This window comes from Crassostrea angulata, chromosome 2 (assembly GCF_025612915.1).
Source record: "Crassostrea angulata isolate pt1a10 chromosome 2, ASM2561291v2, whole genome shotgun sequence".
NCBI classification, from domain to species: domain Eukaryota; kingdom Metazoa; phylum Mollusca; class Bivalvia; order Ostreida; family Ostreidae; genus Magallana; species Magallana angulata.
Genome location: NC_069112.1, coordinates 34,929,434 through 35,073,612, shown reverse-complemented (window position 1 = coordinate 35,073,612; position 144,179 = coordinate 34,929,434). Strand labels below are relative to the sequence as shown.

Sequence of the window (144,179 nt, the reverse complement as noted above, 5' to 3'; positions counted from 1 at the left end):
TCATTATTCTCTATCAATAATTATTTCATAATGTGCAATTCCGCGAAAACCAATCAAAATTATGATTTAAAAGTGTGTCACTCAAGAATATTGAAAAAAAATGTTGCAGGTAACTGCAATTTATTTTTCTTTGATCTTTTTCTTAATGGTAACTGCAATTTATTTTTCTTTGATCTTTTTCTTAATGGTTTTCTATGGTGTTACAATTCCAAAACTTGCAACAAAAAACCTCTGTGAATTTTGAGGACAAGGGTTGTTTTTTATTAAAGATTTCGTAACGTCCCATTCCATGTAAATTAAAAATACCAAGATGATTTTTGTGAAATAACTTTCAGATCCATTCTGGGGAAAGAAATAAAAATTTCATCTAAAATCTAGTACATGTTCGTTGTGTGACCATGTTGGTCCCACCCTAGGGTCTAAACCCCTCCCTTACCCAAAGGTCACGAATTACACTTTTTGGTAGACGACTTCAAGGACATAATAACCCCCGTTTTATATTTTTTTTCACGTGGAACTATTAAATAACCGTACACCATTTATAATATTTAAAAAGTGGTATTCATTTGATTGAAGTATTCTTTGAATATATTAAAAAAACAGAGATGCTGATTCGATAAGTATTTTCGAAGCACGATTGTTTAATACATTATAAAATCATTGTGAGAGTTTTGCAAGAGTCTTCTACCGGTACCACCAATTTTCGAAGCAATTGTCATTTTACGTACGAAATTGGTAAAAGTCGGTTAAGATTTTGTTTTAAAACAAACCCAATTGAAAATGAGAAACGACTCGTTCAGAGTTAATTTTATATCAGTTTTTGCAAATAAATACATCGGCCTAGAACTATTGATTTCTCAAAAGGTAATATTTGTTTAAACCTGTCGTTCAAAGTATAGCAAGTCGAGGTCGTTATATTTCCTATTTTGGATGGAAAAGTAAGATTTACATGAAAAAGGTCTGGAATTTAGTGCAATGGAATATCAATGTAACCGGGCGGTATTTAGAATTTAAAAAAATTGCTGAAATATCTGTTAATCAAAAGGCAAATTATCCATGTATACATGTACGTTGAACATCATTATTAAGCTTCATAGAAGGTGTGAACTCAAATTCGTTGAAAAATGAGGAAAAGAAGGGGACAGAATGACTTACAAACCGCGATAAAACAGTAGTCCCTCGGTTCACCGTTAGATTAATTATTAAAGTAGTGCAAATCTTCCTGTTACATAGGACTGCTTAGAGTTGGTTTACTATGCGTCCAATTTTACAAAGTGCAAGTTGACGATATGACTTCTTTCTCCCCGATTTATAGGATGTCTATTCCCATCGTAATTCTATATATGCACCACAAATAAATTGTATTGCATATTATGTAAAAGTTAAACAAAGATTTCAGTATCTTTCGACTTTAATACATTTGGCATTATTTTATTTTGCATTGCGACGCATAACATGAAATGACACAAAATGCTAGAAATACATTTCATCGTTCTTGCATTTGCGATGATTAAAAGTGAATCTTTCAATTTTGATAATATGACTATTTTGGGGTCATAGTAAATATAAATTGACTGTGTTATACTTTAATTCCATGCGAAAATCCAGAACATATTGTCAGCGGGTGAGATGTGGTAGGGGGGTTGGTGGAAAATCTTTATTTTTGATTATCTTTTATTCCTATATGGATTCAGTAATTTAACTGTAAATAAAAGAAACCACAATGTCTGCGTCATCTGTTTCATATTTGGATATTTTACTGGAAATGGACAATGATGGTCACATATCAACAAAACTTTATGATAAACGTGATGACTTCAATTTTTCTTTAGTCAAATTTCCTTACTTATTTCGCAATATACCATCATCACCTGCATATGGTGTTTTGTCTCTCTGATAATTCGATACGCAATGGCATGCTCTTCGTATGAATAGTTCTAAGGCAAGGCAAGTTACTGGCAAACAAGTTGATAAAACAGAACTATCAACAGTCTCGCTTGAAGTCATATTTTCGTAAGTTAGTTCTATGATCGATACAACGACCATGTCAGCAAGTACAATCTTCCACTTGGTCACATTCTGACTGACGTTTATCATACTAATTTTTAGACCATAATCATTCACCTAATTGTTTACGAACTTTTCCGGGGTTTTTTTCCCGATAACGACAAAAAGTACAAGGCGGGTGACCGGTCAGCAAAAGATGCTCACTCTTCCTAGTCACCTGATCCTACCTCTATCTTGTAGAGGTCCGTGTTGCTCTGCTTTAAATTTATATTTCTTTTTTATGGGTTTTTGAGATGGTTGATGTATGTTATTGTCAATTTTCATCTCAAAAAGTGGCATATACTCCCCTTTTCCTGTTTGTATTTGTTTTTTCTTTTATATGCCGAGTAAGTGTAGGTAGAGAGAAAAACTTAATGGATTGCATTTGCATTGGTTAATAAAAAATAATCAATAGTAGCACAAAAAACCGTGAATTAAAATATTTGACGAACTTAATTAAGAATTGAAATATATTTTTTTCTACATTCATAATCCGCAATTGCGTTCGCTTGCTAATGAATCAGCAAACCGATAACAATGTATTGACAATATGTGCTTATAGTAGCAATATGGTCAATATATAGGTAAAAAGCATTCATTATTCGGTTTAGTGACAATACTTTTACTATATTCACCGTAAAATTCAATTGTTTCCATAGGACATTATTAATCGATTTTCATAATATCATGTATTTAAAAAGATTCAGGGAAAAAGATTTAGAATGTATTATTATCCGTGTTATTATATAATAAATCATTACTAATATTTATATTTTTGACTAGCTACATGTAGATTTTTGCTTGGAAACAGGCAGTTATTATTAAGACAGTAACCGTAATCTTTTCTTAATAGGATAAGAGCTTCGAACATTTTGTTTTTTGCAAGATAACGCATTACGGAGAAAAATACTGTATATTTGGTTATTTTCGCCCCGTGTTATTTTCGATCATCTACACTTACAAACAATTTTGTTTCTTCTCGAATTCGCCCAAACAAAGTTGTGTTAAAATTATTTTCGCCCTTCCTCACTTCCAAATAGTTTTGCCCCATCTTGAATTCGCCCAATCAAAGTTGTGTTAAAGAGAAATAATTTGAGACACTGGAATTCGCCACGACCTAAATTCGCCTCATGATAACAACGACGGCGAAAGAGGCAATAATAATAAAAAATGTGAATATATCCCTGTATGCAGTTATATCATAATAAATCCAGTAACAAAAAAATACTTCATCATGAAAATATATATTGTAAAATATTTAATTAAACAAATTTTTTTTCACATGAAATTAAACACATTGGAAACATTTGTGATTTGTTATATAATAAATTGTACTTTTAAAGTAAAAATGTGAGCGAGTCGAATCAGAACCCTTCCCCCCACATCGACAGGTATAACACAAAAGCCACATTTTATTGAATTTGTCATTATAGTTTTAGGCCCCCTTTTAATATAATAGCCAAATTGTTTTTTGTTTGTGGTCATGTATTGATAGGGACATAACCCCTTTTGTATGACGTATAATTGACACATTTCTGGAATCCAAACATTCTTAATAATAATGATGTATAACCAACTTATTGCTTTGAATTAGCTTATTATGCTATTGTGATATTAAGGACGAGACAGTTCACGACCAAAATTTTTAAGAAAAAAACCACAATTAAACTATTAAAACTCATCGTTCGCAAATAAAACTCGCTTGGAAATAACAAGGCCGATCATTCCATTGGCCATCGTAGAACATGTCGACACAGTCAATGGGCTTGCTTATAGCATCCTTATTGTCTGGGTTATTGAAGTCCCAATTTACATAGATAAAGGGTGTGTTCGATGTTTCCCAAGTAAAATTTCCCTCTGTCTCTCTATCGTTCCCGCCGGTCCAGGCTGTACAATCATATTTGTTTGTGCAATCTAAAAGTAATAACAAAGATTAAACTAGTAGAGAGAAAAATATAACAATATCAAATATAGACATTTCTTCTCATTTTATCAATCTTCAGTTAATGGTTGACGTAGTCCTCATTCCATGCCTTTCATATTCTTATCGCATGATTCAGGAAACAAATCATATGACTGAAGTTAAAAAGGAAAAAACTCCTGTTCACATTGTTTCCCAAATTTTTAAATCAGGTGTAGGTGGCCAAAAAAGGCATGTTGTAAATTTTATTTTTATTTTTTTGGTTTTTTTTTGTTTTTAAGGGAGAGGCTGCTCATGTTTATTATTTTTATTGTCACGATTAATATATTAATCTTATTTTGTTTTTGGTTTATTTTGTTGGATAGAAAGAAGAAAAATTCTGAATGTTTTCTATGGTAAAAAGGTTAACTAGACTTCTAATAAAATTATTTAAAAAAAACTCAAGTTGAACAAATTGATTTTAAATATTATTTGAAAATATTTTGTACATGTATTGAATAAAAATATGAGATTTATTTGTTTAAACTGACAGTCATGAAGCTACAGAACCGAAATATCCTTAGGTTTTAAAAGATAACTGCTCCAAACCATTTGTTACAATGTAGCATCTGAAGTTTTCAACTGCACTTAAAAACGACGACTGTAACAAATGGTTTTTTTCCTTCTGTAAACATGCACATATGCTAAGACGAAAAAAGGTTCCGCAAAGGGTGTGATACGGATCCGTACCAACCCTAGAGGGCTGATTGCCTGTATAAGCACCGGAGGCCGATACGATTTTTGTGATGCCATCTGTGTTACATATGCAAAAAACCTGTATTTATTACTATGTAATAAATTATTTTATTTCCCATCAAAATTTTATTCTTTGTTGCAAAGATAGATAGATAGATAGATAGATAGATAGATAGATAGATAGATAGATAGATAGATAGATAGATAGATATGCCCTTTCTGATATATTTCATTTTATCAAATCAAATTTACAACATGACTACTCATGTTGTATATTTGATTTGATAAAATGAAATATATCAGAAATGATAGATAGATAGATAGATAGATAGATAGATAGATAGATAGATAGATAGATAGATATCCAAACATACATATGTCCTTCGATACAGTTTGCTTAATCCAGTCATTCTCCTCTGCGTCGTGAATTTCAACAAGGTAGGCTCCGCACTTATGACATATTGCCTGAAAAAAATATTTTTTTGTTCTGTGAATGACCAATTTAATGAAAGTTATGAAATGTAAATCTTTTCCTACGTTAAGAATTTCTATATGTAAGGTTGCGCTGGATTAACACTCTATTTTTACGTAATCAATTCAATTGTTTGTAATAAAAAAAAATGTCGATCTGTTAGTCAGAAAAAGAATAATTGTGTACAGTACAAAATAAACAGTAATTCCAAATCTACAACGCGTGGTTTTTTTTTTTTTGTTTTTTTTTTTTACATAATACTGTCTTTTTTCGGGTAATTCTCTTACCGATTTTCATGATAATTTTTATTTCTATGTTTTCAGAATTGTTCTGAATATATATGTGTCCTACACTTTACTTTCAGTTTCATCGTCTCTATACGTTTATGACATACCATCGCCTCAGGTTGAGAAAGTTTAGTCAAATTCAACATGTAGTCATGTCCACCATATGTTATCCAACCTTCAACACATTCTGTTTAGAAAGAGATACAACATCATAATGCTAAGAATTCGAAAAGAAAAGTTTTTGCATCATTAAAATAAACTCGTTTGTTATTAAATTAGAATAATTACACATGGCCAATTACCCATCTAACTATCGATAAATAATGTCATATTTAACATTAATCAATAAAATTCTGCTACATATATATAAATAAAAGTTTAACAAGGCCGAGTACAGAACGAGTACGCACGCTTTCGCGCAGCGTTTCATTTGTATTGTGACGTCATCTTTTTGCTTGGTTGACGCCATGGCGTGATAGTTTCAACTGCAGATATTCAGCGAAAATTGTTGAAAATATCTCGTTTGATGCGTAAAAATAATGTTATATTGTGGAATAAACTTAAATGTCTCGAAGTACAAGGTATATTTGGGCTCGGGTCGAAAACGTGAAGAGGGTTCAGCAAGCCTAGCCCTCTGTCACGTTTTCTTAACCCGCCTAAATATAGCTTAATTCATACATTTCAAGACTGTAACCATGTATTTTATATTAATGACCCTTAAAATGTGATGTTATATATTTATTATTACTTAAATATGTCTGAATGTTTTAATAATACTATATAGATCACCTTTTTCGCCTTTGTCAGATAAAAAATAGCCATTATCTGACAAATCTGGGAAATTGGGCATACAAAAATCAACTTTGATAAGACCCCTGGAACAAACCAGGAGGTAAAATGTTTTTTTTATTTGACCATTTGATGCCCTTTAGCAATAACTTTAATATGTAGAACAGAAAAAGAAATCCCTAGGGCAGAAGTTTTGAAAAAATGTAAAAAATATGCAAAATTGATACATTTCAAGCAAAATCCCATAGGGTCCTATGTTAAAGATTTACAAACTTTGAAATGACCCCCTAAACAAACGGTGTGGTAAATGTCTTATTTTTTAATCTTAAAATGATAATTATATCGGTAGAAATTCATGTAAAAAGTTTCATTAAAAAATCTAGGGCAGAACAAATTAGACCCAGCCTCGTTAAGTGTATTAATTAAAAAAAAAGAAGACAGGGTATTAATCACAGCCACATGCTTTATATAGCAGTACATGTTATTTAGGACCAAATATGAGAGAGAGAGAGAGAGAGAGAGAGAGAGAGAGAGAGAGAGAGAGATTGTATGTTTTGACTGTTATCTTGTTGTCAGTGTTAAACCATTATAATAATGATAAATAAGAATAATAAACAAAACAGGTGTACAAATGAAATGGAATATGTTTTTATCTGTTATCAAGAACCCGAAGCTTTAAAAGAAACCAGCGCCTTTATGCTGCGTTTGATTATCTAAAAAAATTATATTTGGAATTTTCAAACCTTATGAATTTCTATTTTCATCCTTATTAAAATTAATATTTTTAATATATTATGAAGCGAATTGATATATATTGGATTATATATATATATATATATATATATATATATATATATATATATATATATATATATATATATATATATATATATATATATATATGTGTGTGTGTGTGTGTGTGTGTGTGTGTGTGTGTTAAAGTATTTGGCAGCAATAAAAGGGACATAAACCAAATTCAAATGACTAAAGACATAAGAAGCCCGCAATTTTATAGCTCAACATTTTGTAAATATTGCTTTGATGAAAGGAAGGAATTTTTTTTTTGTTATTTTAATACCTACGGTAAATGAATTGTTTCATATGTTGATTGTGAAATTTGTATGAAGGTCAGACTACTGCTAACTACTATTTAAAAAAAAAAACAAAACAAAACAAAACAAACAAACAAAACATGCACTGCCTTCAATGTAGAATTTAAGGCTCAGCGATTAATCAGACTATAACAAAAATATAATATCCCTTTGGTTCAGCATTTTTTTTACAATATTTTAAGAATGTTAACATGTTTATAATACCAATGTTTTTTTTTTTCTTTAAAGTATAGTTGTGGTCGTTTCAGTCATTTCCTGCATATCTTTTACAATTCAATGCTACTGAATGCGATTTTTATGATATGCATTGAGGTTTAAATGCAATGCTTTGAGATTTGTTCGACATGCAATAAAAATTGAAGTAAAGGGGTTAATGGTCAGCTATGAGATTTGAACAAAAGCGTCTCTGAATACCAAAAAAAAAATTACAAACATTCGAAGTAAAATGCATTTGAAGCGAATTAAAATCATTTGGTATGCTATGATATACTATATTATGATATGACGGGTAAAATTATATGCTATTGTATGAGATTCCAATGTTATTGTTTGAGATTACAATGCTGTGGTATTTATGGACTTGTTATGTGTACGACGTAACTAAGGCGTGACGTCAGATGGCGCGAAGTGTGCTTGGACTCTCTCTCGCGGGCTCCCTGATCGAGGACGGACGTGTCCCTGTGCATGGCGATGGCTATTGCGAACTAACGTGAATGAACCCATGTTTCATGTATATTTGTATGTTGTCTGCCTGGTAATAAATACTATAATGCTATGCTATGCGATATGAATGCTATGCTTTGGTGTATGTTGTAAAAGATATGTTTGAATTAACTGTTTACATTAAAACTGTGATAAATCTAGAACCATACAGGTCAAAACCGTGATCTAGTACAAAAGGTATGTCGTACATTCATTCAGTGCGTGTTTATCTCTCATTTAAAAATGTTTTCCTGACATGTGGTGATAACGAACAGCGATCAAAATTAGAAGTTAAAAGGAAGTGTACACGGGGGCAGAGCAAATACGGAACTCAAAAAATATAAGAGGAAAGATCATGTGCCTTGGAGGAGTGAGGATCCTCTGCTGACCGGTCACACCCGTCGTGTGCTCTTTGTCATAATCGAGAAGACGGGGAAAAAAATCAGTAGGTATTTTATTTATGTAATGGGATATGACTAATTACCTTAATTCTATGTGTCAGTTTTTAAAGATTGTGTACAGCATTCCATGAATGAAAACAAAAAAAACAAGGGGCAAAGGTCAGAGATATATCAAGGGGTAATTGAAACTGTTAACTAATAAAACGGGACCTTTGAAGTTAAATCTTTTATAAGACTCAGGTGACCAAGGGGATCATTTATATTCATAACGATAACTTACATGGCATTAGGAATGTAGTCAACAGGGTGCGACATTACCGATGGACCGATTGCCCGGGGCAGGTAAAATTTCACTTTGGGCAAGTGCTATAAACGTACATGTCCGATCGCACAAGTGAAAATTTAAATAGAAATATTTATTGAAAAATATTTTGTAAACGTAATTATAAATTTTTCTTATACAACTTTGCATTCGGTGACTTGGGAAGGCCTCAGTGGTCACTGAAGAGAAGTTGGGTTGTGTTAGCGTTTATATAAATATCATCAAACACAATTCTACCTTTGCTAGTTGAAATAAATTATGCCCTCATTTGTGATTTTATCAATTATTTTCATAAAACTGTAAATTAAGATGCAGTTTAGTCTGATTTACTTGTGCTAACAATTAATTAAATCAAACATATTTGGCGTACGACGTATCCTGATTATGAAACGTGTCGGTAGCAACAATCGTATTGAACGTTTGTGATTTAATACGGAAGAAGCATGCATTGAAAATTTACTATGATCTTTTCATAAAAGTTGATGAGGTTCGATTGAAAATCGGCAAAACGAGTTTACAGTATAATCGACACAAACACTGGCACTAACTGCAAAGGGATCTTTTTCACCGATGTTTCAACCAACAACTAAACTTAACAAATAGAACGTATTTACTCATTACATTTGTACATCTCATCATTTTAAAGTGACATAGAGGTCAAATGGGCTCGGTGTAATTTTATGATATGTAATATTGTAAAACATTTGACATACAAGTACACACACTTTTTCTTTCATCAAACGAAATTGTTCTTAATATTATCTTCAAAAGATTGAAATGATTATAGTTTGTGGTCATATAATATACTACCCCCCCCCCCCCCCCCCACACACACACACACACGGAATAGGAATTTCAAGATTTGAGAAAAAAAATTAGGCATGTAAGATTGGAGTTATATGTAAACACCCCCCCCCCCCCCACACACACACACACACACACGCACACACAGATTAGGATTTTCATGATTTGGGGAATTCTTGTAAAGATTTCTGATGATTACTCTAGCCCCCCTTTAAATTTGCTTCTGACGCCACTACTAAGCTAAATATTTATGTTAAGTTATTGTTTCTGGGTTTTTGTTATAAATAAAAAGATCATCGCATTTATTTTTAATTCAAAATAGATCACATTCATTTTATCCGATGCTTTGATTTATAAGAATTAAAGTTTAATACATCAAATAAAAAAATACATTTAAAACAGATCAAATTGAGCTCACCGCTTGGTGATGTATAATACACCCATCCATCCTCGATGAAAGACGCATTCCGATCAAGGCAAAAGTCAAAAACACGACATCTCTTTGTTAACCGTTGGTACCCAAAACATGTACAGAAAGGTCCGCAAAAAGCTAAGCAGGCCAAAACTGAATCTGCTTTGTATTCTTCTGCGTTAAAAGATGCGATAAATTTACCAGTATACCGCGGTTGTTGCGTATAGTGGTTTGCAATAACGTCTGATCTAATCACGACGATTAGCATCCACAAGCAAATAAACATTGAACTCATGGGTAATGAAATCATGTTTCAGGAACGTCTCCGCCGCAATATATGTATACTATAAAATTAGGTGTAGGCCTCCTGTTAGCTATTAACCGATGTGCGTGATTTCGCAATTCCAATACACATATATTCACTGCAAGTTAATTTAATATTCAAGCATATTAGAAATCAATAAACATTCTCTTAACCATTGCTGCTTATGTTTATAATTAGTTCACAAAGAATAAATCATAATGATGAATGAGTTTCTATTTGCTCAAAGATTTCTTAAGTGCTTAATATCATTTTTAGACTGTAAATTGCTCATTTATACTTCCTTCAAGTACCTGGATGGATAGATAGATAGATAGATAGATAGATAGATAGATAGATAGATAGATAGATAGATAGATAGATAGATAGATCACAAAATGAACCTTTCCATCCACTTCCACATGAATGCACTGAAAAATCACTAAAGGTTTTACACTCTTATTGAGATTTTCTTAATAATAAAAAGAATACAAAATGACTAAAATCCTTTCAATATGAAATGAAGTTAATGAATGACAATGACACTAAATAGATAAAAGGCATTAAGTTTTCATTGACAATTTTAATAAATATTCCAGTCTGAATTTCCTCTATCAGTTTTAAAATCCCTACCCATTTTTGATTTAATAATAAAAAAAAAGAACGAGGATAATACTAAAACATTTGTAGTACTAAAGTAATTATATTGACCTTATTCAGCTGGCATATAATCTATATGAGATTAATGATTTTGATATATGGTATCTTTTATCGTTTTAAGCATTTCTTAATATTTTTGTAGTATGTGCCATACGACTATTCAAATGAAAAAAGTTAGATAAAGCCAACAGAAAATATGCAAAATTGTAATATGTTTTACGGTGCTACCGTTCTCGCGAGCGCATCAAGAATTACACATACCTTGCATCATTGTCAACCTAGTGTTATTTAGGTAACACCGAACGTCAAAAACTTTTTGAGAGAGTATTGCTCTACAATAAGTATACCAAAGGTACTAATTTTAATGGTTATGATACACACAGCGCAACCCCCTACCCCAGAGAGAGAGAGAGAGAGAGAGAGAGAGAGAGAGAGAGAGAGAGAGAGAGACAGAGAGAGAGAGAGAGAGGTCCCTGTTTGTAGGTGTGTAATTTCCCATTTTTAAATTTAATGGTCTATCTATATGCAATATCTACATAAATTTGTTAGCTGTTTATTTTTTCATTTTATTCCTTTTTATTTAGTTCGAAATGTCCTATTGTTTATTTCCTCCCTACTCATATACCTACCTGCCTACTGTACATGCATGCACAATTAGCTTAAAAATGGATCGATATGACAGTAAAGTATGGCTCTTGTTAGTATATACATGTAATTATATAATCTCTATAAAAAAAAATTAAAAACATTTATGTCAATGAGGCAGGTATCGCAGTCTATACTGAAATAGCTAGTACTTACATTACAGATGTTTGATCCACCTCTAAATTTATCGCGGGAAATATAGCGCGAGAGTACAGCGACGTCATCCATGACTTTGTTAGTCTTTGTTTACGTATCTCGACTCAATACGAAGGTATGGAAGCTTGTAACAAATCTTTTTAGTCTCGCCAAAGCATATGCGGTACTCAAAACGTGTCTTCAAACTTTAAGACACCGTAAATTACTAGTTAAAACTCGGCCATTTTTGGCATAGCACCACGGGGGGTGAAACCATTAGAGAGCATTATGGGACGTAGACAAAAAATTTGTTTGATGAACTGTAGGTTTAGCTTGTTTTTTTTCTCGCGCACACTGGTTCTTAGAGCTGCGCTTACTATTAACTAACAAATCAAATCTTGAGTTTCAATATTTTAGTTATGCTAGAAATATTTCAGTGGAAAATAAAATTTAAAAATGTATTCTGAATTTCTTCTATTTTGTTAAAAGTCAAATTTCCTTTGTGCCTAATTTCATAATATAGTAAAAATACGGAATACTATGCCAATAATAATTGTTTAGAACAGGTTATATCCTTGACATGAATTCACCTTTGATACAATATGAGAACTCGAACCCTAAGTAACAACATCCTTAATTTTTTTAACCAAGCTCTCCTTCGTCGTTTTCACGATATGAAAGAAAAATAATTGCTTTAATATTAAACTAGAATTCCATGGTTTTTTTCCTTTAATGCTACATACCGTTCTCCGTGCAAACTGTATAAAAGAATTTTCGAGAACCGGACGTATAACTCTTTAATTGAGGAGAATAAAGAATTCTACCAGCAGTTCTGAGACGTTTTGCCTTAACTTGATATGTTATTTTCTTTTAGTGGAAACAGTAAAAAAGACACTTTTAGTACTTTTTAGAACCAGTAGTGTATGATGCAAATACAGGCCATTTTTACAATATCAAATTTGTATTAAGTAACACGATGACGGATATCGTTCTTCCTACAAACAAATTTGTTTTACATGAATGGTGCTCACCCTTTTCGCAATTTGTTCCATTGAATCCTGCAACACAACCACATCGGTAGTCGTTGATCAGGTCTGTACAGGTTCCGTTGTTTTGACAAGGTAATGGTGTGCAGTCATCGATATCTAAAATTTAAATACGAACAAAATGAAGTGAAACAAAGAGAATTTATATGCAATACCATAAAATCGGCACAGAACAGTCATTTATTTCATATGTAATAAACTCACTATCAAACTCACTTTAACAGATTGAGATTGTTATCTTGTTATTTGCATTCATTGGTTTTTCATTAGAACAATTTATCTTCAAGACGTGAGCTTCCACGTCACGTGATTGCAGCGAATTTACTTCTTACAGTTTAAAGGAAGCGTATAAGTTCCTGTAATGATCTCGATGTCCATCAACGAATTCTCGAAGAATAAAACGCAAAAAGTCTTGAACAGCTACGACAATGCACCAGGAATTACCTAAAACTCACGCTTAAGTGTTGAATTCGCAGGTAGGCGGGATGGGTTGAGTAAAAGTCTTGACATGAGCCTATTTTCATTTCATTATACACATATAGTAAACTAACCATTGAAAACATGATACTATCCCCTTTATACCAAGTTTATCCCCTCAAATACTATTTGCTTTGACGTAGTCCGTTTCGAACTGTGACAATAAGCAGTCGAATAAGGAGACAATCCAATATACGCTAAAACTACCTGTTTACATTTTAAGTAAACAATGTCTGGGAATTGGTCGGGATGTGAAGACAATTAAATCCATAGAAGCACACACTTTTCTATTGCCTTCGCCTACAGAATCTCTCGAAAAAAAACTTTTGGAGTAATTTGTAGAAAGTACATGGCTGTGGTCAATCTCTTACAATATTCTTCAAAAAACTTTGTATATCTGAGTCGATCACTCTGTGCGTGCAAATTTTAAATATAGTTTTAAGTATCAGAGACGAACATTCACACATCTACTTCAAGTCTTATACATAGAACGAAAATAGAATTGCCTGACGTATGACGTCAGGCATATCTAAGATTTGAAAGTTGCCTTCTCCGAAACAGTGCAGGGAACAGGGGCAAGCTATATCAAGACTTTTCATAAAAAAAGAGAAACCGATGCAGGTTTAAGGTGTCAATTTTTATATTCACAATTGGTGGAAATGTAATATGGGTTATCATGAGCAATAGTAAGCAGGCGTTTTCAGTAAAAGGCAGGCTCGTAATGCACGTGTGTAATCCTGATTTAAAAATGGATTTGCCATATTTGAACTGTGGTAAGAAAGCGGGAAGGGGGAGGGAGGGGGTGGGTTGGGCATCGCAACAAGTTGTTATATATTGTTTATAAAGGTACAATGTAAGTAATAATTAGTGTTTGATTATCATCATTAAAAAACCAAATCATCAGTTTGGATAAAAACAAATATAGATTTACACAGCTGGAATATCTACTGGAGGAACAAAATCGCCGAAGCGGGATGTGACCCGATTTTTTATCAATTTGGCGATTTCATTCATCTTGGAAAGGGTACATTTAACAATTATTAGTCCGGTGTGTATGTTAATTCTATTGATCTCTTCTGAAACATTCGAACCAAAGTAAAATATAGACATAGTTGTTACAAAACAAATGTCAAAAATTTCATTTGACCCCCTCTCAATGAATCTACGCCAATGGACGAGTTCATACAAACCATCGTGAATTTGAAGTTTGCTATTTATAGTAACATGGCGATTTGCCTGCCTACAGCCAGGACATTGCTTTCAGCAGAGCCCGGCTAAAATGTAAAATGTAAAAGTCAATACCAGGTACACGCATAATGTCCTTATATATTCTGCCCTGCTTTGCATCACACTGGTGGTTGGTATTGTGGCAGTTTGTCGGTGTCGGACTCACACGTTTGACAACTGTTGACATTCTCCAATACACGATGTCCAATCTTGTATGACAGGGCAGAACATCCAATCACTGCCAACACCCTCTTGGATTCTGTCATTCCTCGTTAAATTTCGTCAAATACCTAATTAAAGTAATTTTTAAATAGTTCTTCTCTCTCGCTCTCTCTCTCTCTCTCTCTCTCTCTCTCTCTCTCTCTCTCTCTCTCTGACCATTAAAATGAAGGGGTTGGGTTTGTGGGGTTCTCAAAAAGAAATATTTAAATATAAGTATTCTCACCTACTACTCTTTTCTCCTGCTTTCCAAATGCATGTACCTTTTAAACGGATTCGTAGGAGCAAATGTTCTCTATTATGGGCTCACCTATTACGCAATTTTGCTTCCTTGAATGTTTACTTTCGATGAAAGTGTATCAGGATACGTATGTCATGTTTTCATAATATGTATTGTATTACCGGTACATACCATTTTTTTTATGAAATGCATTTTGTTTCATGTTTCTACCTTTCAGTAGCTGTAGTTGGTTCAGAATCACCCCCAGCCATCATTTTTTTTTAAACATGGTATTGCCTAAATCAGGCACGTAGCATCAAAAAAGTTATTACAAATTTGCCAAGACTGATATAATAGAATAAATATAAAAGTTGAGATAACAAAAACAGTTAGTACTGGTGCATCGGTGACACAATTGCTCAAAGATTCTGGGGAAATGAGGGGAGAGGGATGAAGTGCATTGCATTCTTTTCTAAAATGTATTTAGGTCAAATTTCAATCACCTTCCAAAGTTAATTTTCCATATGTAAATTTTAGATAAAACATTGTTTTTAGTAGAGTTAATAACACAGTTTGCTTCATGTTTCACAAATTAAGACTATTAAAATGCATGTTATAATAAAATGTGAGGAGTTGCAAATTTATTTTTAATTATAAACCTAAGATGCCGATCCAAGGTATCTGCTCGATATATGATGAACTTGCCCTAAACTTTCCATCATAATTTGTCAAATTTAAACTTCTATGTATACTCTTACTAAAAAAATCCCCACGAAATATTTGTAAAAAATATTATACAATTTATATGCTGTTTTTATTTTGTTAACAAAAAGACATAGCTTATCTAAATTTACCAGCTAATTTTTGTTTGATAGTCTCTTGAACATGTATAACCCGTATTGTTTGACAAGTTTACATGTAGTTTTACAAGTTTTTTTGCAAACATTTGGAAAAAAATTGAAATGTACCAAACAGGCACGTAGCATCGTTTTTGAAAGGGGGGGGGGGGCAGACTCATCAAAAAAATCTTGACAAATCCTAATCCGTGGGGGGTGGGGGGGGGGGGCTGGCGTGGTATATAACAACGAAAAATTTGAAAACAGATTTAAATGCTCCAAAGGACAAGAAAAAAGCAAAGGCCTTACGGACTGTGCAACACCAAAACAATTCTGTTCCGTATTTTCCAAGATTTGAGGATTATCCAAGCTACCAAGTGACCAAGTGATCTTCAAACTAAAATCAACTTTCTACTCAACAAAACAGTGATTAGTGTTGATTGTACAGGGAATGTGTGCCAAGGAAGAACAGACAATCCAAATATTGACGATTCATCAGCAGAAAAATTGTCGGCAATACAATGTCTCAAAAGGAAAGGACAGATTCGTCGGTCAATCATGGAAACACATGCCTAGAGAGAAAAAGAAAACAGAAGAAACTCCCAATCAGCCAGCTATTACAGACCAACTTCCTTCAGCTCATGCAGCAGCAAACATTGATATATCAACAGAAAGAGCCACGCCAAAAGACAACTCTCCTGGAGCCACTTTGCAGTACACACAAATAATGACAACCAGACAGGAAAGAGCAACAGCACAAGCGACCACCTCATCTGAAAACTCAACTCAGACTCCCTTGTGTGAAATTTTAACTCAGACAGCAGTGGCACAGCACCACTAGAGATTCCCCCATCTGAAAACTCAAAACGCACAGCACCTAATGAAACTCCTTTATCTAAAAACTCAACTCAGACAGCACCATAGCAGACTACCTCATCTGAAACCTCAACTCAGACACATCACAAGAGACCCCCTTGTCTGAAATCTCAACACAGACAACACCACAAGCGACCCCCTTGTCCGAAATCTCAACGCAGACAACACCACAAGTGACTACCTTGTTGGAAATCTCAACTCAGACAGCATCATAAGCGACCCCCTTGTCCGAAATATCAACGCAGACAGCATCACAAGCGACCCCCTTGTCCGAAATCTTAACGCAGACAACACCAAAAGCGACTACCTTGTTCGAAGTCTCAACTCAGACAGCATCACAAGAGACCCCCTAGTCCGAAATCTGAACGCAGACAACACCACAAGCGACTACCTTGTTCGAAATCTCAACTCAGACAGCATCACAAGAGTCCACCTCGTCCGAAATCTCAACGCAGACAACACCACAAGCGACTTGCTTGTCCGAAATCACAACTCAGACAGCACCACAAGAGACTCCCTCATCTGAAAAACCAACACAGACGGCACCTCATGAGACTCCTTTCGTCTGAAATCTCAACTCAGACAGCACCACAAGAGACTCCCTCATCTGAAATTTCAACTCTGATGGCACAACAAGAGACTCCATTGTCTGACATCTCAACACAGACAGCACCACAACAGACAACCTCATCCGAAATCTTAAACTCAGACGGCACAACAAGATACTTCTTCATCGATAATCTCAACGCAGACAATACCACAAGCGCTTATCTTGTCCGAAATCTAGTCAGACTGCATCTATAGACACTTTCTTGTCTGAAATCTCAACACAAACAGCAATCCAAGAGACTTCCTTGTCTGAAAACTCAACACAGACAGCACCACAACCGACTACCTCATCCGAAATGTCCACTCATACAGCACACCAAGAGACTACTTTGTGTGAAATCTCAACTCAGACGGCACCACAAGAGACTCCCTCATCTGAAATTTCAACTCAAACAACATCACAAGAAACAGCTGACTCTGCAAAAAGGCTCCTGGTACCATCTCCTTTCTTTGAGATTGAATCTGGACATTAACGCCTAAAAAAATTCGATGACAACAGTAGAGACCCTGCCATGTTCAGTCACTGCCGGTGTGGACAAAAGTGACGACAGACCTACCCAGCCATCAGAATCAGCAGTTTTGCCTAAATCAATGTTGCCAGCATAGAGGCTTTTGCTTCTTCATCAAATGCTCCATCAACGCCAAACTCCACATCACAAGCCACTATTCAAGTTGCGATGTCCATCTTCATCTTTCTGCCAGTGCATGTCTAGCATCAACTGATCCAGTATCAATGGACAACTCATCAAGCTCTATGGAGAAAGGATTTACAGTCCACAAGCAGCGAACCAGTTACTATATAGATTCAATTGACTTTCTAGACATGAGGGGAAAGAAAAGTGCAGATAGAGCAAATCAAGACTATGAGCAAACTATGGAAGTGGAGGACACCCTGAATGAAAACTATGGCAGTGACAGTCAACAAAGAAATGACACCGATAGTGATGACAGAACAATGGATGTAAACAACAACCAGCAGGGAGGAGAAACGACCTCACCAGGTAAATCCAAGATGTCCTTTACCAACCCACTATTTTGGAAAATGGCAATAAAATCTGTAACAACATGTGGAGCAAAACACATTGAAGACCAAGGCCATGTTTTGCCAGATTACGAGAAGAACAATCCTATGTTCACAGAATTGGTGGAGAACATCAGGGGACAAAAGCATGAGCACCGTCAGAAATTTGCTACATCCCTATTTCGATCCATGTGCACCAGGCTTGGGGCGAATTACATTGTAAAGTAATGCATTGCATTACCATTACTTCATGAATTTGGGCATTAAATTACCATTACCATTACTTGATTTTCTTGAAGTAATGCATTACATTACCATTACATGAGTAAAGTAATGCATTACCATTACCATTACTTTTTTTTAAAGTAAAGCTAATAAAGAGTTTTTGCAAATGTTTCAAATATACAACACTCTTTAACATATCTACAGCTTCATGCTCAGTATCAGGTTCAAATTCAATGAATAAACAAGAGTCACTCTTTATTTGCTCAATATATAATCATATTGTGGCAATATGAACAACATATTACATAAGTAAAATGATATTTATAGACATTTGGCATGATACAATACCAGATATGAAATAGAGACACAGGATAACATGCGTAACAAAAAACAATTTATGAAATAATGTTGCGGTTTTTAAAAGCTAAATATAGATATATCCCCAGATTACACAAATCTTTATAATTATGGACACTTAATTTTATTAATTTATAAACAGATGATTTTTCCCAGTTATATTTCTTAATATATTTTAATTGTATTTTTTTACGGAGGACACTTTAAGACAAAAGATTGCTGTTGCACTTTATGATCAAAGTTTCAAAGGGTTCATCTTTTAAATGCATCGATCTTCCGGGCTATACTAAATAAATGTTTTGCAGAAGCAGTCAAAGCTTGGACTGGAAAATACTGTTTGACGATCTTTATCTTAGGATATATTAAGTGCAATAATAGATTAAATACATAAATCTTGTATTTTCTATTAGTCCAAACTAATGTACAGTGTAATTAATATACAAGAGAGAGAGAAAGAGAGAGAGACAGACAGACAGACAGACAGAAAGAGAGAGAAAATAAGTAAGATTATTTTCAACTAGGTTTATATAATATTGGAAGTGATATTGATTTTCATCATGGATGGACAGTGCATTCATTTTGCTTTTAAAGGTGCATGTCTGTCTCCTATTCTATTGTAAGGGGATTGGGGTGTTTAGCACTTCTTATAACAATAGATTGTGTTGATACTTAGATTATCCTGGGGGCATAGTGTGTTGTTGACACATTTCTTATTGAAGTGCAAACTAATTGGAGTAAATTGTTTAAATGATTAAAAACTCTTAATAATAACACTCTTAAAAATGTTTTGAAATTGTGCTGTTATCTTTAGTAATATAAACAATTCAAAAATGAATTTTTAAAAAACCTTTTTTAAAAAAACATGTACAATTAAAACATTTTTTTCTCAATTAGAATTATTTCTTTTTTCTTTAAAAATGAATTTAATCAAATTCAATTTCAACTATTCATTTATTCATCACATTTTTTTAAAGTGAACATGCATAAATAAGCATAATAATGCAAAGTAATGCCATGTAATGCCAGCATTACACTAGATTTTGGAAAGTAATGCATTACATTAGCATTACTTGTAATGCTAATTTTGAGGCATTACACATTACTAGCATTACTTTGAAAACATGTAATGCATTACAATGCATTACCATTACATTTAGCATTACCCCAAGCCTGATGTGCACTGTCGAAGATATATACCAGAAGAACATGAATGGACGGGTATTTCGTAGTCGTGGCCGTGAGGGAAAAGCTAAAGTAAATCCAGAGAAATTTAAAGACATTTAAAAAATCACCTTCAGATGTTTTTCATGCACACCAGCTAAAGAGGAAAAGGCTACCAAATTACTAGTGAGAACACTGGGAAAAGTGACATGGAAGTTGAACAAATACTTTGCTGACAATTTCAATTTGGAAGGAATCCTGCCATATATTAGTAGGAAATCAGGACTGTTCAATCACACCAATATGCAATGACTCTTTTTCTGTGTTTTTAGAGTAATTAACTCTGATCACAATGTATGTAATATCATTTGATATATCATATAGTTATTAGCAATACCAGACTTATATTGCATGTATTTATTTAAGACCAGTGAATTCAATTGGAATAAACATTTATTGCAAAGAAGTAAATTAAGAAATATTTTGGATGGAAGATTGTTTTAATATATCTTCATGTTTAGTTTATGTGTGTTAACTTTTTGATTCCTGTTGAAGTTTCTTTTTGTTATATGACATTTAAATTCATTTTATTTATTTATTTATTTATTAATGAGTACCTCATAAGACGTCTTCGTTGCTCCTAATAAAACAACGTGTACATGTAGATGCAAGACACTTTTTCCATGTAACAATGGATAAAAATTGGTGCATATGCGATTGGTACAGCAAGTTTTTTGTGTGCGTCTCGTTTTTTTCTTGTGCATCCTACTCAAAACCTCTTGGGTTTGTCTTGTATGTATTACCCAGGTGTCCATGACAGGCAAACCAAATCCATTGCACTGGACTTGGCATCCAAATTCATGATTTTGATGTTTTGAATCATATGATTTATGATTGTATCCAAAGCAATTATTCTGGGATATTTGTAGTGCATACATGTACAATGCACAATTCCCCATATAATGAAATGGCTGATACATGTTAAAGAAATGTACATATTTGTTCTTGTGAAAACCCATCTTTATAGCAAACTTTACTGTTTTTGTTGTTTGTTGTGTTTGAAACTGGAATTTCAATCCACAAGTTTATTAGTAATAATTCAAATCATACTGCAAATTCAAAAATAACATAAATAGTACTGTCAGTAATTCAAATAATATCAAACTAGAACCATTTTAACACGATCTTAGATTTTGAATAGTATTGTCAAATGGCAAGCTGTTACTGTACATGTAGGTAGCAACTGTGGAAAAGAAAGTATTTTTAAAATTATACTTTATTTTATTGTTTATTTTGATAGGAATTATGACACAATATGGAGGTGTTCCATATCACTCTAAACTGTCAACATATTTAAATCAATGTCAAAGAAATTAAATTATTTAAATGAATCTTAACAAAGAATATGATTATGAATGAACAGCAGTCACTATAGTGTAAACAAGAATGGTTACAAACATTGCATTTGTCCTAAAAGCATATCAAATATTTGAATAGAACTTTGTATAAGTTGACTGATTTCTCTCCATTTGTCAAATATACAATATACAGGTCATACCTGTTTACTGACACAAGTGAATAGTTCAATACTCGTATAAATAAAATGACTGACTTTGAAGAAAAGGCCAATCAATCTGAACATTAGGAAATTACATTTGAAACATAGGAATAAGTCACTCAGAGTAACACAAAGTTTAATATTCCAAACACAGAAGCTTTGTGTCAAGGTGGTCATAATAATTTAAAGCTCAGATGCATTGCCGTCGTTTTCAATCACTTTCGGCACAACTTTGTACAAATTATCGATGTATTTTTTGCACTGTTCCACTGTCAAACCATTCCAGAATTCCACTATCCCATTGATAAGTTCTTCTTGGTTTCGCGGTTTCACTCTGCGACGTATGTGGTGCTTCAGTGCTGCCCAGATATTTTCGATGGGGATCATGTCAGGTGACTCTGGTGGTAAACGTTACGCTTCTCCATCCACAGTCTTGTTGAACGACTGACATGTTTGGGATCATTGTCCTGCATTAACCTGAGTCCATTTGGGTAGTACTGTTGCATGAAAGGAAGAAGATTAGTTTCCAACATCTGCTGGTAATAAGCACTGTCCATTATCCCGGTAAAACTAGAAAACTCACCAGTCAGGAAGGGCCCCGCTATGACAATTAATATAGAGAAGTGAAAAAAAACTTTGAATTCCATCCTCTTTATATTAACAATGATGAAAACTAAATGCCCGGCATAAGATGTAAAGAACTGCAATATACATGTATATTAGGTTGTAAAAAAAAATATGAAAATTAAAAGTAACAACTGTATTTTTAAAATTTCAAGATAATTCTGAATGTCCAAAAACTCTAAATAGTAACCTTGTATCTGAATAAAACAGGGATAACCTCATGTCGTATAAAAAACTAAATTAAATGTGTATTTAAAAAAGATTTTAACAGGTGTTTTATAAAATGCTTCAGTGAAAGCAAATACATTGTATCACCCAGGGTTGACCTCATCTTCAAAACAAACATCAGTTGCAGACAAAGGTGTTCATTAATCTTCATATGACAGATAGAGATAAGCCTCTAAATTTTCTGCAGCAGGCAGGATGATTAATCCCAGGGGATTAATTGTTCTGCTCTCTCATCCTTTTCTTCTCAATTTACAATGAAATTCTTTTTTAGAAATGACAGAATGGGGTTATTATCTGATTACCTGTTAAGATTAACAGCATTAAGGCAGAAAAAAATAAAATAAATAATTAAAAATAAAATAGTGAAAAGGGATATCTTAATATATATCTTGATTTTAAAATTCAATAAAATTATCATTAATCATTGTGTACGGTATTTTAACCAAAATAAAGTATGAATATCATATTTTAAATCCATATCACAAAGAATGTACACAATACTACACATCATTCAAAACTGACCTAAACTTCAAAACAAAGTTCATTTGCAGACACAGGCAGTGCAGTAATTATTCTCAATGTGACAGATAAAGATAAAGCTTAGGATTTTCTTCCTGTGGAAGGTTAATTAATCCCAAAGGACAAATATTGCACAGCCTTCCAAGTATACAGGGATGGTAACATTCTCAGCAGTTATCTCTCTTTGCCCATTCATTCTTATGCATAGTTAAGGAATCTACCCACCACCCCAGCTCCAACCAGAAGACATAGAGAACCAAGCTTAGCATCAAAATATGTATTTCAGCCTACTGAACTACCATACTAAATTTGAACTTGATTGGGCAACCATAAAAAAAGTATTAGACAAAAACAGAAAACTTGTAGACGGAAGAGTGATTACTATAGGGCACCCGCAAATCCTTGCAGGGCCCAAAATATGGATCCCAGTGGGTCCTCGTCTGGATATACCTGCCCATACATGTACCTACAATGTTTAAAAAACATAAAATTAATATTCATTTGGTCAACATGAATATTAATTAAAGGGGCATGGCCTTGACAATATGTAAACAAAGGTGATTTTGAATGATAAAAATATTCCAAGTTTACAGAAACAGATGCTTAGAGCAGTTCATGTCTGTTTAAACCTCATGAACAGATAGGAAGATTAGCTTGAAAAAAGACCTTTACTGGTATACTGAATACTGAACCAATGTAAACAAACCCATGACAAGAGCCTTGTTTACATAATAAATAATTGTGATCTCTGTATTTTGCTTTAGAATCATTAATAGAAACATGTGCATTACTAAAGCTAAGGTTTTAAAGTTGCAATCTCCGAAACAGTGCAGATAATGGGACAAGCAATATTATGATATTTCACAAAAAAGATATACAGATGCACGTTTAAGATGTCAGCATTTACATTCAAAATTGATGAAAATGTTATATGGCATGTTATAACAACAGCGAACAAGAGTTTTCAAGTGAAAGGGACGTTCACCATGCAGTGCGCGTGTGAAATCCTTATTTAAAAATAGATTAGGTATTCCACCATATTTGAACTGTGAAAAATGGGGAGGTGGATATCGCAATTAGTTGTAACATATTGTCTATTGTGGTACAATGTAAGTAATAATTGGCGTTGGGATTATCATGATTGCAAGAGAGTCATCAGTTTGGATTAAAACAAATATATATATTTATACAGCTGGAATGTTTACTGAAGGAACTAAATCTCCAAAGCGGGGTGTGACCCGATTTTCGTTCAGTTGGGCGATTTCATTAATCTTGAAAAGTAGTCTTAACTCGCGTGTCTTACTAAATGTACATTACTACATTTAACAATTACTAATCAAGTGTGTTTTTTTTAATTCGATAGAATTCTTCCAAAACATCCGATCCAAAGTATAATATACATGTATGTAGCTGTTACAAAACAAATGTCAAAAAATTCATCTGACCCCTCCCCATGGATCTCTGCCCATAGATGAGTTCATTCCTTGCGTGAACGGTAATAGCAGGCTTTCGCGCAATAATGTTTTTGCGCGCCGAATAGTTGACGAGTCCGTTGGGATCATGCGAATACCCCAGAGCACACCATGTGTTTACATCACAGGCACGTAGCATCGGGGGTTAGGGTGAGGGAGGCTGCTTCCCCCTCCCCACTTTTTTAGCAGCAGGCACTTTTCTTAACTTTATGGGATGAATTGACAATCAGGGACCCCCCCCCCCACACACACTTTTGTAGGAGCATGCAATAAATGAAACTGCAAATAAGGAATTCTAATTGTATTGAAGTTACTGTTAGGGTTTTTTTCATGAATTTGAGAATTAAACCTTTTTTAATTGCTTGTCAAGATGATTTTGATGAAGCTGCCCACACACATTCAAAAACAATACGTGTTTGTATACCCTTTCATATTTCATATGGTTGGACATTTTTAAAAATGCTTTTCATTTGATTTTGCATTTTAATATAACAAATACAATTTAAAAAAAAAAGACTATTTACTCTCCAGCTTTCAAGCTTACATGCACTTACATGTGTTTGATATGTGTTCATTCCTAAAAAACAGAATTAATAGAGTAGTTTCAAGTTGTATTAATGCCCTATTGTGTTTATAACCTGTTGTTTAATTCGATTAAAATGTAAATATGCAAAGAGCGCAACTCAAGTTGCTCGCTAGATAGCGCCACCACATCACCGAGTTTTCGTAATGAAATCCGCAATGGGTTTAAGGGGAGCAAAGTGGACCGAAAACCCTTGGCTAGCGAAGATGGAGGACTTGGGTCGGGTCGGTCTATGGGAGTTTTGAGTTTCAATGGTATTAACATAGTTCATTTCATAATAAAAAAAATACTCTCTGAAGAACTAGAATGAAAAAAACTGCTGCGTCGAATGTCACGTACAACATTTTAAATTAAATGAGTCTCCTAGGATGAGTTTGGCGCCAATAATATAAAAAAAAATTGCATTTGTAACGGTAATACAATATTTTTCATTAAAAAAGTTACATAAATAAAAACAAAAGAATCCCCAAAGAAAACTAACGCAATTTAAAAAAATTATGCAATTCTTAGAATGTCACCAACATCAAACAATTTTGATCCTGACGTACAGCGAATCAATTCCACTGACGAGTTGTAACGGCCATTTAACCATTTAACGTGATAGATATCAAACTCCAATTGCACCCTTGTCATTATTTTCTGTATCGATATCAAAAATCAGTCTCTCTTCACTTTCATCCTGAATTGATCATTTAAAATATTTAGAGCAAATTCAAAAGCAGATCAATAAATCGAGAGAGATATTTATTTGTATGCTGAATTTGGAATACCTTTCTAGCTTTCATAAAACTACACACATATAAACAACACAATATATGTAGATATATTAACAAAGCAAAAAGTGATACCGGTATTTTTAAACAATCTAACTGTATATTAATCAATATTAAATTGTCATAATTACGCATGTCATAATCAAGGTAATTGTCAAAATCAGGAGAATGTCATGAGAAAAAACGACACGTTGATGATTTGGTTTGTTTGTGATGGTCAAAATACAAACCTTGAGCCAACACTGACCTCAATTACATTGGATGTCGAATCAGGTGCCTAGGAGGATTAGGCATCCTCAGCTGACCGGTCACATCATAGAAAATGTTAAATTCACTATGTACGGAAATTGGTGTTAATAAATATACAGTATGATTAAAAAAATTTAAAGATAAATTGTATTATTTCTAATGCTGAAAAGGTTTAAAAAAAAAAACAACAATGATATATGAAAAAAAAATTGATTACCAGTCGCATACTCATAGAGCAAGAGAAAGACTGTAAACATCGCTCTACTTAAGATAGGGTGCATTCAAATTTATGTCTTTAATTCTGCTAAGATTAATATTTTTGGCTTAAGTAGTAAGTTCCATTAAATAAATTGATTATTACAAGAAACTATATATGATTAGTCTACAGTATGTGTATTATAATATTCTTAATATTTAATTAAGCGAAATCGATTGGTTCGGTTTGCAGTGTAGTTTTCCTGTCTAGAGACCAGTATGATCAAATCAAAGTACATTGCGCTTAGATATTAAAATGACTCGGTGGTTTTTTAATTGCATCGTTGAACAAATTAAGATTTACGTCATGCAAAAATAGTTGGTGTTTTTGTGTCATGCTAACTATGTTGGTGTTTGGAGGTTAAGGATTAATTTACTTGTTTATGCTTCCTCTTAATGATTTTATTTACAATATATATAAAGAACTTGTTATCAAATCTGGTTTACACTTTGTAGGTGGGTAATTTATTAGGGTGTGATTTTAGGGTTTAACATGAAAAAAAAAACTGTAGATGACTTAAATGCACATAGGAGGACTTGATTATAATTTACAAAATTGAAATTCTACTTGGATGTATAGAATATCATTTTTCTTAAAACAAAACGTTTGAAAACAGGTAAGGATAAATTCGATGTTAACCAGTTAAGGTATTTGTTCTTGTTTTGTTTTTAAAAACGGAGACAATCGACATATGATACTTGTACTAAGGTGATTCTACTTTTTCTAGCACGATTTGTATATCAAATATTTATGTAGATGTTTTTACGATTTGTATTTCTTTATTTAAGCGAATATAGCATTACTGGTTTTCTAGGCCTGGTATCAAGACCATAAATAATAAAGAATTTTTCAAATGAGTAATAATGAATAATACATTAGCTTTGGTTCCATTGCATCTGTTAACAAAAGGAATACAACGAAAGTTATTCAATATCCGTTAATAATGAAAGAAAAAATGTTAAAAATATTTTATGTATCGATTTTTCTTCATTTTATTTCATGCACACTCTACCTATGAATATTTTCATTTCATCCCATCCTAGTATTGTTACACCTAAATAGTTTTCTCTATTGGTATAAATGTTTCCTGACAATGGATAGGATATGGAGTGTTCGGAGGTGGGGGCTTAGTTTAACATGTTAAAGAGGCAAAAACATTGACAATGAGTCCAAAGTCTGACGTTGGAAATGCAACCAAACAATTTGGCATCATAAATACAAAGATAGAGGTAGGATCTGGTGCCAAGGAGGAGTGAGTATCATCTGCTGATCGGTCACCCCGCCATGTGCTCTTGTCACAATTTGGCATGTCATAATTGAGGAAAATGTCAAAATCAGGAAAATGTCATAATAGGAAAAAACGACAAGTCGATGATTTGGTTTGTTTGTGATGGTCAAAATACAAACCTTGAGCCAACACTGACCTCCATTACATTGCAGGTACATGTAGGACCAGGTGCCTAGGAGGAGTGAGCATCCACTGCTGACCGGTCACATCCGCCGTGTGCTCTTTCTCGTAATCGGAAAAAAAAATGATCATTGATGATGGACTTTTAATTTCTTGAAAATGTTAAATTCACTATGTATTGAAATTGGTGTTAATAAATTTACAGTTTGAATAAGATTTTTTAAAGATAAATTGTATTATTTCTAATATTGAAAAGGTTTTTAAAAAAAACAAAAAAAAATGATGTATGAAAAAAATTGATTACCAGTCGCATACTCATAGAGCAAGAGAAAGACTGTAAACATCGCTCTACTTAAGATAGGGTGCATTCAAATTATTGTCTTTAATTCGGCTAAGATTAATATTTTTGGCTTAAGTTGTAAGTTCCGTTAAAATAAATTGATTATAACAAGAAACTATATATGATTAGTCTACAGTATGTGTATTACAATGTATAATATTCTTAATATTTAATGAAGCGAAATCGATTGGTTCGGTTTGCAGTGTAGTTTTCCTGTCTAGAGACCAGTATGATTAAATCAAAGTACATTGCGCTTAGATATTCAAATGACTAGGTGTTTTTTTTAATTGCATCGATGAACAAATTAAGTTTAACGTCATGCAAAAATAGTTGTTTTTATTGTGTCACTGCTAACTATGTTGGTATTTGGAGGTTTAAGGATTAATTTACTTGTTTATGCTTCGTCTTAATGATTTTATCTACAATATATATACAAAACTTGTTATCAAATCTGGTTTACACTTTGTATGTAATTTATTAGGGTGTGATTTTAAGGTTTAACATGAAGAAAAAAACTGTAGGTGAAATAAATGCACATAGGAGGACTTGATTATAATTTACAAAATTGAAATTCTACTTGGATTTATAGAAAAACATTATTCTTAAAACAAAACGTTTGAAAACATGTAAGAATAAATTCGATGTTAACCAGTTAAGGTATTTGTTCTTGTTTTGTTTTTAAAAACGGAGACAATCGACATATGATGCTTGTACTAAGGTGAATCTACTTTTTTTTTTAGCAGGATTTGTATATCAAATATTTATATAGATGTTTTTACGATTTGTATTTCTTTATTAAAGCGAATATAGCATTACTGGTTTTCTAGGCCTGGTATCAAGACCATAAATAATAAAGAATTTTTCAATGAGTAATAATGAATAATATATTAGCTTTGGTTCCATTGCATCTGTTAACAAAAGGAATACAACGAAGGTTATTTACTATCCGTTAATAATGAAAGAAAAAATGTTAAAAATATTTTATGTATCGATTTTTCTTCATTTTATTTCATACACATTCTACCTATGAATATTTTCATTACATCCCATCCTAGTATAGTTACACCTTAATAGCTTTCTCTATTGGTATAAATGTTTCCTAACGATGGACTTTTATTTTCTTGAAATTTAAAATTTACTATGTATGGAAATTGATGTTAATAGATATACAGAATGAATAAGGTTTTATAAAGATTAATTAAATTACTTCTAATACTGGAAAGGTTTTTTAATAAAATAATGTTATATGAGAAAATATCGATTACCAGTCGCATAATCATTAAGAGAGAAATTACACAACATCGCCCCACTTAAGAGAAGGTGCATTCAAATCATTGTCTTTATTTCTGTAAAGATTAATATTTTAGGCTTAAGAAGTATGTTTTGATAAAATAGATTGATTAATACAAGAAACTCTCTCTCTCTCTCTCTCTCTCTCTCTCTCTCTCTCTCTCTATATATATATATATAAGCAGTCTACATTATTTGTATTATGATATTTTTAATATTTAATTCAGCGAAATCGATTGGTCAGGTTTGCAGTGTAGATTTCCTGTCTAGAGACCAATCTGATCAAATCAAAGTAAATTGCGTGCGAGAATTACATGACAATTATTTTTTTTTTCAATTGCATCGATGCCCAAATTAAAATTTACGTCATGCCAAAAAGTTTGTGTTTTTGTGTCACTGCTAACCATTTTGATGTTTGGAGGTTAAGGATTAATTTTTTTGTTTCTGCTTCCTCTAAATAATTTTTCTACAACGTATGTACAAAACTTGTTATCTAATCTGGTGTACAGTTTGTTTGTTGTTTAATAGTGTATAAATGCAAAATTTAACATGAAGAAACATAAAAAGTCTTGTTCATATAGATATAGGATATCGTTATTTGTAACCTAAACCACGTGAGAATAGCTTTAATGTTAATTAAGGTATTTGCAATTTTTTTAAACAGATATTTATGTAGATGATTCTGCGTTCTATATTTCCTTTTTACATTGGTTATAACATTACCGTTTTCGAGGCCTTGTATCAAAGACATTTATATTGATGATTGATGAAATGAAAAATATATTCGCTTGGCTTTCATTGCATCTGTTAACAGAAAGATATTCAAGGAAATATATTTTATTTCCGTTAATTATGAAAAGTAAAAAAAAGAACATTTAATATATCTTAAGTATTGATTTTTTTTTTCATTTTATTTTATGTTCATCCTACCCTGATTCTTTCCTCAAATCAGTGTATACGTATACTAAAACAGCTTTCTTTACTGTTACAACCATTTTAACAAAAGCTTGAACTTTGGGTAGCTGAGTCAAACGGCAATGTGACGTATGCCTGTCTATTTCATTGTAGGCCTCTCAGGCATGGCTCTTTGAAATGAACACGATTTGTCTGGCTTTTGAGCAAAGACTTCGCAATTGGTGTATATTTCGCTTGAGAACAGCGTCATTTTAACTTGTTTTGACGCAAGAAATACATTGTTTCATCCTACTGAAAGTCCAAGGTCTTGTTAAAATGGTTCTAATAAATAAATATTTCCTGTCAATTGATAGGGTTTGAAATGGGAAGGAGGGGGGGGGGGGGGGGGGGCTAGTTCAACATGATAATTGTAAAGTCCAAAAACATGTCGATGAGTCTATACAGCAATAATAACGTTAAAAATACAATCACATACTTTTCCATCAGATGTCAAGAAATAGCTTAGAGTAAAAATGTAAAGCATACTTACAAAAGATCATCTGGTGTTTAAAGCATTTTTTTCAATTAACTATATACTGTGATATATTTTAAATACAGCAATAATGGAAGTTTTACCATGCTTTGTAGAAAATTTAAAAGGTATTTTTTCTCAAATGAATTGTTTTAGATGCTTTTCACAATTTTTACTCCCCTCTTTGACAATTGTGGCATTTATTTTTTCTTATTTATTATTAATAATGCTTCATAACAATAGCTTTGTTTGATAGGGCGTACCGGAGCTAAACTATTTGGTAAACACAATGAATTTCGATAAAAAAACACAACAATGAACAATTAATGAAATAAAAAGTTCATAAATCAATAAAATTTAAATGGTGATGTAATATTCGGAGAGTATATCAACGCATCACCTAGCACCTATGATACATTTGTCTATACAACGCTCACACATCGTGATGAAGTTACTTCTTCGATATTATATACTGCGATGTCTTTGGGTTCTTTTTCTTACCATTCACGCATGAAGGGCAGACCTAAGAAGAAGTTATTCACAACTACATTATGGACAGAAACTGGAAAGAAGGATGATTACGTCGATTGATAAATACAGTATTATGGATTGTGTAGAGGATTGTCTGAGAACAACACGATGTCGGTCCATTAACTACTACCAAGGAGCCCACTTTTGTCAGACCAACTTTGAGAACAGGACGACTGTACCTGAACTCTACATTGCGAAGCCTGGCTGGATATATACCGATATAGAAGACTGGGACAAGGTAATATATATGTTTACATCTATTGTATATTTCCCCTTATGTTTGCATAGGAAATCTGCGATGTTCAACTTTCTATGAATACACTTTGCTAATTTTTGCGCCATGAGCACAAATATTAACGTCTTCACGAGTTTTGAGTATTTTTGGTAAGATTAAATGAAACTTTCAATCTAACATAACCAATTTGATATGTACTTTTGATAAACTATCATTAATATATATCTACTCCTTGATAGAAACTATTTTCCCCCAGGATTTTTTTTGTCGTGGAAGCTAACTAAATAATGAGTTAATATGGCTGTTCCGTGTATGCTTCATATCTCTGACTAAGAGCGTAAAAATGGCCTTATAGCGGCGATACACTGTATTTCATACAAATAGACATCAGTATGAAAATATGAATAAAAACACTGAATGCTTATTTTTGGATGTCGTCGGTCCTGTGACTCACCAATCGGTGCAGACAAATTATCATGCCGCGCAACCACGTGTAAGTGACCGTTTATTTCTGATCGTATTTTTTTTTCTTTCGACCTGCCTTTTATATAGGCCCTTATTTCATCTGTGTGGCATTCAGTTTCGGCAACACGATCACACGTATAGAAAGTAACTTGACATTACATGTATTTGTACAACATGTCATATCAGTAGAACTTAGCAATAGTTACTTAGGCGCTCAGTCAAATTTCATTTTCCTAGGACATGTATAATTGTTCTCTTCTTCTCGGTTTCGCTTAAACGATGTGTTGGGTTTTTTTTTTGGCGATGTTTTTGAGCATGTAGGCTTTTCTATCTTTTTGGAGTTCCGAGTTGCTCTGTTTTGAAATTGTATTTCGTTTTATGACTTTTTGAGATGGTTGACGGTTTGTTATTGTCATTTTTTCATGTACATTGTTAGCACATTTCTAATTTTTTCTTCATCAATCCAGAAGATTGCAGGAGCCTGTTCGCGGTCAAGTTGTCGCATTAATGAAAAGTGCATTCCACAACCTTTTGACCAGTTTGCCTGCGTCATATCAGGTCTGGAGTATATTCGTATTACAGTTGTTTACCTCAAAATTAAAATTTATGTTTAGAGATAAAAAATAACTAACGATTTTGGTTTTAAAAAATGCATTTTGAATCAACTTTTTTATACATCATTTTAATAAAAAAAAAAACGTATGATAAAATAAATAAAAAGATAAAATGTAGAAAACACGAACATACGTTAAAGAGAACTGATTGTATCGTTATATTCGAATTTACAATTAACACAATTTTATGAATAAGTTTTCATGACATGACGTATAGACTTTCGACTGAAAATAAGTTTAAAACAATACGATTTTCTGAATTAAACCAAAATTACATTTTAATATAGATTGCGGTGTCCCTAAAGGTGAAGGATTTTCGATGGAGCATGTACGTGAATGGGACGCTATTGGAATATCAAGAGGAATTCATATCACCTGCGCAGATAAACATGATCAACTCGGCTCTGAGCGTTTCGTTTGCCGATCTAACGGAACGTGGAGGGCGGACTTGAGCTGTCCTGAAAAATATAATGGTAAGATATTTTTATGGTTACAGTTTCTGTGCATATACTATCAGCGTGAATGTTTAAAATTCTATAAATATAAATAAAATTTTGACTGCTTTAACCTGACTTCAGAACTAATACAAAAACAAATGCGACATACATGTACATCTATTAATAAAATATAACTTTGCAATAAATTGAAGAAAAAAAATGTTATCAAAAATTAAAATAATAGAAAATTCTTAAAGTATAATATAAGTATAATTATATGTCTACTAAAATTTTAATAGAGGGTAAAGTGGAATCTGATGAAGTGTTAAGAAATGATAGAAAACAACAACAATCCCTATCGCCTACTTTAGGGTGCACTCAAACGGAAAACCTTTCGTTGATCGCAAAGAGCGTCTAAAGTCTGTCCAAGGATATTTATGATATTTATTAAAAAATACACATACCTGTGAAAGAAGAAAGTTGAAAGGGATCATTTCCAAGATAATTCCATTGACACATTATCATCTTTCACGCGGAAAGTTCACAAGAACAAAAACAAATTCCTTACGAAGATTTATAATGGGGGATGTTTACATCGTCTCTCCATTCGGAATACATCGCGCAATTTTTCATCGTTATCATCCGGGCTTGTTGCAATACAAAATCCCCGTAGACATCACATTTTAGCATTGTTTTGACTGAGTAATCTTGGAAATTTTTCATACTTTTGAATGAACATCATTTGAACCCTGAACTATTTATAAATATCAAGCAATTAAGCAAAATCTGAATTCAGGATATCTTGATATATATACCGACTATAGATATAACTATTATTTCCCCCTGTTTATGCCCCCCCCCCCCCTTCGAAGAAGGGAGGGCATATTGCTTTGCTGCTGTCTGTCGGTAGGTCGGTCGGTCCACCAACAGTTTCCGTTCATTTTCTTCGCAGAGGATAAACATATTGAAATGAAATTTGGTATACAGGTTTATCATGATAATATCTAGGTCAAGTTCGATATTGGGTACGATCAAGCTATTTTCGACAGAGTTATGGTCCTTGGACATAGACAACTTCCAGTTATTTGCAGTTTCCGCTCATTTTCTTCACAGAGGATAAACTAATCAGAATAAAATTAGGTATACAGGTTTATCATTATAATATCTAGGTCAAGTTCGATATTGGGTACCATCGAGAACTATTCGACAGAGTTATGGCCCTTGGATGTGCAAAAATTCCAGTTATTTGCAGTTTCCGCTCATTTTCTTTGCAGAGGATGAACATATTGAATTGAAATTTGGTATACAGGGTTATCATGATAATATCTAGGTCAAGTTTGATATTAGGTACAATCGAAAAAAAATTGACAGAGTAATGGCTCTTGGACATAACATAGAAAAAATCCAGTTATTTGCAGTTTCCGCTCATTTACTATGCAGAGGGTGTACATATTGATATGAAATGTAGTATACATGTTTATCTAAATAATATCTAGGTCAAGTTTGATTTTGAGTATGATAGAGCAATTTGCGACAGAGTTATGGCCCTTGGACTTAAAAAATCCAGTTATTTGCAGTTTACGTTCATTTTTTTGTGTGGATGTTTCCAAGGGGCATAAGTGTTTCACACACATCTCTTGTTTGTCTATTGAATTCATTTATAGTGAAAATAGTTTCCCAAAATTGACTTCCGTTTGTCCGATTCCTGTCTTACGAGGAAAAGCTTGTCACTTCGAGATCTCAGAAACGGTAATGACTTAAACTTCCAAACTTTCCACATGATATACTTATAGATGTGTGTAAAGATCCATTTTGTTTTGTTCGTCAAACTTTCCTGTCGTCACCGGAAAAATTATTTTTTTACGCATTCAATTTATTTCACACAAAATTGAAAGGAAAAGTAAGGGAAAAAAACACTTACATTTGTCATCAATCTGATCTTAAATAAATGAAAAAAAATCTACTTCCGGTGAGTTATCTCAAATATCTCGGCTATTATTCTAATAGCGAGATTCCAGAAAGTGTGAGTGACCAAGGCAACTTACATAAATGATAGGCATTTGATAGAATACGTGTTTATTTTGTTTCATTTTGTCAACCGTCACTTCCGGTCCACACCAAAGGATTCAAACAAATCAATTTATTAATAAGTTTCAATGTTTTTCGTTGACAATTTTAAGTAGATTGATAGGCAATAATGTTCTGTTGTTTAGTTTTTAAGAAGTTCTAACTTTTACTTTCATTCAACACTTCCGTTTGTCCGTTTCCTGCCCGATACAAAAAACCTATACTCAGAGATCTCAAAAAGAGTGATGACTTAACGACCAAACTTTGTTGGGTGATAGATCTATGTATGTAGATGTGGTAACACTACTTTGTTGTGTTCGTCGTAACTTTCGATCGGCACTGGAAGTACGTCAAATTCTTTTTTACCTATTTTAGTTTTACATAGAACAATTTTTTAAGTATAAATGCTTATATATTTCAACTCACTGATGTTAAAGAAACAACACAATTCAACTTACATTGAGTTATCTAAACTATCTCAAGTAGGATGATAGACATTTGGTAGAAGATATGTGTAACGTGATTCATTTTGTCGGCCGTCATGTCTGGTCCACACCTGAAAGACACAAACAAATCACATTGTTTATAAATTTAACTGTTTTCCTTACACTGCTTTAGTAAGCTTGATTAACAGTCATGTACGTGAAGCAAATGTTTAAGATATATTAACTTTTACTTCCACTGAGCGATTCCGTTCGTATTTTTCCTGTCCAGAGACAAAAAAAACCTTGTTTCTGTAAGATCTTAAAAATGGTAAAGAATTCAACAACAAAATTTTTGGGATGGTTAATTTTTGCATATACTGTAGGTAACACTACACTGACCATTAACCCCTTTATTTCAATTCCCATAGCATAGCCAACAAATCTCATAACATTGCATTTAAACCTCATTGCATATCATTAAAATGGCATTCCATATCATTGAATTGTAAATGATATGCAGGAACTGACGGGAACAACCACAACTATACTTTAGAGAAAAAGAAAAAACTTCGGTAATATACATCATGTTAACATTCTTGAGATGTAATCAAAAATATGCTCAACCAAAGAGATATTATATTTTTGTTATAGTCTGATTATTTGCTGCACCACTTTAGATATAACATTGAAGGTGAAAGGCAGTGCATGTTATTTTTTAATTGGTAGTTAGCAGTAATTTGACCTTCATAATAATTTCACTATCAACATATGAAATAAAAGAATCAATTACCGTACAGATATTTTTAAAAACACTAAAATGAATTTCCTTCTTTTCATTAAAGCAATATTTACAAAATGTCAAGCTACAAAATTGCGGGCTTCTTTTGTCTTTAGTTATTTGAATTTGGTTCATGTTCGTTTTATTTCTGTCAAATATTACATATTTATTACATAATTTGATTTAAAGATACACCAGTTTGCTTTATAATATATTGAATACCGTCATTTTAATAAGGATGCTAATAGAAATTCATAATGCTTTTAAAATTCCAAATTTAATTTTATTTTAAATAATCGAACGCAGAATAAAGGCGCTGGTATCTTTTAAAACTTCAAGTTCTTGTTAAGAGATGAAAACACAGTTTAGATATTCCATTTCATTTGTTAACCTGTTTTGTTTATTATCTTCAGTTTAAAATGGTGTTGACCCGACTGGTATATATACACTGTGGTTAGCTGTGCGTTCCTTGAGCGCACCAACGGAGCTTTCGTGGCGCTGTTGGAAACCTTACGGTGCTGTCACGACGACCTCACTCCACTTCTACGGCGCGTTTATCAGAACGCAGAGCCACGGCGCGTACATTGCGCATGTTCAAAGTGCACGACGTCGCATGGCGTTCTAAAATATTCTTGGTGATCCCACCACGGCGAACGTCACGTTGTTACGGCGCTGTAGGATAATCTACTGCGTTTTACAATATTAAAGCTGCTTGGTCCGATTTTACATCAAATTTTATGCACGCTTTCAAACGATGGTTATGCTAAGTATATGTATAATAATAGACATTGCAGTAGTTTTCCCAGTCAAAAAAGCCAAATTTCAATTAAGAAAAATACGTACAAAATTTGCTAACAAAACAAACGACATAAAAGGGTACCGCGTTATTTCGCCTCATGTTAAAGTTCACCCCTAACGACGAGACGGGTATGGTATGGTTGTATTACGACTTTGACATCGCTTTAAATTAAGGTCGAAATGATCAGACTAATTACAAATAAACGTGTACGTTTTGTTCGCAAATATTTCTTAAGTTTGGTTTCTTTACAATTGATGCATAGCATGCGAGTTGAATAAACCCAATTATTCGGGGGACGAAACTAAACGGTTTCCTTTTTTAAACATTCCTGTGATGCATTTTGGTTTGTTTTTTCGTTTGCCCAAAAAGAAATTATTTTTATTTACTTTTAATATTTCTAACTTCGAAAGGAGACTGATTCTGCTGGTGTAAATAGGAGAAAGTCGCTAACTTTCTTAGATAAATGGTTTGTGAAAAAACATTTGATACTGTAATAACAAAAAAATCGGACCAAGCAGCTTTAAGGATGCAGCGGGATCCCCGTGAGGACGCAGCTCCGCTGTGACATGGGTTTTACAAATGCATATGATAAGCCAGTTAAAATATGTTATACATTGATGTCCATTATCAGAATATATATATAAAACATATTCGTTCTGGCATAGCCCAATATACCAGATAAGACACCGCACTTTAAAAAAATATTTATTTTTTTTATCAAAGTGGGTTGACTTGGTCCGAAAATTAACGCACTTTGAAAAAAGTTTCAGAATGCGTAATTTTTCAAAGTGCGTTGTAACAACGCATGAATCATTATGACTGTCATTATGACATGTCTTAAAAATACGTTAATTGCAAATAATAATTATCTGGATATTATTGTACTTAAACATTCGGTTAGAAATAAGTATGAATTAATGTATATAGGGTAAATTTCCCAATGTGTTATTTTTGCGTTTTTTTACTTGCAAACGGTTTCACCCCGTCTTGACTTCGCCCAGACAAAGACATAAAAAAGAAAGATAGTTTGAGACATAGGAATTTGCCAATTCTTTAATTTGCTTGCAGAGAATGAGGGTAAAATGGGCGAAAAATCTGTCCCTGAATACATTACATTATTGTTAAATCTGTACATTTGCAAATATGTTCCTTATAGCGAAAACGTTCAATTCTGTATGAACGTTTTCGTGACATTACAATGATCACCACACGCGCTTATCGCTTGACAGTTGCAATATTGTAAACGTAAAAACACCGTTATATTAATGATTCTGTGCGGTTTGCCATTCTCAAACGTAAATATAAGTAAATAACAGAAATGTTTAAAAGTTCACCGGGATATGAACTCGGTTGGTACGTGATCAAATCTTCTGATAAGCCCTTTGATTTTATCACGTGACCAACCAAGTTCGTATTCCGTTGAACTTTTTAAATTGTTGTTTATTTCTTAATCATGGCACATCTAAAATAAGTTATTAATTGCAAATAATAATTTTCTTGATACGTGTAATAATATGCTAATACATATGTGGATAATACAATTAAGGGCTGCAGGATCTATACTCATAAAAACTGGGCTGGAACAATCTAGATTACGGGGTTTATTTTATAAATAGCAAAACTGTCCCAACCAAGTTTATAATAGGATGGTAAAACAATTTGAGCATAAAGTTGAAAATGTTAATTTTGGTGCAATATAAAGATGAAATTTAAAGTTGTCGAATTCGTATTGCAATAATCTGGATACGACATTAAATTATAGAATGTGACGGACACTGGATGCAGTATAATGGACATTATTACATCCTCAACCAAACAAAGCTATCCCAACCTGATGCAATGGTATGTCATACATGTATTCAAACATAAAAAAACCCACCACGGAATATGTAAACTATCTTTTTTAAAAGTATATATATATATATATATATATATATATATATATATATATATATATATATATATATATATATATATATATATATATATATATAAATCGATGTCAAAACTTGTGGATTAGACATCTAAACAAATTGAGCACTCAGGAGTACATAACAGTACTCCAGTATTACTTTTTTTCATTTGTAGAGTGAGTGCAAAAAGTGTGACTCTTTCCTTGTTGAAATTGATGATGAAGACGAAAATAAATGGATCAAAGAGCACCTGTTACAGAATGTTTGTATGTATCATTTTGCACGTTTTCTCGTTATTAGAAAAAAATCCAATTGTATCTGTTAAAAAATAACCACATGGTTTTCTCTTTACACTACACATCTACTAACTAACACGCGAACTTAATATATATATATATATATATATATATATATATATATATATATATATATATATATATATATATATATATATATATATATATATATATCAACATTACTTTGTTGTAGACTGTACAAGTACAAACAAATACGACTGTACCACTTGGACTGGCGGAAATGACATCGACACAGAGGGACAGTTTGTATGGGGACACTCAAAAACACCCATTACGTATACAAATTGGGGACCCTTTAATCCGAATGATATATATTTTCCAAATACAAATCTTGATTGTGTGGATCTTTTTAATGACGGGCAGTGGAATGATCGGCCATGTCACTTTTTAGCAAATTTTATCTGTGAAAAATGATACCCCCCTCTTTCTGAATGAGTTTTTAATAATTTACTTAAAATTTTGATCATTTTTTTGTTGATGTTGATTAAGTACTATACAATAAAAACATAACTAAAAACATCGTTGATTGTTTTAGCGTTGTTTGTATTCAACTGTATATATAGGTATACAATATTCATTAGTTTACAGAATAAGTTCTGAGACTATGTGTATCGAAAATTAGTTTTCTAATATGACATGCACCTTAATACGATGTTGCAAAATACGCCAGTCTTAATGCATCGGTTTGTTGACCACAAATCATAAGAACTCATTTGAAGACGCTGACTTTTCACAGTATCTTGGTAAAAAAAAAGGGCAAAATAGTTTTCTTGTGTGGTATGTGTTTTATTTTGCGCGTTTAACTTCGTCATTTGTCATGAAATTACTGTAAATCTTTGATTAAAAATCAATATTGTGGCCGCTTGATAATATTGCTTTATTTTCTTCTATTTTAACACGTGGGCTTGTGAGTGTTTTGTACATTAGATTCCCATCTTTTAAAATTGCGTTAAGACATATTGCTAACTTGAATGAAAATCGTGTAATTTATTAACTTGTTTTAATTAGTGTGCGTTTTGTAGAATAGTTCACAGTATTTGCTTTGCATTTTGTACAATTTAACTAAAAAAATCTATTTTTAAGCATTAAGATTACATATGGAAAAAAAGATGAGTATCTACTCTATCCTACTAAATTCTTGCAAATCATTTCAAAAATAAATATGCAAAGTTCTAATTTTGTTGTTTTGTATTTATGTTTCGCTTTAAATGAGCTATTTAAATTGTGGGACCGTTATTAACACGCGTACAAGATGTACATTGACGTTTTTTCGTGATTTGCACACGCCATATTCCGGTAAAAACCGGTCAATTTTTTAACTTAGTTTAAACTTTCAAAATATGAAGTTTTTCTAGTGAAGTCATATGAAATGTCGTGCATTTTCATTAGCTTAAACGGTACCTTTCCTAATGAGAAAAATCAATACACCAAATAAAACATGAGGCCAGTAGGCCATAACGGTCACCTGTGAACCGGAGCCCATACACAAAATAGTCGAGGAGTCTTATTATTGCATTTAACTCAGTTTCATTCAAAGAAAAGAAAACCATCAATCTGTCATATTTATAATACACAGGAAAGGAGGCTTATTGCGTTAAGGGAGCTAGCATATGACCTTTCAGGATGTGATATTTGTGGCATTTTATTCTATCTTCCACATACCACTGGAATCCTGATTGTAGATTGGACTCCTTTTTTAAAGTCCAATGTCAAAACACATGTCAACACTTAGATATAATCTTAAGTTATTTCACGAACGATTATACATACGAGTTATTGTTATCTTTTGTGTTGGAGAATTTTGAACTTGCGAGTGGGAAAGTGAAAGATCCCTGTTTTCCTTTGCTTATAAGTGGGCGCAAGAAGGTATGTAAATATATATATGTGTAAACATGAAATATTGATATTTTTTAATTCAGTTACGTTAATATAATGTACGGTATTAGTGTATGCTTTGTTTCATTACAGTTTCACGTATTGAAGGAATGCGAGATCACAAGAACGTGCATATGTGTTGAACATTGTTAAAATGACTGTTTAGAAGTAATTATATTTTTTCGTAAAATAGATATAAACATATTCACCCCTGCGAATGTTATTGTCATTTAAATTTTAGACCACGTGGTTTTATTTGACCCTTTCAGTTTCGCAGTAAAAATCGTGCCTCGTGTTTATAGTCTATTTTAGAGAATCTAGGTACTTGTATTCAAATTTAAATTCTAGAGGTTTATTGATTTTAAACCTTATCTTTATTAATTGGTGAATAAAATGTGTTCTAGAAATAAATGTGACAATAAAAAAATAGCATTTTTTCTGCTGTTGCGACAATTATCATGCGGAGTAGAGATCCCCCCTAAGAATTAATTTTCGATCCTCGCCTGACCTAGTAATAACATCAATAGTGAAACAGACTGTATTATTTTATGCAGAAAGTTCATTGAAAATGGCACGATACACTAAGTTTTTATGCAAAACATTCAACCATTATTTCTTTAAAAACATGGTATTGCACACACCAAGCATCAAACATGACTATGATTTTATTAAGCATCCCAATGTTTATATTATCAACCACTCTACACGTGGTTGTACACGAACGATAACTCTGTTCTGAATATCATCGTTTAATTTTTTTTAAAAAATGCTAGATAGTGAAATAAGACATACATCTGAAAAGATGTTGATGTTTTAACATAAATCAAAGTAGAATATGATATGAAAATCAACCAGTACTTACGTATTTTGAGAATATTATCCGAACACTTATACTTCCGCTCGAAATTTCACAGGAACTGAACAAATCTCGGTGAAGTCTCGTGAACTTTCATTCGAGCACCTCTGGATTTATTATATAATTAGGAACGATAAAGGAAACATTCCGAACACATTCGCAGGGGTGATATTGGCGCATTCGTGTATCAAGGAGACATCGTTGATGTCTGACTTTAAGCGGGGACAAATTTTCAGTATACAGTAAAATGGTGTTTTATTTTCTGTATAATAATAAACTATTGAAACTATCTATTAATCAATTTTTGTTGCGTTTTGATCTAAAACAATCAAAGAAATAGTAAATGCAAACATCTGTCAGATTTACCTTCTTTAATGAACTGGGGTGGCAAAAGGGTGCCAGATTTAATCACGCAAAAGAGAACCGTTATCTGTCTCTGTCGTCGATTCCAGCAAGCGTACCTCACTTGTGCCCTTGGTCTCAATAATCCAGTCCCCAGGTACCAGTTTTTTGTCTTGCTCCACACAAATTAGATTTATACGAATAAAATGATTCCACAGTAACATACAAAGAAGTTCAGGTAGGCAAAATTGAGCAAACCCTCTGAATTTTGATAAAAGATACTGCCGTTGCTATAGACTTCTCAAATAGTAAGAATGTTGGTGTATGATTTTCAATGCTTCGTCAATGTTCATAGCGGCGATACCACTGTGTTGCAAAAAAAAGCATAGACAGCCATTAACCATGAAAAAAAGGTTAATTTGTACATCGGGTTACATAAGGAGATAGACAATTCACGTCCACAACTACATATCACCAAGGATCAACCCAAGATCAAAAGTCGTAAGAAAAGAATACAAATGCAATATTGTGGTATGTGTTAATGATCAAAATTAGGATGCAAAGACTGGTAGTGAATGTTTACTCGTGTAACTTTAAATGTTTATGAAAAGCAATGTATATGTTGAATTGATAAAATGCTACTTCAAGGGTGCTTATCTACGTCATCACCGGGATGACGTAAACATACACAGTCGGCCATTTTCTATCGGTTCGAATAAGAGGTAAGGTTGTTTTGTACCCAGAGACTAAATAGTTATTTAATACACCACTCCTACGGAATTACATTACACCCACTCTATTATGCTAAAACTGTATAACTTTCCAAACTGCAGTCATTTCTGAAAACACATCGCATTTATTCAAATGTATGCGGAGGTAACGTTAACGCACTTGCACTATCGTACATTCAATTCACACATTATATGCATGTTTTACAAATTATGAAACATATTTTTTAATAAAACTTATTATTAGCGGTCTTTAAGCCATAAATGAATTCATCTAGTCAATTTCAATCTATAATTTGATATTGTTGACATTATTTGATGCTATAACTAATATCTTGATAACGTTAACACATCCAGTTTTCTATGATAACGTTCACACTTTACTTATAATAACGTGTTTTCTTATTTTATCAATCTTATAATTATATACTTTTTATTTATAGGTGAAGATTGTTAAACGTAAAAGTCGATTGTGGCTAAATCACCCAAGATCAACGGCTGCAAAAATAAATTCTAAAAACAAACATATAGTAGAAAATATACCGGTATGTACTAGTGATTCGCCACACAAAAACAATACTCTAATTTTGCGACGAAAGATAAAAGGGACACCTTCTAAGTCACCTCCTTGTAAACTATTCAAGCAGCTTTCGACACCATCTTAATCTCCATTTATCAAAAGACTGAAGAAGAATACGATTTTTTATGTATCCCCCTCTGTATCAAAATGTCCGTCTGTTTCATTAAAAATAATCAAAAATGATTTTGATCAAGAATCTCCCGGGTCGTCTTAAAAAGTTTTGAAGAGTCAAAACAACCAAATAGAATGTGAAAGCATTGGAGTAAAATTCACAGGGCCTTCTAAGAGTAGGCGTGCTCTGCTTGAGCGGTTTGAAAACGATTCAAACATTTCTTTTTCAGACGAAACTGGTATAATTTGGTGATATCGAACTCTTAGGTTTTGAGGAAAAAGGATTGACTCTAGCAGCATGAAAAGAAAAATTTGCAAAAGAGGTAGATGGCGTTAAGATTTTGATGCGAAAAATCGAGCAAGTTGAAGCAAATAATTTGATTGAGGTAAGCTTTGACCTTAAATATGAAATTGTGAATATACTGAAAAACTCTTTAGTTGTCCTTGCTCTTTATGCCGAGGAAATTAGGAAAGTCAAAGAGAAAAAAGAATATGCCAGGCAAAAATTTATCTCGAGATCCGGACCAGACTGGCGTCATAGACAATATACATATGTGATAAGTGCCATAAGTGCATTTTTATATGACACGAACAACTTCTTGGAGTGCCATAAAGGGATTTTGGATGATATTTGCTGCATCGTAAGCTTTTTCAATGGATCTGAAATGAACAGAAGAGGATCAAGCGTAATACTGTCTAATCACCCAGCCTATCACGAACTGCACGAAGATGAAGAAACAAATGACCCTCGTCGGATAAAGCAACGGACTGAAAGATGGCTAGACTTAAGAAATCAAGCCCTTGTTACAGGAAGTACCCTTTATGCTGCAACTGGACTAGATGGTTTAAAAAAGCAAAAAGAATATTTTGACAAAGTCATATGCAAAGTTGAAGAAGAAAAATCAAAACAGGTGAAGAAAAACATGGAATATGGAACGAACAATGAAATAAATGATATTGCCAAATTGGTCACAAAGGTTTTGCCAGTTCTCTATCTATGTTTGGAGTACAGGGAAGAGGGATGTATACCATTATACCGAGAAGACAAGTTTACAATGATCGTTTCTCCAGATGGAAGTTTAGAAGGAAATTCTGATGTTGAGGGCAAAACCACAAAAATGGCAATTGAGTTGAAATGTCCTGTGTCAAATTTGCATTCTAGTGTGCCTGAAAGATATATTTTACAGTGTTTATCTGAATTGTATGCTTTCCAAGTTCATAAATTGCTTTACCTTTGTTGGAGACCAGATGTTTCTAGCGTTTTTGAACTCTCATTTAATCAGTCTCTGTTTCAAGACGCGTTGGAAGAATGTTTAAAAATAGTTGATGTACAAAAACCAAAAAAGACCGGTAAAAATTTCAAAATCAGTACAAGGACTAAAGAAAGGAGTACAGGAAGAATCCATACGTGCGTCGTTTATGGGTGAATTCCCTTCCGCTGTAAGATCTGATTCTTCTTCGTCGAGTTCCACTTTTGAGTTTACCAAAGTATATATTTTGAATGTGCTAGAAAAGATCATTTCTTTAATGAAATATGGGTATGGATTACAGCGCCAAAAAGCGTCAGAAGCTATGGTTTTCTTATGCTGTGATCTCCATAGAAATTGGAGTAAAGATCAAATGAGATGGGCACCTGTTGCATGGTTTCCAAAAGGTTATAGCCTTACAACAGAAGTATTCCGCAATATTGTAAAAAAGGTACACGATGAATGCCAAGCTTACGGTATTCATGTGCCATGTGAATCATTTGATGGACAGTGGCATAACATTAACAGTTCTTCAATTACAGAAAGATGTTTGGCATGACACGTAGAAGCTGCAAAAATCCCAGATTTTAAAAAGCTAGCAGACATCAATAGGAACTATTATCACAGCAAAGTTGACAATGTGATTTTTGTAACAAACGATGGTAAGCATCTTCCTGTTCTTCGTACCTCCACTTTTCAGAAAGTCAAAAGTAAGAAGTCAGAAGACAAGGTAGAGTGTGAGAAAAATGACAGCGTCATAGACAATGTCCCAGATGAAATACTAGAGAAAACATCTTCTGAAGAAATCGGTATTGCAGGGGTTAACACAGCTGTAATGAAGTTTTTAATGATAGATGAAGACTCAAAAGCTGAGATGCAGTCTTGCAATGCCTCGAAACACAAGTGGGTGGAAATATAAACAGACTTCTCTGAAGATTCGTCTCCAGATCCAAGCGTCGACAACGAAGATGAGATCATAGGCATTAGCGCTTTAGAAAGAATGAGTACTTTACAATCTGACGCGTTAAATGTTTCTGAAGAAATTACTAGAGATAAGCAAGACTCTGAAGAACCTACTAGAGATGAGCAAGAGAAAAATGAACTAGTCCTTTCTGATGAAGATTTACAGTCAATTCTACTACTATTGAAGACTGATTCTGCCGCAAATAAAAATTGCCAATGGGATTCTCGGAACACAAATTACATAAGAAGTGCAGTAAGTACGGCAGAACAGTTAGCCAAACTTCAAGATGTCGATCTGAAAGTAATGGTAAGATATTTAAGGACCAAGCAAATGACAGACATGAAGGTTTATTCCTCGAAATCCGATAAAGTTACGAAATTATGTAACCTATTGGGTCTGGAAAGTTCCGATAGAGATATAGTTTCCCATCGAAAAAGTCGGACACACAATCCTAAAACATTAAAGGAGCTCAGCAGTGATGTTCTTTCAAAAAAGATTTCAAAGGCCTGCCTAAACATTGTTTGGGCTGAGTACATTTGGCCGAGTAAGTTGAGCATTGGGAAAGATTCTTCACCGGTGCAAGATACTGTTAAAGTTGGTGACAGCGAGTACCCAGATTTTTGGTTTTATCATCCAGAATTCAGTGAACGACGAGGTCAGCTTGAGGTTAGATGCATCGATTCTTCTCATCTTCTGACAAGAAAACAAAAGAAGTGTTGCAAACGTGGCCTGGAAAACATCTCACAGAGACCGTGGGTTGATGGTGCCCACTCCCAAAAGACTTCACTCACCCCAATTATGGTAGAGGACCTAGTAGACCCTATGTCAGTTCCCATGGCAGTAACTCATCCAAAAGGATGTAGAGGAATGTATGAGAGAACTTGGTTACTATAAAAGTGCATCAATTTGCCACGATGTAAGAGAATGGTGGAGGTCAGAAGATGAACCTGGCATAGCGGCCTCTAACAGAATAAACATGCGAAAACATATTTGTTGCAGTACGTTGACTTTTCTCGCTTTCCTCCTCCGGCTTCTTGCGTTAACGGGTGGCCCATTCAGCTCTGGGAGGCTATAATATCAAGTATTGATGCCAAAGCAATGCTTTATTCACTTGCCATAAATAAAACATATAACGTTAGGGCGTTTAGCTCGATGATGGGGGAAACTTTTTCTGCAGAAGTGACAAATCTAGATAAATCAGGAAGTCATGGAACATTAACATGCAAGGAATTTGCCCATTACATGAGCGTATCAACGGAACAAATGAAAATACGTCTAGATGCAGAGAGGTTTGAACTAAGTTTACAATTGGCTGTCTAATATTGATGAATTTTGAAATAACACAATACTTCTGAAAAAAGAAAAATAAAGTGAAAACTAATTTATTTCATTTTAAAAACATTTCGTTTGAAGTTTGCCCTTTTGTTTTCATTTCTAGACCATTTACCTATCTAGTATTTAAATCGACGGTATACAATTTAGCCGAAGCGTCGGATTGGCTTCCAAAAGCAAAAAATACAGAAGCAGAGAACTCAGTTGCAAACTTTGCTCAAAATACTTCAATAAGTCAAATCACACCAAGGCAAGTATTTTTTTAAACACAAATTTCTGTGATTATAATGAAAGCATAATTTTGCATTGTTGTATTTTCAATTAGGGACCATTATTTTGATTCCAAAGAAAGGAGACGAGTGGTGGGGAAAAAATCGTGTTGGAACAGTTTCAACAAAGCGGAACGATACTGAAAAGGGAACTTTGGGGGTTAGATGGGAGAAAGCGAGGCCTAATCTGTTCAAAATGCTTCCAACAAAGAAAATGGGAATATCCGATGACGGAACAAACTCAAAAATGCAAAATTGAATGTTATGAACGAATTTAATACTGCTATTTTTTAGCAAATGCGAATGCATTGTACATTTCAAATAAACATGGTAACCATAATAAAAATAATAAAGAAATACAGTGTGGTATAAAACTATTGCGACAGTTTATCACAACACATGCAAAACCAAAACTTAACATATAATTTTTTATTAGCAAATTGTCAAAATATTTCGTTCCAACTAAATATATACCATTCTGAACATGGTTTTAACTTAATGACAAGCTCAGTATGCAAGTACGTACAATTATGACTGCACTTTTAAGTCTTATAAAATATTACACGTACAATTCAAACTGCATGAGGATGTACCAGTACTACTTCAAATGAAATCTAGATAAATGCCGTTTAACATATTCATTGCTATTAAACAGTTTTTGGCAAATTTTGCACCGGTAATTTTTAATATCATGCATTCTTTCCTTGTGATTATGAAATTTCTCGGCTGAACCAAACTCTTTGTTGCAAAATTCGCATGAATATTTTTCATTTTTGTGAATTTTCATATGTCTAGAGAGTCCACTTCTAAATCGGACTTGAAGCAAACTTTACATATGTTGGTTTTTGAAGTCAAGGTCGCATGGCATCCCTCATGATCGTCTTTGTCCTTTTTTGTTTCAAAGGTCTTCTTGCATATACTGCAAGTAAACTTGAGCCGATTTTCCTCTCTTCTCTTGTGACGTAAAAGTTCACAACTGGTTAAAAAAGAAGCGCCACATTCACATGAAAAAGTCTTTCGTGGACGTATTTGATTGGTTGATAAATGTCGTTCAAAATTGGCCCTACTAAAAAATACCTCTGGGCATTTTGGGCAGGTATAACGACCCTCTGATCGTGTCTCATTTCGTGCTGCCGTATTGAACTTTTCCTTTTAGCATTTCACCACAATATTTGCAAATACAGATATCCATTATCTACATAAAAAAAAATTAAAATGAGCTATATAAAATAGTTAATGACATATTAATGTGTCAACGTTACCCAAGAAAAAAATGAGGTGTAAACGTTACCGTGGTTGTCTTCAAGGTGGAGTGCACTTGAAATAGTACAATAAATATGATTTTCTAATTCTTGAACCACCAGTTTGAGTAATGTAAAGTGACAAAAATATTTTACAAGTGTGTATCTTGTGTAACTTGCATACAATGTGCGAATTGTATGTACGATAGTGCAAGTGCGTTAACGTTACCTCGGCATAAATTTGGATAAATGCGAGGTGTTTTCAGAAATGAAGTCCTGCAGTTTGGAAAGTTATACAGTTTTAGCATAATAGAGTGGGTCTAATGTAATTCCGTAAGAGTGGTGTATTTAATAAGTATTTAGTCTCTGGGTACAAAACAATCTTACCTCTAATTCGAACCGAGAGAAAATGGCCGACTGTGTATGTTTACGTCATCCCGGTGATGACGTAGATTAGCACCCTTGTACTTTGAGACCAGGACCCGAGGCCATAAGACTTAGCTACCTCAGATTTGAGACCCCAAAAAAATCTCAGATATTGATCTCAACCTAGTTTGTCTCACGAAAGGTGTGCCATAAAGGAAGTTTGAGCTCGCTTAAGAAATTCTAATTTGTGACAAAAAGTGAAATGAAAATTATCAAGTGAATTAAGGATAAATGGCAGTGCCATGCCGGTATTAAGCAACAACATAAATATATATGTATAAAAATTATGGGTATAATTTTTTTTAAAAATGTAACTTCCATTCAGTGTTTTTTTTTCTTAGTTCATATTTATATTGTTACGGCATTTTATGTTGACGTAATCAACGTAGGGTGCAAATGGTTGAACGAAAAATTGATTACCAAAATAGGAATAACAATGAATCAATTACAAAATGAGTTATATTTGGAGAGGTAGTATTATATGAAGAGGTTTCCACAAAAGAATAGAAGTCATCGATGAGAAGTTTAAAGAGGCGAATAGCAGCAAGACTGGGAAAAATCGCGTCGTCTAAAAATTACAGAAGTAGTGTATGCTTTAGTCTCTTTTTTTAAAGATGTTGAAAATAAAGTTTGATAAGACTATAAAGATTTCCGAATTTTTTTTTCTAAAATGCATATTTTATTAGGGCAACAACGATGCAACCGTGACAATTAAATGGTCGGCATTTCTTTGAATATGTCTTACAGTTAGGTAAACGGTAAAATGAAAAGCTATTTTCATAAAAAAAGCAACTCTTGTACATCGTTTTGTTTAAAAAATTGTGTAAAGTCGCTAATTTAAAATAGACCTGTGAAGTCTCTAGTTCGGTTGTAGCCCCACCCTACCCTGGGGATCATGATTTGAACAACTTTGAATCTACACTACCGGAGGATGCTTCCACACAAGTTTCAGCTATCCTGGCTTAATGGTACTTGAGAAGAAGATTTTTCACAACTTTGAATCCCCGTTGCCAAAAAATGATTTGTGCCAAGTTTGGTTGAATTTCGCCAAGTAGTTCTTGAGGAGATGTTGAAAATGTGAAAAGTTTACGGACAGACGTTATCAGAAAAGCTCACTTGATCAGGTGTGCTAAAAAGGACAGGAGTCTTGTTTAAATAACAAAGAGTTGTGAGCTCTGTATCTTGCTTAAAAACTCTCTCAATTTTGATTTGATCAAAAGAAATGCATACCCAAAGAAATTTAAATTTTAGAAAACCCCAGAAAAATAGAATTTGACTAAAATCGCGACCATGCCCCTTTAAGGGTGCTTGCATATGATCTTTCAGAAATTTGTGGCATTTCACTCCATCTTCTACATGGTTATTGTACATTGAAACTCATTTATCCATAATTGATTATGTTCGAAATAGACCATTACTGCATATAGCATTATTCCACGCATATTCATAAAATGATTAACCTCTATCTGCTCGAAATTGAACCACGTGAGCCCTTCATGTTTGTACAGTAAAACATCACATAACAAATAGATATATTGCACTCTGCCACTTTTGTGACTCTATTATTTAACCAAATTTGGTTTAAAATAATCAGAAAAATGCCAATAGATGATTATATCACAATAATTAATAAGTTCATAAAATTATGAATATTTGAATCTTTATGCCATAATATTTTACAACTTAAATCCATAACTCCCATTACTGATGTAATCAATGATGTGATTGATTAGATAATTAATGCAAAACATAATCCTTGTGGTCTGAAAGCGCCATGTACTTGATTAATTCTAATTAAATCAAGTTCAGACCCCAAGGAAAAATCATTTGTGCAAGATAATTTTGAACGTGCGAGTGCGAAAGTGAAAGATGCGTGTGTTTCACTGCTTATAAGTGGGCGCAAGATATATATGTGTAACGCATATAATAAGTTATGTGCTTTATTTACACTCTGTCCCGAGGTTTTGCTTTCACCACTCTTTGCTTGATATTTCAATAATCATAAATACCTTTGTCTGAAAAAATGGAAAAGATTAACATTGATAAGCTTGTAAATTGAAATTTCAATACTTAGAGTAGCATAATTATTGAAGTACTCGTTTATGTTTAGAATTACATACCTCTCCATGGTAAGACATCACCAGCACCTGTTGTGGGATCATTTGTACACAGTGCATGAGATTGACAGCTATACATGTGGCTGTGCTCTTGTTCATCCATATAGATATGACCTGGCTTCTTTTCATTTGTCTTCTGTTAGTCGAAAATTTGAATTCAGATAGAAAATTTTTAAAAATACTTTCATACACTAATATGAAAAATGTCAAGATTATCTGTTTTGAAACGCCCCCTCTACCGTTTCAGGTTTCAATACACATCCAAAAATAGAAAGTCTATAGGGATTTCATTGCATCAGCCATTAATAAGCCCGGATGATAACGCTGAAAAATTGCGCGAGGTATCCCGAGTACATCCGAATGGAGAAAAGATGTAACACTACTGGCTTTAAAAAGTACTGGAAGTGCCATTTTTTACTGATAATTTCTGATATTTACTGATATTGTACTGTTAGTGCTGAGAATTGCTGATATTAACTGATAATTTTACTGCTGTTACTGATAATTGCTGTTGGTTCTGATATTTACTGATAGTTACTGATGCTTTTGCTGTGAGCTCTGATAATTACTGATATTTACTGAGATTTACTGTTGGTACTGAGAATTGCTAATAATTACTGAGAATTACAGGCAGGGGATTTTTAAGAGTTTAATTTTAATTATCGAACATGCAAATTATATTTATTTAAAATTATCGGTAAACAAATACCGGGCATTTTTTAAAAAGAAATATGTAAGATCTAACTAAAGTTTTATCAACAGTAACTTCTTTTTTACAACCACAAAAATTAGATTTGATTATTCTTCTTATAATCTGCTTATTTATTTCAATGCATATTTTTTCTGTTTGTTCTTGTTCTAAGTTTAATTTAGCTGATTAACACAATTCAGCACATAAATAAATGAATGTAGAAATTGCAGAATTGCTATATATACCATCCCCGTGCGCCAATCCAATCAATACTACAGTGTTACATTGTATATATAGAACAATCCATAGTAAAAAAAAAAATTATAAAGATTTTATCCACTTTATGTAATTGATAAACATCTATTTAATGATTCTAAATTTTGAGCGATCAACTCTTTAATTGAACCGTGTTAAATATTTATAATTATAAACTTAAGATGTTTTTATCCCGGACATAATCACTAATTTTGTTTTCAAAATAAAATCAAACACTTTTGTTTCACATTGTATTTCCCGGCCATTTATATTTGTTTATTCTGAGGCTGCAAGACATATATACAGGTGGACAATTTTCACACCTTGCCGCCCCCTTGCCACGGTCACTCTGTCGTGTATATATTCTGAGCGCTGTCTGTTAGTTCTGAGGGTTTTCTTGATCCCAGACATACAAAAGAATCTTTTCAGCGACTGCCAGACTTATACACAAGGTGGTCAATTTTCACACCTTGCCGTGGTCACCCTGTCGTGTGTATAGTCTGAGTGCTTTCTGTTAGTTTTGAGGTTTTTCTTAATCCCAGACATACAAAATATTTTTTTCTGCTTGCTTTTAGGCGTGGAGATTAAATATCTAAGCGTTCATAGATTAAGGAAAATCAGTTTAATTGTGTGTCTTATTTTCAAAATTATATAGCCGCTGGTCATATAACCGCATACAAGTGCATGAATAAAGTATTAATGAGAGAGAGAGAGAGAGAGAAAGGTTTTCAATCAAATCGCTGTTGCAATCGGTGGATATGATACTGTATTGGGACATACAGTAATCATGCTTATGCCTTTCTGCATTGACGCCTCAAAATACGTTATAATAGATTATCTGTGTGAGAGAGAGAGAGAGAGAGAGAATTAAAGCATGATAAGCCGTAACACTTTTTCACTATATTAATATTAAGCTGGTGTTCTTTGTAGTCTTAGAAAAGTTTACACTCGAAATCTGTGTTTGAAATGGCGGTTGTCATGCTGAAATAGAACTTTATCGTGCTAATGCCGTTATGCCATTTTGACTCGGAAACTCAAATTTTAGGACTAGATAATATATGCGAGCAAGAGAGAGAGAAGAGAGAGAGAGAGAGCAGGGTGGGTAGATTTACAATAATAGAACTAGAACAAGAAAACATTACTTAGCCGTGCAACAGAAGATATATTACATATGTATTAAAAGAGAAAGAGTGAAAGGTCGGACGATAAAAATTATTCTTTGCCGATTGTTACCTATTTTGATTTCAGCAAATGGTAGGAGAGAGAGAGAGAGAAATTATTTATCCAACTGTTTTGAATCAATTGAATGCGGAACAAATAAGATGATGAATATGAAAATCATTCTAAAACGTTATTTATATTGTTGTCAATAAAAATAATACTTTTCTCTTTGAATAAATATTCTCAAGATCATGGATTCCTGTATACGGATATTACGTAAGTCATACACAAGGTGCCAGACTGACAATTTACAAGGTTGAATTGCGACATTCAAACCTCTTGATCTGCTGAAAGTATGTATACTATACACAGATACTGCCTCGCTAATCTTTCTGTGAAGTAAAACCTCAAAGACATTATAAAGTCCTGACCAGGTATCTCTCTATTTTGAAAATAAAAATAATCATGTTAAGAATTATGGGGTTTTTCATTGTTGAAAAAAAAATGTCCACCGCATTTAGAAATTAAAATTTTTGTGGAGTCTGCCTTAAGTTTAAGTACCAATTTTTGACCGGCTTTCTAATATTGTCTAAAATGTGATCTGTGAGTTTCCGAAGTTCAAAAGAAGCTAAATATCAAATAAATAAAACTTAGGAATATATAATTAAATAAATTGTGTCAAATCTGAAATATGTGTTATTTAATAATTAAAAGACAATGTTTTGGGCCTTAAAATATTCTCAGTAATTATTAGCAATTCTCAGTACCAACAGTAAATCTCAGTAAATATCAGTAATTATCAGAGCTCACAGCAAAAGCATCAGTAAATATCAGAACCAACAGCAATTATCAGTAACAGCAGTAAAATTATCAGTAAATATCAGCAATTCTCAGCACTAACAGTACAATATCAGTAAATATCAGAAATTATCAGTAAAAAATGGCACTTTCAGTACTTTTTAGAGCCAGTAGTGATAAACATTTCCCATTATAAATCTCCGTAAGAAATTTGTTTTCGTTTCTGTAAACTTTTTTGAGTGAAAAATGATAATTGTTCAATGAGGGTATCTTGGATATATTCCCTTTCATCGATTTCAACCGTATGTTTTTCACAGGAATGTGTATTTTTATTAAAAATCATCACAAAGTGATGGAAGCAATAACTTGGGACACGTGTCACGTAATGATGAAGGAATGCGAGGTGACGAGAACGTGAATGAGTGTTAGAGATTGTATAAATGACTGCGTTGTTTTAATTAACCCTCAAAGTATGAACTTTGCTCCTCTATTTCATAATATTGAATTATTCATCTGGAAGACATCCCTATTGAAACAAACTTTGAATACCCCAACAATCAGTACTAGTAGGTATAAAATATCAAAGAGCAATCACTCTATATTTTTTTTACCCATATTTGTTCCCAAAATAGAGTTTTCACAGGATGAACCTCTGCCATTCAGTCAACTGAATGAAAACTGAAAGGTCTGGAAAGGTGACTGAATGGCATAGCTATGCCATTCAGCCACATTTCAGTTACCTATCAGTTACCTTTCAGTTAACTGAATGGCAGAGATTCATCCTGTGTTTGGTTTTTTTTACTATCGGGTGGTCTCGGATTACGCCCTTGTACACTATGGTAATTCCGAAAATATTTCATTTTTCTTAAAATAGATATGTAACATTGTTGCGCATTTGTAAATCAAGAAATCTTTGATGTCTGACTTTTAGCGGGGAAACTTTTTCCTCGAAAATTTCGAAAGAATCGTAAAAATATAGATAACGAATTAACAGTAAAATGTTATGTTTTTTAATGTTTTAACAATTTTTTTTTTCTGTTGTTGTTGTAACAAGTTGTAAAAGACAAATCAATGTAATGCAACTTTTTAAGGTAAACTTTTAACAATGAAACAGTTGGTTGTAAATGTGCAGATGCTATTTAACGATCATGCAACTATGGAAAAATAGCCAACGAATGCTCTCCCCCATTTCTAGTTTGAAAAAAGTAATACACACATTTAACGAAGAGGTGTGTACTATTAGAGTTAAAGCATTGACCCCAGATTTCAGGATTCGTTATATATTGTTTAGGACCATGATCTAGATGAGCAAGGCAATTTTACAGAAAGAACTATAATGTATACCTACAAAAAAATAAAAGACAACAAACCGGAAGCAATTCCAAAAGTCGTCAGTGGCAAGCAGAATTCTGGGTTACCGGTCGATGAAACAAGGATCTCTTGTCCATTAGTACAGATAAGTACATTGTCCCTCAGTTGCTTTCAAATTGGTTTATAAGTTCTTTTTACCAAGTTATTTTTACTAAATTACTAACAATGACTCTACACGTAGTATTTGATCATTATAATTATGAGCCATATCAGATTAAGCAATATTATTATAAGATTAATATGCCTTGTCAGTTTACTATCAAACTTTATTATAGTATGTGAATTATAGATTTCACTCATTAACATTTACAGGGTTCATTTTAATAGCAAATTATGTTCTAATATACATGTACTAGATTTTTTTTAAATGTGTAAAGCTTGGGTAGTGAAGAAGAGGTGTAATCATTTCTCTATAATTCAGTTCTTTCACTTTTTTGCAGATTTCAGTGCTTTGTAAAAGTGGTTGGTGGGTCATTAAATTTTGTAAATGGTCTAAGTAGGACAACATTCATGTAAGTTAACATTTTGGAACTATAATTAATGTGTTTTTATTTTTTTTATACTCTGTCCCAAGACATCCTAAATTTACATTTTGCTTCATTGCTTGATATTTATAAATACCTCAGGGTTCAAACGATGTTCTTTCAAAAGTATGAAAAATTTCCCAGATTTCTCAGTCAAAACGTCTCTGTTATCTTATCAGGTTTCAATACAATGCGAAAAAATGGGATGTCTACGGGGATGTTGTATTGCAGTAAACCCGGAAGATAACGTTGTAAAATTGCGCGATATATTCCGAGTGTATTCCGAATGGAAAAAAAGATGAAAAACATTCCCCATTCTAAATCTCCGTAAGAAATCTTTTTTCGTTCTTGTGAATTTTTCCGAGTGAAATATGATAATGTGTCAATAAAAAATTCTTGGAAATTATCCCTTTACACTTTTTCAATTTTACTTCCTACCTAGGTATGTGTATATTTATCAAAAATAGTCCAAATGTGCTGCATAAATATCTTGGGAGAGACTATAAATGGAAAGTTTTCCAAAACAAACATGGAAAGGTTAAATTTTGATTTTTTGTATTTTTTTCTTATCTGTCAAGCAAACCTGAAAAATAAAACTGTTTTGTAAATGCCATAACTAGAACTTTATGATTTTCTAGAATTTGTGTGAAAAAATCGTCTTTTATACCTAGTACTAGGACAATGCAAAACAGACAAAATGAAACGGGGACAGTTATGGGAAAGTTGCTTATGTTCTCTTTCGCTTCGCTCAGCCGAACATAAATCATTTCTTATTCTATTAATAAATAAAACAAATATAATATAGTATAGACGTAGTTAGCCATTTATTAAGCCACAAGTTGTACATAAGTCCTTATGAGGACAGGTCATCTTCCAAAGTAACATCAAGTGGACTCTGTACATCAAAATCATTAACCACTGTAGAGGACTGAAATAAATTCCCAACGCTTGTTTATCTGAAAATAAAACTCAATTTTATGATTATAAAAAGAGTAATTTAGCAACTTGTCAGTCGTGTGTCTAACTAATGTCGAATGATTACTATGACCGATTCCTGGATTTAAATACCGTAGAACCTAAGTACCCATAAATCACTACGAAACACGATATAGTACTTTAAATATAACACACACGACTGAAACATTTAAATCCCCTGAAAATCACAGCGTGAGTGGCCAAATGGAACACACGACGGTCGAACAACCAAAACCTCGCAGGCTCGAACCCAGCAAACAACACTTATATTTTTACAATTAAACTAAAAGAAATTTATTGAAGATTCTACAAGAATCAGTCGTTCAATCAATGTTGTAGAAGTGTGGTGTTATTTTACATCCACGTAACTAACCCGTGAGTTAAATTCAAAGCTTTCTTTTGTCTCCAGTCCTGGGACAGTATTAAATGTTTACCTAGGATTGATAACATGGGTCATTATTTGCTAGAAATTGGTGTTAAAGACTTTATATCATCGTAAATTAGGACATTGGCGACAAGGAATAAAATATATAACGCTTTTGAATAAGTTGTGTTACAAATGAGATATTTATAATTGACTATTCACTGAAAACTTAATCACTCCGGCAACGGTTACATTGCCCTCCCTTAATTTTTTTTTTTCACGGGAAATAGTTATATTGCCCTCACGAAAATGTAATATCATCTTAGCGTACAATTAATCTGCAAGTAAATTACGTCGAGATCAAAATACAACCAGCCAGTTGCTAAGAAAATGTAAACAGTTCAGCAAATTTTAAACATGTCAGGTAAATTTATGCGGATTGTTCATCAAAATTCAGAGGAATTCGATAGTTAAATTGATGAAAAAGAAAATGGCAAATACGACAAAAGTGATAAACTCAATCGTATATTCGGCACGGATGCACAGTTTACTCTTGAATGGATGCTACTGAGTCCCCCCCCCCCCCCCCCCAAAAAAAAAAAAAAAAAAAAACACACTAAAAAGATAATCAAATTACAATTCAAAGCAAACACGCTCATCATTAATTACTCATACTTACTTCTTATTGCTCAAAAATAGATTTGTTCAACAAGAAGAGTAGCAATGGTCCAATATACAGCAGCGAGGTAACACACATATTCACTTTTTTATTTTCTACAGATTTTTCAAAATTTGGAAAAAAAGAAGTTGTATATCATATTTGCAAACTACTTTGAAATGCAAGAAATCTAACGAATAATATCAAATACACAATTATGTTACAAGTTTCACTGCTGTCTAGAAGTAAATAGCCAATTCTCGCAGATAAACATGCATATACATTTGTTTTATCTAACAAACAATTCAAATACACAACTGAGATACTAAACACTTACATATGTTACGGTAATAGTAATCAAGACTAATATGTAAATGTACTAATTTTAGGATGTTCACTGTCAATACTCGCAGATTAACATATGAAATTGTTTTCATATTTTTTCTTTACCTTTCTCTTTCTATAGATATATCATGTTTTATGGAAATTGTAAATTATTTGTACTAGACGACAACGCAGTAAATTGCCAAAACTTCAATTCAAAAACCCTGCATATTAAAAAAAAATTATAGCTTATTTATCATTATAGATTAATGTAATAATGACTATCACTATTAAGATAAATAATTTCAATAATGGATGAGGATGTACTTCATTAAGACCAATATTGAATGAAATAAATCATTTCAATAGTGGTTGGGTATACGCTTCATTATAACCTCTATTGAAATGAATTATTTCAATAGTGGTTAGGTTTGCATTTCATTACAACCACTATTGAAATAATTCATTTTAATTGTGGATAAGGATTCGGTTCATTACAACCATTATCGAAATAATATATTTCAATAGTGGTAGGAAGTTATTTTAAAGCCTATTATTCTGACTTTACATAACACTTTCGGTTCCAGATGACGGGTGGTATGGGAAACCTGACAATATAGAGGTAAATCAAAGAACATCATAATCAAAAAGGAATTCATCATCTCATAAGACATACTTCTTTTCTTAAGAAACTCCCCTAGCAAAAAGGAAAGTGTTTCAAACAGACAAAATAATAGACATAAAACTGAAATGCATCAGCAACCACTATTGAAATACTTTATTTCAATAGTGGTTGAAATGAAAGATATCCCCAGCCACTATTGAAATAAATTATTTCAATAGTGGTTGAAATGAATTGCATCCTTAACCACTATTGAAATAATATATTTCAATAGTGGTCGTAGTGAAGTACACCCCAACCACTATTGATATAATTTATATTAATAGTGATATTTATAATAATAATCATTAATAAATAATCATTCAATACACAGGGTTTGAATAGAAGTTCTGGCTATTTATAAGATGTTCTCCGTTGTGCAAAAAATAAACAATATCATTGGACATGATATGTTTGTAGAAAGAGAAATGTAAAGAAAAAAATATAAATTTTCAAAGTAATATTGATAAAGAAATTTATCCTAAGCTACAATTGAAAAAATAATTTTATTAGTAATTGTACATCAAAAGTGTCTGTAAATTAATTTTCAAAATGGAATACATCCCGGAACACTATTTAAGGTCTTCCGTTTCCAACGGAAGACCTTTTTATTATTGTGCGGGTTAAGATTATTCTTATTTTTCTTTTTTTTTTTCTTCCTAGACGCGAACTTTGAGGCTTCATATCTTGCTCATTTCTGAACGGATTTTGCTCAAATTTTCAGGGCTAATGGACTTTACAAAACACTATCTTCATCAATTCATAAAAGTTAGAATTCCCTTTCCGTTAACGAGTTATTCCCCTTTTAAAATTTTTTAGGGCCTTTGGTTTCCAGACAAAGGCTCCGAGACTATGATAGCAGGGAATGGGAATCCAACGAATTTGAATAACAAAGACATTGAAGTTGTATACATCGGTTTTTGTTTTTGGATTACGTTCCTTATTTAGGAAAAGGTAGGGGGTCAAAAAACAGGATTCCAAAAAGTGCAAAAATTTAGACATTTTCCTTTATATCTTTTTAACGAAAAATATTTTGTTAAGACATGTAGAATAAAAGTTGTGCAGAATATCAAGGGCTTTCATTTGACACCAATAAAAAAGGGCTGGCCCCTTACATTAAGGGCCAATAGCCCCTAAAAGTGTTTGCTTAATAACTCAAAAACGGTTTGGATTTTGATATGGATGTCGCTGGAAAAGTTGTTTGTTGGGATCTCATAAAGGTCGTAGCAATATTTTTTTGTAAGTGATTTGTGTAGTATGAGTGTAAAAAGCTTTACATGTTGACATGTACCTGTTTTCATTTGACAAGTTAACGAAAGTCTTCGTGCGTACAACTGGCATAAAGTTGCCGCAGAAAGTATGCTGGTTTATACAAACGGCATTAATTTATAAGAATTTTTTTTTTGTTGGAGTACATGCTTTTTTTTATGAGTTTAAGTCATTGTTGTTAAGTTCTTATAGTGCACAATCATTAAAAACGGCAATTGGAAAACAAAACATTCTTTTTCTTTTCTTTTTAACCACAAAATATGGAATTAAAAAACTCTATGCATTACATTTTATTTATTAACTCCATGCATTTAAAATCTACCTTGAATCAGAGCTGTGTGTGTGTGTGTACCATTACGTAAGCTCTCCCTCGCCCGCGGCCGAGAAAATCGGTCACCATGCTCGCGGCTGGACTACCTAGCGGTCAGCGGTTATCTAATACACGAGAGTTGCGTCTCTCATATTTGAGTTTATTTAGCCGCGAACTCAAGAATTGTTTTAGTTTTGATTACACAAAATCTTTTGTTGATTAAACGATTGGATGTCAAGTAAGAAATAGTTCATTTAATTAATAAAAGCAATGTCATTCTCTAAAGCAATAATAGACAAAGATCAATTGTGGGGTTTAAGGTTAAAATATATAACTTCTACTTGATAGAGTAAGGTCATTATATTGCGTTTCTGTGCGTTGTACCTTTACGAAATATATTCTTTGCCCACGGCCGAGGAGATCAGCGACGGCTGCATTACCTAGCGGTAAGCGGTTATTTAATACACAAGATTCGCACACCGCGACTTACACTTACATGCATATGAACGTGTTTGAGTTAATATAGCCGTATATACAAGAACTGTTTTAATTTAATGTTATAAAAGTTTGTCCTACTTGTATATATTTTTTTAATTAAATATTTGAGTGTAAATGAATATTAATGAACGATATTACTCCAAATCGGAAAAATCGTTAGACATAAACTAATGGTTGGTTTGTTTATGTAAACTACTTTAAAAACTGTACAATTAATGTTTTAAATCAACACCACCCCCCCCCCCCCCCTCAAATATTAAACATTTAAATGATGATAATCCCTCGCACATGGCTGAGGAGATCCGGCGCGAGTGGATAAGTGATCCGCGGTCGGTTCGTGTTCTTCTACATGTACATTATGACGCGTTTATGTTTCATATTTTGCACGGACACAACTATATTTTATTATGTTTTCAACTATTATATTGGTTTAAGATGAAAAAATAAATTTATTTTACTTGTACAGTTGATTAAGCATTGGTTAATACGATAGCGTATAAGGTAGTTTAAAAATCAAATCAAATTGTAATCAAAGTTCCATGTTACTTGTTTGCGGTAGGTGCTAGCACGATAAAGGAATGCCCCGAATTGAGGCATCCGATGATTATTTAAAAATATATTCACATGAGTTTAAACAACTTTAGATTAGATTCTATCGGTCACATATTAATCACTACTGTAGTTTCATTGTGGAAGCGAACTCATTGCTGCACCCCCCCCCCCCTCCTCCCGCCCCGCTGACTGGTGCTCGCGCTGGATTTTTTTTTTAATTGGAGAAAAGATAGCAAGATCTGTCGAAAATCATTTTTGGTGGTTTCTTATGTGTAACATTTTGTTTCACTTTCCCACCCCTTTGTTTATTCGGCCAATCTGTGTTAATTCAATTGCCGCATGCGACCGAGAATCTTGTGTCGCTTCAGCGCACACAGCTCAGAACATTTATAGCCCCAGGTCATCAATTGTTATGTAATTGAGTAACAGTTGGAAGGGTGATTTTACTACATAAAATAATAAAATCATAATATAATCTATTTGAATTGAGTACCATGCGTATAGATTCCCATAATAATTAATTTTTTTATTACCTTTCTATGTTTACATTTAATTTTGTTCAAATAATTAATAAATTTTCTATCATTTAAATTGTGTGCTTCATCAAATACGTATTCCGATTACCTTGAAGTCATTAATTTTCATTGGCTTTTGACAAAAGAGAGACGCCTGACCATCCAATGAAAACAAATACACAGAGTTTGATTGACAGGTTTAGCCAGGTGCAGGTCTCACCCGATGTCCGAGGTTATGTGTGCTGCTTGTACACAGCCGAATGGTCTCAGTAAGAGTTACCGATGTAAATAAATAATAAAAATACATGCTTATCAAAACATGATCGTGCAAGTTAAAGTTGATTTAGGTTTGTTCCAATAGAAATCATGTTTCACTAACTGTATTTAATATTTTTTATGTATAGCGAATTTTAATATTGTTTCAGTACTGAAACATCGCATGAAAACGTTAAATATACATGTACATTGTAATTATCTGTTACTAGTCGTCTTTTAATATATATATACCTTTCTTTTGTTTGTTAAAAATTCGCTCAATTTTGTTAAAGTAATGTAAAACACGGGCGCCATTTTGAAACAATTAACTTGTCAGAGAGTTCCGAATGAAATCTGATGAACGTTTCACACGGTTCTCGCACGCTTTGCTCGAAACGATTTACACGCTTTGCCCGAAACGCTAAACGGTTTACATGAAACTCTAAAAGGTTTACACGAAACGTTTCTCGCATGTAGGCCGCACGCTTTTTTGGTGTAGTAGTACGTTTTAGGGTCTGTAAATTTTGTCAACACGCAATTCTAAACTTGCACATAGTCTTCAAAAATTTAGAAATATTTTAATATAGAAGTTATCTTGGAGAAAGGTTTACGTGTTTTGTAGGCGGTATCAGTTTAAAAAAGAAATACAATTCCTGACATGAATCATGAGTACATACTGTTTATAACAATGCTTGCTACCCTTGAAAATTTAACTCGCCATTAAACATCTCACTTTTTAAAGAATGTTTGAAACGATTACATAAACTCTGCTCGACAAATAGTTTTCCTAAAATATTTTCTTCCTTTCTTTGTTTCAAAACACGTTTTATATACAGGCTTTCAATCACAACACGTTTTTATAACAAAAGCAGAACTGAAAGTATAGTCATTATAATCGTTTGGCACCATATAACATACATTTTGAACTCGCAGCAACAACGGAAGACCTACTCGGGGCTTTGCCACGAGCTCTGCTCTAGTTAAATATATTATTAAGGTCTTCCGTTTCCAACGGAAGACCTTTCTATTATTGTGCGGGTTAAGATTATTAGGGTCTTCCGTTTCCGACGGAAGACCCTCTTGTTATTCTATTGTTTCTTTTCCTTATTAGGGTCTTCCGTTTTCAACGGAAGACCCTCTTGTTATTCTATTGTTTTTTTTTATTATTATTATTAGGGTCTTCCGTTTTCAACGGAAGACCCTCTTGTTATTCTATTGGTTTTTTTTATTATTAGGGTCTTCCGTTTCCAACGGAAGACCCTCTTGTTATTCTATTGTTTCTTTTTATTATTATTATTATTATTATTCTTTTTCTTTATTTTTCTGACTTTTTTGAAGCTTCATATCTTAAAAAGTTTTCAACCGATTTCAATGAAACTTTCAGAGGTTACGTGACATTATCGTCCCTTAAAGATGTGTAAGTTTCCATTACAGCCTCACTTCCGGTTTTACGTTACGTCAATTTTAAAACTTTTAAAAAGTGATTTTGTCCAGGGCGTTTTTCAAAAACGCTTTAAGATAGAGACTTAAAATTTTCTGTGTTCATACATTGATCATTTTTATTGGGACATAAGGCTGGAATTCACCTTCCGTCACTTCCGGTCCAAACTGGGAGTATTTCAAAATTTTCGAAATTTTCAATTTTTTGTGTTAACTTAAAAAGTTGATGCTATTTATAGTGTTTTTCATGCTTAATACTAAACTGAAATCCGTTTTAAAGTCGGATGACGCATTGCAGAGATATCAGGGTTCAAAAATTGATTTTTCCGGAAATTTTGATTCCGCGTTTTTTGGTTCAGAAAATAGTCTTAAGCTCAACGTCAAAATAACTCGTTCCAAACGAATTCGAAAATTGCCTGCTGATCATAAAACAGAAATCTGATTTGAAAAAAATTAAAGTTAATCAGCGTGGGCATTGAAATGATATCGTTAATTTGATTGATAAGTACGTTGAATATGTGATACCAGTTTAGAAAATAGCGACTTTTTTTTATCTGAATCATAATAAAAAAGAAGCAGGAGTAACACACTGTTCCCGATTTAAACAGCGAAAAGCTATTGAAAGTCATTACGGTAGTTAAGAAAGACTTTGCTGAGACTTGAAATAAGCGTAAGTGCAATATAAGCCATGCTCGTCAGACAGTTGTTGTATAATAGAACAACACGTACACATGTATAATTGAATGAAGAGTTTGTAAATATTTCAATTCACCTATTTATTATAATTTTACTCACAAAATAAATGCATAAATGCAAGTTATACAAGTTAATTTGTTCTCTGCATATCAAACACAAACATGTTTGTTTTGATCGAAATAAATATCGTACGATCACCACGTCCACGCGCCTTGTTTTGATTGCGAACAGCTGACAGTAAAGTGTCCACATTTTCATATGAAACATGGCTTGCAAAACTTCGATAGTGGAAAATGCATCTCAACTTTCCTTTGGGAGATTATAAAGGTATGTTTTAATATTGGTTATGTCCTGTTGACTTTTTCTTTTCAAAATAATTGCACTTTTTAGTCTAACCCGAGATTTCTCTGACTCCCAGTCTCGTAACCTCTGCTTTTATGTTGTGACGTGCGTCACGATATAAAAGCGGGGATTAGAGTCAGTGAAATCTCATCTAGTTAAGTGTACTTGCACGTTTTTGTTTTACACATCGCTGATTGGAATTTTTATTTGTTATTTCACTATATATATGTATACCGGTATGTCTATGTGTATTGAATTACATACCATAACCTGTAAAACAGTGCTTTTGAAAGGGTTGGGGGCCCCAAGGTACACAAACGAAGAATGCTGTAATTAGTGTAGTTTATCTCTTTTACATATTGTTTCATTCTTGAGTAATTTTTCATGCATATCATATCTACATTGTATGTAAACAATTTAAATTAAGACAGATATAATTGATACTGTGCCCAGATCTCTCTCTCTCTCTCTCTCTCTCTCTCTCTCTCTCTCTCTCTCTCTCTCTCTCTCTCTCTCTCTTGTGCTTTGAATCTTGGCAAAGCGTCAGAGAGCAATTTAATTTTGTAACAGAAATATCTCTGTCAGGTAGAAAAAAAATGAACAGTTCATTGAATTTTGAAATAAGCGTATAATATCAATTGCACATTTTTTCCCCCTATGTTCAGCGGAATAACAAAGCTTTGTAAAAAAGTTCATGAAATTTTATGTGCATTATGCATAGAATTGATTTCTCGCTAAATTCATTCCCCCCAAAAAACAGTAGAATTGACAAAACTTGGTAGAGCAGAAGCTTATAATCTGATGCTGTTTGGATGTGTGATATTTATTTGTAGTTTTCGAATTGAAATATTGACTGTCGCAGTCGTACAATGAGTAAATCTCTCTCTCTTTGTGTCTCTGTCTGTCTCCTCACTTCTCTCTCTGTCTCTGCATATGTTAATGTAAACACAGCTTTTATTAGTATGTTAACACAGCTAATTGATTTTTTAAAATTTCAGCCCAAAAAGACTCTTGTTCCCACATGGCGACTACATGGCTTTTACTTGTTCATTCTTGTGGATTCAGCTCATGAGGTTACCCGTTCAACTTTACCCACATGCATGATTCCTTGTGTTTTACAGACTTTTTACCGGTAATTCAAATTCAATACGATAAAGCGTGAACAATAATGGAACTTTAAGATAGCATCATGCTTGTTGTGTTTGACAAGAAATTATGACAAACAAGATTAAGGCTGTTTAAAGAAATTTACAATTTTTATTTGTTAGTTGTGAAAATTGGTTTCTCAATAAAAGTATGCAATTATGTTTCCTTTATTTTGTATTTTATAATGATATCTAGATGTGTTTAATTGAAATATCATCTCTGTTTCTAATTTTCTCCTTTAAGATTACATGTAGGATATGTAAATGTACATTTGACCAGGATATAACAACTGCTATGATAATTACTTTTGAAATGAACAAGAAATAGCATATTTTTACATTTTAAATGTATATAATTATGCAAATGCAGAAAAACATGTCAAATTTGAACATTTATCATGGAGTTTTCATCCGTCTCCAGCTACCCAGGTTTGTTTAAATTTAATTTTAATGTAAGAAATTGTCAAACTTGTATACCTAAGGTCTTACTGTTCAGCATGAATAAAAGGAGACTAGAAACCAGAATTGATTAGATATTCTCAAAATATGACTGTTAGCTTACTTTTTTTCATGGAAATAAGAAATGACATGCAGCACAATAATCATCCAGTAAACAAAAAAAGATCAATTCTTAGTATCATTGCAATTGATTGTTTTCAAATATGTGTGAGAAATAACTCAAAGAAATTGCCACAAGTTTTATAAAATTAGGTAAAAGATTTCAAACCATGATTTTTTATTAAAATCAAAAGATGGGGGAGGGTATACATGTAAGGGCATTTCTAAGTGATATAATGCTTTTTTCATGATAATATCTTGTAGATGTATGTAGTACTGAATAGATTACTTATTAAAATAGGTTGAACAACAATTGACCTCTAAAATGTTGGGTAAAGATTTTTTACTATGGATAACCCAATGAGTCTGTGTTAAATGAGGAAAGTGAAAATGGTGCACGGGTTCACTTAAATGGCCATATTTTTCTTAAACCTCAATGGAATTGGCAATATGTGGTATCCTTTTTCTAAGAATTGCATTAGCTTTCTTATTGTAAGCCAAAACATATTTTTATATAATGTTGTTGTACAAAATGTACTAAGTTAAAGGTAGCAAAGAACAGTTTCAGATAAACTACCTGTGAATATTTTTGTAAAATTGAGAGTTGTTGTACTTGAAGGCTTATGAGTGTTGCTAAGATTCATGAAATGAATTTTAATGATTAACATTAGTTAGTGGCATGAACGGTTCGAGGGGGGAGGGGGTCAGTAAGTCTCAGACATGTGATGCCTGTGCAACAAGCACACAGTACAGACGGTCAACCCTTTAAAAAGCAGCTAGTGTAGAGGAAAAGTTGCTCAAAATAATATTTTAAACTAAATGCTACCTTTTTTTGTTAGTGGCCACGTTAATGATTTTATGAGTCAGTCCCTAATACACAGTTGTTCAGATATGTCTAGAACAGTTAACAATGGTCTTGAACACTTGTAGAACAAAATGTGTTTATATTTACGAGACAGATTTCAATGAAACTTTCAAAATTGCTGCATGTACGTTAGCCACATTACAAAGAAATGTTTTTTACAGTGTACTATTATGTTATCTCGCATACAAATTGACAGTTGTCGATAATTAAAATTGATTTTATTGTTATTGTAAATATTAACATACAGAATTTTTAAATGGTATTGAAAATTAGAACTATATTTAATTGTTGAATTAAAACCCAGGCACGTAACATCGTGGGGGGGGGGGGGGGGGTGCCCCCTTTTTTTCTCTCAGCAAACATTTTTCTATAATTGTCTAAATTAAAAAAAAATGGAAATTAGAATTTTCACGTTTTATGAAAAGTTGTAGTTGTACCCCCCTCCCCCCTCTTTTTTTTTTATTAGTCTGCCCCCCCCCACACACACAACTACACATTTTAAAAAAACAACGATGCTACATATACGTGTCTGTACAAACGTTACTTTTGAAAATCTGGGAGACTGAACATTAAATCGACATGTTTATCGTACGAGTTAACAAATGATGCAAAGGTGAAGGTCAAAAGAGAAGTTTTTAACAAGTAAACAACAGCAAGAATGTAGCTGATCCACCATTTACGAAAGAATGTAATGTGACGGGGAGAGAAGTTAAAAAACAGAAAGTAAAATTTTGCACCATAACATTTGGATGCCGCTTTGTTGTTTACCAGCGCAGTTTACTTGAAAGTCGTAAGTTTTGTTTTTGTTTTGTAACAGGTCACGTGTTCGTCGTACAACGGCCATTGTTTTGTAAGACCAAAATTATTGTTTCCCTAAGATTGTCGTGCTTTGTTTGTAAAACAGGAATTTTTAAGCCTACGAAATCTATAGAATCGGTCGCAATTTAGCTTTAATAATTTTTTAGTTTTAAAAACAAGAGTTATCGTTCCTGTTCATGGTAAAATGGGTAGGCAAACGCGGGCCAGGGCAAAATAAAAGCCGCGGCAGATCGAGATTTTTCAATTTCCGTCGATAATAATTAACTAATGTGAATTAAATTTTCAGGATATGTTACGGAGCGGTATATTTGTATTCGCTGCAAATATTGTTTCACAACAATGCGTATTTTGGAATTTATCGACGATTGTTGATTTTCAGTTTGCCCATTAAAAAATCCAGTATCTTACAATCAACTGATAGAAATAAAATAATTGTGAAATTATATTAACATATTAATTATCCATAGGAGTTATTAAGAGGCTGATATACTATATATATAATGAAAGTTGAATAGGAAAATGTCACCTGAATTTGTTACACATGCACATTTCTGATGATACCATTTCATAAAACAGAAAATAAATATCCATGTGGGATAACACAGACACGCAACTATTACGGAAATTTGGATTTTGTCCCGGGTGATCGAATCTGGTTGTAATGACCTGGTTTTTCTTAAAACAAAGATTCTTTGAAAACAATTTAAAAGATAAACAACACATTACAAATATCACTTGTCTGAACTTCATTGGTCACCTGACTACATCCTGTCAGAACATTTTTTCATTTACCAACCAATTTCATGTCTTGGTGAACTTTTTAACATTGCTGTTTGTTACTTATATTTACAGCTAAGAATGGTTAAATTGTTCAAAATTATAAATATAACCATGCTTTTATGTTTACAATATTGATGCAACTTTTAATGATGAGCCTGTGGGTAATCATTTTTACTCAGAATTAAATGTTTTCACTGTATATTCTATAGGTTCATATAAGGAAACATTTGCAAATCTACCTTAGTATGCAACACATTTGAGAAGCCAATTAACCCCACTCATAGTATATATCTCCCCAAAACAGGAGCTCAAAACTGTCAAGAGTCAATTATTTATTAAAACAACATGTGTGATTATTAAATTGTTTCTTTTAACACCTGCAGTAATTATAACAGTTTATTTTGTGCTTTGAATTATTAATATGTAAATCACTAAACTAGGGGTTCAAAAAGCTGGACTAAAATTTGTACTCTAGCAACTATTGAAGTCTTTGGGAATAGGTGATCTGGTGAATTTAAGATTCATAAACTGACAGTGAAATGGCAAAGTATGCTAAATTGTGTTTTGATGCTTATTGATAGTTAATATCTTATATCTCAAACATACATTGACATTGAGCAAATTAAAGAAATAAGGAATACAAATTTGTATTTCTCAGTATTCCCCAGTTTAGTGAAAATCAGTAGTATTTACCAGAACGGGAAATACCGGTATTTACCCAGCACTGGTATTTCCCGACCAACCCTAATACTATTTGATATGAATACACTGGAATAGCCAAACCTTTATCATTACTTGAGGTTTTAGTTGTTATTTTAAATTATTGTTAGTTAATTAAATAAATTTATGACTGGGTAGTACAGGTGCAATGATACACTTGCCTCACGTTACGATACATATCACGATACAGACAATGTGACATGATACATATTCTGATACTTTTGATGTGCTTTTAAGAATAACAAATCAACATTTGAACAATTACGCATATTGTTTAATCTCCAACTCTTTGTTACATAATTTTTTCCACATATTTTTCTTAATCAGCTATGTATATATTAGAATGTAAACATGATTTGCATAAGGTAAAAATGTAATGTTGGCATCAATACCGTTATTTTAACACTGACAACAATTAAATTACTTATATATGCTCTTATTATAGTTGTAATGAATTTTCTGAAGGCAAAATATTTAATGACTATGGTAACCTTTAATTTTGATTACATTTTTGCACATCTAGGAATGTGGCATTAATTTCTTGCGACAACAGACAAATGCATGGATAATTGCCGTTTTATACGAGGTGCAATACACATGTCGTTTGTTTTTAGGAAAAGGTCTGCAAAATAGTACTTGCATGTAGAAACACTCAATTTGGGAACTTCGTTAACCAATTTCGTTTATTCTACAAAACCCTAAATGTAACTATATCAAAGATTTATGGGATGCACTGTAGCTGGGGGCAAAATTAAATAATGCGAAGCACGTTTTTCAACACCGAAATCATTTTTAAAATATAATTTTCAAACCGAATCGGACGGATAAATATATTCCGGATCGAATTACAGAACCGCGGTATAGCCTACTGTATCATGACATACTTTTACAGTGATATACCCTCTCACGGTTTATTGTTGCACCCTTACTGGGTAGAGAAATTAAAGAAATTCATTTTTTTCAATGCATTTGTTCTAATGTTCTACATCAGTGGCACTTGCTGTTACAGCCACCTTTAATCAGCAGCCACTGCCCATAATTGGGAAGTTTCAATGTTGTTCGTTTCGTTTTTCACTATTATGAATATTTTTAATTCAATTAAGAGGCCACCTTTCTAAGGTGGACAGCAACCAGTGTTTTTAGGTCCTGTGCACTCAACGTGCCTGTTTTCAATGACCATTTTGTCTGTTTTAAGGAGACTTCACTTTCTAACAGAAAAATAGGGACGGTCGAGTGATATTTTTTTATTTGGCTTAAGTAATTTTCTTTCTATCAAAAACAAATTCATAAATTAACAATTTGAATTACATGCAAGTTAATGCTTAAGGTATTCAATGTATAATGAAGGAATATTAAACAATTTTGAAGCATTTTAAACTAGTTAGATATGTGTTGCTTGATAACTATGAAAGTGAAATGAACCAAATTCACATGACAGACAACTTATAAGGAGCCGGTCATTTTGCACTTTGAATTTTTTTAAAGAGTTATTTCCCTTTGATGAAAAAAAGAAAAATTTTGTTTCGTCAAAATATCTGCGGTAAATGATTCATTTTATTTCATATTTAAATAAATAGAAAGTTTATGCATGTATTAACCAAAAGAATTTTACTAATTTTAAGTTACTTTTTACAATATCTTAATAAAACATACATTGCCTATAGACTTCAATGCAGAATTCAAGGTGTAATTTGTTGGGCCATAATAAAAATTTTGAAAATTCCTTTGGTGGAGTATTTATATTTGATAACACCTTCAAAATGATATCATGATTAAGAATATCGGACCATTCATTTATTAGGTACAAAATGTGGTCGTTATACATCGAATACCTTAAGCAGTACACTCGATGTACGGTTTAATACATTCAACATTCAGGTAAATACTTGTCCCTAAGAATACAATAGTTTACATTCATTGTCATTTACATTGCTTATAGATATGATTTACATGTAATTTTTTTTTTAGATTATGGTGTATAGATTTGAATAAAACTGTGATCGAAATGTACATTATGTGTTCTATAAATTATACTATACAGCACAATGAGTCTCTTGTAACTTCAAAATAAAATTATATTCAATGAAAAGGCATGATACAATAAACACGATAGGATAAATGGAAAAATCTGATAAATAGAATGATAAACCTGATAGGATTAACACTCAATTGGATAGCTCTGAGGCAGAGATAGAACAGCGTACTCGCACAAGACAAAAGGAATAATACACAAAGGGAAAGGATTGAATTGTAATAAATAAAATTGTGGGTTCTGTGGTGTTAATTAATTAAGGGTTGACTAATTGATTATAATGGATATTGATCACACAAAAGAAAGGTTTCCTGTCACATTGACACCTTTTCTTTTGTTTTATATTATTATACACCTAAATTTACCCCCCAAAAAATAATTCTTAGATAAATTTCTTAGCATTAATTCATCTGTATTAGTCTGTATATTTTCATATAATTGGCTCAGAACTTCTACACTCCTATTAGCACTTGAGCTAGAGGTTTAGCCTTCTGCTACATTGGTTTTTAAACTGAAGAATTCTGGTTTCGAGCCTTTTTTTCTATTACATTTGTAGCACTCAACAAAAAAACTGATGTAGAGTTGTTGAGAGTTTCTTGTGTGACATTTCTAAATGATAGATTTTTATTAAGAAAAGGGGGAAGAATGTTAAAGTGTTTAAAATTAAATTAGGTATATATAATAGGCTCACTACTATTATTAGCTAGTGGGTTAACCCTTTAGCTCAGTTGCTGGAATGTCGGTTTTAAAATTGAAAGGTCCTAGGTTGGAGCCAGCTCATGCCACCTGTTCTATTACACATCGTGAATAATTGAAATTTTTAATATGTGATTGAATTTACAGGTTCAGTTCAAATTTGGGTGCTTGGATGATTTTTAAACAGAGTTGTGCCTCTTTGAAAAAAAAAGAGAAATTCCCAGTTTCCGCTCTCCAACTTTTGAAGGAATGCACATGTAAAGTTAATATATATATATATGTAGATTTATGATTGGCAAAAAAACAGCTTGAGTAGATTTTGTTTTGGTCCGTTGATTTTTGATAGATTTATGCCTCTTGAACTACCGGTATATGGAATATTCTTAGTGTGTGCTCTCTAACTTTTGAAGTGATGCAACTTTTAAAGTTGATATTTATATGTTAAAGGTTAATTTTTTTTTTTATAGAAATTACAGGTCTAGTTCTAATTTACTTTCAGTCCAATGATTTATGAAAGATTTATGCTTAGTGAACTTAAAACAGAATGAGTAATTTTAAGGGATTTTTTTAGTTTTTCTGTAATCAAACGTTATACTAAATTTGGCAGTTGAAATTTTGGTTGTTTACGGTGGCATTTGTGGAGTTTCGACACATCTAGTTTGTTTAGGCATGCCATATGGTGGGATTCAACAAATTGATTAACTTCCTGTTTTAAAAATGTCTTCTTTGCTTATTTGTATAATTACATCAAAGCACAGGTATTACTAGTGAGCATTGGCTCACAAATATTTTGTTTTGTATCATAAGAGTCTTCTAGTTTTTCAATGTATCTGGTCATGCACACTTATTATCTAAAATTATCTTTTCACTAAAGCCCTCTCCAAAATTATGAATTTCATGGCCACTGGGACAGGAGTTTTGGTGTCACACTTGTAGGTCTTACTATTTTAGCAAAGTTAAAAGCAAACTAGAAACCAAAATAGATAAGATATCCACTAAATATGATCATAAGCTTACTTTTTCATGAAAACAAGAAATCGCATGTAGGGCAGCATGTTTTTTTGTAAATAAAAATGCAACAAATTATCCATTTACCAAAAAAGATCAATTTTCAATATCAGTGATGGTTGTTTTCAAATATATAAGAGACATGACTCAAGGAAATTGCAACGCTAGTTTCATTATATTAAAGTAGATCCAGTGTTCTTTGATGTCACACTTTTTTGTAAAACTTTGAATTCTTTAAATATTGTGCAAGATAGTTTTATTTATTTTATGTGAATATAATCACATGGATGTAATTAGAATTATTGGTAGGTTCAAGATATTTTCGCACTTAATTTTATACTAAATTTCCAATTTTATATATTTTATCTATGCAAAGGGGAAATAACTCTTTTTCTGACTTTTCTCTCAGTTGTATGTCTAAATGCTATAGTTTTTCTTATTCCAATGATTAATTCTAAAATATTTTTGTAATTTTTGTTTTCTGATAACGTTGACATTAAAATTAAACAAGAAAAACAAATTTCTGCCTACAAGATTTTACTTTTGACAAAAAAATTTACAGTTTTCTGATGCTAAAATATGCTTTTATTAGTTTATGTTTATGTGGCATCTCAAAAAGTGTGATGACATGTAAATTTTTTCTAACAATTGATGACATTTAAGTCTATTAAGTCGAAATCAGTTCAGTTTTTCAACTTTCCTCAGAGAATTTTACGAGTATGGAGCTACCTTAATTAGATTTAAGTGTTCAAACTAATGCTTATGAAAATCAAAAGATGGAGGTGGGTAAAATTGTAAGGTTATTTCAAAGTGATGTGATGCTTTTATCATGATAATATCATGTACATGTATGTAGTATTGAAATAAGATTTCCTATTTAAGGAGGTTGAACAACAATTGACTGCTAAAAGATTGGATAAAGATGCTTTATTTATGGAGAGTCCTATGAATCTTATCTGTGTTAAATTGAGGGAAGTGGAAATAGTGGGTTCACATAAATAACCATATTTTTCTTAAATATCAATGGAATAGGCAAAATGGGGTACACTTTTTCTCAGAATAGCATAAGCTTTTTAAATTTAAGACAAGATGACTTTTCAGAGAATGTTACTGTAATATAAAGGTAGCAAGGGGCAGTTTGAGATAAAGTACCTGTCAATATTTTTGTAAAATTGAGAGTTGCTGTACTTGAAGGTTGTTATTGTTAAAATTCATGATATAATTATACCCTCTCTCCAACAGAGAAGAGGGTATACTGTTATACCCTTCTGTTTCTGTCTGTCTGTCTGTCCATCCGTAACAAAAATTTATGTCGCATTTTTCTCAGCAATTATCGCAGATGCTTGAAATTTGAATACACTATTTGTTTAGGCATGCCATACGGTGGGATATATATTTGTTGCAATTGGACGTCAACATCCTGTTAAATAACCACTGTTAATTTTAGTCTACCGGGTAAATTTTTATCAAAGATATCTCGGCTATTATTTATTGCAGGAGTTTGAAATTTTAACACACTATTTGTTTAGGCATGCCATATTGTGAGATGTATTTTTTCATCAAAGATTTCTCAGCAACTATTTATTGTTTATGTTTAAGATAAATTTTAGCACACCATTTGTTTATATCATAGAATATATCGGTATTTAAGTACAAATCGGATGACAACCACTGTTAAATGTCAACTTTGCTTATTTTGCATATTCACATCAGAGTGGGGTTATCACTAGTGAGCATTTGCTCACACATATCTTGTTTTTAATGATTATCAAGTGATGTCTCTTGTTGAAATTGATATTCATATGTAGGCCCTATATGTTAAGTACATGAGAAAGAAGAAAAAAGCAAAAACCTGTGGACATTATGTACAAGGCATTAAGTCGAACTTCGGTATCTCGAACACCAATATCTCCAATACAATGGATATTTCGAAGTGATGTTTTAGTCCCAAACACTTAAACTTTAAGTATTTTACCCTTAATATCTCGAATACTCAGATATCTCGAAGATATTAACCAATCCTATCTAGGTCAAGATAATGAGGTTTAACTGTATTTCAATATGAAACAAATGGCAATCCCAAATGTTGAGATATTTTCTTATGGTAATTGCTCTAGCTTTAATTAAATTTATTCCATTTTCCAATCATCTCATAAGGGGAGACAACAATAGAAATTTTGATTTTTTTAAAATATAATTTTAGATGCCAAAGAGAGCAAGGATTGATGATAAGCGTAGTCGCCAGAAAGACAAGCTGAGAAAGAGACTGAAAAGACAACAGAATGCTTGCTCCTCTGCCGTCACACCACCAAATGAGACCACAGAGTCTGTTGTCCCTTGCGGGTCAATGGACGGAGCTGTGTCAGCTCCCCCTGGTAATCTTCCAGGGTTTGGTTTGATGGGGTTTCCACCTAAAGAGGAAAAACCCCTGGCCAGGATGCAGGCCTCGCCTCGAGTGAAAATGCATCCACCTGCCCCGAGGTTGCCATCTCCTCGGGGAAGTCGTCTGTTTGTCAAAAACGTGACAAAGGCACCGTCCACTGACTCCCCAGCGTGGGTTTGTACTCCAACGAGGGTACCTGGGCATGATGAAGGCTTTAAGCCTTGCCCAGCAGGTCAGGCGCAGCTGGACTCTTCTGTGCTAAGAGGGTCTAGCAGTATATCAAAAGATGAGGAAATAAAGACAGTGTTAAAAACGGCTTCTGAACGTAAAAATAGTACTGACTTGGTCAATGTAAACTTGTCTTGTGACATGGAAAAAAAGGAAGTAAAACATGCAGATGAAATTTTGAATGAGAATGAGATTGACATAGCTGAAAATAGTTACATGAATGAAAACGTTATGAGACATGCACATGAAACTGTATATGAGAATGTTGACAATCATCAGAGATACTTTGTTCAAAATAGTGAATGTACTCAAATGCATGAAATTGACTGTAATGTAAATGACACAAATTTTCAGACATCTGTTCAAGGTTCATTCCATCAGGCACATCCCATGTTTGGTGACAATGCAGGTACTCAATGTGTTGCAAACAGTTTAGCTGGTCTAGCTTTTGAACAATTTAAAAGCAGCAAACTTTGGACTACACAGGATATGAACAAGATACTAGCAACAGGTGATGAGTTGTACACATTTTTGCAGAGAAGTTCTTCGATGCATAGTAGATATTTATTGGTAGATGAATTACCCCAGTACTTTGAGTGTTTCAACAGGGCATTTGAATTCACAACGAATTCAACGTTAGCAAGTATTATAAATTTGTCGGGTCATGAACCATGCTATGCTGACTTCAATGCATACCATCTATATGAGGCGTTACAAATTGCTTTGCTAGAATCAAATGGGTGTTTTGTGTGCTTTGGGGGAAATACATTTCTTATTGGAAAAACAAATGGATTTTATTTTACATTTGACTCCCATTCAAGATCACCACAAGGCTTATTTAGTTGTAGTGGGAAAAGTACAAGACTTTTGTTCCAAAATGTAGAGCAATTATTAGAACATATTCAGAAGCTTGCCATTTCCATGGGGTTTTCGAGCATTGTTGAATGCAATATAACAGGGGCAATATGCCGTGCAAAAAAGTTGGAAGAAGAAAAGAAAGTTTGTTGTACTTCTACAGAGCAAAGTGGTGAAAATGAATGTGAGAATACAACAGATTGCGATGGTGATAGTGATGATGATGCAATTGTATTTATTCGTAATGAAGAAAACCGATTTCGATTTTGTCCCCTATCAAATGCTTTAAAGGAAGAGTTCTGCATTGAGCTAGGAATACAATATGCTCAGATAGAAGTTACCTCAGTTGAAACACCAAATAAAGAATTAGGAATCCCTAATTTAACCATACCTATCACTGGAGATGGAAACTGTTTTTTCAGAGCAGTCTCATATTGTCTAACGAGTACAGAAAATCACCATCATGTTGTTCGCAGCGCAATATGCAATCACATTCTAAAGAATGAAAACAAATTTCAATCATTTTTGAGATCTAATGAAGCGTCAGTCAAAAACCACGTGTCTTCAATGGAGAAAGAAGGGAATTGGGCAACGGAAATCGAAATTTTTGCATTAGCTCATATGCTATCGGTCGATATTTTCACATTTTCAAATGGCAATTGGCTCAAGTTCTCAGGACAAAATGTCTGTGCATCTCTCAGAACAAAACGAAATGGTTTATATTTAAACCACCAAAATCAAAACCATTATGAAGTTGTCCTTGATGTTGGTGAGTTAATGGTTGATGTTATAAGCGAAAGCAAACTCGACTCCATGTACGTAGATAAAAGTTGTCGAAAATCAAGAATTGAAAAAGGAAATAAAAAAAATCAATACAAAAGGGAAATGTATCGAAAAAAGTACAACGAAAATTTAGACTTCAAAAATCAAAAGCTTTGGAAAGCCTCACTGAAGTACAAAGAGAATGAAAAATTCAGAATCTCATTAAAAGAAAGCAATAAAACAAAATATCAGAATGATCAGACATTTCGGGACAAAGCTAGGCTCATGAGTAAGAACAAAAGTCGAGCACAATACAATGACCCTGATCACAGAAAAAAGGTATTGAACAAAGCAAACTCTAACTATCGAACTGATCCGACATACAGAGAGAAAATTAAGCAAAAGGCGGTTTTAAAGTACAAGAAAGATAGTGTATATAGATCTACCTGTGTGGAGAAGAGCAAGCAAAAGTACAAAATTGACAGTGTTCATAGGCAGAATGTCAAAAGAAAAAGTACATTAAAATACAAAACCAATGACGTACATCGACTGAAAGTCAAAACAAAAAGTAGGCTGAAGTACAAAACTGATGACGAACATAGACAAAACGTCAAAACTAGAAGTACTCAGAAATACAATACCGATGATAAACATAGACAACAAATGAAAATGAGAAGCTCAAAAAAGTATGAATTGAATGAAAAACACAAAGAAAATGTGAAACAAAGAAGTATCAATAAGTATCGTTTGGATGATGCTCACAAAGAGAGGGTTAAAAAAGCGAGTATTCAGAAATATAGATGCGATGAAAAATTCAGAGAAAAACTCCTTCGCAGTAGTTCATTGAAATACGAAACGGATGAAACTTTCAGATCGAAGTCCCTAGAAAACAGCAAGCGTTATTACCACTCTAGTCCAGGTATTCAGAAAAAGAAGATACAAAAGTCCAAGCAAAGTAGGTTGAACAAAAAAATCAAACTTGAAAACTTTGAAGAAGTTATAAATCTGTTCAAAAAAAATACTGCTCGGGGTCCAGATTTTGCATGCTGTTGTTGTCATCGATTGTTGTTCCAAAATCAAGTACAAATGTGCAATAGAGACGTGTATTCCAAGAGTGAAAAATCGAGAGAAGTGGCTGGTGCTTGTATCAAAGATACGTTTTTGCATCAATGTAAAACGTCGTGCTCAGAAAATTGTGCGAACTCATCAATGTGGATATGTTATACATGTCACCGAAAGATAATGAGTGGTGAAATCCCTCCAGAAGCATCAGCTAATAACATGTTCCTTGAGCCAGTCCCTGAGGAACTTTCTCGCTTAAACAATTTGGAACAGCATTTGATTTCCTTACATATACCTTTCATGAAAGTCATGGCTCTTCCAAAGGGTGGGCAGAAGAATATTCATGGTCCTGTTGTTTGTGTACCATCTAATTTGAAGAAAGCAACATTTTTACCTCTAAAAGAGGATGAAAACCTTTTGCTTCGAGTAAAATTAAAGAGGAAACTGAGCTACAAAAGTTATTATGAATATCAATTCATAAACCCAACTCATGTTCTCACTGCACTAGACTACTTAAAACAAAACAACAAATGGTATGCTGGAATCTTTATCAATAGAGACATTGAGAGTAATGAAAATGTAGAAGGTTCTGAACAAGATGAAGTTCAAACTTCAAATGAAAATTCTGAACGAGATGAAATTCAAACATCAAATGAAGATACTGAACAAGTTCAAGGAGAAACACCGAATGAAGATTCCGAACAGATACAAATAGCTGTAGACAGCTGTCTCCAACCTGTAGATATTGCACAAGAAGTTTTGGACCATTATTTTGATGATGTCTTCAATATTGCCCCTGCAGAAGGAAATAATCCAGTACGGATGCTTCAAGAACAAGGAAACGAAGCAAAGACATTCCCTTGCCATTTTCCATCAGGACAATTCTCATTTGATCAACAAAGAGATAAAAGATTGACACTTGCTCGATATTTCAATAACAGGCTGATGAATGCAGATAACAGATTTGCAAAAGATACAAACTACATCTTCTTTAGTCAGTATATGTCAGAACTAAATCAAGTAATTGAAAAAACGCAGATTTCTGTTCGGAAGACGGTCACCAAAAATGAAAAGGGGAGCGTTATCAATTCAGATATGCTTAGAAATCCAGAAACTCTGTCAAAACTGTTGAGGAACGATGAAGCAATTAGATTTATGCAACCGATAAGAGGTACACCAGCATACTGGTCAGCAACTCAGAAAGATCTATTTGCTATGCTTAGACAGCTTGGAATTCCAACATGGTTTTGCTCGTTTTCTTCAGCAGAATATAGATGGAATGATGCCATAAGTTCTTTACTCAAACAACTCAATGATGAAAGAAATCCGGATTTGTTAGACTGGACCGAAAAAAATGAAATTTTGCGGAGCAATCCCGTTACAGTGGCTAGAATGTTTGAACATAGATTTCGTATCTTTCAGCGGGATGTTATTCATTCACCGTCAGAACCTATTTGGAAAATAGCCGATTTCTTTCAAAGAGTTGAATTTCAACAAAGAGGTTCGCCACACATGCATTGTTTATTTTGGGTGGAAAACGCACCAAAAATAGATGTTGATGGTAAGGAAGCTGTGGCAGAATTTATCGACAGATACGTGACATGTGCTGTGCCAACTGAAAATGAAGACTCTGAACTAAGAAAAATTGTACTGGATGTTCAACAACACAGTAAGAAGCACTCAAAGTCGTGCAAGAAAAATGGAAAAGAATGTAGATTTAACTTCCCGAGACCTCCCTCACAGCGTACATTCATAACAGAAAAGCATGATGATGACGATGAAGATGAAACTGCAGAAATTCAAGATGTGCACCAACGTAATTCTACTTCAAATCTTACCAAGTCTCAAGCAAAAGAAATTTTATTGAGTGTTTGGAATAAGATTCACACTGATTGTGATGGGTATGAGACAACAGAAGATATTTTCGAGGATCTTTCTCTGAATCAAGACACATACCAAAATGCAATGAATGTTTTGTCAGAAAAACTGACAGTTGTCCTCAAAAGGCATCCAAATGAATTGTGGACAAATCAGTACAACCCATGTCTTCTTAAATGTTGGGATGCAAATATGGATATACAATATGTTTTGGATCCTTTTAGTTGCATCGTATACATCGTCTCGTACATCTCTAAATCTGAAAGGGAAATGGGAATGTTATTAAAACAAACAAACGTTGAAGCCCAAGAAGGAAATCTGGATGCCAAACAAACATTAAAAAAAATAGGATCTGCATATTTGACGCACAGAGAAGTTACTGCGCAAGAAGCCGTCTACAGAGTTTGCAATCTAAGAATGAAAGAAGCTTCAAGGAAAGTGATCTTCATACCAGTTGGAGAAAACCCTACTCGAATGACAAAACCCCTTTCACAAATGAAGCGAAAACAAAAGGATGCTAACGATGATTTACACGACGAAAATGACGAGGATGACGAAATTTTCATGACAAACATTGTCGAAAGGTACGAAAACCGACCAGACAACAAGATATTTAACAACATATGTCTAGCCGAGTTCTGCTCTGATTATCGCGTCCTTGCCAAATCCCAAGTTCCAAAAGGGGTTAATGAAAATGTCTTTGAACTTCAAAATTCTAAGGGATATGTTCAAAAGAGAACGAGAACAAAACAGGCAGTTGTTAGGTATCCAAGATTTAGCGCTGAAAAAACATCTGAGAAATTTTATCAATCTCGACTACAGCTGTTTCTTCCCTATCGGCATGAAACACAATTAAAACCGGAAACTTTTGATTTGTACGAAACATTTTATGAAAAAGGATTTGTGAAGTTACATGGCACGAGATCTGTAACAGCAGTAAAAATAATTGTGGAAACAAATCATGCTCGCTTTGCTCAGAATGAAAGTGTTATAGATGAAGCTCAAGAGTTGTATGAAAACATAGGAGAACCGGAAGATGCATGGGCAAATCTATGCCCCGAGACAGAAAAAAATAGAGATGAATGTGCCATGATGAAGTCAACACAGAAAACCCCCGAAGATCTTGTAGAAAATATACCAGATATTGACAGTGATTTCAACAAAGCTGATGTGTTATATCAAGTACAACAACTTTGCGTCTCTAATGAAGAAATGTTGAATATTGTACAAAACTTGAATCAAATCCAACAAAACGTGTTCTACTTTGTGCGAGACTGGTGTGTCAGAAAAATAGTAAATGAAAACCCAGCTCCGTTCCATATATTTTTAACAGGAGGTGCAGGAACAGGAAAAAGCCAAATTGTGAAAGCTATCAATTTCGAAGCATCACGCCTTTTCTCTAAAAGATTGTCGTCACCAGAGGCTTTATCAGTGTTGCTGACAGCTTTTACCGGCACAGCTGCATTTAACATTGGTGGCAGTACAATTCACAGTGTTTTTTCTTTGACAAAGTTCTTGCCACTGCCATATGAACCATTAAAAGAACAAACTTTAAGTGAAATCAGAATGAAGCTCTCAGACTTGCAAATTCTTGTAATAGATGAAGTATCGATGGTGTACAAAAGACTTTTATACTACATCCATGAAAGACTAGTGCAAATCAAAAAATGCAAACACCCATTTGGAGGCGTTAGTGTGCTTGCAGTCGGTGATTTCTTCCAACTACCACCAGTAAAACAAAGAAAAGATGAGAGACTATATAAAGACAATGCATCATATCCAATTGACCATTGGCAAGATTTATTTCAAGAAGTTGAATTGACTGAAATTATGCGTCAACGCAATGATGTTCCATTTGCAAGAGCTTTGAATTTGCTGCGCACAAGAACCTTAGAAGATCCTTTAGCAAATGAAACACTTGACACAGTGAATGATTGTATCAGAGATGGTCCGGAAGATGTTCTTCACGTATACTCCACTAACGATGAGGTAAACAATTACAATTTGAATATGCTAGAAAAGAAATGCAAAGATTTCAAACAGATTGATGCAAAAGATTATCAAAAAGATAAAACCTCAGGAAAACTCTGCCTTAGAGATAAACCGTGCATAACCAAAACTGACAGTTTATCAAGCTCGTTACTCTTCGCAGTTAATGCTCGTGTCATGTTGACGAGAAATTGCGATGTCAAAGATGGTTTAGTCAATGGAGTTATGGGATACATTTCACACTTTCAATACGGAGATGCAGAAAAAACAAACGTTACAGCTATAGCTGTTATATTTGACAGTCAAAACGTCGGTATAAAAACGGGAAAGCGAACTAAAAATGGAAACATGGTATTGATTGAAAGAATTCAAGAAGAAATTCTTGTAAGGAAATCAAATGCTATTGTTAGACAGCAGTTTCCATTAAAGCTATCATGGGCCTGTACAGCTCACAAGGTTCAAGGGATGACTGTTGAAAAAGTTGTTGTCAACCTTGACAAAACATTTGCTCCTGGCCAAGCCTATGTTGCATTAACGAGAGTAACTTCAAAAGATGGATTATTCATAGAAACAAACGACAGAGCAAAGTTAGCCAAAAAGTTGTACGCTGATCCAGATGTGAAATCAGCCATGAAAGACATGAAAAAACTGGAACTTGACAGACCATTTGAAGTTCACTCCAACAGCACCATAGTTGTACTTCATAACATTCAAAGCCTGAATAAAAACTTTTACCACATGAAATGTGACAGGAGATTCACAAATGCGGACATTGTTTGTTTAACTGAAACATGGTTAAGATCTGATCAAGAAACTGCTCATCTACATTTGAATGGGTTTCAATTTCGCCATCTTGCAAGAATAGAAGCTTATAGCAACAACGATGAACACACGAGGTCATTACGTAATTCAAAAGGAGGTGGGGTCGCTTTCTATATCAAAGAAAACAATGAGAGTCAGATAATTCATCATTCAATCGAAAACATTGAAGGCATTGCTGTCAAGTTGCTGAAAAAAAACATAGCCATAGTGAATGTTTATCGGCCACCTACATTGAACGTTACCATATTTTTGCAATCTCTGAAATCTTTAATAGACACCGTAAGATTACAATGCAAGATGTGCATTTTCGTAGGAGATTTCAACGAAGATACAAAGTTATCTGGCCCTATACAAACTTTTATGGAGCACAACGGGTTTAAGCAGATAGTGAATTTTTTCACAACAGAGGGTGGAACAACTTTAGACCATGTTTATATCTCTGATTCAATTGAAGCGCACACAAAAAGATTTTCTACCTTTTACAGTTATCATGAGGGTGTATTTCTATTTCTTTGAAAATCCATACTGGCATGAGTTGGCATGATTACAGTAGAATACTTTATTAAAAACACGATTTTACAAACTTTTACCATATTCTTAAGATTCTTGTCAAATTTGGACAATTTTCAATTTTTGTCAAGGCAATTGTTATAGCATTAACATTATACACATTTTTCCGGATTGAGTTTGAATTTTAGAATATTCCGGATTTATGGATTCTGTTTTGTTATTAGGATTTTTCGCGGGACACGAGCAGTTTAGATTCTCCCTAGTTCCTGTGCTCAATACCATTTAGATTTACAATGTTTACTATGTTTGTTTCTACGAGATAAAACTTCTAAGTTGGTAAGTTTTACATGAATCTGCTTGTGTATAGTGTTGTGCAAAAAGTTATGTATAAACGATAGGTATAAATGTGTAAACAAAAGTGTTCAACTGTGAAGATGCATTTTAAATAACATGTTCGAATGTTGGCACAAGGGATATATCTAGAATGTGTATATAGATTTAAAGCTAAAGTATCATAGCATGTTTTTATTATATGATATGTCGGAATTTAAGGTTTCATTGTTTGCATGCAATGTTTTGTGCACTCTACAATAGGCGTACATATATAGTCATTCATTTTGAATTGTGTAATTTGCCAGTAGTACGAGTTTCGTTATATTTGCTAATTTGCTAGAGCATAAGTGAAAGTATTCATTTCAAGAACACGGGGCATATATATTTACTAGAGTGATATTTGTCATATGTTGAGTGTGTTTTGTTTGTTTATTCATAGCATCAAAACTTTTCTTTGTTTTTCCAGTTAATCACATCTAGTCACATCACGTGTTGTCCCATCAAGTCACATCATCATGCCATTGTCACAAATCATCATACTAGTTTTTCAATGACTGAATAAAGATGTGCATTAGCAACAAGTTGCCTCTTCATTGATGGTAGCCAGTACAGCAATATTAAGCTCAAGTTTCGTGAATGTTTATATACTAGTAATTACCATTTCTTATTATTCAAATAAGGTACAACCAATTCAAACAAGACGCTTTGAAAAAACACAGTCTATAAATCAATATGTCCTAAAAATGCGGTTTTGATTAATGTAATATATTTTATGGACTCTGTAAAACACCGGTTTTATAACCAATATTAAAGAAAAAGTCAATGTAGATTTTCCAAATAAATAAGAAATATTTGTACAACATATCTAGCTAAATACGAAATTAAAAACGTAGTATCTTTTAATATTTCAAAGCTGAGACTGTACAATAAGATTTAGCTAAAAAAAACTGAACAACGATTATTATTGAAAAGATTATAATCAAGGTTTTTCGCAATCGAAGAAACAAGGTATGCATAATGTTTAGCAAATTCTGTACATTTTGTATATCACAAATTTTAATGAAAACAGTTCATGTTTTTCAAACATTTTGTCATATTCTCTGTAAAATCTTTCGTCCGAATATACGTTGTATTCTGATTTTTAAAAAAAATATTCTAATAACGGAAAAGCAGGCATGTCCGGAAATTTTGATTCCGCGTCCTGGGTTTAAAAAATAGTGTAATGTTCAAAGTAAAATTAACTCGTACCAAAAATAATTGCTAAGTCGTACCTGAACACATTCGGATTTTATTTGTTCAGTCGTTCTTAAAATCGGAAAGGTTTTTGTTAAGTCGAACTTAAAATCATTCGTATTTTGTCAAGTCGTACCAGGAATAATTCGATTTTTTTCATCTTTTTATTTTTGTTACTCTTGTTATTGGTTTAAGAGCTCTGCTTCTTACAGGAACTTCAAGCTTTACTTTCGACATTAACGGAAGACCCACTCGTTGCTTTGCAACGAGCTTTGCTCTAGTTATTATTCTTCTTGTTTTTCCTTCTGACTTCTTTTTTGCTTTATATCTCAAAAACTATTCAACCGATTTGCAAGAAATTTTCAGGGATAATGTTAAATACTTGTCCCTTGAAGATTTTAAACTTTCAGTCATTAAGTCACTTCCGTTTTCTAGTTACGTCATTTTTAAAAATTTCAAAAAGTGATTTTGTCCAGGACTTTTCTCGTAAACGGTTGTTTATAAAGACTTGAAATTCTCTGTGATTGTAAATCTGCGGATTTACTTATGGCAAATTTACAAAAAAAATTATTTTGTCACTTCCGGTCGAAACCGGAAGTGATTCTAATTTTTCGGAATTTTCATTTTTTTGAGCGAATAATAAAATTATATGCATGTTGTAGAGTTTGCAAAGCTAAATGCAAAACTGAAATTCGTTTTCAAATCGGATGATGCATTTAAGAGATATCGGGGTTTAAAAATTGATCTTTCCGGAAATTTTGATTCCGTGTTTTTGGTTTTAAAAATAGTGCAAATTTCACACTGAAAGTAATTTCTACTGAAAACAATTCGTACTGATAATTAAACTATATATAAAACACAAAATTATATGCATATTGTAGAGTTTGCAAAGCTTAATACAAAACTGAAATTCGTTTTCAAGTCGGATGATGCATTGCAGAGATATCGGGGTTTAAATATTGATTTTTCCGGAAATTTTGATTCCGTGTTCTTGGTTTAAAAAATAGTGTAAAATTCACACTGAAAGTAACTCCTGCTGAAAACAATTCGTGCAGGTCATAAAACCGGACTCTGTTTTTTAATAGTTAATTAAAGTGTTTATCGATACAATTTCATTATTTCGATCGATCATTACGTTGTTAGTTTTTATTAGTCTTATTAGTTTTAATCGAAATAATTATCGTACGATTCCCCATTTCAACTCGCCATGTTTTGACTGCGAACAAACAGCTGATAGCGGTGTGTCTACATTTTTAAAAGAAGCATGGCCTGCAAGACGTCGATAGTGGAAATTTCAGCTCTACTAACGTGTGACAGATTATAAAGGTATGTTTCAATACAGGATATGTCGTATTGACTTTTTCTTTTCAAAGTATTTGCACTTTTCAATCTAATCCGAGATTCCTCTGACTCTTACCTCCGCTTTTGAAGTACATCACAATATAAAAGCGGGCGTTAGAGTCAGCGGAATCTCGGAATATTATCTGTCCAGTGTATTTTCACGGTAGCTGCAGAACTGTAGCTCTCCGGGAAAAAAATATTGACAGACCGGAGAGCTACAGGGCCACCCATTGAAAAAATTGTACATGTATATTTATTGCGCAGAAAAACGTGCGCTAGTTTTGGACTGATTTACCTTATTTATACGCAAATTCTGTGAAAACATTAGTACCATTAAATTCTTCATGCAATTTACTACTGATATCGACTCTTTATTTGCCTCAGACTTTCTCCAAAACACGCTACCGACCTTGGAAAATCAAGTATGTTGAATTTACATCGAGATCGAGAGTCGCCATTTTTACATGTAAACAAAATGGACCACATGAATTTACGGGACTGGTGATGGTGTTTAAAAGACTATCCGAGGCAAGTGAAGAGAGGATATCAGTAGTAAATTGCATGAAGAATTTAAAATTAAAAGCGGTGGGAGTCCTAAGGTACACAAGAATAGAATGTTGTAATTAGAGTGCATGTTTGCATGATGATAACTTTACCCTAAATATTTAAATATAGCAGATCTTTACCATATCGCCTTCACTTAATTTTTAAATTAAAAAACTCATGCTTGTGTTTAATTAAATAAATATATTTGACAAAGTAAATATTCAATCTAATTAAAATTAGACCTTTTGTCTCGCTCTCTGTTATATATGGTTATTGCTTGTGTAACAGGCATGTAAAACAGAGTGCGAGATGAAAAGTCTCAAATTTCAAATTATATCAAGCTCAGAATTTAGGTCAATGTTCCATGATATCTATTAAACAGTCTTCTCAAGATATAAGTATTTCACAGAATCATTGTAATTTGAGAGATTATCTTTTATACATATTGATTCATTTTAGGTAAGCTTTACATGCATATCACATCTACATAGCATGTAAATAATTTTTACTGCATGTGCCTCAGATCTCTCTCTCGATCTCTCTCTCTCTCTCTCTCTCTCCCTCTCTCTCTTTTAATCTTGGCAAAGACTGAAACTGTCAGAGGGCAACTTAATTTTGTGACAAAAATATCTCGATCTTGTAAAAGAAATCCAAAGTGCATTGAATTTTAAAATGAGCATGTATTATTAATCCCTCATTTTTATGCGCATTATACATAGTATTGTTTTTAAAACATGTAATTCGTAAGAAAAAAAAAACCCTCGCTAAATTTATTCGCAATAAACCCCAGTAGAATTGACAAAACATGGTATACACGTACCAGAAGCTTATACTTTGACACTGCATGTTTGGATTGGTAATATTCCTTTGTAGTTTATGAATTGAAATATTGCTGTCGCACTTCAAGTAAAACAAACTCTCTCTCTCACTCCTGCTCTCGCTCTCTCCCAATCTGATATGTCTATACCCAAGAAATTATTTTAATGGTATGATATTATGACTTGATATGCACATTTTTGTTTTTGTACTGGCTAAATGTTAATGTCATATACCGGTATTTGGATATGTCATACTTATAACACTGCATGGTCAGTGTATTTTTCCAAAAATATTATGTATATGTTAATGTAAACACAGCTATTACAAGTACATGTATGTTAACACAGCTAATTTTTTTTTTTCATTTCAGCTTAAAGCAGACTCTTGTTACCACATGGCTTTTACCTGTTGATTCTTGTGGTTTCAGCTCTTGAGGTTAACCTGTCACCTCTACCCACATGCATATTCCCTGTGTTCTACAGACTATCTACCGGTAATTCAAATTGAATCGGATAATGCATGAACAATAATGGAACTTTAAGAAAGCATCATGTCCTATTGTGGTTTGTTCATGTTTGATAAGAAATTATGAAAAACAAAATTAAGGCTGTTTAAAGAAATATAATTGTTGTGAAAATTTGTTTTTCAATAAAAGTAAGCAATTATATTTCCTTCATTTTTTTATTTTATAAAGATATTTAGATGTGTTTACATAGTTGAAAAATCACCCAACTCTTTCCAGTTTTCTCCATTAAGATTACATGTAGGATATGTAAATGTACATTTGACTTTTGAATAACACCAGCAATGATTATTACTTTTGAAATGAGCAAGAAACAATCTATTTTCATCCTTTTAAGGTATATATGCATAAAAAAAGTAGAAAAAAACATGTCAAATTTGAACATTTTTAATGGAATTCTCCTCCGCCTCCAGCTACCCGGGTGTGTTTGAATTTAATTTTATTTAAGGCAGAAGTTGAACTTGTTGATCTTACTGTTTTATCATGGTTAAAAAGAGACAAGAAACCAGAATAGATTAGATTTTTAATAAATATGATTGTTAGCTTACTTTTTTCATGGAAAAAAGAAATCACATGCAGGAATACTTGTCTATTTATTTATTAAAATGCTACAAATCATTCAAGAAACATAAAAAGATCAAATTTTAGTATCATTGATGATTGTTTTCAAACATGTGTGAGAAATGACTCATAGAAATTGCCACAAGTTTCAGAAAATTAGGCAAAATATTTCAAACCATGACTTTTTATGAAAATCAAAAGATAGGGGGTGGGTATACATGTAAGGGCATTTCTAAGTTATGTGAAGCTTTTATCAAGATAATATCATGTAGATGTATGTTGTATTGAATAAGGTTTCTTATTAAAGGTGGTTGAACAACAATTGACCTCTAAAAGGTCAGGTAAAGATGTTTTACTATGGAGAACCCTGTAAACCTGTGTTGAGTAAAAGAAATTGGAAATGGTGGGTTCACTTAAATGGCCATATGTTTATTAAACCTCAATGGAATTGTCAATATGTGGTATACTTTTTTCTCAGAATTGCATTAGCTTTCTTATTCTAAGACAAAGACATCTGTTCATAAAATGTACTAAGTTATAGGTAGCAAGGGACGATTCGGATAAAGTACCCGTTAATATTTTTGTAAAATTAAGGTACATCACTACACCTAGACTTATACTTTTTAAGACACTACTTCACAAGATGGCGATTTAAATGTTTTGTTGAACACTTAATATCGTTCGATTGGGTTGTATACCGTCATAGCTTAATGGTTAAAGTATTGGGTTTCTAAACCGTTTGAGTTTTAGTCCGCCTGGAGCTTTTGTTACTGTTTATTGAATTAAATTTTTGAAAATGTAATTGTTCATCCAAATTTGCACATTTTTTGCCTTTTTGACTTAAACACTTCTTATCAATTATGATATCTATCATAATCAAATAATTTTCTGCTGATTTGAGAAAATATTTCAAGGTGTTTTGAGCCACCTTAAGAGATGCTGTACTTGAAGGCTTATGAGTGTTGCTAAGATTCATAAAATGAATTTTAATGATCATCATTAGAGGGATCTCCCTTGTTGGAATTGGTATGCAATATGAAAACCCCTAATGTTTAATACGTATATGAGAATTGAATGGTGAAACTTGCGGCTAAGACTGTTGTGTTGACTTTACACTGTGAAATTGCAAGTTACAAATGGGAGGTTATATAACTCGAAATTTATGTGGATGGGACATTATATACCTATTCACTGGGTATGAGGATGATAGCAAGTTTATTGTCCTCCAAGACAGCCACTATTTCATGGGCGAAGCCAAGTGAAATAGTTGCTGTTGAGGGGGACAATAAACTGTCTGTCATCCTCACACAACACAACAGTCTTAGTCTGTCTTTCTGTCAGTAAATAGATATAGATATATTAATTATTATCCTGAAGAAAACTTAATTTGTTGGCCATGCAGAATTTCTTGATGATTATCGGACTTTGAATTTAATGCTGTGATCGGATTATACCAGAGGTGTTCCGAGTTTAAAAAAGGGAAATCGAATGCTGCCGGTGAATACTTTCGTTGACTATTCACCATGGACAGATAGCATAGAAACTATTTCACAGTTAGATGGAATAGCATGTTTATTCATTGTAATTTTACATAGGAAATATTCACAGAAATATAATAAACTTTACATTGCTAAGTTTCTGACATTTGATGGTGCAACAAGCACACAGTTTGGAAGGTCAAAGGTGACATCTTTTGTATCTGACTCCTTTTCGGCTTTATAACTCAAAAAGTTTATAACCGATTGAAATGAAACTTTGAGAGATTATGTGCAACTATTATGCCTCTAATATAAGATCCTAAAGTTTCTTTGAAAACGACCTTTCCGTTTTTACGTTACGTCATTTAAGAAAAAAATTTAAAAAGTCATTTTGTCATTTCATTCCGATTTTACATTTGTCATTTTACTTATGTAATAGGGCCGAGAAATGAAAATCTGTCACTTCCGGTCGAAACCGGAAGTGATTCAAATTTTTCGAAAAAATAAATTTTTTGATCAAATAAAAAAAATATATGTATTTGGTAGAGCTTAATAATCTGAATCTAACACTGAAATCCGTTTGAAAATCGGACGATGCATTACAGAGTAATTGGGGTTTAAAAATTGATTTTTCCGGAAATTTTGATTCCGCGTCCTTGGTTTAAAAAATAGCGTAATGTTTAAAGTAAAATTAACTCGTACCAAAAATAATTGCTAAGTCGTACTTGAACAGATTCGGATTTTTTTTGTTAAGTCGTTCTTGAAATCGGAAAGGTTTTTGTTAAGTCGTACTTAAAATAATTCGTATTTTGTTAAGTCGTACCAGGAATAATTCGATTTTTTCATCTTTTTATTTTAGTTACATTTGTTGTTGGTTTAAGAGCTCTGCTTCTTACAGGAACTTCCAGCTTTACTTCCGACATTAACGGAAGACCCACTCGTTGCTTTGCAACGAGCTTTGCTCTAGTTATTATTTTATTTTTTATTTTTTTTCTGACTTTTTTCGAACGCTATTTCTCGTGAACTACTCGACCGATTTGCATGAAATTTACAGGTCGTATTGAGCATTAAGCGTACTTGATATTAAAAAAATTCTGGCTGATTACGTCACTTCCGGTTTGAGATTTTGAGGATTTAGTAAATTTTTAAGGACCATTTTGTCCACGTAACTTCTCAAAAACTAATTGCGATAGAAATATGAAACTTTCAGGGATAGTAGATGAATGTTTGTAGATGATCCTATTTATTTTATATTTTGAAAAATGCACAAGGCGGCGAAGCTCGCCCGAGCTCGAAAATTGGCACCAATTTTTTTCACGAAATTTTCGCACACTTTCGGCCCTAGCTTTTAATGTGTAAATATTTTGTTAAGACATGTAATGCAAAAGTTGTTTAGATTAACTAGATCTTTCGTTTGATTTCAGAAAAAAGGGGCTGGCTTCTCAAATTAGGGGCCAAAAGGGCTCTAAAGTATTTTTGCAATAACTCTTTACTGAAAAATAATTTGTTATCAATTATAGAACCAAAAATGTTCATTATACACCTGTTTATCTAAACAGTACCATGTCTAAGTCATATGTTACGTCATTAGGAGCTTTAAGGGGCCAAAAGTCCGAACTTTTGATCTTTATCTAGAAAAGGAGAAATATTCTGATAAGCATTATAGAACAAAAAATGCTTAAAAAAATGTTCTTAACAATATACTCCCTAAAAAAATTTTGTTGGTGGTCCCAGTAAGGATTTTAAGGGTCGGCCCCTAAAACACATTTGTTCAGATATCTTTAGAACGGTCAACAATTTCTGAACACTTGTTGAACAAAATGCGTTTATATTTACAAGACCTTTTATTTGATATCAAGAAAAAGGGGCTGGCCCTTCATATAAGGGGCCAAGAGGGCTGTAAATTCTTTTTATAATAACTCTTAACTGAAAAATAATTTGTTATCAATTATAGAACCAAAAATGTTCATTGTACATCTGTTTATCTATACGGTACCATACATATGTCATATGATACGTAATAAGGGGTTTCAAGGGGCCATATGTCCAAAACTTTGATCATTAATATCTAGAAAAAGAGAAATATTTTGATAAGCAATATAGAACAAAAAATGCTTAAAATAATGTTCTTAACGATATGGTATCTAAAACATTTATGTTGGTGGCCCTGGTAAGTTTAAGGATCGGCCCCTAAAACACAGTTGTTCGGATATCTCTAGAACGGTCAACAATTCGTGAATACATGTAGAACAAAATATGTTTATATTTACAAGAACTTTCATTTGATATCAAGAAAAAAGGAGTGACCCCTCAAATAAGGGGCCAAAGGGGCTACGAAGACTTTTCATAATAACTTATTTTTTGCGATAATTTGTCATTAATCATAATAACAGAAAATAAGAGCTTATTATTCATAATTCAAAACTGAAATCCGTTCTAAAATCGGACGATGCAATACAGAGATATACGGGTTTAAAAATTGATTTTTCAGGACATTTTGATTCCACATTCTTAGTTAAGAAAATAGTTTTATGTTCAGACCTAAATTAACTCGTACCTAAAATTATTTGATAATTGTTGAATCGTACTTTTACACATTCGGATTTGTATTTGCTAAGTCGTTCTTGAAATCGATAAGCTTTGTTAATTCGTACTTGGAATCATTCGGATTTTGTTAATTCGTACCAAAAATAATTCGATTTTTTTCGTCTTAGTTTCTTATGTTTGTTTAAGAACCCTTCTTTTTACAGGAACTTCTGGCTTTACTTTCGACATTACCGGAAGACCCACTCGTTGCTTTGCAACGAGCTTTGCTCTAGTTCTTATTTTTTTTTTTTTTTTTTCTTCCTAGACGCGAACTTTGAGGCTTCATTTCGTGCTCATTTCTGAACGGTTTTTGCTCAAATTTTCAGGGCTAATGGACTTTACAAAACACTATCTTCATCAGTTCATAAAAGTTAGAATTCCCTTTCCGTTAACGAGTTATTCCCCTTTTAAAAATTTTTGGGACCTTTGGTTTCCAGACAAAGGCTCCGAGACTATGATAGCAGGGAATGGGAATCCAACGAATTTGAATAACAAAGACATTGAAGTTGTATACATCGGTTTTTGTTTTTTGATTACGTTCCTTATTTAGGAAAAGGTAGGGGGTTAAAAAACAGGATTCGGAAGAGTGCGAAAATTTAGTCATATTTTCCTTTGTATCTTTTAAACAAAAAATAATTTGTTAAAACATGTAGAATAAAAGTTGTGCAGAATATCAAGGGCTCTCATTTGACACCAATAAAAAAGGGCTGGCCCCTTAAATTAAGGACCAATGGCTCCTAAAAGTTTTTGCTTAATAACTCAAAAACGTTTAGGATTTTGATATGGCTGTCGCTGGAAAAGTTGTTTGTTGGGATCTCATAAAGGTCGTTAAAATGTTATTTTGTAAGTGATTTGTGTAGTATGAGTGTAACAAGCTTTACATGTTAACATGTACCTGTTTTCATTTGACAAGTTAACGGAAGTCTTTGCGCGTACAACTGGCATAAAGTTACTGCAGAAAGTATGCTGGTTTATACAAACGGCATTAATTCATAAGAATTTTTTTTTTTTAGAATACGTGCTTTTTTTTAGGAGTTTAAGTCATTGTTGTTAAGTTTTTATAATGCACAATCCTTAAAAGCGAGATTTGGAAAAACAAATCATTGTTAACTTTTTCTTTTCTAGTAAACCACAAAATATGGAATTAAAAACATCTATATATGCATTACATTTTAGTTATAAACTCCATGCATTTAAAATCTACCTTGAATCAGAGCTGTGTGTGTGTACCATTACGTAAGCTCTCCCTCGCCAGCGGCCGAGAAAATCGGTCACCATGGTCGCGGCTGGACTACCTAGCGGTCAGCGGTTATCTAATACACGAGAGTTGCGTCTCTCATATATGTGTTTATTTATCCGCAAACTCAAGAATTGTTTTCGTTTTGATTACACATATTTATGGATTAAACGATTGGGTGTCAATTAAGAAATCGTTCAGTTAATTAATAAAAGCAATGGCATTCTCAATCTAAAGCAATAATAGACATAGATAGATTGTGGGTTTTAAGTTTAAAATAAATAACTTCTACATTATACTGCAATCTTTTCAAAGCTTCCTGGGTTATGAGCTGTGCGGGTCTGTGCGTTGTACCTTTACGTAATCTATCGTTCGCCCACGGCCGAGGATCTCAGCCACGGCTGCACTACATAGCGGTTATTTAATACACAAGATTCGCACACCGAGACGCACACTTCCATGCATATGAACGTGTTTGAGTAAATATAGCCGTAAATACAAGAACTGTTTTAATTTTATGTTATAAAAGTTTGTCCATTTTGTATTTAATCAAATTTTAGTGTAAATGAATATTAATGAACGATATTACTCCAAATCGGAAACATCGTCAGACATAAATTAATGGTTGGTTTGTTTATGTAAAATATTTGATAAACTGTTCAAATAATGTTTTAAATCAACAACAACAACAACAACAACAACAACCCCCCCCCCCCAAATATTAAACATTTAAATGATGATCATCCATCGCACATGGCTGAGGAGATCCGGCGCGAGTGGACAAGTGATCCGCGGTCGGTTCGTGATCTTCTACATGTACCTTATCACGCGTTCATGTTTCATATTTTGCACGGATTATTATGTTTTCAACTATTATATTGGTTTAAGATGAAAAGATAAATTTATTTTACTTGTACAGTTGATTAAGCATTGATGTATACGAGAGCGTACAGGGTGGTTTAAAAATCAAATCAAATTATAATCAAAGCTCCATGTTACATGTTTGCGGTATGTGCTAGCACGATAAAAGAATGTCCAGAGTTGAGGCATTCGATGAATATTTAAAAGAATATTCACATGAGTTTTAAACAACTTTGGATTAGATTCTATCGGTCACATATTAATCACTTCTGTAGTTTTTCTACATGTATACGTTTCATTGTGGAAGCGAACTCATTGTTGGAATGGTGCTTTTACTACATAAAATAATAAATAAAAAAAATCATCCACAAAAAATGTTACCGTAACTCAATAGTCAATACCAAAAATAAAATCCGTATGATTACAAACTGAAATCGGTTTTTCAGTATTCGGCGGGATTTGATTTTTCTTCTAACATTAGTATTTTTATTGGTTTTAGAGGTAACGATGTAAAAATACAAACAGTAAATAAATCTGATATTATTAACATTCATAATGTTGAAAAATATTTAAAATTAGATTAGTCACATTCGTTAGGAAACAATGTTATACAAACATCCGATAATTTTTTTTCTATGTCGTATCATTCGCGTAAATAAATATGTCCTTTACATACTCATGTACCTCAGAAAAAATTCAAATGATTAAACAAAAAAGAAAGTTGTAATTACTATTTCGGATTTTTTTTCAAAGTAATTTAACATTGTATTGAAAAGAACAAGAAATAAAAATGATTTAAATTTTTGACTCAATCTTCGTATATATTACCGGCGCTCCTTACATGTATAACGGCGTACAGTGTATAGATTATCATGATCTATTTGAATTAAGTACCATACGTAAAGATTCCCATATTAATTAATTGCATGACTGTGTACATTGTAGGCAAATCCCTGTGCGTTAATTACTTTTAAGACCTCTTGTTTTCCGTCAACAGTGGTTTAAATAATTAAAATGATTACTTGTAAAAATATCTATAATCGGGATTCCAAAGAACTTACTTCCCGCAATTCATAAAAATGATCAGTATGTTAATTCTATGTTTACATTTAATTTTGTTCAAATAATTAATAAATTTACTATCATTTAAATTCTGTGCTTCATCAAATGCTGAGACATGTAATGCAAAAGTTGTTTAGATTAACTAGATCTTTCGTTTGATTTCAGAAAAAAGGGGCTGGCTTCTCAAATTAGGGGCCAAAAGGGCTCTAAAGTATTTTTGCAATAACTCTTTACTGAAAAATAATTTGTTATCAATTATAGAACCAAAAATGTTCATTATACACCTGTTTATCTAAACAGTACCATGTCTAAGTCATATGTTACGTCATTAGGAGCTTTAAGGGGCCAAAAGTCCGAACTTTTGATCTTTATCTAGAAAAGGAGAAATATTCTGATAAGCATTATAGAACAAAAAATGCTTAAAAAAATGTTCTTAACAATATACTCCCTAAAAAAATTTTGTTGGTGGTCCCAGTAAGGATTTTAAGGGTCGGCCCCTAAAACACATTTGTTCAGATATCTTTAGAACGGTCAACAATTTCTGAACACTTGTTGAACAAAATGCGTTTATATTTACAAGACCTTTTATTTGATATCAAGAAAAAGGGGCTGGCCCTTCATATAAGGGGCCAAGAGGGCTGTAAATTCTTTTTATAATAACTCTTAACTGAAAAATAATTTGTTATCAATTATAGAACCAAAAATGTTCATTGTACATCTGTTTATCTATACGGTACCATACATATGTCATATGATACGTAATAAGGGGTTTCAAGGGGCCATATGTCCAAAACTTTGATCATTAATATCTAGAAAAAGAGAAATATTTTGATAAGCAATATAGAACAAAAAATGCTTAAAATAATGTTCTTAACGATATGGTATCTAAAACATTTATGTTGGTGGCCCTGGTAAGTTTAAGGATCGGCCCCTAAAACACAGTTGTTCGGATATCTCTAGAACGGTCAACAATTCGTGAATACATGTAGAACAAAATATGTTTATATTTACAAGAACTTTCATTTGATATCAAGAAAAAAGGAGTGACCCCTCAAATAAGGGGCCAAAGGGGCTACGAAGACTTTTCATAATAACTTATTTTTTGCGATAATTTGTCATTAATCATAATAACAGAAAATAAGAGCTTATTATTCATAATTCAAAACTGAAATCCGTTCTAAAATCGGACGATGCAATACAGAGATATACGGGTTTAAAAATTGATTTTTCAGGACATTTTGATTCCACATTCTTAGTTAAGAAAATAGTTTTATGTTCAGACCTAAATTAACTCGTACCTAAAATTATTTGATAATTGTTGAATCGTACTTTTACACATTCGGATTTGTATTTGCTAAGTCGTTCTTGAAATCGATAAGCTTTGTTAATTCGTACTTGGAATCATTCGGATTTTGTTAATTCGTACCAAAAATAATTCGATTTTTTTCGTCTTAGTTTCTTATGTTTGTTTAAGAACCCTTCTTTTTACAGGAACTTCTGGCTTTACTTTCGACATTACCGGAAGACCCACTCGTTGCTTTGCAACGAGCTTTGCTCTAGTTCTTATTTTTTTTTTTTTTTTTCTTCCTAGACGCGAACTTTGAGGCTTCATTTCGTGCTCATTTCTGAACGGTTTTTGCTCAAATTTTCAGGGCTAATGGACTTTACAAAACACTATCTTCATCAGTTCATAAAAGTTAGAATTCCCTTTCCGTTAACGAGTTATTCCCCTTTTAAAAATTTTTGGGACCTTTGGTTTCCAGACAAAGGCTCCGAGACTATGATAGCAGGGAATGGGAATCCAACGAATTTGAATAACAAAGACATTGAAGTTGTATACATCGGTTTTTGTTTTTTGATTACGTTCCTTATTTAGGAAAAGGTAGGGGGTTAAAAAACAGGATTCGGAAGAGTGCGAAAATTTAGTCATATTTTCCTTTGTATCTTTTAAACAAAAAATAATTTGTTAAAACATGTAGAATAAAAGTTGTGCAGAATATCAAGGGCTCTCATTTGACACCAATAAAAAAGGGCTGGCCCCTTAAATTAAGGACCAATGGCTCCTAAAAGTTTTTGCTTAATAACTCAAAAACGGTTAGGATTTTGATATGGCTGTCGCTGGAAAAGTTGTTTGTTGGGATCTCATAAAGGTCGTTAAAATGTTATTTTGTAAGTGATTTGTGTAGTATGAGTGTAACAAGCTTTACATGTTAACATGTACCTGTTTTCATTTGACAAGTTAACGAAAGTCTTTGCGCGTACAACTGGCATAAAGTTACTGCAGAAAGTATGCTGGTTTATACAAACGGCATTAATTCATAAGAATTTTTTTTTTTTAGAATACGTGCTTTTTTTAGGAGTTTAAGTCATTGTTGTTAAGTTTTTATAATGCACAATCCTTAAAAGCGAGATTTGGAAAAACAAATCATTGTTAACTTTTTCTTTTCTAGTAAACCACAAAATATGGAATTAAAAACATCTATATATGCATTACATTTTAGTTATAAACTCCATGCATTTAAAATCTACCTTGAATCAGAGCTGTGTGTGTGTACCATTACGTAAGCTCTCCCTCGCCAGCGGCCGAGAAAATCGGTCACCATGGTCGCGGCTGGACTACCTAGCGGTCAGCGGTTATCTAATACACGAGAGTTGCGTCTCTCATATATGTGTTTATTTATCCGCAAACTCAAGAATTGTTTTCGTTTTGATTACACATATTTATGGATTAAACGATTGGGTGTCAATTAAGAAATCGTTCAGTTAATTAATAAAAGCAATGGCATTCTCAATCTAAAGCAATAATAGACATAGATAGATTGTGGGTTTTAAGTTTAAAATAAATAACTTCTACATTATACTGCAATCTTTTCAAAGCTTCCTGGGTTATGAGCTGTGCGGGTCTGTGCGTTGTACCTTTACGTAATCTATCGTTCGCCCACGGCCGAGGATCTCAGCCACGGCTGCACTACATAGCGGTTATTTAATACACAAGATTCGCACACCGAGACGCACACTTCCATGCACATGAACGTGTTTGAGTAAATATAGCCGTAAATACAAGAACTGTTTTAATTTTATGTTATAAAAGTTTGTCCATTTTGTATTTAATCAAATTTTAGTGTAAATGAATATTAATGAACGATATTACTCCAAATCGGAAACATCGTCAGACATAAATTAATGGTTGGTTTGTTTATGTAAAATATTTGATAAACTGTTCAAATAATGTTTTAAATCAACAACAACAACAACAACAACAACCCCCCCCCCCCCAAATATTAAACATTTAAATGATGATCATCCATCGCACATGGCTGAGGAGATCCGGCGCGAGTGGACAAGTGATCCGCGGTCGGTTCGTGATCTTCTACATGTACCTTATCACGCGTTCATGTTTCATATTTTGCACGGATTATTATGTTTTCAACTATTATATTGGTTTAAGATGAAAAGATAAATTTATTTTACTTGTACAGTTGATTAAGCATTGATGTATACGAGAGCGTACAGGGTGGTTTAAAAATCAAATCAAATTATAATCAAAGCTCCATGTTACATGTTTGCGGTATGTGCTAGCACGATAAAAGAATGTCCAGAGTTGAGGCATTCGATGAATATTTAAAAGAATATTCACATGAGTTTTAAACAACTTTGGATTAGATTCTATCGGTCACATATTAATCACTTCTGTAGTTTTTCTACATGTATACGTTTCATTGTGGAAGCGAACTCATTGTTGGAATGGTGCTTTTACTACATAAAATAATAAATAAAAAAAATCATCCACAAAAAATGTTACCGTAACTCAATAGTCAATACCAAAAATAAAATCCGTATGATTACAAACTGAAATCGGTTTTTCAGTATTCGGCGGGATTTGATTTTTCTTCTAACATTAGTATTTTTATTGGTTTTAGAGGTAACGATGTAAAAATACAAACAGTAAATAAATCTGATATTATTAACATTCATAATGTTGAAAAATATTTAAAATTAGATTAGTCACATTCGTTAGGAAACAATGTTATACAAACATCCGATAATTTTTTTTCTATGTCGTATCATTCGCGTAAATAAATATGTCCTTTACATACTCATGTACCTCAGAAAAAATTCAAATGATTAAACAAAAAAGAAAGTTGTAATTACTATTTCGGATTTTTTTTCAAAGTAATTTAACATTGTATTGAAAAGAACAAGAAATAAAAATGATTTAAATTTTTGACTCAATCTTCGTATATATTACCGGCGCTCCTTACATGTATAACGGCGTACAGTGTATAGATTATCATGATCTATTTGAATTAAGTACCATACGTAAAGATTCCCATATTAATTAATTGCATGACTGTGTACATTGTAGGCAAATCCCTGTGCGTTAATTACTTTTAAGACCTCTTGTTTTCCGTCAACAGTGGTTTAAATAATTAAAATGATTACTTGTAAAAATATCTATAATCGGGATTCCAAAGAACTTACTTCCCGCAATTCATAAAAATGATCAGTATGTTAATTCTATGTTTACATTTAATTTTGTTCAAATAATTAATAAATTTACTATCATTTAAATTCTGTGCTTCATCAAATGCTGAGACATGTAATGCAAAAGTTGTTTAGATTAACTAGATCTTTCGTTTGATTTCAGAAAAAAGGGGCTGGCTTCTCAAATTAGGGGCCAAAAGGGCTCTAAAGTATTTTTGCAATAACTCTTTACTGAAAAATAATTTGTTATCAATTATAGAACCAAAAATGTTCATTATACACCTGTTTATCTAAACAGTACCATGTCTAAGTCATATGTTACGTCATTAGGAGCTTTAAGGGGCCAAAAGTCCGAACTTTTGATCTTTATCTAGAAAAGGAGAAATATTCTGATAAGCATTATAGAACAAAAAATGCTTAAAAAAATGTTCTTAACAATATACTCCCTAAAAAAATTTTGTTGGTGGTCCCAGTAAGGATTTTAAGGGTCGGCCCCTAAAACACATTTGTTCAGATATCTTTAGAACGGTCAACAATTTCTGAACACTTGTTGAACAAAATGCGTTTATATTTACAAGACCTTTTATTTGATATCAAGAAAAAGGGGCTGGCCCTTCATATAAGGGGCCAAGAGGGCTGTAAATTCTTTTTATAATAACTCTTAACTGAAAAATAATTTGTTATCAATTATAGAACCAAAAATGTTCATTGTACATCTGTTTATCTATACGGTACCATACATATGTCATATGATACGTAATAAGGGGTTTCAAGGGGCCATATGTCCAAAACTTTGATCATTAATATCTAGAAAAAGAGAAATATTTTGATAAGCAATATAGAACAAAAAATGCTTAAAATAATGTTCTTAACGATATGGTATCTAAAACATTTATGTTGGTGGCCCTGGTAAGTTTAAGGATCGGCCCCTAAAACACAGTTGTTCGGATATCTCTAGAACGGTCAACAATTCGTGAATACATGTAGAACAAAATATGTTTATATTTACAAGAACTTTCATTTGATATCAAGAAAAAAGGAGTGACCCCTCAAATAAGGGGCCAAAGGGGCTACGAAGACTTTTCATAATAACTTATTTTTTGCGATAATTTGTCATTAATCATAATAACAGAAAATAAGAGCTTATTATTCATAATTCAAAACTGAAATCCGTTCTAAAATCGGACGATGCAATACAGAGATATACGGGTTTAAAAATTGATTTTTCAGGACATTTTGATTCCACATTCTTAGTTAAGAAAATAGTTTTATGTTCAGACCTAAATTAACTCGTACCTAAAATTATTTGATAATTGTTGAATCGTACTTTTACACATTCGGATTTGTATTTGCTAAGTCGTTCTTGAAATCGATAAGCTTTGTTAATTCGTACTTGGAATCATTCGGATTTTGTTAATTCGTACCAAAAATAATTCGATTTTTTTCGTCTTAGTTTCTTATGTTTGTTTAAGAACCCTTCTTTTTACAGGAACTTCTGGCTTTACTTTCGACATTACCGGAAGACCCACTCGTTGCTTTGCAACGAGCTTTGCTCTAGTTCTTATTTTTTTTTTTTTTTTTCTTCCTAGACGCGAACTTTGAGGCTTCATTTCGTGCTCATTTCTGAACGGTTTTTGCTCAAATTTTCAGGGCTAATGGACTTTACAAAACACTATCTTCATCAGTTCATAAAAGTTAGAATTCCCTTTCCGTTAACGAGTTATTCCCCTTTTAAAAATTTTTGGGACCTTTGGTTTCCAGACAAAGGCTCCGAGACTATGATAGCAGGGAATGGGAATCCAACGAATTTGAATAACAAAGACATTGAAGTTGTATACATCGGTTTTTGTTTTTTGATTACGTTCCTTATTTAGGAAAAGGTAGGGGGTTAAAAAACAGGATTCGGAAGAGTGCGAAAATTTAGTCATATTTTCCTTTGTATCTTTTAAACAAAAAATAATTTGTTAAAACATGTAGAATAAAAGTTGTGCAGAATATCAAGGGCTCTCATTTGACACCAATAAAAAAGGGCTGGCCCCTTAAATTAAGGACCAATGGCTCCTAAAAGTTTTTGCTTAATAACTCAAAAACGGTTAGGATTTTGATATGGCTGTCGCTGGAAAAGTTGTTTGTTGGGATCTCATAAAGGTCGTTAAAATGTTATTTTGTAAGTGATTTGTGTAGTATGAGTGTAACAAGCTTTACATGTTAACATGTACCTGTTTTCATTTGACAAGTTAACGAAAGTCTTTGCGCGTACAACTGGCATAAAGTTACTGCAGAAAGTATGCTGGTTTATACAAACGGCATTAATTCATAAGAATTTTTTTTTTTTAGAATACGTGCTTTTTTTAGGAGTTTAAGTCATTGTTGTTAAGTTTTTATAATGCACAATCCTTAAAAGCGAGATTTGGAAAAACAAATCATTGTTAACTTTTTCTTTTCTAGTAAACCACAAAATATGGAATTAAAAACATCTATATATGCATTACATTTTAGTTATAAACTCCATGCATTTAAAATCTACCTTGAATCAGAGCTGTGTGTGTGTACCATTACGTAAGCTCTCCCTCGCCAGCGGCCGAGAAAATCGGTCACCATGGTCGCGGCTGGACTACCTAGCGGTCAGCGGTTATCTAATACACGAGAGTTGCGTCTCTCATATATGTGTTTATTTATCCGCAAACTCAAGAATTGTTTTCGTTTTGATTACACATATTTATGGATTAAACGATTGGGTGTCAATTAAGAAATCGTTCAGTTAATTAATAAAAGCAATGGCATTCTCAATCTAAAGCAATAATAGACATAGATAGATTGTGGGTTTTAAGTTTAAAATAAATAACTTCTACATTATACTGCAATCTTTTCAAAGCTTCCTGGGTTATGAGCTGTGCGGGTCTGTGCGTTGTACCTTTACGTAATCTATCGTTCGCCCACGGCCGAGGATCTCAGCCACGGCTGCACTACATAGCGGTTATTTAATACACAAGATTCGCACACCGAGACGCACACTTCCATGCACATGAACGTGTTTGAGTAAATATAGCCGTAAATACAAGAACTGTTTTAATTTTATGTTATAAAAGTTTGTCCATTTTGTATTTAATCAAATTTTAGTGTAAATGAATATTAATGAACGATATTACTCCAAATCGGAAACATCGTCAGACATAAATTAATGGTTGGTTTGTTTATGTAAAATATTTGATAAACTGTTCAAATAATGTTTTAAATCAACAACAACAACAACAACAACAACCCCCCCCCCCCAAATATTAAACATTTAAATGATGATCATCCATCGCACATGGCTGAGGAGATCCGGCGCGAGTGGACAAGTGATCCGCGGTCGGTTCGTGATCTTCTACATGTACCTTATCACGCGTTCATGTTTCATATTTTGCACGGATTATTATGTTTTCAACTATTATATTGGTTTAAGATGAAAAGATAAATTTATTTTACTTGTACAGTTGATTAAGCATTGATGTATACGAGAGCGTACAGGGTGGTTTAAAAATCAAATCAAATTATAATCAAAGCTCCATGTTACATGTTTGCGGTATGTGCTAGCACGATAAAAGAATGTCCAGAGTTGAGGCATTCGATGAATATTTAAAAGAATATTCACATGAGTTTTAAACAACTTTGGATTAGATTCTATCGGTCACATATTAATCACTTCTGTAGTTTTTCTACATGTATACGTTTCATTGTGGAAGCGAACTCATTGTTGGAATGGTGCTTTTACTACATAAAATAATAAATAAAAAAAATCATCCACAAAAAATGTTACCGTAACTCAATAGTCAATACCAAAAATAAAATCCGTATGATTACAAACTGAAATCGGTTTTTCAGTATTCGGCGGGATTTGATTTTTCTTCTAACATTAGTATTTTTATTGGTTTTAGAGGTAACGATGTAAAAATACAAACAGTAAATAAATCTGATATTATTAACATTCATAATGTTGAAAAATATTTAAAATTAGATTAGTCACATTCGTTAGGAAACAATGTTATACAAACATCCGATAATTTTTTTTCTATGTCGTATCATTCGCGTAAATAAATATGTCCTTTACATACTCATGTACCTCAGAAAAAATTCAAATGATTAAACAAAAAAGAAAGTTGTAATTACTATTCCGAATTTTTTTTCAAAGTAATTTAACATTGTATTGAAAAGAACAAGAAATAAAAATGATTTAAATTTTTGACTCAATCTTCGTATATATTACCGGCGCTCCTTACATGTATAACGGCGTACAGTGTATAGATTATCATGATCTATTTGAATTAAGTACCATACGTAAAGATTCCCATATTAATTAATTGCATGACTGTGTACATTGTAGGCAAATCCCTGTGCGTTAATTACTTTTAAGACCTCTTGTTTTCCGTCAACAGTGGTTTAAATAATTAAAATGATTACTTGTAAAAATATCTATAATCGGGATTCCAAAGAACTTACTTCCCGCAATTCATAAAAATGATCAGTATGTTAATTCTATGTTTACATTTAATTTTGTTCAAATAATTAATAAATTTACTATCATTTAAATTGTGTGCTTCATCAAATGCTGATTCCGAATACCTTGAAGTCATAAATTTTCCATTGGCTATTGACAAAAAAAAGAGACGCTTGACCATCCAATGAAAACAAATACACAGAGTTTGATTGACAGGTTCAGCCAGGTGCAGGTCTCACCCGATGTCCGAGGTTATGTGTGCCGCTTGCGCAAAGCCGAATGGTCTCAGTAAGAGTTATCGATGTCAATAAATAAAAAAAAAATACATGCTTATCAAACCATGCTCGTGTAAGTTAAAGTTGATTACGGCTTGTTCCAACAGAAATCATGTTTTGCTAACCGTATTTAATATTTTTTAATATAGCGAATTTTAATATTGTACAGTCATTTTACCGGTAACGAATCAGCATGCGGTTTCGTCGTGCATGCATCTATTATTATCGGAATTACAAATGTTTTTATTTTTTGTTTAAATCGCGTTTCTTTGTCCTTCTAAATTGTTGTATAAAACTTCCGAAAATATAAAGGATGAATTACGGAGACAGTAATTTCAACATCCCCTCCATTTTCCTAGTTTCGAATTCGTTTCCCAGTATCGAATTAAGCGCCCTTTATCACTTCTGGCCGAATATTTTGAGGCGAATTAATTTCCAAAATATACTAGAGGTACATGTTAATGGACTTATAAATGAAGAAGGAAAACAATTGTGGGAATATGTCATTTAAACAAATAACATGATCGTTATTTTCATCATACCGTTTTCCCGTCAAATTGAAACCGGACTTGAACAGTTTTCATTTGCGTTACTTTATAATATTGAATTTTCATAAAAACACTTTATAATAGTAATTGATGATAAGTAGTTGCCATTTTCCTTTGTTTTTCCCGTATATCAATCAATATATGCAGCCAAATAATACTTCTGTCGCAAAGAACCGAAACTATATAGGAAAACTACACGTGGTTCTATTTGAAGTCGTAATTTCATTCAAAGCTCCATTATAATTTGATATGATGCATTATATTTTTAAATGAATTATATTTACTAATTATCCACTAAATAGGGATCAATAACAAACTTATTTTCATAGTAAGGCTTAATTGTTTTCACACTTTCGTTTTTTCTGCTTTGAACTTCCGGCAGCTCATATGTGGGTCACATTTTTAATTTGTAAACAATTCGGTAAATAATCGTACAAATGGAAAACAACTTCACGCATTGTTAGAATATTTATTTCTGTTTTATAATTACCTAGCTAGGATTTTTTAAAACCTCAACTTCGTCTTCAACCAATAATTTTTCTAAAAATTATTCGATATTGGCAAATATTCGTTACCGGTAAAACGACTGTACATGTACCAGTACTGAAACATCGTATAAAAACGTTATATATACATGTACTCTGTAACTAGTCGTCTTTTAATACATATACCTTTCTTTTGTTTGTTAAAAATGAATTAAATTTTGTAAAATGATAAGTATATCATTTCTTCTAGATTTTTTTCATGAAAATACCTACAAAAGAGTTTTGCAAATCACAAACAGTTTAAAGTACATGTAATGTAAAACACGGGCGCCATTTTGAAACAAATTGTCAGAGAGTTCCGAATAAAATCTGATGAACGTTTCACATGGTTCTCGCACGCTTTGCTCGAAACGATTTACACGCTTTGACCGAAACTCTGCACGCTTTGTCCGAAACGCTAAACGGTTTACACGAAACGCTTCACGATTCACACAAAACGCTAAACGGTTAACACGAAACGTTTCTCGCACGTAAGTCGCACGCTTTTTTGGTGTAGTAGTACGTTTCAGGGTCTGTAAATTTTGTCAGCACGCAACAATTCTAAATTGCACATTGTCTTCATAAATTTAGAAATATTTAAATAAAGAAGTTATCTTAGAGTAAAGGTTACGTGTTTTGTAAACGGGCTCGGTTTTAAAAAAACCACAATTCCTGACATGACACATGAGTACATACTGTTTATAACAATGCTTGCTATTCTCTGAAAATGTAACTCGCCATTAAATATCTCATTTTTTAAATAATGTTTGTTACGATTACATAAACTGTGTGCGACAAATAGTTTTCCTAAAACATTTTCTTTTTCAAAACACGTTTTATATGCAGGCTTTCAATCACAACACGTTTTTATAACAAAAGCAGAACTGAAAGTTAAGTAATTATAATTGTTTGACACCATATCACATATATTTTCAACTCACAGCAACAACGGAAGACCTACTCGTGGCTTTGCCACGAGCTCTGCTCTAGTTTCAATAGTGGTTGTATTTCAAAAGTGGTTGTAAAGTGATTCTTCAAATGAAATACATTCCAAAGCACTATTGAAATAATTTATTTCAATTGTGGATTTTTTCAATAGTGGTTGCAACAATGCACCTAATTAGAAAAAAATAACTCATTTGTTATTAAACGATACGCATTTTAAGATTAATCGATCTGTATACATATTCTCATTATACCACTATACACAACATTGTTGTTCAAAACCTTGATGGGCTCGGGGTCTTATAATGTTATTAAAACATCTATTTAAATGTAAAATTTTAAAACAGTGTAGGGTAAATAGAAATTTTAAATCTGGCTAAAATAAAAAAAAGAACAAGCCCGTATCTGCATTTGAGAACCATAGAAGTAGGAAAATGAGCTTCATTGTTTTTTGTTTCTTATATCAATGGATCGAGTCAAATACATTTATTTTAAGCTGAAATCCGGAAACGTATATCAGAAAACGTGTATGTTATAATGTTACATCCTTTCACAGGGAATGTATATTCCTTTACATAGACGTTGTTTTTATACCCCCGCAAACGAAGTTTAGGGGGGTATATTGGTTTCACCCCGTTCGTCCGTCTGTCCGTCGGTCTGTAGACGCAACTTTGTCCCCCCCCCTATAGAATTTTTTCACTGCATGGAACAGTTGGAAACTTTGTACATATGTTGAACACCATCTGAAGATGTGCACCTCCATTCATTTTTTAAGATCAGACAAGATTTAATGATTTTATGAGAGTTTTCATTTTCCTTTTTTCTATATATTGTATACTAATGTTGAAAAGTAAGGGAGGTAATCCTTACAGATTTTATTAATTAATTAATAGTATTAAAACACTCTAAAATATATTCATATAAATACATCCAGATGAAGGTTTTTGGTCTTTATGTCTTAATTAAAAAAAAAAATATTTTTTATAAGTATTCAATCAACTGACAATGCAAAGTTTTTGTTTGTCAATGATAAATTCTTAGGAGCTAATAAGAACATCAAAGACAAGTGTGGCTGAATTCATTTGTCCCCAGGGAGCCATTATCTGAGCCATGGTTGAGATGGAGCATGTGTTTAGGGAAATTGATAACCTGTAAAATTGGTGATGGTTTTGGGGCTATTTTAAAACTGTTTCATGTAAAACAAAAGTTCTATCATTGTAAGGAAATAAAAAATATCATTATTAATAAAGAAGTTAAACTATTTTTTAGAGGTTGTTTAAATTTATTTGTCAAGTAAATGTCTTAATTAATAAAAAAAAATATTTTTTATAAGTATTCAATCAACTGACAATGCAAAGTTTTTGTTTGTCAATGATAAATTCTTAGGAGCTAATAAGAACATCAAAGACAAGTGTGGCTGAATTCATTTGTCCCCAGGGAGCCATTATCTGAGCCATGGTTGAGATGGAGCATGTGTTTAGGGAAATTGATAACCTGTAAAATTGGTGATGGTTTTGGGGCTATTTTAAAACTGTTTCATGTAAAACAAAAGTTCTATCATTGTAAGGAAATAAATATCATTATTAATAAAGAAGTTAAACTATTTTTTAGAGGTTGTTTAAATTTATTTGTCAAGTAAATTGATGAAGTAACCCTATTGGGCATTAATTTAAATGAAACTCAAAATTACTGATATGATTGTAGTGTTTTGGCAATTTTAGAATTGTTTGTAATATTAAATTTTCTTTTTTACATATTTTTACATAGTATGGTAATTATGGTAATATTTTGGTAGTTTATTAAATTTAACAAGCTCATCAAAGAAAATCATAATCCTATGGGATCAATTTTCTGATATGGAGTTCCATTGTACCATGATAGGAGAAAATTCTAGAATTTTTATTTTGTATATGTTGATTTGATTTGATGTGTCCCATTAGGACAGTTCTAGTTAGTACTTGGTGAAACCAAATTCAATGTTATCAAAATGGAGTATCAAATAATCAACAGTTTTAAAGCCTCAGATAAGGTAAAAGACTAATTAAAATTTAATAGGTTGAAGACTCCTCCTTCTTTGTGTAAACTAATATTAAATTGAGATGTTGTAATGCATGCAACAAGTTTGGTACTTGTAAAAGATGCCAAAAAATCTTAGTATATTGCATCATAGTAATGGCACGAAAACCATCTGCAATATGCAAATTGTAAACCCAGAAAACTAAAAAAGGAATTAGGTAATAAAACAATTATTTAATGCTTGAACAGTCAATAAACCAGATTGTTTTTCCTTTGGTGCAGGGAACAGCTCAGTATGATATATTGCCCTCGGCCGTTGGCCTCGGGCAATAAATCATACTGAGCTGTTCCCTGCACCTCGGGAAAAATATTCTGGCCTATAAAAAAATCGTGTGTTTAGGGTAACACTGATGAAAAAATAAGGTAAGGTACATGTAGGTAGGGATTTTATTTTAATTTTATCATATTTTTTTCTGTATGAATCCTAAGAATGTTTGTGTCATATTTGAAAACATATTTTTTAAAAGATATAATATAAAATTCACAATCGGATAAAAACAGACATCTAAAAATGGTAGGATAGGGGCATTTTTGTAGGTTAGGTCGGGATACCCTAAACATACAAATTTTTTTAGGTCCTATGCAGCTCAGTCAATTCAGACAAGAAGTCTCTATGTGGTAAAAGCCGACGAGTGATCAACACCCAAGTAGGGAGAGAGAATACAATTGTTTAATGCTGGTGTAAAATTGAGTACATTAAAGGTAATTGGAATAGGTAAGAAAAAAAAATAAAAGGATATTAATAATGATATTGACTCTCATTTGTGATAGGTAAAGAAGAATATATTAAAGGATTTCAATAATGATATTGATTCTCATTTGTAATAGATAATAATTAAAAGCGAGGAGCATTTTATTAAACCGAAATTCTCATAGCCAGGGCCAGAAATAACGAACTGCATGAAATGCATTGAAGCGGAATCCAAAGTATGAACGTACTATGACGTCACAAACATAATAAGTGTAAAGTACGAGGTAGGAAAATTCATATCCCCAAATCGAGGTCTTAACTTACTCTTACAGATTTCAATAGAATTTAAAAATACTTCAAACTATCTATCACAAATAAGTTGATTAATTATTGACCCCCTCGACAGCAAGTACTTCCGTTAACTTTAGCTTCGTGAAATAGTTGCTGTCTAGGGGAACATTATTTTCAGGAAACGGGTGTGTGATTGATATCAAAGTTATTATGCCTGCATTAATAATTGAAAGGAAAAATGTTCACTTTAACATAAAGAAGCAAACTTACAAATGGATGACACTTAATATACTGTAGGTCTCTGTTTTTGAATGCTTTTTGATGATTTTTTGTAGAACTCATTAGACATGCATGATCAACCAAACTTTTGTAACTTAACATAGCACCTGGTAAATATAACATCAAACATTGCCAGCCATCACAGGGCAAAACATGATGGCAATTCCAGTTTGTTTAATATTCTGGTGCTTATGGATGAAACTCATCGCCATTAAGTCTGAAATGTTAACTAGAAATTTTTCACAGCAACCTTCGTATACCGACAAATGGCCTAAAGTGATCATCGCGGAGGAATACAGAGCAGAATCGACTCTATCCTGTGCAAGTATGTGTAGGCCTTATTGCTCGTGTTTTGGTTACCAGCATTCGACGAAGACATGTCGTGTTTTTGATTTCTGCCGCTCTCAGGACACTGGGAATGAGACGGGATGGGTTTATTACAAAACACCGACAGGCCAGTAAACAAATTACTTCATTACATTATGAGTGTCATTGTGTTAAAAAATAAGTATGAAAGAATTAAAATATTGTTAATTATGGCATATCTAAAAAAGTTATTCATTGAAAATAATAATTTTCTGCATATTAATACTAATAGATATGTAGAGAATTGAAATATGAACTGCAGAATCTATACTCATATAAACTGGGTTGCAACAACCGCTTTTTTTTATTAATAGCAAAACTGTCAAACCTGGTTTAAGATGGGATTGTAGTATAATTTGAGCATATCGTAGGATTGCAAATGTTATTTTTTTGTGCAATACCGGTATAAAGATGATAAATTTTAAATTCGCAAATTCGTAATACAATAATCTGGATATGACTTTACATTATAGAATGTGACGGAAACTGGATGGCGTATAATGGACATTATTACATTCTAAACCAAACAAAGTTATCCCAACCTGATGCAATTGTATGTCATAGATATACTGAAAAAAACACGGGATATGTATTTATACTACATTTGTACCATATCAAATAAACATAATTCTTGGCCATTAATACTGATAAATAACAATTTTTTTTAGATTATACATCGAAATAAATAGAGCACTCAGGAGTTCATAAGTGTACTTCATAATTACTTTTTTTATTTGTAGAGTGAGTGCAAAAAGTGTGGTTCTTTCCTTGTTGAAATTAATGATGAAGACGAAAATAAATGGATTGAAGAGCACCTGTTAAAGGATGTTTGTATGTATCATTTTACACTTTTTCTCGTTATTTGAAAAAAATCCAATTGTATCTGTTAAAAATAACCACAGGGTTTTCTCTTTACACTACACATTTACTTACTAACAAGCAAACTTATATATATATATATATATATATATATATATATATATATATATATATATATATATATATATATATATATATATACCAACATTACTTTGTTGTAGACTGTACAGACAAATACGACTGTTCCTCTTGGACTGGCGGAAATGACATCGACACAGAGGGACAGTTTGTATGGGGACACTCAAAAACACCCATTACGTATACAAATTGGGAACCCTATAATCCGGATGATATATATTATCAAATTAAAATTCGTGATTGTGTGGACATTTTTTATGACGGGCAGTGGAATGATCGGCCATGTGACTTTTTAGCAAATTTTATCTGTGAAAAATGATATACCCCCGCCCCTCCTTCTGAATAAAAACAGAACTAAAAACCATCGCTCATTGTTTTAGCGTTGTTGGTATTCAACTGTATATATAGGTATATAATATTCATTAGTTTTCAGAATAAGTTCTGAAACTTAAGTCCCAGCTTTCAACATCAGAGTTATTAAATGTAATTCCACACTTAAGTATGTGGTTTTGAGATTACTCTATGTGTATCGAATATTAATTGTCTGATATTACATGCACCTCAATACGATGTCACAAAATACGCCAGTCTTGATGCATCGGTTTGTTGACCACGAATTATAAGAACTAATTTGAAGACGCTGACTTTTCAAAGTATCTTATAAGAAATGCAAGCGCAAAATAGTATTTTATGTGGTATGTGCTTTATTTTGCGCATTTTGTGGCCGCTTGATAATATTGTTGATTTTTAAGGTTTTCCGCTCTCAGCGGAAAACCTTACTATTATTCTGAAAAAATTTCAAATTTCTTATTATTTTTTTTTTCTTCTAGACGCCAACTTTGATCCTTTATATCTCGCTCGTTTGTTCACCGATTGTTTTGAAATTTTCAGGACTGATAACATGCCGCGTGATGTTGTCGTTGCATATTTAAGTTGAGGAAAATCCTATCCGGTTTTGAGTTATTCCCCTTTTAGTAAAATTTAACGACTTCTTTTGTCCAGGGGGTTTAGCTTTAACGATGACTGGCAGAGTCTCAAGGATGGGCTGGTTTGGAAGCTAATACATTGAATTTGTGCGAGATATATTTTATTTATTATTTAAATGCAAATAAAAGGGGTGGTATAGATGTTGAAACAAAGGTTAAAAAAAAAAATCAAAAAAATTCGCGTATTTTCCGTGTTAGTTTTCTACCTGATAAAAATTTGTTATAACATGTATTTTAAAAGTTCTTGGTCTTGCCCAGACCTTTCATTCGGTAAACCGAAAAAGGGGCTGGCCCTTATAATTAGGGAGTTAGAGGCGTCCAAAGTTTCTTGTCAATAACTTAAAAAGGAATAAATATTTCTAATGCATTATTGAAGCAAAGTTGTAAAGAAATTAATTTTGAATCCTTCTATAGTATTCAATTTAATGTTTTCGTAATTTATAGTCAGTATTTGCAGAAACAATTGTTGTCAGTTCGGTCCATTTTTGTGGGGGTGCGCACGTTTATGAGGTTATGAAAGGGCTTCTTGTAATGCACTAACTGATACATGTAGCGCGCAAAAATAATTCCACATAAAATTCCCAAATGTTTTTATACATATGTACATTTTCATTTCATATAGATAAACCTCTTTGACCTTATTTTTGTTGTTTGTTTCATAACTGTGCCCCTGTCTATATTTAGATGCATTACGAGACTCAGGTAACCGATCGATAGGAGAGTCGCTAGCTCTATTCAGGCCGTCGCCTAGACGACAGTGCATGTGCTTGTAGAGCTGGACGTACACGATTAACGCCCCACTCTGTTACTGTAACAGAGACATTTTGAATTGTTTCAGTACTAGGAGATGTGTTAATAAAATGGTTCCAATGCATGGTAATTAAACTCAACTTTTCTACAATACGTATACACGGCCGTCATATAAAGCACAATGTGTATTACTGACATGACAATTTAAACGAACGCGGGATTGCTCCCGATAGAACAACTCTTTTAAAGCAAAAAAAAAAAATACTGATTTGCGATGGATATAATATAATTATCATCGTGGAGATGATTTTAAAAAGTGAACTTAATATTCGTATACGATAATATTTGAATCCAAAGCCGCTAGTTTTAAGTTACGGTTATTAGGGATATTAGTTATGACTTGCCCCGCGTTTCAGGTTTTTTACTTGCAAAGCATCTTCAAACGAAAATACCAAACAACCTTCAGCAGCAACTTATAAATTATTTATTCCATACACAATTCTAAAGAGGTAATTAAATAAATTTTATAAATGCTTTATACTTGTATTCGCTATCTTCCATGGAAAAAAGTGGCATGGAAAAAATGTTGTTCAATGTTCATCAAATACGCTGTAGCCTTAGCAATCGAAAATAATTAACAAACTGTACATTGATAGATTGACATATCAACAAACATTCAGACCCGCATTGTGTTTTCTTACAAGTTCTATAAAACGTAGACTCAATGACTGAATTCTTTACCGTTTTCCGTCTGGGTTATTTTGAATCACGTGTGTACGTTATGTGTAGCCATATAGATGAACACTTTAAGTGTTTGAATTTTAAAAGAAATTGTGTACATGCAGAGCATTGCAATGCTAGGACAATAACATCCCAACAATGTATATTGTGAGGCCGGTCAGACTGATACTGGTTCTGCTTGTTCTACAAATAGCGAATGTAAGACGAAGTATTTGGGTGTTATATTTTAAACAAATATAAGCATTGCTTTCTTAAAAGCTTGCATTACTCAACAAAGTATTTTATTGGGATCATTCTTAGTTACCTTAGCTGCATACATGTACCGCTCTGTCTGTATCCCGGAAAAATTGACTACCATCCGAAATTTTTCATACAAGGTCTACAGACTTGCAGCTAACATTACCTTTAAAAATACATTTTAGAATTTGCCGCTGTTTCTAAATTCATTAAAAAGACGCGCAGAATCAAGTGGTTATATGGCGTTTGATATGGGATTAATGACGTCTATTTATATTGTTTTCATTAAAATTATTTCATTATTTCAAGCTTGTGGGTGGAATGAAATCAGTTTCACATGTTATATGACATAAAGATGTCCTCTCCCCACTTTTTCTCGAAGCAAAAAAAATTGAATATCATGGAGTTGCCCCCCCCCCCCCCCCCATTTTGGTAGCATGTAAAAAAATGGTATGAAATTATGAGTGAAATTTTGAAAATTTTGGAAAATCCAATTTTTTTATATTTTTTTGCTTGTCAAGATTTGTTGGATGAGTTTGCCCCCCCCCCCCTTCAAAAACGATGCTACGTGCTTGGAAATTACTCATTTCTTTATTCCCCTCTTTAATAATCAAAACAAACTAACAAACATAACCGATCCAGATAAATATAATTACATGTATCAAAAATAAACTTAAAAAACAAACTACACATTCATCCTTCACCCACAATATTGCCTTTTCGATATTTGTCATCGTTGTAGACCCGTGTAACAATCTGTTAAGTAGGTGCTTGCACGAAAAAGAACCCCCTTGCTGATCTACATTTTCATTAACGCATACAAAGAAAAAATATATATTTTGATTTATTTTTGAATTTCTTTTGATGTAAAAAAAAAAGAGAAGAAATTGGTTCTCAGTCTCTCTTTATGCCTGTTTGTTAACGGTTAATCCAAGTTCATTTTGAATATCCTTTTGTAATTTAAAAAATGCGATGTAAATTTTTTTCATGCAATATTTCGGACAAAGCAATGAATAGTTGTTTCTTGAAATTTTATTAGACCATAAAATTGTAAAATGCTAACATTGAAAATTGTGCCCGATTTCTTTCTTTTTTTTATGGTAAAACTTTATTGATTTAAAAAATGATTCTTTGAGACAAACAAATTGACATAATCAATAAGAGTTTGAAAATCTCTAACTGCAGGTCTGTAGCTTTTAGTCAGAAAAAGAAACGGATGGACGACCTAGGACAAAGATCGTCCATCCGAATTTCTTAAAAATTGCCATTATTTTCGTACGCGGACGCAATACTCACCGAGACTAAATGGTTCGTATCCTAAGTTTTAAGTTTTAACTGCTTTGAAAGGTAATATTGGTTTTCTGATAATTATGAACATGAATATTTAAATAAAAATGGTTCAAATTACAGTAAAATTACCGGCATCGGTCTTCTTCGTGCGCGGATCTAGAAGGGGAAGGGTTCCAGACCCCCCCCCCCCCCCAGCGAAATTTCTTTCAATTACGCGTACATTATAAACTTACCAAATATGCCTCGGACATCCCTTGGCAAACTCAAATAACCGTCTGACTTTTCAACCCCCACCCCGGAAAAATTTTCTGACCCGCGCATGTTCCCCCTCCTCGAAATACAAAATTATTCTTCAAAACCCCTTGAAAAATTTCCAGGATCTCCGCATATATACTAATAGATTCATTGGCGCTTGCGTTCGATAAAAATGCGTGTCAAACGTTTGCCAGTGGTCTTTTTACTATCGTACCGGGCATAACCACAGTCCCACTCTGTGAATAAAATGCGGCGAATCAAACTAGAGACAACGTGTTAAGATCTGTATTTGCTTATAAACATGTAGTATCATCGTGCAAAATGCACTGTTCAATTATTATTTTTTTTACTTTACTTGTAAAATTCAACATCTTTTCGTAATTTTTTCTCACAGTTTATTTCTTACATAGTTACTTGTTGGGAGTTGATTTTAATCAACTCTCCAATGCTGTCACTCACACAAACCGAAAGTGAAACAGTGTTTGGACCTCAGCACAAATCATTGCTGCTGACAAGACTTAGTTCTTGAAAATAATTGATGAATTCGATGTAATGTATGATAAAGCATTGTTTTTTCAAGGAAACTTATTTATAAATACCTTGAAAATAGTCAGATTTTAAATGGTACGAACAATTTAAATATTTTTGTAGTCGTATGTATTCCTACGCCAGAGTTCAATATAGGGCGCGCTTGATTTTACCAAAAGGTGTACACCGTGTACACTTTTGTAAATCAAGTGCAAAGGTGTAGCGTTTAGGTGTACATCGGGTGAACAATTTTTTACACCGAGTCAGGGGCATGTGTGGTTAGGTGTAGCACTGAAACCAATATGGCGGACGAATGTTATGTGGAAACTTGGAAAATGATTTTAAGTAATGTAACGGATTAGAAGTCGCATAAAAGTTGTCGTTTGTATAAAAGCCATTAAATTTGAAATGTGTGTTTATTTTATTGCATTTATATCACAAAAACCTGTTAATTGTCGCAGAACAGCAGATTCTTTGTTCAAACTGCACCCTTTTCCGTCATATCCATTCTTAACTTCCCTACACCATGTACACTACACCATTGAAGTGGACTTGATATAAATACAAAATTTTTACGCCAGTGTTTACCGGTGTACACCAAGTTAAGCTTAATCAAGCGCGCGCATAGTCTCGTCCAGCTTGACGCTCGGCTGTCTCCGTAAATCCTTGTCGGAGATTTACGGTGTCAGCCGAGCGTTTGGTTGAACGAGACTTGAGTTTAATTTCGCTTGGATCCATACAATTTTCGAGAAATATTTCTATCACTGATACATAGTTTGATTGAATTAATTTTATCTTTTTATATTATTTAACATGATTCATATTGGGGTTTCTCGACATCAGATCTCGACAATCAGAACAAAAAGAAAAGAACAAATTATTTCAATAAATGTTACAGAATATTGCTTTTAACTAGTTAACAGAAAAATGAAAGCCTGAATTTCACTAAGAGCCATTTTTATTGTTATTTCGTTTTCTTACTTTTTAAGATTTGAAATCTACAAAAAATTGTTAAGTCGTTCGTAAAAACGATCATCAGAAAATTATCTCCCTTGTGCCGAACAGTATATCAACCAATGAAATAAATGTAAATTTTCACTTCATGTGTTTTCTACCAATCACAAAGGAGAGGAAGTGCACAGTCCAGAGACTGTAAATTATTTCAACTCTTTATACCGTCTTCCAAGGAAGACGGTAAAAAGTCCAAAAAATTCATATTATAAAAATGGGCGTAATTCAAATTAGCAACTACATGTACTTGTCATACAAAATCAACTCCCGTCAGTTCTTCAGTACTTTGATTTTATTTAGTGATTGACACTTTTCAGACTTTATATGTGATTTCAAAGAGACAGAGTGTCATGTCTCAAGGACTGTTAATCTCTTAAAACAACATTGTGCAATTATCAGATTTTCATTTCTTGGACATCAAGGACTCATTGAGTTTATTTAATTAGTTTATATCTGTGAACCTTTCACTCAGCTAACTTATATCAATACCTGTTTATTGCAATTTATACTCATTGTTAAGATTCTTATAAATAGTTATGTACAATTGTCAATGCGTAGTCTGGAATACGGCGGCCAGCCCCGGCCACGTCCGACTCTCCCAGAGTCTTGAGTCCGGAGGCCACTTCTGGCCATATCCGACTTGTTTGTAACATGTCTGTCTGTTAAATTGTTATAATGTTGCCATCGTTGAGTCTCGTCCAATAATGTGGAATCCTGCATCAATTGCCTGTTTATTTCTCTGGAACTGTATACTGGTGGACCTTCGGGAATACGGCAAACCTACCCTTCGTTTTAGCTTACGACCTACAGCGCGCCCCAACCTTTTACCTTATACACTTTGCGCCAACATTCCCTCACCCCGTTCGTACTGCACACGACCGATGCAGATCCAGACGAATTCTCTATCACCGTAAAATCTACGCGGTCACAGAAATATAATACTTTGTTTCTCAGTGTTTACAAATCTAATATTGCACGATGGTCAGCTATCAATTTTTTGTAATACGTCACAAGTATGACGCAGCTACGACGGAAAACCTAATCGTTGCTTGCAACGAGCTCGTCTCTAGTTTCTTCTATTTTTAAACATGTGCTTGTTAATGTTTTGTACATTTAATTCCCAGCTTTTAAATTTTGGTTAAGACACATTGCTTACTGCATGACAATCGTGTAATTAATTAACTTGAACTTAAAAACTTAGTGTGCATACTAGAATAGTTCACAGTATTTGCTTTGTATTTTGTCAGTCATGTACAATTAACTCAAAAAATAATTTTTTAAGCATTACCTTTATATACGGAAAAAATAGTATCTACACTATGCCAAAAGGATGCAGTTGGGGTTTCGCACTTAAAAAAAAATACCCCTGCACATTAAAGTGATTTGTTAATCAGACTAGCATGCAAGTTCTTTATCAACAATCCGTCTTTTGATGATTTATTTACATGGCCGATATGAAAGCAAGGATAAGATAGCAAGGATTTTTTAATTTCGTAACGACAGCTGGTTAACCATTACAGTTCCTATGTTTGTATATTAAAAAGTAAAAATAAAATAACAACTGTGTCAAATTGCAATGTGGTGAAATAATTTTCACTGTCTGTTTTCTCAACGAGTACGAAATTTGTTTTGGTTAGCTCTCTCTCTCTCTCTCTCTCTCCCATCACGAGGGTCCTACTACGATCTGATTGGACAAAGGCTAATCAAACGTTACGATGAAACTTTGCTGGTATTAACGCCTGTTAAAAGCTTCTGAGTACTTCGCTATTCTATTTGTTGTTGTATCTGTTGATCTGGTACACCGAGTTACATGTACGCCTTTTCGGATATCAAAGGTCGCATAATGACTTGTAAACGTTTATTTATTGACATGGATAAATATTATCTGTCTTCAGGGGCTAATTGTTCAATAATTAAATGATTTATTTTTTAGTTTGAAAACTATCAAATTTTACTAAGAAGTAAATGTGCAAAGGTTTACTTTTGTTGGTTTGTATTCGTGTGCGTCGTTTACTTATTGATTTATGAATAAATATTATCTGTCTTCAGGGCTTAATTGTTCAATAATTAAATGTTTTATGTCTCCCGTTTTCTATCTTTCAAATCATTTTAAAAATAAATATGCAAAGTTTTAATTTTGTTGTTTTGTATTTCTATGTTTCGCTTTAAATGCGCATTTAAATTGTGTGACCGTTATTAACGCGTACAAGATATACGTTAACTTTTTTTCTTGACTTGCAAGCGTATTTTGCCCATACTGCGGTATAAAACGGTCAATTTATTTTTAACTTAGATTAAACTTTCAAAAAATGAAGTTTTTGTGAAGTCATATGAAATGTCGTGCATTTTCATTAGCTTAAACGGTACATTTCCCATTGAGAAAAATCAATACACCACATAAAACAAGAGGCCAGTAGGCCTCAACGGTCACCTGTGTACCGGAGCCCATACACAAACTTGTCGAGGTGTCTTATTATTGCATTTAACTCAGTTTCATTCAAAGAAAAGAAAACCATTTATCTGTCATCTTTATAATACTCAGGGAAGGAGGCTTATTGGGTTATGGGTCGTAGCATATGACCTTTCCGGATGTGAAATTTGTGGCATTTCATTTTATCTTCAACATACCACGGGAACACTGAATTGTGAATTGGATTCTTTTTTAAAAGTCCAATGTAAAACACATGTCAAAACTTAGATATAATCTCAAGTTTACGGTCGAAGTTATTTCACGAAAGATTATACTTACGAGTTATTGTATCTTTTTTGTGTTGGAGAATTTTGAACGTGCGAGTGGGAAAGTGAAAGCTTATAAGTGGGCGCAAGGAGGTATGTAGAGATATATATGTGTAAACATTAAATATTGCTATTTTTTAATTCAGTTACGTTAAAATTAATGTACAGTATTAGTATATGCTTTGTTTCATTACAGTTTCACGTATTGAAGGAATGCCAGATCACAAGAACGTGCATGTGTGTTGAACACTGTTAAAATGACTGTAAAAGGTAATTATATTTTTTTCTTAAAATAGATATAAACATATTGGCGCATTTGTATATTAAGGAGAAATTGTTGATGTCTGACTTTAAGCGGGGAAAATTTTCTTCCAAGAATTTCGAAAGAACGGTTAAAACATAATTAACGAATATACAGTAAAATGATAAGTTTCTAATGTTATGACAAATGTTTTTGTTGTTGTTGTTGTAACAATTCGTAAAAGACAAGGTAATATTTAATGCAACTTCTAAAGATAAAGCTTTATCATTTTAACAGTTGACTGTGAATGTGCAGAAGCTTATTAACGATGCTGAAACTATAGACTAACAGCCAAAGCATGCAATCCCTCCATTTCCAGATGGACCAAAGTTAAAACATTTAATGAAGGGGTGTGTACTATTAGATTGAGAAGCATTAACCCCTAATGTCAGGATTTTGTTTATGACCATGATCTTGATGAGCAAGAAAATGGTACAGAAGTAACTGTAATGTATACCTACATATAAATAAATGACTATAAAACATACAAACTGGAAGTAATTCCAAAGGTCGTCAGTGGCAAGCAGAAATCTGGTTACAAGTCGATGAAACAAGGAGTTTCATCTCTTTTTTGACTTTTTATCTCTTGTCCAGTAGATCAGATAAGTTAATTGTCCCTCAGTTGTTTTTAAATCGGTTTATCAGGTGTTTTTTTTACTAAAATACTACATGTAACAATGACTCTACATGTAGTAGCCATATCAGATTTAGAAATATTACACTTAATATATGTATATGCTTTGGCAGTTTACTTTAAACTTTATTATAGTACTATTATAGGACGTGTTTTGTAGATTTGAAACATTAACGTTTACCTAATTCATTTTAATAGCAAATTATGTTCTAATATACAAAGATTTTTATTCTTTTTAAAGATGATGTTTAAACCCTTTGTAGTGAAGAGAAGGTGTAATTATTTTGCTCTAATTGAGTTTTGTTTTTATTATTCTTGCAGATATCTAGTGCTTTGTAAAAGTAGTTGGTGGGCCAGTAAAGTTTGTAAATGGTCTAGGTAGGACGAAATTGATGTAAAATAAAATTTTGAAACAATAATTTGTATGTTTTAATTTTGTTTAACGTTAAATTTTGAATTTTTCTGTATTTCCTCACTTGTCAAGCGAACCTAAAAAATAAATCTGTTTTGTAGATGCCATAACTAAAACTTTAAGATTGTGCAAGCATTTTTTTTTGTTAGAATTTGAGTGAAAAAAATCGTCATCCATACCTAGTACTAGGACAATGCAATACAGACAAAATGACACGGGGATACTTATGGAGAAAGGTGCTGAAGATTTTACAATTATTAGTCTTGATGATGAAAGTGAGAATAGTTTAAAAAGATCAGCACTGACATGATACATGGATGTTAACAATTGTCAATATTCTTTTCTTTTTTTTTAAAATTCAATTTACACTGTTACATTGTTTAAAAAAAACTACTTGTCGTTGCTTTTAGAATAAATCCTAGCATCCCGTAAAAAATGTTACAAAACAAAAAAACCGCACCATCACGCACGATCACGCACGGCCAAAAACGCAAACTAATTTTCCTGATACACGCACCATCCCGCACGTTACACGAACGATCACCCACGTTACACGAACTATTTAACACGATAAACTTGTCAACAATAACATTGTTACCACTGTATTAAAATGACGCTTCCAAGATTTTACCGCGAAATAAAATCATTGATTACATCCGGCGAACTTGATTTTGTGTCCATATATGAAGATGCTGTATACCTTTGACAATACCGCAGGAAAGATAACTCTCGCGAACTTAACAGAAATTTTGAAAATGCATAAAATATTTTAAAAAAATCTTAAAAATCATTTATCCATAATTGATAATGTTCGAAATAGACCATTACTGCATATAGCATTATTCCACGTATATTCTTGAAATAATTAACCTCTATCTGCTCGAAATTGAACCACGTGAGCCCTTCATCTTTGTACGGCAATAGGTATGTTGCACTCTGCCACTTTTGTGACTTTATTATTTAACCAAATTTGGTTTGAAATAATCAGGAAAATGACAATATATGATATATCAAAATAATTAATAGGTTTAATTTTAAAATAATTAATAAGATTATAAAATTAATCATAAAATTATGAATATTTGATTCTTTATGCCATAATATTTTACAACTTAAATCCATAACTCCCATTGATTGATTAGATAATGTATACAAAACATAATCTTTGTGGTCTGAAAGCGCCATGTACTTGATTATTTCTAATTAAATCAAGTTCAGACCCCAAGGAAAAATCGTTTGTGTAAAAGAATTTTGAACGTACGAGTGCGAAAGTGAAGAGTGTGTGTGTTTCACTGCTTATAAGTGGGCGCAAGATATATATGTGTAACGTATATAATAATGCACGGTAAAAGTTATACATGTATAATTTATTTATACTCTGTCCCAAGGTTTTGCTTTCACTTCTTTTTGCTTAATATTTCAATTTTAATTAACCCTCGTAGTATGAACTCTGCTCCTCTATTTCATAATATTGAATTATTCATCTGGAAGACATCCCTATTCAAACAAACTTTGAATACCCCAACAATCAGTACTAGTAGGTATGGAATATCAAAGAGCAATAACTCTAGATTTTTCTCGGATTACGCCCTTGTACAGTATGGCAATTCCGAAAATAATTTCATTTTTCTTAAAATAGATAGGTAACATTTTTGCGCATTTGTATATCAAGAAATCGTTGATGTCTGACCTTTAGGGGGAAATTTGTTTCCCCAAAAAAATTCGAAAGAATCGTAAAAATATAAATAACGAATTTACAGTAAAATATTATGTTTTTTTAATGTTATAACAAATGGTTTTTTTTCTGTTGTTGTTTTGTTGTAACAAGTTGTAAAAGACAAATCAATGTAATGTAACTTCTTAAGGTAAACTTTTATCAATGGAACAGTTGATTGTAAATGTGCAGATGCTATTTAACGATGATGCAACTATGAACAAATAGCCATCGCATTCACTCCCCCCATTTCTAGTTTGAAAAAAGTAAAACACACATTTAATGAAGAGGTGTGTACTATTAGAGTGAAAAGCATTGACCCCGGATTTCAGGATTCTTTAAATATTGTTTATGACCATGATCTTGATGAACAAGGCAATGTTACAGAAAGAACTGTAATGTATACATACAGAAAAATAAAGACAACAAACCGGAAGCAATTCCAAAAGTCGTCAGTGGCAAGCACAATTCTGGGTTACCGGTCGATGAAACAAGGATCTCTTGTCCAGTAGTACAGATAAGTAAATTGTTCCTCAGTTGCTTTCAAATCGGTTTATAAGTTTTTATTACTAAGTTATTTTTACTAAATTACTAAAAATGACTCTACATGCAATATTTTATCATTATAATTATGAGCCATATCAGATTTAGCAATAATATTACACGATTAATATATTAATATGATTTGTCAGTTTACTTTCAAACTTTATTATAGTATGTGAATTATAGATTTCACGCATAAACATTTACAGGGATCATTTTAATAGCAAATTATGTTCTAATATACATGTACTAGATTTTTTAAAAATATAATGTGTAAGGCTTGGGTAGTGAAGAAAAGGTCATTTCTCTATAATTCAGTTCTTTCATTTTTTTTTTTGCAGATTTCAGTGCTTTGTAAAAGTGGTTGGTGGGTCATTAAATTTTGTAAATGGTCTAAGTAGGACAACATTCATGTAAGATAAAATTTTGGAACCATAATTCATGTGGGTTTTTTTTATACTCTGTCCCATAACATCTTGGAGTTACATTTTGCTTCATTGCTTGATATTTATAAATACCTCAGGGTTCAAACGATGTTCTTTCAAAAGTATGAAAAATTTTAAGATTTTTCAGTCAAAACGCCCCTGTTAGCTTATCAGGTTTCAATACAATGCGAAAAAACGTGATGTCTAAGGGGATGTTGTATTGCAGTAAACCCGGAAGATAACGTTGTAAAATTGCGCGATATATTCCGAGTGTATTCCGAATGGAGAAAAGATGAAAAACATTCCCCATTCTTAATCTCCGTATGAAATCTTTTATCGTTCATGTGAATTTTTCCGAGTGAAATATGATAATGTGTCAATAAAAATTTCTTAGAAATTATCCCTTTATACTATTTCAATTGCACTTCTAACCAAGGTATGTGTATTTTTATCAAAATTCGTTCAAATGTGCTGCATAAATATTTTGGGACAGACTTTAAATGAAAAGTTTTCCAAAACAAACATGCAAAGGTTAAATTTTGATTTTTTTTAATTTTCTTTATTTGTCAAGCGAACCTGGAAAATAAAACTGTTTTGTAAATGCCATTACTAGAACTTTAAGATTGTGCAATCAGTTTTTCTAGAATTTGTGTGAAAAGAAATCGTCTTTTATACCTAGTACTAGGACAATGCAAAACAGACAAAATGAAACGGGGACAGTTATAGGAAAGTTGCTTATGTTCGCTTCGCTCAGGAGGGCAGGTCATCTTCCACAGTAACATCAAGTGGATTCTGTACATCAAAATCAGTAACAACAATAGAGGACTGAAATAAATTCCCAACGCTTATTTATCTGAAAATAAAACTGAATTTTATAATAATAAAAAGAGTAATTTAGAAACTTGTCAGTCGTTTGGCTAACAAATGTCGAATGATTACTATGACCGATTCCTGGATTTAAATACCGTAGAACCTAGGTACCCATAAAACACTACGAAACACGATATAGTACTTTTAATATAACACAAACGACTGAAACATTTAAATCCCCCGAAAATCACAGCGTGAGTGGTCGAATGGAACATACGACGGTTCAACAACCAAAACCTCGCAGGCTCAAACCCAGCAAATAACGCTTATATTTTTACAATTAAACTAAAAGAAATTTGTTGAAGATTCTACAAGAATCAGTCGTTCAATCAATGTTATAGAAGTGTAGTGTTATTATGCATCCACGTAACTAACCCGTGAGTTAAATTCAAAGCTTTCTTTTGTATCCAGTCCTAGGACAGTGTTAACTGTTTACCTGGGATTGATGACATGGGTCATTATTTGCTAGAAATTGGTGTTAAAGACTTTATGTCATCGTAAATTAGGACATTGGCGACAAGGAATAAAATATATAACGCTTTTGAATAAGTTATGTTACAAATGAGATAATTATATGACTATTCACTGAATACTTAATCACGCCGGAAACGGTTACATTGCCCTCCCTTAATTTTTTTTTTTTCAAGGGATGGGAAATAGTTATATTGCCCTCACGAAAATGTAATATCATCTTAACGTACAATTAATCTGCAAGTTAATTACGTCAGGATCAAAATACAACCAGCCAGTTGCTAAGAAAATGTAAACAGTTCAGCAAATTTTAAACATGTCAGGTAAATGTATGCGGATTGTTCATCTAAATTCAGAGGAACTCGATAATTTAATTGATGAAAAAGAAAATGGAAAATACGACAAAAGTGATAAACTCAATCGTATATTCGGCACGGATGCACAATTTACTCTTGAATGGATGCTACTGACAGCCCCCCCCCCCCCCCCCCCAAAAAAAAAAAACAATAAAAAGATAATCAAATTACAATTCAAAGCAAACACACTCATCATTAATTACTCATACTTACTCTGTCTTTTATTGCTCAAAAATAAATTTGTTAAACAAGTAGAGTAGCAATGGTCCAATACAACGCAGCGAGGTAACACACATATTCACTTTTTTTATTTTCTACAGATTTTTCAAAATTTGGAAAGAAAGAAGTTGTATATCATATTTGCAAACTACTTTGAAATGCAAAAAATCTAACGCTTACAAGTGTCACTGCTTTGTAGAAGTAAATAACCATTTCTCGCAGATAAACATGCTAATACATTTGTTTTTATCTAACAAACAATTCAAATGCACAATTAAGGTACTAAACACTTGCATATTTTACGGTAATAGTAATGAAGACTATGATATAGATGTACTAATTTTAGGATGTTCACTGTTGTGCAGAAATAACCAATCCTCGCAGATTAACAGTTGAAATTGTTTTCATATTTTTTCTTTTCCTTTCTCTTTCTATAGATATATCATGTTTTATGGAAATTGTAAATTATATTTACTAGAAGACAACGCTGTAAATTGCCAGAACTTCTATTCAAAACCCCTGCATATTAAAAAGAAAAGTTATAGCTTATATATAATTATAGATTTATGTAATAATGACTATCACTATTAAGATAAATAATTTCAATAATGGATGAGGATGTACTTCATTAAGACCAATATTTAATGAAATAAATCATTTCAATAGTGGTTGGGTATACGCTTTATTATAACCACTATTGAAATGGATTATTTCAATAGTGGTTAGGTTTGGATTTCATTACAACCACTATTGAAATAATTCATTTTAATTGTGGTTAAGGATGCGGTTCATTACAACCATTATCGAAATAAAATATTTCAATAGTGGTAGGATGTTATTTTAATACCTATTATTCTGACTGTGCATAACACTTTCGGTTCCAGATGGTATGGGAAACATGACAGTATAGAGGTAAATCAAAGAACATCACAATCAAAAAGGAATTCATCATCTCATAAGACATACTTCTTTTCTGAAGAAACTCCCCTAGCAGAAAGGAAAGTGTTACAAACAGACATAATAATAGACATAAAACTGAAATGCATCAGCAACCATTATTGAAATACTTTATTTCAATAGTGTTTGAAATGAAAGGTTTCCCTAACCCCTATTGAAATAAATTATTCAAATAGTGGTTGAAATGAATTGCATCCTTAACCACTATTGAAATAATATATTTCAATAGTAGTCGTAGTGATGTACACCCCAACCACTATTGATATAATTTATATTAATAGTGATATTTATAATAATAAGCATCAATAAATAATTATTCAATACACAGGGGGTTTGAATAGAAGTTCTGTCAATTTACAAGATGTTCACTGTTGTGCAAATAATATACAATATCATAGGATAGATATGTTTGTAGAAAGAGAAATGTAAAGAAAAAAATATAAATTGTCAAAGTTATATTGATAAAGAAATTCATTCTAAGCTACGATTGAAAAAATAATTTTAATAGTAGTTGTACATCAACAGTGTCTGTAAATTGATTTTCAAAATGGAATACATCCCGGAACACTATTTATTATATATATTATTTCAATAGTGGTTGTATTTCAATAGTGGTTGTAAAGTGATTCTTCAGATGAAATGCATTCCCAACCACTATTGAAATAATTTATTCCAACACTGGTTTTTTTTCAATAGTGGTTGTAAAGTAATTTTCTAATGAAATGCATTCCCAACCACTATTGAGATAATTTATTTCAATTTAATTTTAATAGTGGTGCAACAATGCAACTATTTAGAAAAAAGAAATAATTCATTTGTTATTAAACAATACGCATTTTAAGATTAATCGATCTATATACATATTCTTATTACACCACTATACACAGCATTGTTGTTCAAAACTTGGATGGGCTCGGGGTCTAAACATGTTATTAAAACATATATTTAAATGTAAAATTTTAAAACAGTGTAGGGTAAATAGAAATTTTATTTTAAATCGGGCTGAAAAAAAAAGAACAAGCCCGTATCTGCATTTGAGAACCCCAGAAGTAGGAAAATGAGCTTCATTGTTTTCTGTTTCTTAGATCAATGGATCGAGTCAAATACATTTATTTTAAGCTGAAATCCGGAATTTTTTATAATTAAGCCACTAAAAGGTTTCATCGAATGAGATAGTGAGTAATTGGCCAATATTTAAATTAATCGCGTGTTGACCGAGGCCAGGTTACATCAAATTTGAATTAAACTAAAATGAATAAGCTTTATCAATTTATAATTATATGATTTTAATATATTTTTTAATTAATACTTACCGATTCAAAGCTTCCACAACTCAATGAAAATTGATAGAAGGGAAGCGCTGACGTCAGATTACGTAGGACTTACCGTCTGCTGGCAAGCTCTCTACGGTATCGATGTACCATCCATGGTACCGATTTGGTAACTGTGTTATGTTATTGACTCTGTTTATGTCATTCTGTGTGTTTAAAATATTGAGGTGTTAAAGTTGCTGACTTACAGATGAGTAGACAGAATGCAATACTTTCGTTAAATTGAACAGGACACTCTAGGCCTATAAAAAAATTGTGTTTAGGGTAACACTGATGAAAAAATTAGGTTAGGTACATGTAGGTAGGGATTTTTTCTTAATTTTATCATATTTTTTTTTGTATGAATCCCAAGATATTTATGCAGCACATTTGGACGATTTTTAATAAAAATACACATACCTGTGAAAGAAGTGCAATTGAAATAGTTGAAAGGGATATTTTCCAAGATAATTTTTTGACACATTATCATCTTTCACTCGAAAAAATTCACAGGAAAGAAAACAGATTCCTTACGGAGATTTATAATGGGGAAAGTTTACATCTTTTCTCCATTCGGAATACACTCGGAATGCATCGCGCAATTTTTCAACGTTATCATCCGGGCTTGCTGCAATACAAAATCTCCGTAGACATAACATTTTTTAGCATTCTATTGAAACCTGATAAGCTAACAGGGGCGTTTTGACTAAGAAATCTTGGAAATTTTTCATACTTTTGAATGAACATCGTTTGAACCCCGAGGTATTTATGAATATCAAGCAATTAAGCCAAATGTAAATCCAGAACATCTTGGAACAGAGTATAAGAATGTTTGTGCCATATTTGAAAACAGATTTTCTAATAGATATAAAATTCACAATCGGATAAAAACAGACATCTAAAACAGGTAGGATCGGGGCATTTTTGTAGGTTAGGTCGGGTTACCCTAAACACACAACTTTTTTAGGCCCTATGCAGCTCAGTCAATTCAGACAAGTAGTCTCTCTCTGTGGTAAAAGCCGAGGAGTGATCAACAGCCAAGTAATGAGAGAGAATACAATTGTTTAATGCTGGTGTAAAATTGTGTACATTAACGGTAATGGGAATAGGTAAAGAAAAAAAATAAAAGGATTTTAATAATGATATTGACTCTCATTTGTGATAGGTAAAGAAAAATATATTAAAGGATTTCAATAATGATATTGATTCTCATTTGTGATAGATAATAATTAAAAGCGAGGAGCATTTTAATAAACCGAAATTCTCATAACCAGGACCAAAAATAGCGAACTACATGCAATGCAATGAAGTGGAATCCAAAGTATGACCGTACTATGACGTCACAAACATAATGTGTGTAAAGCACGGGATAGGAAAATCCATAGCCCCAAATCGAGGCCGAAAACCTACTCTTACAGATTTCAATAGAATTTAAAAATACTTCAAACTATCTATCACAAATAAGTTGATTAATTATTGACCCCCTCGACAGCAAGTACTTCCGTTAACTTTAGCTTCGTGAAATAGTTGCTGTCTAGGGGAACATTATTTTCAGGAAACGGGTGTGTGATTGATATCAAAGTTATTATGCCTGCATTAATAATTGAAAGGAAAAATGTTCACTTTAACATAAAGAAGCAAACTTACCAATGGATGACAATCAATAGACTGTAGGTCTCTGATTTTGAATGCTCTTTTATGATTTTTTGTAGAATTCATTCGACATGCATGATCAACCAAACTTTTGTTACTTAACATAGCACCTGGTAAATATATCATCAAACGTTGCCAGCCATCACAAGGCAAAACATGATAGCAATTCCAGTTTGTTTAATATTCTGGTGCTTATGGATGAAACTCATCGCCATCAAGTCTGAAATGTTAACTAGAAATTTTTCACAGCAACCTTCGTATACCGACAAATGGCCTAAAGTGATCATCGCGGAGGAATACAGAGCAGAATCGACTCTATCCTGTGCAAGTATGTGTAGGCCTTATTGCTCGTGTTTTGGTTACCAGCATTCGACGAAGACATGTCGTGTTTTTGATTTCTGTGGCTCTCAGGACACTGGGAATGAGACGGGATGGGTTTATTACAAAACACCGACAGGTCAGTAAACACATTACTTCATTACATTATGAGTGTCATTGTGTTAAAAAATAAGTATGAAAGAATTAAATTATTGTTAATTATGGCATATCTAAAAACGTTATTCATTAAAAATAATAATTTTCTGCATATTAATACTAATAGATATGTAGAGAATTGAAATATGAACTGCAGAATCTATACTCATATAAACTGGGTTGCAACAACCGCTTTTTTTATTAATAGCAAAACTGTCAAACCTGGTTTAAGATAGGATTGTAGTATAATTTGAGCATATCGTCGGATTGCAAATGTTATTTTTTTGTGCAATACCGGTATAAAGATGATAAATTTTAAAATCGCAAATTCGTAATACAATAATCTGAATATGACTTTACATTATAGAATGTGACGGAAACTGGATGGCGTATAATGGACATTATTACATTCTAAACCAAACAAAGTTATCCCAACCTGATGCAATTGTATGTCATAGATATACTGAAAAAAACACGGAATATGTATTTATACTACATTTGTACCATATCAAATAAACATAATTCTTGGCCATTAATACTGATAAATAACAATTTTTTTTAGATTATACATCGAAATAAATAGAGCACTCAGGAGTTCAAAAGTGTACTTCATAATTACTTTTTTTATTTGTAGAGTGAGTGCAAAAAGTGTGGTTCTTTCCTTGTTGAAATTAATGATGAAGACGAAAATAAATGGATTGAAAAGCACCTGTTAAAGGATGTTTGTATGTATCATTTTACACTTTTTCTTGTTATTTGAAAAAAATCCAATTGTATCTGTTAAAAAATAACCACATGGTTTTCTCTTTACACTACACATCTACTTACTAACTAGCGAACTTATATATATACATATATATTTAGATATATATATATATATATATATATATATATATATATATATATATATATATATATATATATATATATATATATATATATACATACCAACATTACTTTGTTGTAGACTGTACAGACAAATACGACTGTTCCTCTTGGACTGGCGGAAATGACATCGACACAGAGGGACAGTTTGTATGGGGACACTCAATAACGCCCTTTACGTTTACAAATTGGGAACCCTATAATCCGGATGATATATATTATCAAATTAAAATTCGTGATTGTGTGGATATTTTTTATGACGGGCAGTGGAATGATCGGCCATGTGACTTTTTAGCAAATTTTATCTGTGAAAAATGATATAACACCGCCCCTCCTTCTGAATAAAAACAGAACTAAAAACCATCGCTCATTGTTTTAGCGTTGTTGGTATTCAACTGTATATATAGGTATATAATATTCATTAGTTTACAGAATAAGTTCTGAAACTTAAGTCCCAGCTTTTAACATCAGAGTTATTAAATGTAATTACACACTAAAGTATGTGGTTTTGAGATTACTCTATGTGTATCGAATATTAATTGTCTGATATTACATGCACCTCAATACGATGTCACGAAATACGCCAGTCTTGATGCGTCGGTTTGTTGACCACGAATTATAAGAACTAATTTGAAGACGCTGACTTTTCAAAGTATCTTATAAGAAATGCAAACGCAAAATAGTATTTTATGTGGTATGTGCTTTATTTTGCGCATTTTGTGGCCGCTTGATAATATTGTTGATTTTTTCTTCTATTTTTAAACATGTGCTCGTTAATGTTTTGTACATTAAATTCCCAGCTTTTAAAATTTGGTTAAGACACATAACTAACTGCATGACAATCGTGTAATTAATTAACTTGAACTTAAAAACTTAGTGTGCATAGTAGAATAGTTCACAGTATTTGCTTTGTATTTTGTCAGTCATGTACAATTAACTCAAAAAATATTTTTTTAAGCATTACGTTTATATACGGAAAAAAATAGTATCTACACTATGCCAAAAGGATGCAGTTGGGGTTTCGCACTTAAAAAAAATACCCCTGCACATTAAAGTGATTTGTTAATCAGACTAGCATGCAAGTTCTTTATCAACAATCCGTCTTTTGATGATTTATTTACATGGCCGATATGAAAGCAAGGATGAGATAGCAAGGTTTTTTAATTTCGTAACGACAGCTGGTTAACCATTACAGTTCCTATGTTTGTATATTAAAAAGTAAAAATAAAATAAAAACTGTCAAATTGCAATGTGGTGAAATAATTTTCACTGTCTGTTTTCTCCACGAGTACGAAATCTGTTTTGGTTAGCTCTCTCTCTCTCTCTCTCTCTCTCTCTCTCTCTCTCTCATCACGAGGGCCCTACTACGATCTGATTGGACAAAGGCTAATCAAACTTTGCTGGTGTAAACGCCTGTTTAAAGCTTCTGAGTACTTAGCTATTCTATTTGTTGTTGTATCTGTTGATCTGGTTCACTGAGTTACATGTACGCCTTTTCGGATATCAAAGGTCGCATAATGACTTGTAAAGGTTTATTTATTTATTTAAACAATATTTTATTATGTAAAAAATATCACATAATAGGATTGGGCAGCATGCAATCTGCCTATTTGAGCCCTCTCCTTGTTTACTCCTTGTGTACTCGTGGAGAAAACGGACAGTAAAAATCATTTCTCTACATTGCAATTAGAAGGCTCGTTTATTTATTGCCATGGATAAATATTATCTGTCTGCAGGGGCTAATTGTTCAATAATTAAATGATTTATTTTTTTTGTTTGAAAACTATCAAATTTTACTATGAAGTAAATGTGCAATGGTTTACTTTTGTTGGTTTGTATTCGTGTGCGTCGTTTACACTGCACGAAAAGTCGCGTTTAATATAATTTTATAGATTCGTTTACCATATTATATTTCTTGTTTTTAATATAATTTGTGTATAACGTTATATTATATGCAAAATATAATGTCATTTACTTGATTGGATTTTATAATAAAGTATAATTAGATTTAATGCGATATACAACAAGAATAATGTAGTTTAATAGAAAAAATTATACGTTTCGTTTAAGAAAAATGACATTCATACGTAAATACATTTATACATAAAGTTTAATAATGTTTCTGGTATTCAGGAAATATATATGATAATTAATGTGTCAATAATATGTTATTTTATACAAAATGAAATGTTGTTTACGTACTCATTATTGCAAATACACAAAATCGTCTATATGTATCAAAGTATCTGATATTATGTTCTGATTTAATCATGGGAGGGGTTCGAGACGGTAAACACAAAACATCCTAATGATTATTTTTTCAGACACGTATAAGAAGATTAGATACAATATACAAAAAAGAATAATAAAGTTTAATAGAAAAAATATATAACTATGATAATTTTAGTTTGATCTTTATATGTAAATTTGCTTATACTTGAAGTTTAACTAAGTTTGAATTGCATTAAATATACGTGATAATTAATGTGCCATTAATACATCTTTCATTTAGAATAAATTATTGTTTATACGCTGATACAAACAGACAAAATATTATAAAGCATCCAATATTATTATATGCTGCAGCTCTGAACTTACATGTACGTGGAAGGGGTTTGGGACGAAAAAAAAACCCCACTAAATTAATCACTTCAAGGAAATACTTGATTTGTAGTAAAAAAAAAAAACCTCACAAAGCAAATAAAAAATATTTGACTATAACAATTGATTCAGGATGAGAGAGAGAGAGAGAGAGAGAGAGAGAGAGAGAGAGTTTGTTTAACCTCTACGCGCATGCGAATCAAATTAAGCCAATCAAAAATCGAGAGAATTCTGAACCCGCCAAGCTGCGTTGGAGATAACATGCATGTCGGATTCGAGTGAAGTAGCGAAGTAGATCTATCAGAATTTAGTACTGTTGGACTGATGAATCATCAGATTCGTACATCGACGAAATCTTTAGGAAAACATCCATTGTCAAGTGCCGAAAGGGAAGAAAAAGTCACCACCATGTCAAGCAGGTAGAGCGCTCGTGAGAAACAAGATGGCGAAACAGTCCCACAACGTCAGTCCTTTGCCTCAACTTCTGTTCTTACATGTAGCAGCACCTTGGAGATAGGTTCGCCGGCCAGTAGTACCAGTTGTTTTATAGGTATGGTGGTGATTACGGTATCGATAAACAAGCATCCCATTAACACATACTCTTTTAATTTTATAGTTACTTCCCCTTGTGAACATGATTATTTCCCTTGTAAGAATTACAGTCAACTTGTAACCAAACTGATTTGTAATCAAAATTGAAATAGTCGGATAGTCCGAGTGAAAAATAACTTCAAATTACATGATTATGCCAACAGTCATAACTTTTTAATATTGATATTCATTTAAATAAATATTGTCGTGTATCGTGTATGTCATATTATCAAATTACCATATTATCTACCGGTATAAGTAAACTATTTGTACTCGCAGATGCTTGGGGACGGGACCCCCAACCCCCATATTCACCCCCCCCCCCTCACACACACACATTCACAAGTTATTTTTCACCATTTGACACCTTATGAAATTAAAGAGACCATCATTTCCAGCCGGTCAGTACTTTTTCAGTTATGAGCCCGTCCTATGATAACGTGGTAGTTATATTATTTTGTCAAAAAATCTATCAATACGAAAATATTTCCAGAAACTAATGTTTTGTGAGTTTATATACCTCAGTAATGTTTAACGTGTCTGTTTACAATGTCTAAACATATTCCGACGTCAAATTTCAATTTCAGCGCGTGCTATAAGTAAACAGAAATACTTCGATACCATAGAACCAGCGATATGATAGAAATAAGTATAAATAATTTAAGGATTTCCTAGCGAGGTGTCAAATTTTACAAGATGGTGTCTGCTGACATTTCAAATTCTTTGCTTTTTATACCAGGGGTATATATTTTATTTCTACATAGCTTTTGCATTAATTGTGTTTTTTAAATGTAGCATTATAAATCAACATATAGTTAAAAATAAATGATAAAGAAATAACTCGGGAATGGGGGGGGGGGGGGGCAATGATTAAACACACAAGTTTCGAATTTAATCAATGTTTATTATAATTTGTCCCAAGTTATTGCTTCTATCACTTTTTGATGATTTTTTATAAAAATACACCTACACTCAAATAGAAGTACAGATGAAGTCGATGAAATGGAAAATATATCCAAGATATCTCCATTCAATGACACATCATTTTTCACTCATAAAAGTTCACAGGAAGGTAAATAAATTTCTTACGGAAATTTATAATAGGAAATGTCTACATCTTTTCACCATCTGGAAATCACTTGGAATATATACCTTGCACAATTTTTCAACGTTATCCAGGCTATTTTATGGCTGGTGCAATGAAAAATCCCCATAGACTATTTTGAGTTGTATAATGAGATCTGAAGGGGCAAAAGCCAAAGGGGTGTTTCAAAACAGATAATCTGAAGATATTTCATATCTATTTTGAGGATGAACATAATTTGAGCACATAGGTATTTATGATTATCAAAATATCAAGAAAAAGTGAAAGAAGAAAAAACTCGGGACAGAGTGTAGCTATTAACCAAGAATTGCTACCCATTATAGTCACAATCTGTGACCTATTGATTAAGAGTCCGCTTGGGTATACGAGTCGGTTTGGGTACGACTTGACTTGATTCCCCTTAGAGGCCTAGAATAACTCTTCAATGCCTGTATTTTGATTTATTTTCACTATTTTGATGAATAGGACCAGCATCGTGGCCTCTTTTCAAATTGAGAAAGATTGAGTTTCAGCAGGAAAATATCTTGGAGGGGCAGAAGGAAATCATCGCTAAATACTCTCTGAAAGTAATCCATCGCAAAAGAAAGGAAATAAGAAAGTTAATATGTGTACCCAGCCAAGTACATGTAAGTATATTTGATGTCAATAAAATATTTGTCTGATTTGCTATATTTAACATATAACTGCAAAAAAATATAGGGAGGGGACAATACACCAGTGCATCACGGTATATACTTTGATGATATTTGGATTGATATATTTACCATTAATACAACGATACTGTAGTGAACTTTTTTTTTATTTTCCAAAAATATCCGATCTTCATATATCAGCTATTTTAAGTCCAGGCGCCTAATATGAAAGTACAAAGATGGCAGAAAACCTTGTAAAGTTGTCAAATCGAAGCTAAATCTGGAGTGTGGAAAACTTTCGGATTACTTGTTTATGAAAAGTAGTGAATACAAGACGAAAGTAATTTGTAAATTGTTCAACGTTCATTTTAAATATAATGAAATCACTTTGGACATGTGGTAATACATAGACAGATTCAATAAATTTTAAGCCCTTATTCATGTTTTCATTAAGTTGCAATGTATCGTGATATGTATCATATCGCATCTCATGTATCGTGATTTGTACCAAATCTGCTAAGTAAAGTATCGTCCCAACCCTGAAAAAATTCTTGACTGAATTGAAGCTGCAGATTTTTTTTTCAGTGATTAATCTATTGTAGCTTTTTGTTTAAATGTTTTTTGAGTTAGGTTTTGCTGGAATCTTGTTTGGGGGGGGGGGGTGAGACATAACATACATATATTTGATAAGCATAAATGTTGTGACTGGCTTGTATATCAATATATATTCAATCATTTCTACACATCTAAAATTTTTGTTACTTGTATTATACAGGCTTATACTGTAATGTACATGTGAAGCGTATTGAGAGGAGTTATCTCAATATCAGCAACTATATAATTGTATGGCCTTGGTATGATATTTTGTGAATGCATACTTTCAGATTTCTGTGCATGATGGATACTCCCATGGAATTTCCCTAGGATGGTAGTGAAAAATGAAATCCGATGATGGAAACCAAATATTGAAGTAAAACTTTTTAAAGAATTAATAACTTAGACCACACCAATAAAAATTTTTGTTTGCAGGGTTCGACACTAACCTTAGTCCGTTAGTCACAGACTAATAGATTTTCATACGGATTAACAAAATTTCTGTCTAGTCAGTCCGGTCAAACTAATAAAAAGTTTTGCTTAAAAAATGTGTGATTTTCGACATTTTAATGGAAAACCCTGACTGTATTTTTATTATCTAGCATATGATACATTGCAGTGATAATAGAGTTACCGAGCGAAAACAACAGAGGTATGCAGGATATTATGGGTGACTTGATTATTTCTTTGCCGAAAGGGGATGTCCGAGAAAATTAATAGGTTACAAGCGCACGTGTTCACAACAACAGCTTCGAAAGGGATGCTTATGTGTTTAAAAAAAATAAAGGTGAAACGAATCTCCTGTGAATTGTTTTATTTAAATGAATTTTTTTACGTTAAATAATCTGTGATAAAGTGCTTATTATTTTAAACAGATTTTTAAAGAACTTAGACAATGAAAAGGACAAGGTAGCTCATAGCCTGGATCTAATTTGCATACCGTAGATCTATTTATAACATCTGTAATGGCGGCATACACCTAGTACACAGAGATAGTGAATACGCAGCTCATTGCTATGTACTGCATATCACAATACAACTAAACATGTGCAACACCTGTAAGAAAAACATTATAGTGTATATTATGCACCCCTTTCTTTCAAATGCTATTTAAAAACTCCATACTATATATAAGGCAAATACGATAATGCTTTTTAATTTATTTCTGACGGGCACATAAAATTGCCTGCGGACTAGTTAAAATGAACAGGCACTAGTCCGGCTGGACTAATGCATAAAACAGTTAGTGTCGAACCCTGTGTTTGTCAGATCCTGCGCTCTTGTATTTAAATAAAACTTTACAAATAATATTCTAATTTTTGTTGCAATGTTATATTTTAGATGCAATAAACAGATATTTCCTGTCTATGCAAGATAAAGGGAGGAGAGAGTCGATTCTTTCAAGAAAGGAATGGATCTGTATCAAAGGAAACAAGGGTATGCCCAATTATATGCACTGCATGTTTTGAGAGTCTAGACCATACATATGTTCAAATGTCCCTGTTTACAACTGCCAAAATGATGAACTTGTATTGAAGTTCTAATTTATGCTGTATTATATACAGTGACTGTTCTATTGATTTAACTTACCTTTTAAGATTAATAAGGAGTTTTGATGTATAAATCGCATTTGCAGATAAGGCGAGAATTAACAGAAATGTAAATACTTGTTATTATGCCCCCTTCAGACAAGGGAGGGAATACTACATTGCTGTTGTTGCTGTTGTTGATCGGCCGGTCCACCAAAAATTTCCTTTAACGCAGAGGTTGCTCCTATTGATATGAAATTTGACACACAGGTTCATCATAATAATATTTAGAGTCTAATTGAGCAATTTTTGACAGAGTTATGCCCCTTGGATATGGGAAAATCCCAGTTATTTGCTTTTTCGTTCATTTCTTTGTAGAGGTCTCCAAGGAAGAAGGGGACAATTGTGTTTCACAAATATCTCTTGTTTTTTGAAAAATATAGTCTCATAACTGCAATAGTGTGTGCAGACAAATTTTCATGATGCACAAACGCCTGTTACTCCTATTTCCAAAAACAATGATTTAATGCTTAAATAAATTGTCTGAGGAATTTAAAAGAAAAGCCTGAACATTTTACAATGTTGGCTTTTTAAAGACAATATGTGTGTATAAACATGTGTATATATGTTGTAGAAAATGGAAGCTATACTATAGACAGGCTGTCAGGCTGTATTTAAACAAAAGACCTCCTGGGATGAGGAGAAAAAGAAACAAGTAGAACCTGTATTTCTTGTCGAGTACTTGATGATGTCATCAGAATATGAAAATGATTGGGAAGATGACACAATATATAAAATCACATCTCTAAAGTGGCGCTCTGACGAATGTTTAATTGGACACCAAAAGTTCTGCTCTGAAATCCAAATGTTCAATAAGGCAAAGTATAAGACGTATAAGGACCAACAATGAATCATCTAGAGACAAACCAGAAAATATATCAAATGAACAGAAATGGGCCATTTGAGATTTTTAAAAAAGTTGCTACTGTCATGTAAATTAGCTCACTTGAGCTGAAAGTTATTATATGGTTTTACTGATATGCAAGCATTTTGACATATACATTGTTGATTGTATTAAATTGTTAACTCTGTCCCATGGACAATTTTTGTTCCTCGCAGGAGGTTCATATTTTGATGTAGGTTTATTATCCATGTATAAAGAGTTGTTTAACACTTCTTGAGAACTGCAAAGCTCAATATGTGATATGACTGTAAAATCATTGCAAAATAGCTTGATGTATTGTTGTAGTATGATGAACCTAAAACTATGCTGGGTATTTTTTTAAATACAGGATCTGATATTACTTGTTCAACTCATACTGTTATATAAAAGAATATTCATTGTGTATTTTTTTATTGTTGAATTTTTTTTATGCTGATCAATTACAGATTAAATTTGGCCATTATGTTTTTCAATTTTTGTCATATTGGCATGTAACCAAGTCATACTTTTTTTATCTCTATTTATTTACAAATATGTTTATTTCCAGTAATTAGTGCATACATCTTTATATCATAATAGAACTGAAGACAATAGGAGGTTATTTATATTTAAAGGGAGCTCTGTTGGCAGTAAGTTGCAGATCTTGATACCCAAGTAAGAGAAAGGTGGCGTCTCTGACCGATCCTTTTGCTCTTGCTTGTGGGCGAGTGAGGCTTCCCTGTCAAAGGCTTGTATAAGTTTAAAATCATAGATCAAATTATAAACTAAACACATATATGAGTGATATAGAGTGGTTATTTTAATGAATATTTTATCATAATTTGTTTCTTTTATTTTAAGTAAATAGTTAAAGACTAGATTTTTAATAATTTATTGAGTAAAGAGTAGTTTTTATGGACATATAGGCAGTTATACAGGACTTTTTGTATGTATATCTTTCAGAGCTTGTTCCTGAAACTTGGGCGTAGACTAGAAAATTTACAGAAAAAATACAATTTTTGTCTCGAGTTATTTTAATCTACATATTTGTACAAGTTTCACTTATATAATTAATTAGCTTAATTAGCTCTATAGTGAACAAAATTTGTTGTTAAAAATATACAGGAGACAATGCAAGAGTATTTTGAAAGGGCTTTGCTGGCAGTAAGTTGCAGATCTTGATACCCAAGTAAGAGAAAGGTGGTGTCTCTGACCGATCCTTTTGCTCTTGCTTGTGGGCGAGTGAGGCTTCCCTGTCAGTTTCTTACAGATGCAAGGAATAAACAAACAAGACTTGATAAGACATTTCTGAGTAAAATAATGGGGAACTGTTTCCTTTTTATGATAAGTAAGATTGAGTTGAATATTTATAGTGTCATAACTATATTTTACATTCTGTACATGCATATGCCAGGTCTTATTTTAGACCTTAATAGGATAGACTAGAAGAATTTTTATTGAAAGTGAATTTTAAGCAGGAGACAATGAAAGAGTATTTTGAAAGGGCTTTGCTGGCAGTAAGTTGCAGATCTTGATACCCAAGTAAGAGAAAGGTGGTGTCTCAGACTGATCCTTTTGCTCTTGCTTGTGGGCGAGTGAGGCTTCCCTGTCAGTTTCTTACAGATGCAAGAAATAAACAAGACTTGATAAGACATTTCTGAGTAAAATATTGGGGAAACTGGGTTTTTTTTTATGATAAGTAAGATTGAGTTGAAATTTTATAGTGCCATAACTGTTTTTAAATTTTGTACAGCCATATGCTTGATCTTATTCCAGACCTTATTAGGATAGACTAGAAGAATTTCATTGAATTTCCATGATTTAAATTTACCATTTCGCCAGATTTTGATAATCAATTATTGTTTGCATTGGAAGTTTGTGTTAATTAAAATTACTTTATATACGTTCCAAAATGTTAACTGAATAGTCTGGACATTAGAATATGTATTTTTCTTTTCTGTATAATAAATTTTCAATACTATAATGTAAAACCTAAGGAATTTTTTTTAAAATCACATGAGAGTTTAAAATTAGAGATTAGAGATGCACATGTACATCCTATTATTGAACAATTTGTTCATTCAATTTAGTTTATTTTGGTATTTGTATGCATCATATATATAAATATATAGGGTTTTTTCAACGCTATTACATATAATATGATTGTTAATATATATTTTCTCTGAAGTGGTTTTCATGGAAACTCTTATCTATTTGCAGTTATGAACTATAGAGTATGTATGTAGTATGTATGTTTCTATGAAAACATCCTATTTTCAAAATACATAATTGTACAAGGAAAGAGAATTTGTGTGTGCGTGTGTATGTATTTTAGTGACCAGTAAATAAGTAAAAAAATTTGATTACTTCAGTATTGTCAACTTTCAACAATTGCTTTTCTTTATCCACATGCATTATATAGAAAAACTGACTTTGTCTTGTAATTTATGTTGTATATGAAAATACGCAAGTTAAACTAGATATTGTTATTTGCAGAACATGCAGCAATTTTTATGGGTCTGTTTCAGTTGTGTTTTTTTCCCTACTAGTCCATATAGATTCTATTATTTCTATTTAATGTGTATTAGCCTGCATTTGCTTAAGTCAAATGTGCATTTCACAATTCCAAATTTGGACATTTTAACTAAGTATTTTTAAGAACTATATCAGAAATTGTAATGGCATCCATTCCATATGTGTCTGATCATGACGTACGTATATATTGTAATTTTCTAAATTGTGACTTTTATGCTTAAAACTTTGAAATGTTTTGCTCTGTAAGAATACATGCATTTTTTTTTACATCATTGAGACTTCAACATGCAATAAAATCGAATCTTAAGTGGACTTGTGTGTGATTTTGATTTTCAAAAATGATAGCAAAAACAATTTCAAAGAAAACAACTGGATGTTTGAAGTTATATAAAGATGTATGCGGTGGTATAATTATTTAATTAAACGAAATTAATAATGACGTACAATATATACAATTCTAGTTTATATTGGCAGGTTTAATCAATATATTATCGTCGCATAAACAAGAGGTATAATGTAAGTTGATAAAAGCGTTTATTTGAATGTTTTAGGAAGTTTAAGATATCCGTATATAATTTAATTTTTGACAGTTTTATAATGTAAAATGTAAATTAAACGAGAACAAATGATGAATTAAAATTCAACATTAAATTTTATTAACCAAACAAATTTAATATATCCATTAAACTTAATTTTTTGAGCATGTTTAATGAAAATTATACGTTTTATATACAAGAGGTATTATGTTAGTTTACGGAACACTTAAATCTGTACGTATGAGTAAGTTTACAATTTTTCCGACATTATTAAATTTGTTCTTTTACGGAATCCAGTAAACTCATATTAAATGCTATTTATTTTTAAACGTTTTCGGGCACACAATATGTAATACTACATACTTAAATTTTAAATAATCGTAACGTTTAAATTGCATTTAAGGTGAAATTAAACGCGACTTTTCGAGCAGTGTTACTTATTGATTTATGAATAAATATTATCTGTCTTCAGGGCTTAATTGTTCAATAATTAAATGATTTATGTCTCCCGTTTTCAATCTTTCAAATCATTTTAAAAATAAATATGCAAAGTTTTAATTTTGTTGTTTTGTATTTCTATGTTTCGCTTTAAATGCGCATTTAAATTGTGTGACCGTTATTAACACGCGTACAATATGTACAGTGACGTTTTTTCTTGATTTGCAAGCGTAGTTTGGCCATATTCCGGTATAAAACGG

The 144,179-nt window shown here is 32.7% G+C and overlaps 4 protein-coding genes, 1 long non-coding RNA gene and 2 pseudogenes across 5 annotated transcripts; 6 read left to right on the top strand and 1 right to left on the bottom strand.

Annotated features, from left to right (window-relative positions):
• Nucleotides 1–3,350: 3,350 nt before the first annotated feature.
• LOC128173480 (brevican core protein-like) lies at nt 3,351–10,325 on the bottom strand. The gene is made up of 4 exons (XM_052839181.1): nt 10,010–10,325; nt 5,569–5,648; nt 5,077–5,167; nt 3,351–3,960 (listed from the first exon to the last, which is right to left on the bottom strand). The coding sequence occupies exons 1-4, from the start codon at nt 10,311–10,313 to the stop codon at nt 3,725–3,727; spliced, it is 711 nt and encodes a 236-aa protein (XP_052695141.1). The 5' UTR covers nt 10,314–10,325; the 3' UTR covers nt 3,351–3,724.
• A 20,864-nt stretch (nt 10,326–31,189) lies between these two features.
• LOC128170390 (uncharacterized) lies at nt 31,190–39,739 on the top strand (annotated as a pseudogene).
• Nucleotides 39,740–64,335: 24,596 nt separating this feature from the next.
• LOC128173127 (uncharacterized) lies at nt 64,336–66,379 on the top strand. Its single transcript, XR_008242431.1, has 2 exons — nt 64,336–65,057; nt 66,071–66,379. It is a non-coding gene; the product is annotated as an uncharacterized LOC128173127 (long non-coding RNA).
• A 1,929-nt stretch (nt 66,380–68,308) lies between these two features.
• LOC128174255 (uncharacterized) lies at nt 68,309–84,447 on the top strand. Its single transcript, XM_052839850.1, has 3 exons — nt 68,309–68,430; nt 75,899–83,626; nt 84,409–84,447. The coding sequence occupies exons 2-3, from the start codon at nt 75,899–75,901 to the stop codon at nt 84,445–84,447; spliced, it is 7,767 nt and encodes a 2,588-aa protein (XP_052695810.1). The 5' UTR covers nt 68,309–68,430.
• A 27,061-nt stretch (nt 84,448–111,508) lies between these two features.
• On the top strand, nt 111,509–112,997 carry LOC128171008 (perlucin-like protein). Its single transcript, XM_052836770.1, has 4 exons — nt 111,509–111,809; nt 112,195–112,274; nt 112,462–112,552; nt 112,762–112,997. The coding sequence occupies exons 1-4, from the start codon at nt 111,509–111,511 to the stop codon at nt 112,995–112,997; spliced, it is 708 nt and encodes a 235-aa protein (XP_052692730.1).
• An 18,236-nt stretch (nt 112,998–131,233) lies between these two features.
• LOC128171213 (perlucin-like protein) lies at nt 131,234–132,754 on the top strand. The gene is made up of 4 exons (XM_052836961.1): nt 131,234–131,534; nt 131,919–131,998; nt 132,186–132,276; nt 132,519–132,754. Exons 1-4 carry the CDS (start codon nt 131,234–131,236, stop codon nt 132,752–132,754), a joined length of 708 nt encoding a protein of 235 aa, XP_052692921.1.
• Nucleotides 132,755–135,307: 2,553 nt separating this feature from the next.
• LOC128173152 (uncharacterized) lies at nt 135,308–138,505 on the top strand (annotated as a pseudogene).
• Nucleotides 138,506–144,179: the final 5,674 nt, after the last annotated feature.

What these genes read in the sequence shown, in the direction of transcription:
- LOC128173480 (XM_052839181.1), bottom strand. Translation starts at nt 10,313, where the DNA reads ATGATTTCATTACCCATGAGTTCAATGTTTATTTGCTTGTGGATGCTA. An exon ending in TTTCTCAACCTGAGGCGATG is followed by an intron (nt 5,168 to 5,568) that starts GTATGTCATAAA and finishes TATTTTTTTCAG; the next exon opens with GCAATATGTCATAAGTGCGG. An exon ending in AACTGTATCGAAGGACATAT is followed by an intron (nt 3,961 to 5,076) that starts GTATGTTTGGAT and finishes TATTACTTTTAG; the next exon opens with ATTGCACAAACAAATATGAT.
- LOC128171008 (XM_052836770.1), top strand. Translation starts at nt 111,509, where the DNA reads ATGATGGCAATTCCAGTTTGTTTAATATTCTGGTGCTTATGGATGAAA. An exon ending in TTATTACAAAACACCGACAG is followed by an intron (nt 111,810 to 112,194) that starts GCCAGTAAACAA and finishes TTTACATTATAG; the next exon opens with AATGTGACGGAAACTGGATG. An exon ending in GCACCTGTTAAAGGATGTTT is followed by an intron (nt 112,553 to 112,761) that starts GTATGTATCATT and finishes ACTTTGTTGTAG; the next exon opens with ACTGTACAGACAAATACGAC.
- LOC128174255 (XM_052839850.1), top strand. Translation starts at nt 75,899, where the DNA reads ATGCCAAAGAGAGCAAGGATTGATGATAAGCGTAGTCGCCAGAAAGAC. An exon ending in GATTCACAAATGCGGACATT is followed by an intron (nt 83,627 to 84,408) that starts GTTTGTTTAACT and finishes TTTTGTTATTAG; the next exon opens with GATTTTTCGCGGGACACGAG.
- LOC128171213 (XM_052836961.1), top strand. Translation starts at nt 131,234, where the DNA reads ATGATAGCAATTCCAGTTTGTTTAATATTCTGGTGCTTATGGATGAAA. An exon ending in TTATTACAAAACACCGACAG is followed by an intron (nt 131,535 to 131,918) that starts GTCAGTAAACAC and finishes TTTACATTATAG; the next exon opens with AATGTGACGGAAACTGGATG. An exon ending in TATCCCAACCTGATGCAATT is followed by an intron (nt 131,999 to 132,185) that starts GTATGTCATAGA and finishes TTTTATTTGTAG; the next exon opens with AGTGAGTGCAAAAAGTGTGG.